The sequence below is a fragment of the Ctenopharyngodon idella genome, chromosome 3 (genome assembly GCF_019924925.1).
Source record: "Ctenopharyngodon idella isolate HZGC_01 chromosome 3, HZGC01, whole genome shotgun sequence".
Taxonomy (NCBI): domain Eukaryota; kingdom Metazoa; phylum Chordata; class Actinopteri; order Cypriniformes; family Xenocyprididae; genus Ctenopharyngodon; species Ctenopharyngodon idella.
The window spans coordinates 23,903,746-24,047,924 of record NC_067222.1 but is presented as its reverse complement, the minus strand read 5'-3'; the positions used below and the strand labels follow the sequence as shown (position 1 = coordinate 24,047,924).

The following is a 144,179-nucleotide window of genomic DNA, read 5'->3' as shown; positions in this document are numbered from 1 at the left end:
TGATGGTTCATGAGCTGTGGAAGTATATCTTCCCATAAACCCCTCCAAACACACAAACATGGTGCCCACATGCGTTTCTCTAAAGGAATTAAAGCATGTTTAAGATTGCGGTCATCTATCATCACGCCCTCGTATCACACAAAGATTCAAAAAATTTCCCAATCAAACCAAATTAACCTCGAATTAGTGCAGTGTTGGGAGCAGTGTTAACGAGCAGGAGCTGCTAATTGGCTGTGATTGCAGCAGGCTGGAGTGATTGCAGTCCCATTAAAAAGTCATAAAGTTCTACGAGCAGAGATGTCCCATTGGTATATCTGACCTTCTTATCACCGCACCGTTCATCAAGACTGAGGAGGAGAAAATGAGAGAAAACAGAAACAGAGAATGAAAAGAACAATTTTGACCAAAAAAAAAAAAAAAAAAAACTATGAAGAAGAGCTGGAGACAGTCCATGACAGAGCGCTAAGCACCATATGACTAGTAAGTCAAACCTCAATTCACAGCCTTTGTTGTTCTTCCCACTTAATTGATATAAGTGCGTGTGTAGTCCATTCTATAGATACTGTGTCTGTTGCGTCAATAGTGAGGTCACATAATAGGATCTGGAAACTATAAGATGTAGAAAAAAAATCGGATTGTGATTAAACCAAAAAATCACAAAATAAGTGAACAAAAACAATTTCTAAAGCTTAGGCTCATAAACATTAGATTGCTGACACCTAAGGTGGTTATAGTGAATGAATGATCACAGATAATAGATTTGATGTACTCTGCCTTACTGAAAACTGGTTTAAGCCAAATGATTATTTCGGTCTTAATGAGTCTGCTCCACCAGGCTACTGTTATAAGCACTAACACTGTCTGATTGGTCATGGCGGCAGTGTTGCAACAATCTATAGAGATATTATGTTATTCAGAAAACAGGACACAGTTTTTAATTCATTTGAAGTGCTTGTGCTAAATGTTACACTTTCAGATATAAGAAAATACCCCTGCTATCTCTTGCTCTAGACCTCCAGGGCCCTATGTTGATTTTCTAAAAGAGTTTGTGGATTTTCTGTCAGACCATGTCAAGCAAAACGTCACCAGACCCACTCATAGTTTTAATCATACACTAAATTTAATTATGGATCCAGTCTTACTGATAGGGTACAACAGGGCTAAAGACACACATTGAGAAAAATGTGCTTTTCACTACTCCCATACTGTATGATTGCAGAAAAATATGTATGTTTTATTGATCATTGATGGAGCAACATATTTTGTTTGAAAATAAATCATAAAAGTGATTTGTTTGTTTAAAAATCTTATAAATGTATGACGTGGTAAGGTGGGCTACACACGGGGTAAAAGGCTCACCAGCATGGGGCAAAAGTATTGATACAAATACCTTAGCTAAAGTAATATAAAATAATGTCTAAGTTGATACTTGTTCAAACAATCACTTTAGCAAAGTTTGTACTATTTTCTGTTTATTTTGATAAATTAAAAAAATATCATTTTTGTTCAATAAATATACTGTCATTAAAATGTTCATTTTAAAAATACAAAAACTAAATTATTTGAAAAAGTAAAGATTCTGAAAGCATTGAATGAGATCCCATAATAATTTAATACAGCTTTACAGTAGTAACAATAAATATGATATTTTATTATATGATATGATTAATATCATATTTTTAAATATGAGGGTTTTATTATAAATATGGTGATTATCTCTGAGGTGGATACCCAACTTAATATCAGTCAGGCAGCTATTTATTATCATGTTAATTATTGTGCCTTTAGCCCCAACAGCAGGCGCACATTTTACACCAAATACCATACTTTTACATATTTTTTATTTATTGAAAAACTGTTGCTTTAATGATCTTGAACAAAACTGAAAATCATAACAAGACCTTTGTCTCAAAATATTTTCAATAATTTTAGCGATTCTCATTTGCTACATAAATCTACATTTTAAAAAAAAAATTAAATATTAGATCAAATTAGCACAGAATTAAAGGGTTAGTTCACCCAAAATGAAACTTCTGTCATTTATTACTCACCCTCATGTCGTTCCACACCCATAAGACCTTTGTTCATCTTTGAAACACAAATTAAGATATTTTTGATAAAATCCGATGGCTCAGTGAGGCCTCCAAGATAATTTACACTTTCAATGCCCAGAAAGCTACTAAAGACGTATTTAAAACAGTTCATGTGACTACAGTGGTTCAACCTTAATGTTATGAAGCAACGAGAATACTTTTTGTGCGCCAGAAAAATCTAAATAGTGACTTTAACAATACCTAGTGATGGCTGATTTCAAAACACTGCTTCGAATCTTTTGTTTTGAATCAGTGATTCGGATTGCGTGTCAAACTGCCAAACTGCTGAAATCACGTGACTTTGGTGCTCCGAACCACTGATTTGAAACAAAAGCTTCATGAAGCAGTGTTTTGAAATCGGCCATCAATAGATATTGTTAAAAAGTCATTATTAAGTTTTTTTTGGTGCACAAAAAGTATTCTTGTCGCTTCATAACATTAAGGTTGAACCACTGTAGTCACATGAACTGTTTTAAATATAACTTTAGTACCTTTCTGGGCATCTGAAAGTGTTAATTATCTTGCTATCTATGGAGGCATCACTGAGCCATCAGATTTTATCAAAAATATCTTAATTTGTGTTCTGAAGAAGAATGAAGGTCTTACAGGTGTGGAACGACATGAGGGTAATTAATTAATAAAATTTAAGTAATTTAAGTAATTAATGATAAAATTTTAATTTTTGGGTGAACTAACCCTTTAACATTAAAGGTGTATGATTTTTATTCCAAAAAACAAAACAAACAAACAAACAAAAAACAGGCAAGTAGCTGGAGGCGAGTACACATTAATATAAAGTCTTTCAAAACAGTATTTTCAAAAACAGTATACGTATACTTCAATCCAGGCTTCAGACTCAAAAACAAACAGACTCCACAAACAAAAAGCAGAGAAGTATTTCAAGGAGAACTCAGAGTCAATATGGAAACTTAACTTTCAAAACCGAGATCTTCCAAAAGTAGGTAAACTTAATATTCAGGTAAATCCTTTTCACAGGAGAGTCACTTTTCTTGAACATTGAGAACAGAATGTTAACAAACAGGTAATTAAACACTCAGGTAAGTTCCTTCCATTAAACAATGGTGCTAAAGGTGAGTCATCGAAACATACAAGTGTGTGACTGAGTGTTGCCTTTACGCCAGTCCAAATGGACCTGTGATTGGCTGAAGGTGCGGTTGATCAGAGAGAGAGCAGGTGACTGTGAGTGAGAGCAAGTTCAACCACCAAACCTATAGTATAACATGACAACCTACTAGTTGTCCATTCCTGTTCTGTTCATACAGCACAGGTTTAACACATAATACAATGGTGAATTTCATTAACCAATTTGTGTGAAACTAACTGCATGTAACACTCTAGCAGCCCTGACAAATGTATTCTGCGTCTGTGTGAACGTATCCCACATCTGTACTGTTCAGGACACATCTGATTGGCTGGATCTAAGAGGATTAGCACTGTAAACAACAGCGTTAAATACATCTGGCCATCGAGTACAAGGCGAGATTATGATGGATGAATCCGAGTGACTGTGACTGGATCTCTGGGGAGAGAGACTGAAGTTTGGTGGATCATTTGTGATATGTACAAAAGGTGCTGAGGGGCTCCGATTGCCTTGGAGAAAAAGGAGTGTATGACGTACATGTGCAAATTAAAAAAAGAAGGTGTATGTGGTCAAAAGGAGGGTGTGTATGTATAGATCTCATGTTCTTGGGCTGTGTGTGTGGCGATTACATCAGCGGATGGTGTAAGGCTGTTTACAGAAGGTCACAGATGAGAGCAAGGCAATTTGAGGCTGGAAATGAGTGATGTCCTCTCTCATTTAGACAGCACATCAACTGAAGCTTCTCACACGCCGGCCCTTCTTACAAATCACACATGCAAGTAGCCGAATCAAGAATATCTAATGCTCAGGGACAAAAAGTTGGAGAGATGGAGAGACACAATGTAACAACTACACTATATGGCCAAAAGTATGAGGACACACTTGTAATAAATGAGTTCAGGCTACATCCATTACTAACAGGTGCATAAAATTAAGCATACAGCAATCTCAGAAATGATCATGGAGCTAATTTAGATGCCCATAAAAAAGCATTGATCGAGTCTAATGAGAAAAAAGTGGACTGGCGTGCAAAAAGCCCAGACCTGAACCCCATTGGACAACTTTGTGAAGAACAGGAATACTGAACGACAAAAAATATGACGACTCGTATTGCAATCACAGGTGTTTCCACACCGAATGCTCTCTAGAATGAAAATGTCTCTCCCTCTGACAAGCAACCGTAGATATTTAGGCATGATTCACTAAATTTAAAAACGATTCATTATTTATTAATTTATTTCTTTTCATCTTTCTTTTTAAACTGTAAATACAACATCATAGGAAAGAAATGGGGTCTATGATCAAACCAATGAAATCAATCCAATTTTCTTTAATCAAAGATTATCATTCCAGGGGTCACCCTTACAGGAAAGACGTGCTGAAATGCTCCTAAATAGTGCCAATTAAAAGATTAAAAGATAATCTTCATCATCATCATCACCACATTGATTGACTCCTGAAGCCAGTACGGAGAATGCAATCACATCTTAAAATAAAGTACCTCTTAATTATTCATTCATATTGGAAGGAGAGTGTAGCACAGAAGATTACAGCTCTAGTATTTGCAGTAAATGTGTTGCTGGGATTGGGTTTTGTATTTTCAGAATGAAGTGTTTTTACTGCAGCAACACAGTAACACTGTGAGAAAGGTGAGAATGTATTTGCCCTGAGGTGGAGGAGAGAAAAGAAAAGGGAAGCATTTACTCTGCATTCATCATGGGAGAAGAAGAACTTATTAAAGAAAAGAAGCCAATTATTCACATTTCCACCTTACATGTAATTTCAAAGATTATACACACACACACACACACATACACACAAACACAGTAGTGGCCAAAAGTGATGTGTGGACTGGAGGGGATATTTGTTTTGTTTTTTGTGACCCCACAAGTTTAATTAGACGATCAAAATATGAGGAAAATATTTACATTTTTTAAATATGAAGGAAAAACAAAACATTAAACTTACTTAAGGTATTCATGTGACAAAGTTTGGCAAAAAGGCAAACTATAGCTACAGGTTTTATTTTACTATGTAAAAAAATGTATACTGTAGAAAAAAAAAATATCACAAGAAAAATAATTAAACGACTACAACGTAATCAGTTATTAATATTTCTTTGGTTATCCCTTGTTTGTGTTCATAACTTCTTTGTATGACAGTCTGTCCAAAAATTATGTCTGTGTTTTATTGCGTTATCATAAATAAAACAATTGACTTCAAGTAATACGATTACAAAATCTTTAATAATATTTAAATAAAAAGTGAAGATGTCAATTTTCCTAGTTCGGATATCACTTTTGGCTTCTATATATTAGAGATGAACTGATACTAAATTTCTCCGCCGATTATTTGGAATGATATCTTCTGATGCCAATGTCGATACCGATAGATTGATTGAAAAAAAAAAAATCTCTCCCAAAATAATGCTGCACACTATAGAGGGAACCCTCTCATTTGTTACACTATAATATTAGAGGTAACAATTAACAACAGAGGTATTATATTCAACTGCTATTTATTTTCAGGTATAATAATTACACTCAAATAAAAACTGAAATGTTTGTATAGGCCTACAACTCAGTTGCACATAAGGTAGGCTAGTTTTCATAATCATCAGGGCTCTAGACTAACTTTTTGCACTGGTTGCACTGGTGCGCCTAAAAAAGTTTAGGTGGACCCAAATTTTCGACCGCATCACATTTAACACCGCAGTTTTACAAGTTCACTTTTTTTTTTTTTTTTTTTTTTTTTTTAAATCGCTGTCCATATAGGCAATATTGACTTGTAAATGATTAACTAACAATCTGGTCAACATAAAGTTCTTTATTTGAAGCACAATTCTACAAGAAAAGTAACTTACTGAAAAAGTGTTGGTGCTTAAGGTGCTTCACTGAGCTGAAATTTAAACTTAAAACATCTCAAGATAAATGAAATAAAAAGAAAATCTAAATTAAGTGTTTTAAGGGCTTCAAACTGAACATCTCATGGCTCAATGTCTTATGGACTATCCTCCATTGCAGTCACATGCCCCTCGGGTAGCCAATTATGATTTTCGGACGGATTAGGCCTTAACTTAACATTCTTAACGAAATAGTTGTCAATCGTTCTTTTCATCTTCTCTCATCATCCGCGGCAACATCCATTCTGTTTATCTGAAGGGCATCTACTCACCTCTCTGTGTCTGACTGCAGCACACGCATTTTCAAACATACACATGTAATGGATAGTATTCATCACACTAAGTATTCATAATATTCATAGTATTCATCACTATTCAGCAGTAATTAACACTGGGACAGTTATTACGGTCATAGTTCTGTTCAATATACAAAGCAACTTTCGTTTTAACATTGTTTGTGGTTAAAAGATATGAAAATGGAATGAGGAAATAGTCAATTAATTAATCATTTCATTGTTTTATTTTGTAATGTATGTAATGTTTATAATAGAGCCGTTAGTCTGAGATCGATTCTTTATTATGGTAATGTTTGTAGTAGATCCTTTAATCTGAAATCGATTGCTCATGTCTCGCTTTCTCAGACGGTATCGCGAGAGTTTCTCCATACAGGCGAACGTTCTCAGGTGAGATCGCGAGAACTGCTCATACCAGTAAATGCCATCACTGAGGAAACGTCTCATCATCTTGTGATTATGGGGGTCTGCCCTTCACTATCTCTGATTGGTTTAGACCACTATATGGGCCTAATGTGTGTCTGTTGTTGAACCACGGGGAGACTTTTTTTTTTTCCCTCGAACGGCTGGTCGCACCGGTGCGACCTCAGATTTTTTTTAGTCGCACCATTGAGAAATTAGGTCGCACTCTAGAGCCCTGAATGAATCATTATTTATTTAAACATACATATATAATTAACAGTAAATAAGCTCCTCTCCAATGTTTTTTAATATCTAACTAATGAACTGTGAACATCGGATAACCTTCCATCCTGAGATAAATGCAGTGTTAAATGACAATGTTCATTGAATCCTGCAGGCTCATTAGAAATCACACATACAGTATACGTTGGAAACAAACACACACAGACAGTGAAGCAAATTTTGTGTGTGAAGACAGAACGACAGAATGATAGACAAAACAATAAGCAGACAGACAGAGAGACAGGCAGACAGACAGATAGAGAGATAGAGAGATAGATAGATAGATAGATAGATAGATAGATAGAGTTTTATGTTTTAGTGTTGAAGAGTGTGTGTGTGCAGTGTGATCTGCTCTCCTGTTGCTAATATCTTCAGGGCAAATTTATTTAAACATACATATATAATTAACAGTAAATAAGCCCCTCTCTAGTGTTTTTTAATATCTAACTAAAGAACTGTGAACATCGGATAACCTTCCATCCTGAGATAAATGCAATGTTAAATGACGTTGTTAATAAGCTGTTTTATTGACGTCTTTCTGCAGTTGAAACACAGACTGGAACTCATTCATGAAATATGAGCAGAATGGATTTTTGTGTAAATCGTTCATAAAGCCATTCTGACATACATTTTTGGATTCATGTAAATTTTCAAAATGTTGGTACGAAAGAAATTTACACCTGCTCCCTACCACGTATAAACGGTGCGTAAAACATTCAAACATTCTGTGTTCTTTTAAGCAAAAGGCACTGCATTTTGATAACACTACCATATTATTTCACCAGTCCAATCACAGTGGAGGAGGGGGGGGAACAAATATCACACCATCCAACCATTCTCCTTGTACAACGACTGAACAGCTATGGAGAAGTTAATATGGCTGGTTACATAATTTTTATATTCAGTAATATTCTATAAAATTAGATACTAGCAAAAGACATTACTGCTATGGATTTTCTAAATCATAGCAACCAAAGTGTCTCAAGGCTGGCCCACACTACAAGACTTTTAAAATGTGAGAGATCACAAATATGACGATAAAAAAAACAAAAACAAAAAAAAAAACAGATTCAACAGTTTTTTTCCTATAGTGTGTGGAGTGCCAGGATGTGACCAGGACAGCACACCACACACAAACAGATTCCATTCAACAACAACCAGAGTCCTGATTGTGAACACGGGAAATCTAACAAAATCTGTTGAGTTATTGTCACGTTAACTTGCCCTAAATTCAACACAAGTCACAAGAGAGATTTTTTTCACACACAGTATGAGTTGCAGTCTGACAAGTTCTGCACCCTTTTGATTGACAGGATATAACCAGCCCTCTTCATCTGCTATTTTTATACAATCGACTGATATGAAAACAATAGCTTTTATCACCAGATCCCGATTACTGGCCGATACATCAGTGCATCTCTAATTGTCAAATATATATATATATTATATATTATATATATAAAGGCTGTCGATTTATTTAATGCGTTAATTAGATTAATTAGTTAAATTGAAAAATAACTCGTTAAAATTATTAACGCAATTAACGCACCCGCCCCTGACCTACGTAGGTCATCTGACATTTCATAGTTGATTGATGACGAATATGAATCAATCAGGTGAATCAATGATTCAATGGTGCACTCATAAAGAGAGCCATTTACTTCATTTCTGAATGAATCCGCCGTTTGAGCGAATCAATCAGGTGAACCAATGATTCAATGGCCATTGATAAAGAACCCCATTTACGTAATTCCTGAATGAATCAGCCGTTTGAACAAATCGAATGAATGAATGACTCACTCATTAAGACATTTACTGCCACCTACTGGCAGTTTTAGATTCTTTTTTTAGAGTATAACTTTGAAAAAAAAAATCATATTTCCATATTAGTAAAAATAATAATAATAATTTAAAAAAAAAAAAAAAAAACATTAAAGGGATAGTTTACCCAAAAATGAAAATTCCGTCATCATTTACTCATCCTCATGTTGAATCAAATAAAATATTTCTTTCTAAAGCTACTTTTTGTAATGTCTCTTTGATGATCTTTTGGGGGTAATTTCTTGCAAATTAATTCCATTCATAGCCCATATTTTATACCCTAAATGGAAGTAATGCTATCTTCTTTATGGAGAACGATTATGTTTTGTTTAATCAGCCCTCACCAAAAATGCAAAAAGTTGTCAATTTATTAAAATGGCCTTGATTCCTCTCAGAGAACAAGACATGAAGGTTAAAAGAGGAAGAGAACAAGAGAGACTCATGTTGATGGATTAGTAACAAGCCCTTGTCCCACCAAGAACAAGAGCAGCCTGCAGAGTCTCACAGTGACGCTCAAATATAGGAAGAGTCAGTGTGTGTGTGTTTGATGGTGTGTGAATGCCATGGCACCCTTTTGTCATCAGAAGCATCCACACACACATTCAGCTCTCTGCATTACGCCTCTTAACCACCTGCACCATTTGTTTGTGTGTGTGACAGTGTGTTTGTGTGGATGAGAGAAGAGCAGCCAGCTGGTCAGATATCTACGGTAAGAGTCCAGATCCAATGATCAATCCAGCCTCATCATTCAGCAACAAAGCCCACCTGTCTCCCTCAGTATCACACATACAATCCACAAACTGCACCTGTCTCTCTCTTTTTCTATTAGACCAGCACACATTGTTTCCCACCTCTGAGTCATTCTAATATTCAAGAACACATATAAAAACCATCTGAAGACATCCACCCCTGATGCTTGGACGCACAAATATACTCACTCACCCCCTCACATTCTCTATATTAGCTGTGTGCTCGGTCTAATCTTATTGTCTCATTGTGTACAGTACAGACAAGCATGAATCCTGCAGGCACATTAGAAATCCTCTTTTTATTAAACACACACCTATGTTAGGAACAAACACACACAGACAACATTACATTAACAACAGCTAGTTTTTAAGCTAGTTTTAAATTTTGAGTGTGAAGATAGAACGATAGATAGAACGATAGATAGATAGATAGTTTTAGAAGTTTTGGTGTTTTTAAGTGCTAAAGAGTGTGTGTAGTGTGATCTGCTCTCCTGCTGCTAATGTCACATGTAGACTGACTCATAAATGTCTTTAAACACTCATTAGACAACAGCACTAATATAATCAGCCAAATAGGGACTAATACACACAGCACACACAGCGCACTAGGGGATTGTCACACCAAGAACTGGTGCTAAACTTTTGAGGACTAGATAACGCTGATTGGTTCAGTGATCCAGCATGCACCAATCACAGAGACAAAACGGTAAAGACGTAAATGAACAGATCTCAACATATCATATTTGCGTTATTTTGGACTTTGGGACATTAAGGGAATGAATCATCACAACATTTAGAGTCTAAGAGGACTGAATCAGGTAATATAGAGAAGAGAATGTGTGAGAAGAACACAAGTAATGATACCATAATCAGACATTTCAAGACAAAGACAATGAAAGAACTATTAAACCTGCAATCGAAACATTCATATATTTTTTTTACATTTTACAGCACCAAGTACAGCATCAAGAAAACATTTGCTAGGCTAAGGACTTGAACTAACTAACATCCTAAAACCAGAGCTTTTCACACTGCGATGAACCCCGGGTTATCGTCGTTCTAAACACCGCTTTTAACCCCGGGTAAAGGGGCTGTGGGGTTAGCACTGCTTACCCGGTGGTATGCTTTTGCTGTGTTGACTCCGCATTGCGGTGCCAAACTTTTACAGTGTGAAACGATGCGGTGTTAGAATGTTGCAACTAGATGCTTAGCAACCGACAATCAATCGCGTGCCTTATATTCACGCGCTTTGGTCAGGCACGGAAACACCGCGCGATGTATAAACAGTCGTTTCTGTGTATGATAGGAAAAATGTCAAACGGCGATGGAAAATGCGACAATTGGAGTGAAGATGAGACCGTCATTCTTACCTTTATAGTTCGAAAAGTTCACTCCGAAAAAAAACTTGATATTAGAGTCAGCAATGTGTAGGCTAATATGAGGACGCGCAATACTAGAGCGTTTATGTCAATAGGTCACGTGCTGTATTTGTCCAGTCAGTGACACTGACACCGCAAATATGCAGATAAGGACTTTATCCCAGGGTTTAGGAATGAGCAGTGTGAAACGGTTGGTTGGATTAACTGTTAACCCAGGGTATAGTATGAGCAGTGTGAAACGTGAATAAAGATAACTAGGGACGTACCGATGTATCGGCCGCCGATTTTTATCGGCCGGTTTTTGCTCAATTTACAACCATCGGCATAAGCAGGAAAAAGGCCGATATAACAAACCGATAGTTTATAAATTAACTGCGTGAAGGCACTGAGCTGTATAATGACTTGATAATCCTAGCGCTGCTGTCTGCGCTTTAAAGTTAATCAAATAACAAAAGATCGCACACTATTCTTGACTAAGTGTAGTGGACCCCATCCGAATAATGACCAAAACTTTACTGATGTTTTATTAAATTTATTGCGTCCGTTTCACTCCAAACAAATCACCACAAAAGCTAAACATTACAGAGCACAAGAAGTGCGCATTAAACTCTCTCTCTCCGTTGCATTATCATCATCATACAGTGAATTACTCAAAACACTTATTACAACTAACAGTTAACAAATACATACAGATCTTATGCCTTTTCGAGGGGTGCTTAATAAATAGACAAACTTTAAATCTGCAAAATATCTCTGAAGAACTACGTGCTCTCCTTGTCACTCCGTAGACTAGAACACCCGTCAAAATAAGAGTCCCGCCTTATTAAAGGAGATAGTGCAGATCTCATACATATTTAAACTTACAAAAAAATATTAAAATGTATACAAAAACAAATTAGAAGATTAATCACAATAAAATCTGTTACAATAAAGGATTAATATGTATTTAATTTATACAGTGAAGAATATGCAGTGCTATTTTACATTTGTTTACTTTATTTCTGTACCTGAAAACTATTAAACCTACCTAAAAAGCACTGTTTATTTCATATGTATCTTTGTTCTGTTGTCTTTATGTAGGCCTGCTGAATGTTAAATGGATCCAATCCATGTTCATTAAAAATTATTTGATAAACCTTTTAGTATATTTTAATGCAGGTGTTTTTGAAATGTTCTTATTTAAAACATGTTCAAAATACTATCTATTTTGATGACAAAATTTCAAATAAGAGAAGAAGTGACAAATATCGGTATCGGCCAATAATTGTTTGTTAATATTGGTATCGGCCCCAAAAAATCATATCGGTGCATCCCTAAATATAACCCAGGATTTCATTTACCAGGGGTTTAGAATGACCCAGGGTTAACTATTTCAAGTGTGAAAAGCCCTCAAGAAGGATATCTAACATGGCTCGATGTACATGTCTCATCCAAGATGTGTATATTGTGAAAATGATAAACTTATATCAGCTTTATATTTTTTATTTGTACCCCATGAAAAGCTTAGAAACACAAGCTCTTTGTCTTCAGAAATAATACATTTATGGGTAATTTAATATGCACTGATACATTTCGATTCAAAATCTTATTGTCTATCACTTAGCCCGAATGAAAGCTGCAAATATTTGCAGTACGCTATGTTATGCAAGTGTGTATCGAGACACACAGATAAACACACAAAGATTTTATTTAGAGTTCATAATGAGAAAATTATTCCCGCCCATGTAAGGACAAATATTCATAATTACACTTTCCAAGAGAGAAAATGAAACGGGGGAGGAGACGCCCAGAGAAATGAGATTTGAGAAAAGAAAACAAGGATGAGGAGGGTAAGAGAGAGACAGAGAGAGGAGTTTCTGAAATAAAAGAATAAAAACAGATTTCTTATAATGGGAACACGGTGTGCGTGGCCAGTCAAATCTCCCATTATCGCTCGCAGCTTTTGGATGGTTGTCTCGGCAGGAGTGCCGAGCATAGGAGGGTAGGCAGGGGGGCGGCTACAGACCCCAGCACAGCTTACATCTCACAGCTGGAGCTCTTGCACACATCTTCACACTTACACACACGTCTTAGGAACTCTAAGTAAAACAAAAAAAACAAAAACGTGTCTATCCCTTTAATATCATTCAGCACTCTAATAGTTCTTATTAGAACCCAGCAAGAGAGAGGAAATGAGGTAAGACATCCCACCAGGACTGTGAATTAAAACTCTCCATCTCTTTCATTCACCCACTCTTCTTCTATTGTTTCCTTCCATCTGTCCGTCTCTCATTCTGCCTTTTCTTTCCCATTTTACTCTCTTTTTTCGCTATTGGGCATGATATTAATATTTTGAAAATTAAAAAAAAAATTGAATTTGCTCCTGTAAGTCTCTGGGGAAGAGAACGAGATAAAAGCCGGAAGAAAATAATGCATACAGGTGCACGGAGAACAAAAGGATCAAAAGATAAGATGTCAGTGTGGGTGGTGTGTGTGTGTGCGAGAAGAGGGACTTTTTGTGTTGCTGTGACAGGCAAAAGAACACTGTATGTGTGCACAAATGTCACATAAGAATGAGGTCGAGACTGCTTACAAGCGCCACATTGTGAACGTCATTACAGAGAGAAAGAGAGGGAGGGTGAGTCAATGAGTGGGGAATAGAAATTAAAATAAAAGAAGTGATAAGAACCACTACTGAGCTGATAAATGCCATTCGGATGTTCATATATGAGGCTGAAAATAAAAAAAATAAATAAATGACCCGTATTTGAATGGTCTGGTCAGAATGTGCTTGATTCATTGGTATTCCACATTTAAAATTATCTTTAATCAAAATCGAATAACTTGCATGCTTTTTTGTTGTTGTTTTTTCCATTCAATGTCACAAATTATTAATTTTCAATCCCTCTGCTCAAAACATCTGCCTTCATTATAGTAATGTAGAGTCACTTTTCTCTACCCAATCAATTCCTGATGGACTAATTAAATTAGTAATGTCTCTGACAAAGCTAATTATACGTTATTAATTAAAAATAAAGCCACATCCTATATATTTCTCAACAATATCGCTTAAAGGAACATGCCACTATTTTTAAAAATAGGCACATTTTCCAGTTAAACAGTTGAGTTTACCGTTTTCGAATCCATTCAGCCGATCTCCAGGTCTGGCGGTACCACTTTTAGCATAGCTTAGCATAGTTCATTGAATCTGATTAGACTGTTAGCATCTCGCTCAAAAACGACCAAAGAGTTTCGATATTTTTCCTATTTAAAACTTGACTTTTCTGTAGTTTCATCGTGTACTAAGACCGACGGAAAATGAAAAGTTGCGATTTTCTAGGCCAATATGGCTAAGAACTATACGCTCATTCCGGCGTAATAATCAAGGAACTTTGCTGCCGTACCATGGGTGCAGCAGGCGCAATGATATTACGCAGCGCCTGAAAATAGGCTAACTTCCGTCAACATAACCAACTTGACCACCTGCTTGCACAGGGATCGTGCCTTGCAACCATGGAGACATTTGTGAGAGACGATTCAGAAGATATTTACTTTGGTGCAGATCCTGAACCGTATCTATTTGAACCGGAATACACTGAAGATGAGTTATTTTCAGGCGCTGCGTAATATTATTGCTCCTGCTGCAGCCATGGTACGACAGCAAAGTTCCTTGATTATTACGCCGGAATGAGAGTATAGTTCCTAGCCATATCAGCCTAGAAAATCGCAACTTTTCATTTTCCGTCGGTCTTAGTACACGATGTAACAACAGAAGAGTCAGGAAAAATATCGAAACTCTTTGGTCATTTTTGAGCGAGATGCTAACGGTCTAATCAGATTCAATGATCTATGCTAAACTATGCTAAAAGTGGTACCGCCAGACCCAGGGATCGGCTGAATGGATTCGAAAACAGTAAAACTCAACTGTTTAACTCTAGGGGAGTTGGAAAATGAGCCTATTTTCAAAAATAGTGGCGTGTTCCTTTAAAGGTGGGGTAGGCAATTTCAGAGAGGCTAGCAATAGCAAGCTAGCTTTGAAAGCATGAGATTCCACCCTCCCTTCAGAGCATCTCCAAAGCCACGCCTTCTCCAAAACACATGAACGCACACAGCAGATTCTGCAAAGCGTCACGAGACGAGAGACGTTAAATTACCTCAGGTCTCAAAGCACATAACATTACAAAAATAATGAACGTAAAGAACTTACAGAGCTCTAGTTGTACCAACTGACTGCTGCAGATTCATTTCAGCCTTGATAGTGTTGACATAGAAACGCATAAATCCGAGTCTGAGGACGTGAACAGCTCCAGATAGAATGTCACAGGTTACCATCTCTTAATTATGGTAATGACATGGCATGAAAGCAGCATAAGCTTATGTTGTTTTGGTTCAGAAGGAACTGTAAAAGGCAGCTGCTGTTTGTTTTTGGTGATTGGTGGCTGTACAGCCTCATGAAATGACGTGTTATGTCTGCACGAGCAGGGTGCGTGGAGGTATGGAAACTTACTTATAGTTACTTATAGTTGCTTTTGCATACTTAGCTGGGATTCGAGTGTGATTCAAAATCCATACTTCAAATATTCTCATAACTTCATGTAACTCACAACTTGCAATATATTTAATGTTGCCAAACAAATTACATCAGCCTCATAGCTGCAGTGTTTAAAATAGAAAAACACACACACAGAGTGTTGTGGTCCAGCTCCACTGGGCCGTGATGGGACGGTCTATGATCTCTGGACTCAATCCCGGGTTAGAGGACGTCTCCTCCTGATCCATTCCACCATCTGCTGCTGGCCAGACAGAGCGCACCATCGGGAGAGAGAGAGGGAGAGGGACAGAGAGAGTGAGGTCGAAAGGCTGGAGACGGTAAAGCAGGAGGGAGGACAGAACGGGCCTGGGCAGGGCATGTGTGATCATGAGGGACATGGGGTCGTCTGTTACCTGTCCACCTCCAACCTCACACCATCTGCTCGTGGGAGCGCAGGAGCGAGGAAAAGAGGAAAGAAAAAAGCAGGCAGAATAGATGAATGAAAGAGTGAAGAGAAGGAGGGATGGTTTGATATGTAGGTGTTCATATATGTAAAGTGTACACAAACCAAAAAGCATCTAAAATGTAAGAAAAAAAAATGTGAGAAAGTTCTTTTGAAAAGAAAAATAAATAAGATGATCATGTAAGATGATTTGCAATCTTTTTATAGCTGAATTTAATTAAATAAAAAAAGTTTTAACTTAATGTTTAACTTAATTATCATCAAACTTTGGATATCAAGTATGAGTAAAATGTTATGGTGTAAATTTGTTTGGAGTTAAACTGAATGAATATAATTAATTAAAAATATAATTAAAACAATCTAATAATTCCATGACTATTTTGTAAACATTTACGTCTTTAAAGCTGTTCATGTGTGAAAAGGTTTGCATTTTAGATGCTGCCAATCTGTTTCAGTGTCTATCCAAACGTACAAAAATGAACGTGTGCTAGAACTACTTTACATACAAATACCTATGAATGCTAATGACATCCTGTTATATATGGATAGGAAGAGCAGGAGGTGGAAGAGAACAGAGATGGAAACAGGGACAAGACACAGTAGTCAGACAGAGACATGCATGCACACAGCTGGGAAGCAATGCGAACAAGCAAAGAGTAAATAAAATTGAGATGGAGAGGGTGTGTGTGTGTTCGTGTGTGTAATTGGAGAGGGTGCGGTACATTCGAGAAAGTCAGAGCGCATATGCTGACGAGTGAGTTTTGGAGGGGAAAATTGAGTTTGAAACAAGGGGGAAATAAAAAATGGAGTGATGTAGAGATAGATAGAGGAATAGAGGGATGGAGATGTATAGGCCAGTTAACTCAGGACGAAAAACAGAGCGGCCACTTCACCGGAATATTACTTCCCAGAATCTGTCTCTGTAAATCCCTTTGCAAATGAAAAGCAGCCTTTGCATACATAAGTCATCTTGCCATGTCTGTCCTCCAGCCCCTCCCCTCAATCACTCACATACTGTAGAAGACACAAAAGAACAACAAATAACAGCAGGCCAGACTTTCACATCAATATAACCCAAAATAAACACAAAACTTCTGATATTGCTTTTGTAAGGAAAAGTTCTCTCATATTGTCTCCGTCAAATAAAAAGGATTACCAAAAAAAATATTTATATTCTGATAATGCCTAATTATAATGTCTAAATAATCTCTTTATATAGTCAAAGTATTAATAGGTAAATTTAGAGTAATTTACATTTTGAAGCTGTCACTGCACACACAGATTGGAACTATTATATTAAATTTATGTTTATAATATTTCTTAAGTAATAAACCCTGACCTCATTCTAAACCTTTGAACTGAACACAAACCCATTATTGAGAACAACTCCAAACTACATAATAGACAAGCATATTCTGGGTTCAAGGGATTTATTGAGACAGGAAGAGGTCAGAAAATAGATCAACAAAAAGAGGCAATTCATTTATCAGACGATAAATGAATGAGCAGTGATGTTGTGCAACAGAGAGAGAGTTGTGCAGACAACAATCGATACATCTCTGAAACAGCCCTGAGAGGAGCAAACAGCTGCTCTCAGCTCAGCCTTCAGCTCCAGCACTTCTATTCTTTCACCTCGTTTTCTGCTTCTTAACTGAACATGATTTGAAGAGAGACAGTGAAACAGAAGAGAGACAGATGGATGGAGAAATGGAAAAAGGAAAAATGGAAAGAGGTGGTTAGGATTTTACTACAGTGTTGGTCTTTTAGTGTAGATTAGATAGATAGATAGATCATTTTTCACAACTCCAACACGCATATTCAAAAAGCAAAATACTAATGCCAAACCTTTTAACTCTTTCCCCATCAGCATTTTTTTTTATAGCATTTTTAGCATTTTCACAAAACTTTCATGGCTCCCAGAATTTTGTTATATGAATATCTGAACATACAATATATCAAAAAAAAAAAAAAAAAGAATAGAGACTTTTAAACAAACAAATAAAATTATTGTAGCTTCATGTAGCATTCTTTTTTTTTTCTTTTTTTTTTTTTTTTTTTAAATCAACACTTGAATCTGGGAAAGTTTCATAAAAAAGCAACATTTTGAACAAAAAGCTGAGAAAATCATGTTTTTGTCAAAGGCCCGGTCCCAAATGGCACCCCTAAACCCTCACGGTCTTCCTCTGAGTCCGCACTTTCGTGGCGTAATGCTGTTTTGACTGCTGGGTAAAGTCCTCTGCTTAGCTTGCAGACTTGCGGGCTCAGCTGAAGTGTGCATCGAGGGTGCATAGCGGCCGCAAAAGGGGCGCTCGCGAGCGCCCTTCTGAAACCTAAAATGATGAATGGGACACCCTACGATCTCGTGGACTTAACGGACACACGCACCCGGCAGCCACTGTAAGTCCACAAGAAGATTCGGGATTCAGCCAAAGACTACTTCTGGATCGGATTCAGAACGATGATCAAAACACAGATGGAGTCCATCAACACCGCCAAAGCTGCACAGTCCTCTTCATGGGTCGATATTTTATTCAGTAACATTAGGCAGTTATATATGCTGTTTTGTGTTTGATGATCGAGTTATTTTCCATGTGCATCTTACATGTGCTTCTGTCGCTTTTTTCTGCTTTTTTACCTGTGTTTTAATCAGGAGATTCTGTACTCTTTCAGAAGATGTGTAATAGCGCCCCCTACCATATAACGGTAAAAACATGGATTGTAGGAAAATTCAATCAATGGTGGTGAAGCGTTGTGCCATAACTGATGGAAAATTCCGACAATGGCGGGGAAAAGAGTTAAACATAGGAGCACTGTTCCATAAATACACTTAAATGAATATAAACTCTAAAGCACACATAAGCTGTCTTTCACCACAGCTCACTAGAAACCCTTGCCTCCCCCCTGCTGTTACTATTATATTAGCAGTTATTAGCTACTTGGAGGGAAAAGTGTGAGGAAAGAGGAGGGGGTGCAGAGAGTCATGGAGTGATGTTAATAAATCATGTTTTCATCTCTTCTTGTTGTTTTTTTATTCATCTAAATCAACCCACCTCCCCCCATAAACATAAATCTGCATTGGCAAGCGAGAAAATAAAACAAACACACAACCGCTAACAGCCAAAAAGCCTAAAGCATACTCAGTGATTCAGCGCCAGTTTTGTTGTTTGCATTACATGTTCATCAAATATGTAAAGTGATTAAAATGTTGGCGTTAGTGTAATATGATAATTGATGATGTTGTGACAGAGCAGGGTCTAAAAGTCTAAAGGCCCATTCACACCAAGAAAGATAACGATAAACATATAGTTCTAAAAATTGTTCTAAGGCCCTGTTTCCACCTGGGATTAAGATGTGTTTTGGTCGATCGGATCACAAGTGGATGAGGGAGATACAAACCCATTTACACCTGGTATTTTAATCCGTCTCTTTTGTCCACTTTCAACCACTTCTGTCCTGATTTCTTCAAGGGGAAGGTCTATAGGCAGGTAAATGTATGGGTTTTTTCAGATGGACAAAATAAGCTCGCGTAATTTACATATGAACGCGACTGGAGATGACGGAAAGACATACAGAGCGCATCAGCTTTCGTTTCTGCTCTGACAGCCGCAAGACCACGCCGAACACTGAGTGCCTGTTAGAAATCAGAAATGGTGAGGGAACATTGTGCTTGGTACGTTTTTTTGTCTTCAAACCAAACTTGGTTCTTCTGCCAACAAAGTTTAAATCCCATCTAGCTACCCATGATGTTTACAGGTTAGGTCAGTAGGTGGAGAGTAGGCGGTCTTTAATGACTGTTCAAACACATTCGATCACGTGAACATTTACACTACGAAAGCAATCTGGTCGAATGTGTTTTCGACTACCTCTGGAAGTGGTCGAAAGTGAACAAGCTCAAAACGTTTTAGACCCCATTTACACCTGTATTTAGAGTCGTCCACTTGTGATACAATCGACCAAAACAAATCTTAATACCAGGTTTCGAATCAGTGGTTCGGAGCGAGCATCAAACTGCCAAAGTCACACCCCCCAGTGGTGAAACATTACAATTTTGAAACACTTATGATGTAATGAAGCCTCGTTTACTGAAATCACCTGACTTTGGCAGTTTGATACGCGCTCCGAACCACTGATTTGAAACAAAAGATTCGTAAAGCTTCAAAGCTTCATGAAGCAGTGTTTTGAAATCGCCTATCACTAAATATTGTTGAATGAAGTCGTTATTATTTTTTCTTTTTTGGTGCACAAAAAGTATTCTCGTCACTTCATAACATTAAGGTTGAACCACTGTAGTCACATGAACTGTTTTAAATATGTCTTTAGTAGCTTTCTGGGCATCTGAAAGTGTAAATTAACTTGCTGTCAATGGAGGCCTCACTGAGCCATCGGATTTGATCAAAAATATCTTAATTTGTGTTCTGAAGATGAATGAAGGTCTTACGGGTGTGGAACGACATGAGGGTGAGTAATTAATGACAGAATTTTCATTTTTAGGTGAACTAACCCTTTAAAGAGCTCGTGCATTTAAAGCGGCAGACGACAAAACTGCAGCACGCAATTAGAATAAACAATGTTATTATCCGCTGATGTGGACACCAATATAATTATCAATATAGTTATCGTTCTTGGTGTAAACAGGCTTTTAAAATACTAGTGAAAATACATTTTTCACACACAGTGCAATATCTTAAACATTTACTTTAGTGGACCCCACTATTGTTTCAAATGAATGTCGTGCTGGCCGGTATATTTGTCCATACTATATACAACACAACATGTGACACTTCTAGCATTTCATAATGAATATCAACCGTCATAGATAACACTTTACAGAGTTGATTAGACATGGATGTCATTACTGTAGTAATTTTAGTAATGTTGTTTGTCATAACTAAATGACATCAGTGTGTAATTTCAACAACATTTCTGTACAAACACAGTACCATGAACCCAGTAATATAAAGTGTGACCTCATATATTACGAGAGTTAAAGTAATAGGCTATTCCAGCCTTGACGGTTTGTTGTTAGCATAATTGACGAGATATTTTATGGTTAGCATGAAGTGATGTGTTATTTGTCTTGGTGTCAGCGGCATAAAGGCCTTTCTCCCTGATAAGCCCAACAGCACAAGGTTAAGCAGTGGAGAGGGCACCGCTCTAATTCCCCGCTCGGCAGGGAAGATTGACAGCCCGTTTCACTCCATGTCCTCGGCAGTGTTTTCGGGCAGAGCGTACAGGCAGACATACGCAGTGATTTGTGTTCCCACTCACGCCGCTAGTCCTGTTTACAACCACTGACTCTCCCCCCAAGCTCGCTAAATAGCATCGCTATGTGTGCGTGTGTGTGTGTGTGTTTAGCAGAGAACGGAGGACATTAATTTGCTTTATCATCTCACCCCGCCTCAGTCTCCACTCTCAGCCTGCCCTCGCTCCTTAATAAACGGCTTGTGTTGAAGAATTGAATTTAAACCAGGGCCATCCAGCATATTTCTGTGCGAAGACGAGGAGAGAGAGAGAGGGAAAGAGGGGGAGAGAGGCACATCAATAAAGTCGACAGCATTTAAGAGGCAGACAACCTTTACAAAAGAGCGTGCCCGCTTAACGGCCTGACATTGGCGCTCGTAAAACAGCGTGGCAAGCGAGCACCGCCACAAGGCAACGGCCCATGAGACGCTGCCGTTTAAAGTCATAACACACAGCAGAAGCGAGAGTGGAATGACAAGACACAATCGGAAAGGTGTCGCATGACTGCCGAATGTGTCTGGACATAAAAACCACCTGCTAGAGCTTCAACACCACATGACCTGAGAATGTGGAACATGCAATTGAATAGAGTTACTTTAAATACCAGTGCTGTACAAGGAGATTTCAGGGAGTGTTGTAACATCACCAGTTTAACCAATTGGAAATGGGCTAAAATATTGTACAATAAATATTGTAAGTGACAGTAGAAGTCGCAAAAAAAAAAATTAAAAAAATAAATAAATAATAATAAAAATAATAGGTATTAAAGACAAACTTCATATGTTTATGAAGATTTGATGTTTATGAAGATTTGATTCACTTGATTTGCGATCCTGTTAATGAATGTTAAATAAGAGAACTGGTAACATTTCAATCAGCGGATTATTCGATACATAGCATATACGTGTTAGACTTGAAGGAAAATCTCACTGTCCAAAAACCAAGTGAACTTCCTACATAGGCAGCATTTTAAGGTATCACAGGCAACTTAAAGGGTTAGTTCACCCAAAAATGAAAATTATTCCATGATTTACTCACCCTCAAGCCATCCTAGGTGTATATGACTATCTTCTTTCAGACAAACACAATCGGAGATATATTTAAAAAATATCCTTAGTCCTCTTTGTAACTTTATAAAGTAAAATAACGAGCTTCCAATGTGTGGTACGTCATGTCATTGTGTACTACGTCGTGGAAGTTAACGCTTTTTGGACGTACGTTGAATGTTGTTAGGCTGTCTCGCCGGAAGCTTGTTATTTTACTATATAAAGTTTTAAATAAGGATACTTGTCTTACACAAACGCATCGATTCACTTCAGAAGGCCTTTATTAACCCCCTGGAGTCATATGGATTCATTTTTTTTTATGGATGGATGCAATTTTTTATCTTCAGGATTTGGGCTGCCACTCACAACCATTATAAACCTTGGAGGACTAAGGATATTTTTAAATATTTCTCGGATTGTGTTCGTCTGAAAGAAGATAGTCATATACACCTAGGATGGCTTGAGGGTGAGTAAATCATGGAATAATTTTCATTTTTGGGTGAACTATCCCTTTAAATACTGTAAGCTGACTCCAAAGATACTACAATTCTTAACAAATTAAGTCAGCATCGTAGCATCCCAGAATGCATTGCAACAAGCTAAGTGAAAAAAATCTGAGATGCAAAGCGAGAAAAATGTATTAAAATATATAGATTATACAATAATTATCATCATTATTAATCAAAGTTAATGTTAATTTTAAAAATATACTAGTTGTTCATTGCTAATTCATGTTTGCTTGTAATATATTGATGTTAATTTATACAACTTGTAATGTTAAATATATTAATATGCACTACCATTCAAAAGTTTGGGGTCAGTAAGGGTTTTTTGTTTATGTTTTTTATTAGAAATGAATACTTAATTTATAACGTTACAAAAGATTTCAATTTCAAATTAATAAATTGAACTTTCTATTTTGTTTCCACAAAGATTTTAAGCAGCACAACTCTTTTCAACTGATATTAGAATGATTTCTGAAGGATCATGTGACACTAGCCACGTTTACATGTACACTTTTTTGTCATTCCACGCTCTCCACACAAACACTTGGATATGCACCTAATAATAGCGGACATTTATCTAGGATTAGGCTAACATTAGCGGACTTGTAAAGTTGCTACTACTTACATGTTTCAAGTGATAAGCCCTATTTGAGGTCGATGAATCATAGGCGAATGTTTGGATTAACGATCTCTCCCTCACGAACTCCGCCACTTCTGTCTTGATGTATCCAATGCCTTGAAGTATCAATCCAATTTTGGGATTTTTTTTCAGTATATCTTGTTCACGTCATTCTTTTAACCTTTGTATTTTCTGTTTTTTGTGCTCCACTATCGTAATTTCTTTCGGACATTTTGCCGCAATGCCGTCTAGCAATAGCAGTGACGTAAAAGAAAATGATTGACATGATTTGATCAGCAGCTGATTGAACAGATTTGACCCAAATGTCACATCTATCCAATCGCCTGCTTATTTATTTTCTTATGGGCCAATGAGGGTCTTTTTTTGTTCGCGCTTAAGAAAATGTAAAATAATAATAATAAAAAAATAGTCTGGCCAATCCGGGGCCCCTGCACACGTGGGGCCCCTAGGCTGCAGCCTAGGCAAGCCTGTGCGTTAATCCGCACCTGGAGCAAGGGTCTGTCCATATAAACTTCCCTCGTCCGCTTCACGAAGTGGAACACACTTCAAAATGGTGGCAGGGATTCCCCCGAGGGGAAGTGCTTAGGGAAGTTTGCGAGTGCATGTCTAAAACTGGAGTGGAAAGCAGCCATGGAGTTCCATTATTTCTTATGCGCACTATTTTTAGGTAAAGTGTTGCTCTCAATCAAGCAACAGCGTGGATTTGTAGCATATTACTGCTGGAAGGACTGAGGAAAAGACGGGCGCAGGAAGCTTACCTGTTTGGTGGCTGTGCATCTCGGAGCATCTCAATACTACCCCTCCTTCCTCCGAAAAGCAGAAGCGTGTGGATGAAGGTCCGTAGTAATGATAAACTGAGCTTCTTCACTGTATTTATTAACTGTGTTGTTTCAGTTTTACTCCAGTTTGATTTTGCCGCCGCCATTGTGCATTCTGCCTCTTGATGTAATGACGTAGATGCAAAGTAATCGGTTTAACGCGTTTACATGGCAGCCTTTTTTTATTTTGTTCGGTTTATCCCACCCCTCTCAAACCAATTACAATTTCAATCGGTTTGGGCATTTTTATTCCTATTGAGGTGTTTATATGGAGCATTTTCATTCGGTTTGGACTTTTAAACTGATTACAATGCTCCATGTAAACGCACCTACTGAAGACTGGATTAATGATGCTGAAAATTCAGCTTTACCATAATATATTTTAAAATTACATTTTAAAATATATTAGAATAGAAAACAATTATTTTACATTATTTCACAATATTACTGTTTGTATTGTATTTTTGCATAAAAGACTAATTTCTGAAACATTAATAACTTATTGACCCCATGGTTGTATATTTTGAAATGAACATTAATCAAGAGTAATAAAATTGTTACTCATTTTTAGTTCATGTTAGCTATTGGCAGTGTTGGGCACGTTACTTTAAAAAAGTAATTAGTTATAGTTACTAGTTACTTCTCACAAATAGTAACAAATGAGTTACATCATTATAAGAGTAACTAATTACCAGGGAAAGTAACTATTGCGTTACTTTTTTTTTCTCAAATATGTCAAATAACTTGGATGCCCCCAATATTAAATATGTTAAATGAGTGAAATGGACCCTAAATATTATTATAAAACAATGTGGGACAATGTGAGAGACATCTATCAAATTCAATATATTATTGTAAATATTATCATTACTATACATGGAACAATAAAACACAATAGATGGTTTAGAACTTTTCATATTCATTGCACAGACCACAACTGGCCAAATAATGGCCAGTTATGGCCAAGTCTAAAAAATAAATGATGCTTGATCCGACTTGTGACATGATCCGCTCTTGCTCACGACATGAAATTTCTCTGTACTGCACTATATGTGGTAGCCATTAAAGAAGTTTTGATTTGTAGAAAGCCTTAACTGAACTTCGTTTTGTAAAAATTGTATCTTAATTTTAATCATTGTTTAATCAACCAATTGCCTGGATTAATAAATAAATAAGCAGCAAATATAGCTGACAATATAATCATGACATGGAGGCGCCGGCGCGATCACTTGCACGTGAACTGGAGCGTGTCTTATAGGCTAAATGAACTGAAACTCAGCGTATAGTCTGCTTGCCTCGCAGACATGATAAATATATCTACAGAAAGCTTGAAATGTCTACTTTTAAACAAAATAATTCAAAACGAAAAGAAAAAGGCTACTCTCTGATTATGTAATGCGAATGAATTGTGCATTCTCTCTCTAAGCGCGTCCACATGCGGAGATGATGAGAGTAAGTTATGTCAACTTCATCTTTGCAGCTGACACTGATTCATTTTAATGTCAGTAACGGTAACGGCATTGTAACGGGGGGGGGGGGGGGGGGGGGATTAATTCGTTTGATTACTAGTTACTACTTAAAAAGTAACGCTGTTTATTTATAACGCCGTTATTCCCATCACTGGCTATTGGATTCACTACTGTTTACATACCAATTTGGTATGTAAGAGCTAATTTGTTACAACTGTCCGGTCTTCCCCTTCTGAATGCGCACGCCTGTAAAAAGAGGCAAAGCATGTGGGGAAAATGAGAGAGGGAATAGAGAGGAGACCAACGGCAGCATTCCCACACAGCCAACAGAAGCTCGATTTTTCTGCAAGCTCCCACAGACAACAGATGGCATATTAGAGAGAGAGTCTGTATTTACCTCTCAGCTTTGCTTTTATTTACACCCATTTGAACGCACAATTACATGTGTATCTGCTCAGGAGGGGTTCCATGCGCTCCCCTCCCAGAGCTCTCTCTCTCTCTCACCCCGCTCTCATTCTTAAAAGGGACTAAATGAAGAAGGGAATCCAATAGGAATCGGCTAGCGTGTCTCCTCTCATTCCACATGCAGATTTATGCAAATCCATGCGCAAGCAGACACTGACCTCAGATCGCCAGACGCAAATGCTGTAAATATCTTTTTTTTTTCCTCTCATTTTTAAAATCAGTCTTCTGCCTCATCTTCTGCCTCAGCACCTGCCGAAGTTAAAGAGAGGACACTGAAAAAAAAAAAAAAAAACATTTGGGAGATTTTCTCATTAATATGCAAATGCAGGCAATCAGATTCGTGGGTTGGATTGAATTAATCTCTGCCACCTCCTTCGCTTGTGCTGTAATCACAAATTACAGACAGGCATCTGACAGACAGCTAAGGCCTCGGATGCCAGCAGACGGGCCTTTTACCTCAAGGGGAATAGTCGAATCAACTCAAACGGTCAGCTGGAAAAAAGCACGGCGGCACTTACACGATCGGTTCCGCCGGGACTGTGTTTTATTTTCGACTTCAATCTTATTCACCGTAGTCTAATCATGAAGTACCTGCAGTCAGACGGCAGCGTTTTAATACACTTACAGCACAACACAGAACTGGAATCACAAACGTCACAGTAAATTGGATTAGAAAGTTAGCAGACAGACAGAGTCCTTCAACAAGGTCTTCATTTTCTTTTGAAATTCGTCATGCTTTAAAGTCTACTAAACTCACTTTCACTTACCTGAAGTGCACCGTGCACATAAAGTAACAACACTTCGGATGAAGTTTAATGACATGACAAGCCTCCAAGTATTGACTTGGACAACATGCCTAAATCCATGTAGTAAACTAAAACATTCCCTACATAACTTATCTACATTCTTACCTTGTTTAGAGGAGAATATGACACATGGGCCCATAAAAAAAGCAGTTCGCACGCTGAGTCTGAAGAAAGATACGGGACCCGCAGCGAGGCGAGAGTCTTCAGTCACTGCCGACGCGAGCAGCAGCCGCACACCTGTCGTGCCAGCGTGAGCGACGCAGCGGCCCAAGCTTCGTTAGGGTGACAGAGAGAGGTGGCGAACAGGCGTAATGGCATCATTTTCAACCGAAAACACAAAGAGACAGACAGCACTCTCATCTAACGAGGAACACTTCAGAGCTCTCCGCCGGGCCGCTGCAAGGTCACCTCGCCGGATACAAAGCTCGCTGGGATGAGACACAGGCAAATGCATAAAGCAGGAAATGAGGAAAATGAGCATCTGAGAAAGCAAACATGTAAGATGTAGGCATTAAAGAGGAAGATTTTATTACCAGACTCTATCAGTCCCTGGCTAGAGAGCTTTATCTCAGTCTCTCAGGGTTCACTGGTGAGTAGAGTCGTACAGAAGTCTAGACAAAGATGTGGAGAAAAGGTCATGCTTTAGATCACAATTTTATACAAAATTGATATTAAAGCCATGGTGTGCACTAAAGAGTTATTCTAAGAAAGTGAACAAAGTGTGTGCAGTGACATTTTATTATGTAATATATCATACAGTTAGCTATGTTGCATAACACCTTTGTGACCGACATCTTCCAGAAAGCAGAAGCTCCTTATAGTAAAAGTGAAATATTCATTTTATGGATTTTTGGTCAGTACAACTAAAACTGCTGTAACCAGTTTTAGTTCTATTAACCAAAAAACATACATAAATTGGTTCTTATGGGGAGCCAAATATAAGCTGACTAATAACATATACTAAATGTTTGTTTATTTTTATTGCCATATCAGCATCTATGGCTATTTTCATGTCAAGAACAACATTATTAAAAAAAAACAACAAAAAAAACAACAACACAGATTTAGCACAGTAATAGTAAAAAACAACAGCTGATAATCACATATACTGAATGAATTTCATGACACGAAATGTACAGACATGTAAAGACAGCACTTCATTCTTCAGATAAAATTAATTATTTTGCACAAAATCATGAAATAGATGTATTTTATTCATGAAACACATTATATTAAAAACTGCATCACTCATTTATTACTAAATTTAAGGGTTTCTGTGAATCAGAAAGCAGATAATGTCATTGTACTAAAAGCATTTTGTGACATGCTGAATCATTCAAAGGAATGTGCGCAAAACATTTTGGTGAAAAAAGCATTTTGTAATCCACAAAACCCATTTTGTGGGCAAAATACATATCTCATTCAAAGGTTGAGGGTTTGATGAAATAGTTTTTCTGAATTGCTGGGTGCATTTTGTTCACAAAAGGTTTTCTGCTACCCACAAAATAAAAAATCCATTAACTCTTATGTGCACAAAATGTCCCAAACTTCCGGATTTTGAATTTCTGCGTATGAAATGCATTAAAGCTTATGCATTTTGTCACAAAGCACTGCATCAAGTCAATGAAATTAGCTAGTAAGGTTACACTTTGCACCCCTATAAATCAATTAAAAGGAAAATGTGATTTATATATGGAAATTGAAAAACATTTACTCACCCTCATGTTGTTCCAACTCCTGACAGTAAAAGTCACTATTCACTTTTGCAGTATGGAAAAGATCTGCTAAGACATTCGGCCTAACAAAGAAAAAAAAAAAAAAATATTGACGACAACTTTCATTTTTGGATGAACTAATCCTTTATTTCCTCCCATGGAGAGAATGAATCGCATTCAACAACCATCAACGTCCACAGCTAATTGTCTCTCTTTCTGCTTTCATGGCATAGGCCCACTATTTGGACTGTTGCAGCCTGTTACGAGATGACTAAGGCCCAAAACCCTCTGATTTGCTGCTGGCTTCTTTCTTCTCTGCTTCTGTCATCTGTTCCTTTTGCTCATCTCTTCCTCTGGACCTACAGTGTAAACTGTTCTCCTGCCTCAAGCATAGATAAACATGAATAGCCGCTTTAAGCGCATGTGTGCCAAGTAGTGAGGCTGCAGGCCTGCGTTTTTAAAACACTGTCATTGTTAGACTGCTGTCACACTGCCATTTTAAACCATCATCACCTGGCAACATGGTTAAGCCAGACTTAAGGAAGATATGTTTAAAAGACATTGAGTATTATCAGCTTAGGGAACACTGGCACATTTCCCCATCCGTTCTGAGGTTTCTTTTAAGTTAATATCCTTCCTTTTCTCCCATTCTCCCTCAAATCGGAAATCTACTGTTCAAAACATCAGCTTCTTTTTTAACACAACATATTCGTCCACAGCTCATCTTTAAACTTTCTTTCCACCCCCTTTTTCATCTTTCCTATTCTTTTCAATCTCTCAATACCTCTTTTTTTAATTGCTCGCAGTTCTGAAGCCCCTAAAAAGTCATCTGCCGCTTGCTCCTGATATTATATCATAATTAGCAGGGGTCCAGGCTGGCACGCTGCTCGCTAGCAGATGGCACGCTAATTCTATTAGCATGTGAGGGACTGGCCGAGCAGCTTTTAGCCCTGGACGCTACAGCATCGACCTTCAACCACAGGGAACCACAGAGACTGTCCAGCACTGTCACCATGGGCAACACAGTCTGAGAAACCCTGCAACAGCACGCGTGTTTTTTTTTTTTTTGCGTCACATTCTCTCAGCACTTTTTACAGTGCCAAGCCTGAGTTTAATAGCCCTGCAGGATATCCAAAACCATTCATACGTAAGGTATTGTTTATCACAGAATGGACACACATTGTAGTTTTGCACTTACGCGAATAGGGTTCTTCCACCTTATAGCGTCAAGCTGAGCGATGCAACTTAAGACAGCTGCGGAGCATTAACACACACTCTTCAGGAGGTTGGTGAGTATCGGCACACCGATAAACACCCTAATGTTTTCGGTCCTTTAGCCACTTTTATCAATAGGAAAAGTATAGGAAGGAGAGGAAATGATTCGTGGCGGAACGGGATGGAGAAATGAAGCGAATCACATCTTAGCTCAATCCTCCAATTGGCTGTTAGTGACTGTAAACTGGACTTCAACCATGTTGAGTGGAATTCCAAATCGGAGACTAGTGTATTCAGTAAGGGTAGCAAAAAGTACATATATATAATCTCACTTCACAGGAAGTAGAGAGGGAAATATACCTATCAGTCATCATCACCTGAGTAAGCCAAGATGTTTGGCTAAAATAAATATATGATGGTGGAAGAAAACAAGACGTTAGAATAAAATATTCAAACTAAAATACAATTGATTAAACATTGGAACAATAACTGTATTTAGAGTTATGACAGATGGTTAATTTCAGTATAATAATAAATAACCATTTACACTACCATTCAAAAGTTTGGGTCAGTAAGATTTTTTACCCTTTTCACAGACTGTGATGACGCGTTTTAACGGTCACCAGCATCGTAAATCTTGCAAAGTTTTTTATATTTTCTTTTTTTTTTTAAAACGTATATACATTTATAAAACTATACTTAGTATTGTATTACCTTTTCATCAAATTACAAAAAAAAAAAACTAGTAAACACTGCCGTGAGGGTGTTTCTAATACAGTGGCTGAGAGTGACAGTAAAGTTGACACCTTTCCCTCTTCTGACTGCCGTTATCGATCTCTCTATTTTTTTTCCTTATTTTGTAAGTTGTAAAAACATTGTTGCTGAGTTTTTCTTTTGCTATTTGAGAAAATGTGGACACAAAAATATATATTTAATGTATTCTCTCATTCACCGCCATAGACTTTTACCCAACTATAACGACTTCCGCTTCGTGAAACACGGACATGTGAAAAGGGTCTATTCCAAATAAATTTAAAATACACACATGTACAATATAAACTCTATAACTGCACTAGTCAAGTGTTGCAGAACTTTGTAAAGTGAACTTGCACACAGATATCCCATGCTGAGCGTGTAGGAAGCAACTAACAGTATGTTGGGTTCCTTTGAATTTAGAAAGCAGATAATGTGTCAGTATTGACAATGTAATGGGGTCATCAGTGCATTCACATGAATTTGTCACTCAATACCAGTATTTCAAATGCATTAAGCAGCTGTATTCTCAACAGGGTTCCAAAAACAGAAGAAAAGCAGTGTAAAGCCATGAGTAAACAAGACAAAGCTAAAGATAACTATCCTTTGGGTGTAATGGAGCACCTCAGTAACTGCGTCAGAGACTGGTTTAGGTCTCAATTCACATTTAAGTTGTCCATGGTCCTGAAAAAAATGTAGTCAAGAATTGAAAATGGGTTCAATGGACAAACTCAAAACATATCTCCAACTGATTAAATCTATGCCTATTTGATATTAGCAGTTTACAGAAATGCTATACAAAGTAGTAAAAGATCTTGTTCTCTTATACAATCAGATTGTTTGATTTGAGGTAGACTTACGTGAATCCTGAAGCAGAAACTGTCGTATTAGAGAAGGAAAATTTCAGTGATGAAAATGAAATAAATATGAGCCTAGAAAAATACAATCATGCTCTCTCTGAGGACTAGCTGACACTAAAGCTTCAACTTGATCTGCCAAGCAGAGGAGGTTATTTAAATGAAAGCTAACAACATACACAGCAAATGGCTCAGCTTAAGCTGAACAGGCCATTTGCAATGACATGGTAAGTATGGGTAATAGTTCCTGAAATTCAGACTTCTAACATCACTTTAATAGAGCTTTCTGTGATGCAAAGCTGAATTGTCAGCATCATTACTCCAGTCTTCAGTGTCACATGATCCTTCAGAAATCATATGCTGATTTATTATCAATGTTGGAAACAGTTGTGCTGCTTATTATTATTTTATAACTTGTGATACTTTTTCAGGATTCTGAATGATCGCTGAAGGATCATGACACTGACACTGAAGACGTGACACTGAAGACTAGAGTAATGATGCTGAAAATTCAGCTTTGCATCACAGAAATAAATTATATTTTAAAGTATATTAAAATAGAAAACCATAATTTTAAATTGTAATAATATTTCACAATATTATGTTTTTTTTCTGTATTTATTATGAAATAAATGCAGCCTTAATGAGCATAAGAGACTTCGTTCAAAAACATTAAAAATAGTAATGTTTCCAAACTTTTGACCAGTAGTGTATCTATTTACATATGTGCCTGAAGCAAAATACCTTATTCAGAAAGGCAAATACTTAATTTAAAACAACTACTGAACTCTACTTAACAGAAAAGAACATATTTATAAAACTACTTGTCCAGCAAACACAAAAATAAAGCAATCTTTTTAATAGACATATCTACCTTCCCCCATCTGTTTGTTTCCAAAGATGTGATTGCAACATACATATACAAACAATGGCTTCACTGTTTACTCATCATAACTATAATGAAACATTTAACATATTACTGTTAAAGTCTGGCAAGGTATTCTTTTCCAGTTGCTAAATCTTGTCCTTGAGTATCTGAAAGGCAGACTCACAGATTTACAGTACAAACAGCTGCTGTCTCAGTATAACCCCACGGCCCTGAAGGACTCCATCACTTTCCATTTTCTTTTTTTACTTTCACCTTCTCCCTCCCTCGCTTTTTTTTTTCTATTTTCCTCCTTCCTTTTTTGTCACACCATATGTAGCTAAAGAATAAACCATTTTCCTATGCAGTACCTCAATAACTAATATGCAACTGAAAATAGCCTACAATACGCACACACTGAACATCTGGGTCTGCAAAACTACATATTTTCCAAATCGAATAATCAGTGGGTTCCCTGAATGACTAGCTGACTAATTGGTCTTAATGACGTTCTATAAAAACACTAGAGATTAACACGAGCCGTTTTCTGCCTCTCACTCGTCTCTCTCCACCATTTTTCTTGATTCTTTGTCTTTCCTGAGCTGTGATGCATCTATCCGTTCTCATAAAGTTCTACATCGGTCCTTGAGGATTCATATCCCTCTTTTTCTCTGCTTATTTTCTCCTCCACCAGATCACAATCCAATTCTCTCTATCCTCTGGACTCCATTCGTGGTTGAGTCTGACTCCCTCGGCCCAGACCTCCGTCTGTCGATCTCCCTCTCTCTCATTTTCTCATCTAATCATCTCTCTCTTCTTCTTCTATATTTACATAGTGGGGTGAACGGGGTGGAGGCTCTTACAAAATGCTTCTCCCTGTAATATCCTTTTTTCAGACTTTTTTTTCTCCTCCCATCCGTGTCCTGCGGTTGGTAGCGCAGAGCAAACACAGCCTGTTATTATGGCACGCTAGGTGGGCAAATATCATCAGCCCACTGCCATGGCTATTTTTACACATCAATATTAACAGAGACCACAGAGAGTAGCAAAGCACTCTGGGAAAATTAGACCCCCGACAGAGGTCTAGCCATAGGGGGAGTTGTAATTGTGGATACATACTTATAAAAACGGATGCTCACATACAGCTAATGCCCATGTGAAAACAGCTTCACCCTCTGAAACAGCATTAAAGTGCATCACCGTGTCAATCAGCGTCATATTACTATATGGTTAGTGAAGCTTTAGTACAAACATGTAACTTAAACAATGCAAAAGAAATGGAGATGTGCATTTTCAGCAGTTTTTGTCCTTGTTAGGTGTCCTAATGTGAAATCCTTATGTCTCGTTACTAAAATTGAGACTCCACCTATACAGGGTGGAATAGGAGCAAACAAGACCACTCATTGCTCACTTTACCAGAAACAAGACCCAGCTGGCTTAATTTGAGGGGTCTATGTAAATTTGTCCCATCTTTTACTTTAAAGAGTGATTTATATACATATTTGCAACCTGTAACACTGTAAATCACAGTAAACACACCCAAGCCGAACCAAACCGGAGGAGACCGGCGAAACGAGAATAAATAACATGTAAAAAGTTCACGGCACACCTGGAACTCTGCTGAGTAAGCGATCTGAGTCCTCTCAGCGGCATTAAACCCTGGACCATTACAAGCTTGTTTCCTTTCACATCGAAAACTCTTTCAGCCAGAACCCATTGGCTGGCTGCTTGGACTGGGAAAGAGCAATCTTATTACAGAGAAGCCAAATCTCAGCACAGAAAAGCTCTACTGTATGTCATCGGCTGTAGATCTATTCAGCCTGGAGCAGACAGTCACAAGGATTAGTGTTGTTATTCTCATCTGTGGAAGTTGAAGAGCACTGCCTGCTTTAAAAAAAAAAAAAAAACACAAGACCTGCTCCATCATTTTGAGTCGTTTTAACCCAGAAAGGAATTTTATGTTTCTGCTCTAAACAATTGTTAGATACATGATTGTTAGATACAAGTCTCTTATGCTCACCAAGGCTGCATTTTTCTTTTTGTTCAAAAATACAGTAAAAAATATTAATATTTTGAAGTATTATTACAATTTAAAATAACCATTTTATATTTTAATATATTTTAAAATATAATTTATTCCTGTGATGGTAAAGCTGAATTTTCAGCATCATTACTCCAGTCTTCAGTGTCACATGATCCTTCAGAAATCATTCTAATATGATGATTTGATGCTCAAGAAACATTTATTATTATTATCAAAGTTGAAAACAGTTGTGTTGTGCTTTTCTGGATTCTTTGATGAATATGAAGTTCAAAAGCACAGCATTTATTTCAAATAGAAAGATTTACAACATTATAAATATCTTCACTGTCACTTTTGATCAATTGAATAGATCTTTGCTTTAAAAAAATCAAAATTTTCAGACATTTTTCACAGAATTAAGACATACAACACATTAAATTAAGACATCAATAACAGGTTAAAGGATTAGTTCACTTTCAAATGAAAATTAGCCCAAGCTTTACTCACCTTCAAGCCATCCTAGGTGTATATGACTTTCTTCTTCTGATGAAATATTAATAAATATCCTGACGCATCCAAGCTTTATAATGGCAGTGAGTGGTATCAATGAGTATAAAGCTGAAGAAAGGGTCTCCATCCACATCCATCCATCATAAACATACTCCACACGGCTCCGGGGGGTTAATAAAGGCCTTCTAAAGCGAAGTGATGCATTTATGTCAACAAAAAAAAAAAAAAAAAAAATCCATATTTAACAAGTTATGATGTAAAATATCTAGCTTCCCCCAGACCGCCTTCCATATTCAGCTTACGAAGAAAGTGTAAAACTCTCACAGTTCAAAACGCTTACGCTACATCCTACGCCTTCCCTATTCAACTTACGGAAAAAACTTGATGTGACGCCAGTTTACACTTTCTTCGTAAGTAGAATACGGAAGGCGGTCTGGAATATGGAAGCTACATATTTTACTTCATAACTTGTTAAATATGGATTTTTTTTTTTTTTACATAAATGCATCGCTTCGCTTCAGAAGGCCTTTATTAACCCCCCCAGAGCCGTGTGGAGTATGTTTATGATGGATGGAAGCACTTTCTTCAGCTCATACTCATTGGTCCCACTTGTTGCCATTATAAAGCTCAGATGCGTCAGGATATTTATTAATATTTCTCCGATTTTGTTCATCAGAAAGAAGAAAGTCATATACACCTAAGATGGCTCGAGGATGAGTAAAGCTTGGGCTAATTTTCATTTGAAAGTGAACTAATCCTTTAAGTAAAAATACAAAGAATTTATAAAATTCTGCACATATCTTGCGATATGCTCCTCTCTAAAGCCCTTTTTCTCTAGCGGTCTAACAAACTATGTATATTGAATGACTTTCCTGAGGTAACATCATATTATTTACAAGCTGTTTTATTGATATCTTTCCATGGTCAAAAAGCTGATTATATGAGAGATGATACATTTCAGTAAGGTATAATGTATCTTTCAACATACCTTCAAATGTTTTTTGTGCCATAACTAGCAGTAAAGATTAAAGAAGCGGAGATGATTGGTTTGCTTGCACTCCATGCTGTCACTTCACATGCACATCACATTAAAGAGCATCAAAATTATATGCATTGATTGGATTTTGTTATAAAACTAACAATTTAAAGGCCAAAACATTTTTATATAATAAAAAAAAAAAATCATGCTTTTTGCTTATATTAATAAACAGCATATCGTGACGTCAGTCTCGTAATGAAAGCATGCATCACATTTGGATTTTGATCCAAATGCTGTAGAAAGGAGCGCAAGGTGAATGAATAAAACAGTAGATACACATACACTAATATACACACAAACACACATACCCATGTCCCACCAATGGTTCAGCTCCTTTGAGAAAACGAAAAGAACAGTAAATGAAGGACATTTTACAGAACTCACAACCTTTCCAGGCATGAGCTGTGTTCAGCATCCTAAACCTAAAATGTCCCTTACACACAACTTTATTCGCTCATCAAAATGCCCCAAGAATAACAAGGAGGGCTGTATAGGATTCAATTCATCAATTTAATGTCACAACAAAATGTGAGTAAAAAGAGTTTATAGATAGTAGAAGCATATTAGAATGCTAGTCACAACTATAAAAAGCCAAACAAAATTTTAGCGACTGGTGTGGAACGTATTTTTCTGGTCCAGGAAAAAAAAAAAAAAAACAACCCTTATAAAGAGGGAAGAAAAGACCTTGAAATTCAAACCCAGAGGGATAAATATTGGCCCTTAATAGCGTTAATTTCTGACACCAGAGTGCACACATCTGCACAAAGTGCTTACGCTACATATAGACCATTAGGCCAAACCCAACATATTTCATTAAACCGTTAAAACTGTGCTTTATTTTTGTGCAGCATCAGGAGAGATTAAAGACGGCTACGTCTCTGCAGTGTGTTAAACAACGCTGGCTCTGCAGAACACAGCTCAAAATCAAACCCAATCAACTCAACTGCACTGCAGGGACGGCTAGCCTTTTCCACTTCCTGCAGTTCCGCAAACCGATGCAGAAACATCAGAACCCCCCGTAGACTCCCCCGGTATCAGACTCGTGCTTGATCCAGAATGTACTAAATCAAAGCTAAACTAAAGCCAACTGTCCTCTGATACTGTAGACTGGGCTTCAAAAAGGAATCTACATATAAAATGAACCACATGATGTTCATGAGCTCCAGTGTTGTGATCTTTTTAGTAGCCCATTGTTCATAAAGTTTAGTTCTAACAAACACACAAACTCATGCGCAAAACTTTAGAGAGAAAGCATTCTTTGTCATTTTTTCTTTCATCTTTAGGTGCACCGTTTTAATTCAAGGCATTCGTATAGTATACTGACTGGCTATCAGTGTTGGGTAAGTTACTCTAAAAAAAAAAAAAAAAAAAAAAAAAAAAAAAAAGTGATTAATTACTAGCTACTAATTACATCTTCAACAGTGTAATTAGATTATTGTACTAATTACACTCTCTAAAAAGTGTTGCATTACTTATTACTTTCTAAATCCCATGTCAGCCTCGACATCCAGCCAGTTGAACAATACAAGGATAGACATGAAATGGCTCTTTTAATTCTTTCAAATAAATAATATAAAATTCCATAAATGATTCTTGAACTGACCAAAGTAGGCTATTTAAAGGGAGATTACATTAAATGCACTATTGTTTTATAAAATAATTATTCTATAGTCTATACAGTATGAATGCACTTGCATCACAAGTAACTGTAATTAAATTACAGAAAAATTAAAAGTAATCCCTTACTTTACTTTTTTCAAGGGAAAAGTAATTAATTTATTAGTAATGCATTACACCCAACACTGCTGACTATTATATTCATAATAAGGAATAAATAATATTTGGCACATGCAAAAGTTTAAAACATAGCCTTGACATTGGATGTGTTGCTTATAACTCAAAATAAAATTATACTGGATTTCCCTTGTAAATAAAAAACAAAAACAAATGCTAAATGCATAGTGATGGGCAGTTTCAAAACACTGCTTCATGAAGCTTCAAAGCTGTATGAATCTTTTGTTTCGAATGAGTGGTTCGGAGCATGTATCAAACTGCTAGTCACATGATTTCAGTAAACGAGGCGTCATAAGTGTTTTGAAATTTCAATAGTTCACGTGACTTTGGCAGTTTGATACACGCTCCGAACCACTGATACGAAACAAAAGATTCGTAAAGCTTCGAAGCTTCATGAAGCAGTGTTTTGAAATCGGCCATCACTAGAAATTGTTGAATAAAGTCGTTATTTTGGCGTACAAAAAGTATTCTCGTCACTTTATAATATTAAGGTTGAACCACTGTAGTCACATTAACTGTTTTAAATACGTCTTTAGTAGCTTTCTGGGCGTTTGAAAGTGTTAATTATCTTGCTGTCAGTGGAGGCCTCACTGAGCCATCGGATTTTATTAAAAATATCTTAATTTGTGTTCTGAAGATGAACGAAGGTCTTACGGGTGTGGAACGACACTTCCACATTATGGAAGTGTACTTTTTTTTCACCTGGGGGTATATACCACATAAAGAGTGTTTGGTGTGTGTGAATCTCACTCCTTGAAGAGGAGTGTTCCACTCTTACAATAACTAATGCTGCTCTGATGAGATCCCTAACTAGAGCTTTATCAGCTGGTTTATTCAGTCAGAGGAAGAGAAACACACATGCATTCGCTTACACACACCGCTATTAACAAGCATGCAAGGTGAGACAGAAGGGGGAGAAAATGGAGAATGGGACAAGAATAACAACAACAACAATAATAATAATAATAGTCTTAATTTCTTCACTTACACTTCACTTACTTTTCTAAATGCTTCACACCTCTAAAGCTTTGTAACTTGTAGCTAAATTAGTGATTTAGCTTTAAAGAATCAAAGACTTGGGCATTATTTCATTTGGACACAAAAAATGTGTATCTTTCACATTTTGTTAAATGTTTGAGCATATTTACTGTAAATTAAACAAATACATAACTATATTTATAAATACATTTGAAGGGAATACTGTACCAGTGCTTGCAAAGCAGAAAACTCATAATACTTAGTTTGACCTCCTGAGGTTGACCATCAACATTCTCAGGGTTAAGTGCCTGCTTTCACTGACCATCTGTTTAAAAAAGGAGGGGAAACCCCCTCTTTTTCAGACCCAATTTTGCACCATTTCATTGAAAATGCCTTTTAACTTAGCGCTTGTTTCAGTGTGTGTGTGGTCAGAGTTTTCATAACTCATAAGAATCTCTGCTCATATCTGTAAGAGCTCTGATAAGCTATGCTGTGTGGTTTCTCCTGTCTCTCATTAGCATTTAGCGGTCCAGCTTTGTTTAAATGATTTAAGCTGTTTGCTGTCATCCTTCACAGAGAAGCTGCTTAATTTCTGATGTATGAGAGTCCTGGCCTCAAAGGGAAGACTATAAAACAAGTTCTTACCATGTCCATTAACAGAAAAAGTAGAAGAGAAAGAAAAAGGAATGAAACAATGAGAAAGGGATTAAAGAGAAAGCAGATGCTGATGAAGATGCTGGATGGGTAAAAAGAGAGCTATAATACAGTGATAATAGCTCAAGTGACACAACAAACACATTAATTTATCGGCCATGACCTTCTAGATAAATGTGTGTGTGTGTGTACATAGCTTACTCTCTCTGAAGGACACTGGACCTAATGCATCTGCCTCATGTTTGAAAAACAATGAATGGGTTTTGCACCTTCTTCTTTCTTCCACCCCTCTGTTTATCTCTCTCCTCATTTATTTCCCTGTTCTTTCCCTTTCATCGCCTTCTCCTTCTTTTGCAGTCCTTTTCCACGCTCCCTCCTTCCCGGACCATCTACAGACATGTCGCCGCGAGCGATTGCAAGTTGCCATGACGCTGTCTGTCTGAAGACTCCTCTGACACGGAGCTTGTGTGGGATTCATCTGTCAATCAGTGACTTAACACACAAGAACACACACACACTTAAAAGACAGTCAAGCAGGGATATATTAAACAGATCATTTTCAAAAATGCAGAAAGCAAACACAGAAAGACATCATTTGGATTTCTGTCTAGTGTGAAGAGATGTGCACATGCACAGACAGCTTAATGAACAACTGCAGACAGATATGTGAGAAATTGATCCTCTACAAATGACCTCTGTGCCAATACTGCAGATTTCAAGAACGATCCTGATGCTCATGTGGGATATCAGTCACACACACACACACACACACACCAATGTTAAGAGAACTAAAAGTAGCAACACCACTCCTAGAACTACATTTATGAGTAGCATGACAATATATCAGTTCTCCAATAAAGAGATTTTTTTTTTTTGCAGCATGAAAAAGTGAAATGCTGTTCACATTTTACTCCTGTAATCTGTATTTCAGAGTAAAACAGGATTTTCAATGAGAGGAAAGAAACAGGACAGCTCTTGATTTTATCTATAAGGAATTGATCCTAAAAATGGCCTTACCAGATTGTTGTAAGCTAGAGGGCAGGAAAACCACTAAAAAATGAGCAAATTAATGACTTAAATAAAGTCAATTTTGAATTCTAATTCAATTTAATAACCAAGTGTGATTTCATAAAGAAATATTATTATTTAAACATAAATATTACCATACATTGCCATTGAAAAGTTAGGGTCAGAAATTCAGAAATTAACATTTTTCAGCAAGGACACATTAAATTGATCAAAAGTGACTGTAAATGTATTTATATTGCTACAAAAAAAATAATATTTCGAACAAATGCTGGTTTTTTTTAAACTTCATATTCAAAGAGTCCTGAAAAAAATGGTTTGTGGTTCCCACAAAAATATTAAGCAGCACAACTGTTTCCAACATTGATAATAAAAAATGTTTCTTGAGCATTAAATTAGCATATTAGAATGATTTCTGAAAGATCATTTGACACTGAAGACTAAAAAAAAAAAAAAAAAAAATCAAGTTTGCCATCACAGGAATGCTTTTTAAAATAAAATTTAATTAGAAAATTGTAATAATAATTAACAATTACTTTTTTACTGTCTTTTTGATCAAATAAATAAGAATAAGAGGAAAAAAATCGTACTAACCTCAAACTTATCCCAAATAATTTAGAATATAATACATTATTAAATAACTTTATAACCGCTAACAACATGTCAACAGAATCTGCAACTAACAGTATTTGGTTAATACTTTTAAATTACACGCACTAACATATAAAAAAAACAAACAAACAGTCATTTAATTGACAAATTTGACATTTCAACACTTACCGCTGAATCTGTCGGACGAGACCACGGAGAAGACGAGAGCTCAGATAACACAGCGCGCGCAAAAATCGGAATTTACAGTAGTTTCCTGTAATTGCCCCGCCTTGCTGGGCTGCCAGGTTTTCCCAACAAAACCCGCCCAATTGCTACTCAAAACTAGCCCAATCGCGTTTCAGGGGGGCTCCCACGGTAAAAATCGCATTCTGGGGGGTAAAATCCGCATTTTTGGCGGGGCTCCCCAGGTAAAAGCTCCATTCCAGGGGCTAAATATCATGTTATTTGGGTCGCTTCAACCCGCAGACATGAAAAACAACCCGTGGGAACAGTGTAAAAGTATCCTAATTCCGCGGGAAAGCCGCAGACTTGGCAACACTGCCGCCTTGCATTATTTTCACAGTAAAATTCTGAATACGGTATTATATTGTGAAATATCACAGTTAAATCCTGTGAAGGGATAATAATGTAATTTACAGTGAAATATTACAGTGAATAATTTAAAGTGTACACCGATCAGGCATAACATGAGCACTGACAGGTGAGTAAGTGAATAACACTGATTCTCTCTTCATCACGCCACCTGTTAGTGGGTGGGATATATCAGGCAGCAAGTGAACATTTTGTTCTCAAAGTTGATCTGTTAGAAGCAGGAAAAATGGGCAAGCATAAGGATTTGAGCGAGTTTGACAAGGGGCAAATTGTGATGGCTAGACGACTGGGTCAGAGCATCTCCAAAACTGCAGCTCTTGTGGGGTGTTCCCGGTCTGCAGTGTCTATCAAAAATGGTCCAAGGAAGGAACAGTGGTGAACCAGCAACAGGGTCATGGGCGGCCAAGACTCATTGATGCACGTGGGGAGCGAAGGCTGGCTCGTGTGGTCCGATCCAACAGATGAGCTAATGTAGCTTAAATTGCTCAAGAAGTTAATGCTGGTTCTGATAGAAAGGTGTCAGAATACACAGTGCATCACAGTTTGTTGTGTATGGGGCTGTATAGCTGCAGACCAGTCAGGGTGACCATGCTGACCCCTGTCCACCGGTGAAAGCACCAACAGTGGACACGTGAGCATCAGAACTGGACCACGGAGCAATGGAAGAAGGTGGCCTGGTCTGATGAATCACGTTTTCTTTTACATCACGTGGATGGCCGGGTGGCACCAGGATGCACTATGGGAAGAAGGCAAGCTGGCGGAGGCAATGTGATGCTTTGGACAATGTTCTGCTCGGAAACCTTGGGTCCTGCCATCCATGTGGATGTTACTTTGACACGTACCACCTACCTAAGCATTGTTGCAGACCATGTACACCCTTTCCTGTAAACGGTATTTTCTGGTGGCTGTGGTCTCTTTCAGCAGGATAATGTATCCTACCACAAAGCAAAAATGGTTCAGGAATGGTTTGAGGAGCACAACAACGAGTCTGAGGTGTTGACTTGGCCTCCAAATTCCCCAGATCTCAATCCAATCGAGCATCTGTGGGATGTGCTGAACAAACAAGTCCGATCCATGGAGGTCCCACCTCGCAACTTACAGGATCTGCTGCTAACATCTTGGTGCCAGATACCACAGCACACCTTCATGGGTCTAGTGGAGTCCATGCCTTGACGGGTCAGGGCTGTTTTAGCAGCAAAAGGGGGACAAACACAATATTAGGAAGGTGGTCATTATGTTATGCCTGATTGGTGTACATACAAGGCATCACTTGAACTCTATGGAGTAAAAATCGTTATTTATTTAAAGTTATTAACTATTTTTTACTCCATAGAGTTCAAGTGATGCCGTGTATGTATAGAGTTACCTACTTGAATAGTGGTGTGTTTTATTATATGTATATAAAGTGTGTGTGTGTGTGTGTGTGTGTGTGTGTGTGTGTGTGTGTGTGTGTGTGTGTGTGTACAACCTGATTTTTATTTCAAATATAGTTTTTTTCCCTCTCTTTTCTCACTGTAAAGCACATTGGTTCAATGACAGTTGTGTAAAACAGTACTATAAATAGTTTGACTTGACCGACTAATGTCAGTGTAGTTAGCTACTTACATTAGTAGCATACTGCTTTTTAAAAAGTGTAGCTTGACTGTAGTTACATCACTTTAAATGACGAGCAGCTTAGGCTTCAGGATAGCTTCCCTAAAACTGACACACACACACCCAATAAAGAGTGAGTGCGCCACACAAACACCTTGTAGAGTTTGTTAGGAGCATGCATTAAAATACACTCAGACCTTGTGCAGTTTGTTAGAGCAGAATGTGAGACAGGCGCACACACATACACACACGCAAACAGGCAGGCGAGTGAAATCCCTGACTGCCTCCAGCCTTCACTTTGCATTTTGAGTGAAACTAAAGATTAAAGCCCTTCTCAATACAAAACCCCAACAGCAGCACAGCCAATTACACCTCCTAGACCTACCAGAGAGAGAGGGGGAGAGAAAAAGAGAGAGAGCGCAAGGAAAAGCAAAGAAGTGGACTGAGAGAGGTACAGAAAGAAAAGAAATGGACAGACATGCAGAAAACAGAAGAAAGAAGAAGAAAGGCGACAGAGGGCTGGTGAGGTAAAGGCCAAGACACTGTCTCCTCCAAGGAAACAGTCAAAGAGGAAAGATGAACTATGCTGAAATTATAAACTTACAGATTGCTTGGACAGAAAGAAAAAGGCAGAGGCAGAGAAGCAGAGAAACAGAGAGAGAGAGAGAGATTTAGCATCAGTGGTTTGTGTTGTTATACTGTGCCTATTACAAAAACACTTTTATTCAGAACAAAGTCAAAAGACTCTGAAGTATGGAAAGCCCTGCAAAGGAACCACTATTTTTAATGCTGTCAGTGATTACACAGTGGGTTTTTAGAGCAATCAACAAGTCTGATACTCCAGACGCTTCCAATGCATTGAAAATGGAGGGAGATGAGGAATGGAAAAGATTAAACAAGTGCACTTCCACCATTTTTCAAGCTGTGGTTCAGATACAGGCTCATTATGGAGGGAAAGTGTGTGTGATGATGGATAAAGCCAGCATTAGTGAAGGGTTTTAGTTAGGAAGAGAGAGTAAGTGCTTCCGTAATGGTCGCAAGGTGTATATTAGTCTGACCTAGTATCGTAATGGTTGAACATTCTAAATTCTTGGTCGTGTCTCTAAAATGCAGTAAGCTGCCAAAGTTTTTTATTGTTTTTTTATTTTTTTTGTGGCATCACAGATGCATTCAGAATTTATGGCTGTCTTAAAATCTATTGAGCTGCCCACTTTAATAACATGTTTGGGCTAGTACTAATACTCAATACCACATCTTAAAAATCTAATGAGCTTCCTGCCTAGCATTATTGGGCATCATTCAATCAGTACTTAAAGGATTAGTTCACTTTCAAATGAAAATTAGCCCAAGCTTTACTTACCCTCAAGCCATCTTAGGTGTATATGACTTTCTTCTTTCCGATGAACACAATCAGAGTTATATTAATAAATATCCTGACGCATCTGAGCTTTATAATGGGAGTGTTACCAAACGAGTATGAGCTGAAGAAAGTGTCTCCATCCACATCCATCCATCATAAACGTGTACTCCACAAGGCTCGAGTGTTAATAAAGGCCTTCTGAAGCGAAATATTCATATTTAACAAGTTATGAAGTAAAATATCTAGCTTCTGCCAGACTGCCTTCCGTATTCAACTTAGGAAGAAAGTGTAAACTGTCGTTGTGTCAAGTCGAATAGGGAAGGCGTAGGACGTTGAACGCTAGGACGCTAGGTATTTTACTTCAAAACTTTTTTAATATGGATTTTTTTTACACAAGCACATCGCTTCACTTCAGAAGGCCTTTATTAACCTCCCGGAGCCGTGTGGAGTATGTTTATGATGGATGAATGTAGATGGAGACACTTTCTTCAGCTTATACTCATTTTGTAACACTTACTGCCATTATAAAGCTCAGCTGCGTCAGGATATTTATTAATATTTTTCTGATTGTGTTCATCAGAAAGAAGAAAGTCATATACACCTAGGAAGGCTTGAGGGTGAGTAAAGCTTGGGCTAATTTTCATTTGAAAGTGAACTAATCCTTTAATTTGAGCTGGATCCTTGTTTGTAAACGGTCCAGCATTAACAAATGACAGTCCTCGCACATGTGTGCAAGAGAGCGAGCGCGGGTTTATACAAATGTATTTGGAGGTTATGTTTTGTTATTGGCCCTCAACACATATATTTTTGACCAATCAGTTTTTTAAACTTCAGAATCTTTGGAACCTCACAGTCCATTTGCTGTGGGATTATGGGACACTGGAGGTCTGGAGAGAGGATTTTAATCACCCTGTATCATCTCTAACCAGTTTCAGATATATGCACAACTGCAATCAAAGTGGCAAGACAGTGGCGAGACATCTGACGATATTCTAATGAGCCCCCTCTGTACACATACTACCATGAAGACTAAACCAAACAAATATGCTTATTATTCTCTCTACCCTTCATCTTTTATTTCTCTCTGTCCCTCATTCTCTTCTCCATGTCTACCACCCTCCATCTACGTCACTCTTTCTCCTATCATTTTGCCTTATTTGTCTTATTCGACTTATTAGTAGAGGCCACAGTGTTTACACTTTCAATATTTGGGAACATCCTACGAATAGATTACTTTTAGTTTGTATACTAGAAAAAAAAAGTTCAGTGATCAATTTTCACTCAATTTTAAAGAACGTTTTATGCCAAAAAGGTTTTATATGGAAGTCAGCATTCTTCAAAACATCTTCTTTTGTGTTCAATGGAGACTGATATATATATATATATATATTTTTTTTTAAGATAAAATATTTTTTTCTGTCTATATAATACATTTTTTTTTTTTTTTTTTAGTGTAGAGAGAGAGAGACCTCAAATTACAACCTTGACAACAATAACCAAAACAAACAAATATGAACCTTCAATTACTTAAGCAAGTAAAAATCTCATTTGCTGGAGACAAAAAAAAAAAAAAAAAAAGACAGAGGCGATAACAATACCTCCCCCTCCCTCATTCCATATCCCATCTATCCATCTTTCCTCGGCAGCATTATGCGTTTTGCTTCATTAGACTTGAATCTCATCTCCTGACTGCATTCGATGCCAGCCAGTGTGGCATCCGCTGGGGAGATGCACATCGGGTTCAATGGCACACTTAATACGCACTTAATACGCATGTCTGCATCAGCTCCACTACACACACACACACATATATTTGGCACAGCCATTAAACCCCAAAACACAAGCTAGAGTCAGTGAAGAAGAGAAATCAGACTGGAGCATTCATCCAGGGTGAACGGTATATTTGTTTATATGTGTGTGGGATGAAGTAAGGAGGTAAATGTTGAAGAGATCAAATGAAATGTTTGGGTAATAAAAGGTATGAAAATAAATAGCAATGTGTAAAATGTGTGTGAGAGGGAGCGAGTACGAAACAGACATGAGGCCCCTGAGAGCGTAAAAGCGTCTGCTTTCATTACTTTTCAGAGGCTTTTAGTTTAATTGTATTCTTATGGTACGTCTCTGGTGAACGGAGAGGTTTGCTGAAGGATAAAAGTCTGTTTGCTCTCCATCTCCCACTGAGAATTGTGTGGGAAGAAAATTTGAAACATTTTTTTTAACCGAAACTCAGATAAACTACTCAAACAAATACATAAATTACCTCTCAAATATCAACACTTTAAATATTCATTGAAATATTAAACAGTGCACTAAAATCTAGCCAAAATGGAGCGCAAATGGCTACCCACTGTGTCAGTGGCTTTGGTTTCGGAAGTTCTTCCCATTCATTTTCTCTAGAGGAATTTAAAAAGTTTTTAATAAAAACATGAACTAACAAACCAAATTCAAAATGAGTCACATCGCAAACTTTGATATGAAGCAAAAAAATAAAAATTGAGTCCGTTAAATGCATAAACGTAAAAGCAAAATATATTTTGTACCCATTATCAATGATACTGTACAGTCTGATTCAAATATACAGTTGATTCAATAATGTTATTTGAACTGCATACTGTATTCATTCCCTTTTATCTAATATTTTTAAGATGCTTACTGCCTTAACTGAAATCGCACACATATCAAAATTGCTTATCACTTTCTTTTTTAACGAAGTTGAAATTGTGAATATTGAAATTGCATATCATCAATGACTATAATCAAATTGCACATGAAAAAAAATCAATTTATCTATGATAAAAAAATGAATAGATTGTTTTACATTTGTGGAACCTGCTTGGCTCTAAGAAACAAACAGCAAACTGCTAATTTGTTTGTTTAGCAAACAGCATTAAATTAACTAGCATTCAATATCAGAGTTAGGGCTCGTTCACACTAGATGTGTTCTTGAGTTCAAAAATGGTTCTAGATGGAGTGGCTGTTTTTTTTAAAACATAACACAGGACTTCAAAATAGATCAACTAATGGTAAAAAAAATATGTTGCAACAACAACAAAATGGACAGACACAAGAACACTCCCTACACTTGGAGGGTGGTAACAGGATAATACAGCTACCTTTTGGTTATTTTCAGTGGTGCAAACTATTTGAGTAAATGTAATTATTTACTGTACTTAATCTTTTTGGCTACTTTGTAGTTTTACTGAGTGTCAAAGATATTAGCAACCTTTACTCTCTGCTTGACTATATTTTTTAAGTATACGTACTCTTTACTCCAATAGGCCTACATTTGTAATTAATAGAGCATGTACTTGTTACATTTTGCATAGCACCAAACCTTTCCTGCTGCAGTTTTGCGTTTTGACCTCACTCACCCAAACTTGTTAACAAGGCTACGTTATGCGAATGCGAGGTCATTAGCAGGTAGTTGCTGAATTGCAGGTGTTTTATATATGAGAGCCTGGTTTCACAGACAAGTCTTAGATTAAAGGGTTAGTTCACCCAAAAATGAAAATTCTGTCATTCATGTTGTTCCACACCCATAAGACCTTCGTTCATCTTTGGAACACAAATTATGACATTTTTGATAAAATCCAATGGCTCAGTGAGGCCTTGATTAACAGCAAGATAATTAACACTTTTAAATGCCCAGAAAGCTACTAAAGACATATTTAAAACAGTTCATGTGACTACAGTGGTTCAACCTTAATGTTATGAAGTGACGAGAATACTTTTTGTGCACCAAAAAAACAAAATAACAGCCTTATTCAACAATATCTAGTGATGGACGCTTTCAAAACACTGCTTCATGAAGCTTTGAAGCTTTACGAATAATTTCTTTTGAATCAGAGGTTCGAAACGTTTCGAAAAGTCATTCCCGTGACTTTGGTAGTTTATACACGCTCTGAACCACTGAATCGAAACAAAAGATTCGTAAAGCTTCGAAGCTTCATTAAGCAGCGTTTTGAAATCGCCATCACTAGATATTGTTGAATAAAGTCTTTTTTTTTTTTTTTTTTGGCACACAAAAAGTATTCTCGTCACTTCATAACATTAAGGTTGAACCACTGTAGTCACATGAACTGTTTTAAATAAATCTTTAGTACCTTTCTGGGCATCTGAAAGTGTAAATTGTCTTGCTGTCAATGGAGGCCTCACTGAGCCATCGAATTTTATCAAAAATATCTTAATTTGTGTTCTGAATATGAAATAAGGTCTAACGGGTGTGGAACGACATGAGGGTGAGTAATTAATGACAGAATTTTTGGGTGAACTAACCCTTTAAGCCAGGATTAGGGCTTAGTTCAGTTAGGACATTTATGTAGCTTTTACTGTATAAACATGCCTTAGATAAAAAATAAATAAATAAATAAATCTTGAGACAAAATAATGGCACTGACCTAATTTAAGAAATCTCAGTGCAAGTTGCTTTCAGCTCAATAATCCATTTTAGTCTGAGACTAGACTTAAGCCTTGTCTGTGATTCCAGGGGTAAGACTTTTACTCAAGTCGTATTGGAATTGCTGATATGTAAATGGAATGATTTTCAATGTAAGGTATCTGTACTTTTACTCAGATGACAAGATCTTAGCGGATCCATTGTCCACATTCTATCAGCTCTCTCAAAGAACACAAAAGCTGTGAAGAGGTCAAAATCTTCTCTCACATCTAGACATTGACAATAGTCTTTCATGGCTGCGCCGCTGGCCAGAAGCCACGAGACTAGTGGCATCAAAAGATAATGATCTACGGTCACATTTATTCTGAGCCATTGACTGCACTGCTGTAGTCTATACGTCTACTTAACTAACACGCGTCCCCCGAAAGAGATAAACAACCGCTGCTCTCTCCACATCCCTCTCCATACATCTCTGTCCCTTCCCCTTTCCCGAGCTGTCTCATCCGCCACCTTCTCTCTCTTGCTTTGCGTCACATTCTATCAGTTTATCTCTTCCCCTTTCCCTTAAATATCCATCCATCTCTTGTTCTATCACAAGGCCACAGTATCCTCCATTCATCATAGAAACAGGTCTGTCTGAGGGCATCTATCTGCAGTGTGTGTTGAGACAAGTGACAAATCAAATGTTCATATGTTGAGCCAAAGCAGAGACATAATAAGGGGGAGAAGACAGTTGTGAGAAATCATAAAACTCCATATGGCGGCTGTAGGAACGCAAGTCCCGCCTATCCATTAAAAGAGCCAATTGCCTTTTTGATAAACCCGTCACAACATTCACAAGGTAGATGTACAACCAGTCCTGGCTTCCAATCCTGAGCTGTGATGGAAAGACAGTAAACAGAGAAAAGTAAGTAATGTCCGTTTTTTTATTTAAAAAAAAAAGAAGACATTTAAGAGCCCTCAAAAAAGATATAATAGTTATATAAGAGAGAAAATATGAAAATTAAATATTTTATAAACTTATAAACATTTTAGCAACATATACATGTGTAGGAAATAATATATAATAAATTATATATGTTCAGAAAGTCTTCCAGTGCATAAAATTACAGCTACTAGTCAGTTGGATATTATTTGCATGGAAAAGTGAGAGGCCACAAAGCATTTGACTGCTGGATTTACAAAAATCATTTAATTTTTAAGGAGGATTTTCTCAACATTGCATCATTGCACATCTAATCAACTTCTGGTGAGCACATTAATTATGTGAATTACCACCAAGTAAGTCATTTAAGCATGTATGGCAATGTCTTTAGAAGGCTTTTGTTTTTCAAACACTTTTTTTTATTATTATTTTCATTTTTATGATTTATTTAATTATTAACTTTTCATTAAACTCACAAAGCCCCTGTAGTTCCTTCACGAACCCCAGTTTAGGAAACCCTGACATAATGTAATATTTAATGAATTTCATGTTGTTGATAATAGAATGGAATATATTTTCTTCCACTTTTTATTTTTATATCAATATGGTACAAAATTATCCCATTCAATGTGATAAACGAGTTGGGTCAAAAGTAATATAAAAGTAATCAATAAATCCTCAGATTATTTTACCTAAAACGTGCAATGCAATGGATTACGTTACCAACTACAATTTTTGTCATGTAATTTGTAAGTAATCTACCCAGCACTGTGTGTGCATGTGTGAGTATATACAGTACAACCAGAAAGTATTCACAGCGCTTCACTTTTTCCACATTTTGTTAAGTTACAGCCTTATTCCAAAAGGGATTAAATTATTTTTTTCCCCTCAAAATTCTACAAACAATACCCCATAATGACGACGTGAAAGAAGTTTGTTTGAAATCTTTGCAAATTTATTTAAAAAAAATAAAAAAAATGAAAAAAAATAAAATAAAAATAAAAATCACGTACATAAGTATTCACAGCCTTTGCCATGAAACTCAAAACTGAGCTCAGGTGCATCCTGTTTCCACTGATCATCCTTGAGATGTTTCTACAACTTGATTGGAGTCCACCTGTGGTAAATTCAGTTGGTTGGACATGATTTGGACACCTCTCTATATAAGGTCCCACAGTTAACAGTGCATGTCACGAGCACAAACCAAGCCATGAAGTCCAAGGAATTGTCTGTAGACCTCCGAGAGGCACAGATCTGGGGAAGGGTACAGAAACATTTCTGCAGCATTGAAGGTCTCAATGAGCACAGTGGCCTCCATCATCCGGAAATGGAAGAAGTTTGGAACCACCAGGACTCTTCCTAGAGCAGGAGAGAGTGGAGAGAGGAGAACCTTCCAGAAGAACAACCATCTCTGCAGCACTCCACCAATCAGGCCTGTATGGTAGAGTGGCCAGACGGAAGCCATTCCTCAGTAAAAGGCACATGACAGTCTGCCTGGAGTTTGCCAAAAGGCACCTGAAGGACTCTCAGACCACAAGATCATCAAAGATTGAACTCTTTGGCCTGAATAGCAAGCGTCATATCTGGAGGAAACCAGGCTCCGCTCATCACCTGGCCAATCCCATCCCTACAATGAAGCATGGTGGTGGCAGCATCATGCTGTGGGGATGTTTTTCAGCGGCAGGAGCTGCAAGAATAGTCAGGATCGAGGGAAAGATGAATGCAGCAATGTACAGAGACATCTTTGATGAAAACCTGCTCCAGAGCGCTCTGGGCCTCAGACTGGGGCGAACAGGACAACGACCCTAAGCACACAGCCAAGATAACAAAGGAGTGGCTACGGGACAACCCTGTGAATGTCCTTGAGTGGCCCAGCCAGAGCCCAGGGTTGAACCTGATTGAACATCTTTGGAGAGATCTGAAAACGACTGTGCACCGAAGCTCCCCATCCAACCTGATGGAGTTTGAGAGGTTCTGCAAAGAAGAATGGAAGAAACTGCCCAAAAATAGGTGTGCCAAGCTTGTAGCATCATACTCAAAAAGACTTGAGGCTGTAATAGGTGCCAAAGGTGCTTCAAAGTATTGAGCAAAGGATGTAAATACTTATGTACATGTGATGATTTTTTTTATTTGTTAAATATATATTTAATAAATTTGCAAAGGTTTCAAACAAACTTCTTTCACACTGTCATTATGGGGTGTGTGTGTATATATATATATATACACACACACACACACACACACACACACACACACAGTTGAGGCCAAAATTATTAGCCCCCCAGGAATTTTGGAACATTTTCCTAAAGATCTTTCCAATGTTTGCAGCATTGATAAAACTTGATATAATCAAACATTCACCAGTGCTATTTAGTAGCTTTTGGAATATAAAATACATTTTTAGGCTTGCTTTATATCAAATATAGTGAAAATGGGGTGGTCAAAAATATTAGCCCCCATGTGAATTTTTGCTTTCAAAACACACCTAATTAATCAAACAGCTTTCAAACCACACCTGTGCAGTCAATTGGCTTCCTAACAACACCTGAGCATTCAATCAGCATAAAAGGACTCCAAGGAACAGGGCACTTCAACACATTATTGGGAGAGACTACTTTTACTCACCATGCCAAAGACAAAGGAAATCAGTCTTCAGCTCAGAAAGAAGATAGTGGAGGCTCATGATAAGGGGGAAGGCTATACTGCCATTTCCAAGCGTTTCACAGTGTCTAGAACCGCTGTACGTTGCATCATTGCCAAGTACAAGGAGACATATTCTGTAAGAAACAAACCTGGGCGTGGTCATAAGCGCAAGATTTCAAGAACTCTGGAGAGGAAAATAGTCAGAGATGTCAGCAAGATGCCCCGGACATCTGCCAAGATGATTGTTGCTGACCTGGCTTCTTCTGGAGTTGATGTTTCAAGGAACACAGTTGTGAGGGCTCTTCATCGTGGTGGGCTTCAGGGCCATCGTCCCAGAAGAACCCCTTTACTCAAACAGCGGCACATCACAGCCAGACTGAGGTTTGCCCGTGAACATTTGAAAGGTAAAGATGAGATTTAGGAGTCTGTGCTTTGGTCTGATGAGACTAAACTGGAACTGTTTGGGCACATGGATGTTGCTTATGTTTGGCGAAGAAAGGGTGAGGCCTTCAACCCTAAGAACACAGTTCCCACAGTTAAACATGGTGGTGGGAGCATCATGCTGTGGGGCTGTTTTGCAGCCTCAGGCACAGGGAGCCTTGTTCGGGTGCATGGCATCACGAAAAAAGAAAATTATGTTGACATTTTGAGGGATAATATGCAGAAATCTGCTCGTAGTCTAGACTTAGGTCGTCGCTGGGTCTTCCAACAAGACAATGACCCAAAGCATACATCGAAATTGGTCCAACAGTTCCTGAAGGATACCAAAACCAAGGTCCTGGAGTGGCCCGCACAGAGCCCAGACCTCAATCCTATTGAGAATCTGTGGCGAGTGCTCAAAGTGAATGTCCATGCTCGGAAACCACGTCATTTGGACCAGCTGGAGCAATTTGCAATGGAAGAATGGGCTAAAATCCCTCAGGAGACTTGTGCCAACCTAGTAAAGAACTACTCTAAAAGATTGTTGTCAGTTGTGGCTCAGAAAGGGTACACTATTGACTACTAATGACCAGGGGGCTAATAATTTTGGACGTTTCATTTTTGCCCTTTCTTGTTTCAGCTCACTATTTCAATTAAATATCCTAATCAAACTTAGTGGACATTTTGTCTTTGTTATTTTGGAAACAAATACACTATAAAACACTTGTTTAATGGTCATTTCCATGGAGAAATCAAGAGTTTTGTCTAATTTCATAAGGGGGGGCTAATAATTTTGGCCTCAACTGTATATAATTTGACTTAAAAGATGGCCAAAGATGTCGTATTTCTGTGACAAGAAATGCAGCAAGACAACATGTGTACCTGTTTATAGCCCTTTTAGTAGTATCAGACGTAATTGTGTTCTTGTTTTCACACCATAATAACCCACTCGTCCTTTCTTTCTCTCCACCATTTTAGACAGCTAGTGCACAACACCATCCATCCATCTCCCCCTCTCGCTGCAGCTTTCTCTGGGAGAGCGACAGCGACGCAGAGCTGTTCATCCTGTTTGCAGAGTTGACCTGCTGCAACCCTCTATTCAATAAAAGAGACAGAGTGATGGAGAGTCAGACGGAGCACTGGTGATTGGCCATTTGTGCTCTCGAATCTATCGATCAACAGATGTTGTATTGATCTCACGGTATAGCCACATAAATTGCACACTTGATTGCAAATTGGACATGTACAATAAGTACAGATTCACAAACAAAAAAAGGAACTGTGACATGAAGTAACTGTGCTGGATGTCTTAGTAAAGTGGTTCATAACTGAATGGGTTCAGAAACCTTGAGCAAGATCCTCATAATGCCAGAACTAAACCATCAATACACAAACAAATGTTTCATTCCACACGCTCAAGGACAACACACACACTCACACACAGTTTTATGAGCTTAACTGCACACATGGCAGCACACATCTTTATAAGCTCACCCCTTCATAACACACAAACATGAAGATATAAGAAAACAAACAAACACAAAACTCACACATTCCACCCACAGGGGATTACATGGGCCACGCGTATCTAATATTCGTAAGTGCTTTTTTTCCTGAGTCTTGTTAAACAGAGCAGAAAGAGTATTAGAATTTCAAGAGGTTTTGAGAAGAAAAAAAGAAACTCAATTAGAAGCAGCTCAGGATGTACTTGGGATAGAAAAAATATCCACACAAAACACCAGCCTGTACCACCTTCTTTTCACATCTAATCCACTGGTTAGCTCATCAGACCTGTTATATGAAACAGCCTGCAGGTAAGTTCTAGAAAACACTTCAGCCAAGCTTATTGCGATCAGTTTCCAGCTGGTAAATCATAGAGGAGCCAGTGACCCGAGTCTCATTAGAAGGAAGAAAAATGGGACTCTTAAAATGGTTAAGCATGAGATTTGTTCGTGTTTTTGGTTAATATAGAGTGGGGTCCAAAAGTCCACATTGAAAATCTTAAACTTTTAAGATGTTGAAACATTTAAAAGAAATATCATGAAAGCGAAGAAATATTCCCTACTGGACCCCTCTGTTCATATTGGTATATTACAAAATGGGTGGTTCCAATTCTGGCATCTGATTGGTCAATTCAATGTTCAAGCGGTTTTGTTGCACAGCAATGTATTATGTCAAAGTTTATAAGCCCATTTACACCAAGGATGATAACTACAACTATAAAGTATTAATAATTGTTCTAATTCTATGAAAATAGGGAAATCCACACCACAGCGGAAATATATCACTGGGAATCACTTTCAATGAACAATTTTTCCCATGACCAATAAAAAACATTGACAGATGAATTGCGATTTACCGGACTTTAGCAGAGCTTGAGCATTTAAATCAGCTGATGACAAATGCAGTAGACTTATAAGAAACAATTTTATCATATGTTGGTGAGGATGTTGATTATTGTTATAGTTATCTTTATAGTTATTGCTCTTGGTGCAATCTGGCCTTATATCTTTAAGCAGAAGAACGCTACTTAATAAAGTGCTGCAGGGATGATGTTTTTGTAGGCCAAAACCCGCAAACGAGTCAGCATTTCAGCACGGTTTCATCGGCCCAAAGTCAATGGGTTTTTTTAAATGGGTTTTTGGTTAAATGTCTGAAATAAGGTCTGCAGTGAACACAAGCTCAAAATATTTTCAAGTTTTATTCAACGACATAAAATACATCAGTAATACTCTTGTGATTTTAATTGTCTTGAAAAAAGCAGTTGCTAAAATGGGACTACAGAGGTTGTCTGGGACATTAAATGTCATCAGCCGAACAGGTAAACTCATCTACTCACTAGTCTGCTTTCACAGCATCGTTTATAATCATGCGCTTGCAAACTTAACTCGAACTTTCAGGAAAAATGTTTTTAAAGAGTTGTCGGAAGCTTAGTGATGGCGACGTCGAAGCCATGCGGCCGAGTTTGTTTATAGCCTACATTATTGTATTTATGCTTCAAAATTCATTAAAGTTGTGTTCATTTGTGAAGATTATTACGATTAACAAAATGTTTAATAATCTTTTGTTAGTCACAGACCTTATTTTCTGCAATAATCTAAAAGCCAATGGACAAAATCCTATTGGGTTTTTGTCAAGGGAAGCAGTGTGATGCTAACTTCTGTGTTGGCCTACAAAAATGTCATCACTGCACTAACTTAATAATTCGGATTTGGTAATTTAGGTATGATTTCCCAAAACTGGGTTCAGAACAGTATAGTGTGAGAATCAGAACAGATCATGCTATGGTAAACAGTAAAACAGTCATTCATATATTAGAGAGAGAGATGGTTTACAAAACTATTTTAGTAGTATTTATGCTTTTTTGTCACTGTTGGTGATAAGTAATTCATGAAGTCCTTTTATGACTAAGATCCATCCATATATCTCTCTATATATTAGAGAGAGAGAGATGGCCTAATTAATTTCAGCAAGTGGCATCTCTGAATTAAATGTTACTTAACTATTTTTAAAACCCATTTTTTGGTAAAAATATCTAATCTTTTGGCAGTCTGATCCTAATGAGTCAACAAGGAAATGTAAATCACAAGTGATATTACTTGCAGCCCACTAGACACACAGAAGTGGAAGGTTAAACGGAGTGCATTGCAGGATACAGTTTTCCACCCAGTGTGCCCTGCTGTATATTGCACATTTGGAAATGTAGTAAAGCATTTGAGAAATCCATAAATAAAGAACACTTGAATGTGACAGACATCTACTGCACAAATAATACAAGTAGTGTAGAAGAATGACATTCTGCAAAGAGACTAAGCCCTGAAATATAGTGTCTGGAGGACTAATCTGCAAAAAGTTTTGCTTAATAAAAATAATAAATAAATTAAAAAGTTTACAAAACTATTTTAGTAGTATTTATGCTTTTTTGTCACTGTTGGTGATTATAAGTAATTCATGAAGTCCTTTTATGACTAAGAACCATCCAGTATATCACATTTTTCGTGAAGAATATTTATGACCTTTTAAGGCCCCGATATATTCACAGCAAAGTTCTTCTTCTTTCTATGCTTAGGGGTAAAAAGTTTGAAATACGAGGCCAGCAGTATACATCCTGATGCCGCCCACGCTGCTGAGAGCGACCTTTATACGAATATGTAAATATATGCTCCGTGCTTTCCTCTCAAAAAAGTAAACAACTAAAATCACAGTTGTGAGAAAATGGTAGTTAAGAAAGCATCTGATCATAGAAATGTGGATGTTTGCATGACCTCTGCAAGTCGGCACTTCAGTAAAGTCACGTCACATTTATTTGTATAGCACGTTATACAAATAGATCGCTTTAAATCAAGCAGCTCTACAGTATTAAACATAAAAAAACAGTGTCAGTGTCTCTTTTAATTAGAATTACAAACCCAGTTTCTACAATAAAGTGATTCTCCAATGTATTTATGTTTTTACTTGTGGACGTATGACCTCGATGGACTAAACAGAAGAAATGAACCAGAGAGGATTTTACATCCAAGTCTCACAGACTTATGGTAGTTCAATAGCATTTTTTCCAGAAAGTTCGCTTTGGCAAGCTGTTACAAACTCCTGAAACGAACACAAAACAAACTTCATTTTGACACGATTTTGTTTGAAATGACATCACACCATTTGTTCTTCATTTTTACTTTACGTACTGTATATCGGGGCCTTTAGTCTCTATATCTGTTGAACGCCTTTTTTCCCTCTTAGAGGGATAGTTCACCCAAAAATTAAAATTCTGTCATCATTTACTCACCCTCAAGTTGTTCCAAACCTGTATGAATTTCTTTGTTCTGCTGAACACAAAAGAAGATATTTTGTAACCAGACAGTTTTGGGGCACCATTGACTTTAGTATTTTTTCCCCCATACTATTGAAGGTTACATTTTCTCATATACTAAGAGGTTTCGTTTTATTTTTTTTTTGGATACGTTTCACCCAATTTTTGTGAGCATGCTCAGCAATTATTATGTGATAGGGTACACTGTTTTTTTTTTTTTTTACCAAACAAGATAAAGCCCTGTACAAAATTCCTTTTATGGAACCAAAAACCCTGTATGCTGTCTGTCGGACAGGCTTTTTATTTATTTAAAAAAGCCAATTCTCTGTTTCAGCAAGAGCTCCAAATTTGTCTAATCCATGACTGAGACCAAATATAAAGAGAGAATGAAATCAGCAGAAAGCAAAATAACTGCCAAGATATGCCCATAACACAAGCATTGTTGTGGCTGTTACAAAACAAAAAGAAATACACAAATGTAGACAGGTTTGAGTTTTTTGGGCTTTTTTTTTTTTTTCATACAGAAAGCCTGGATTCAAATACACAAGTGCTACAAAGAGGAAAAATCCCAAATAAACATCACAAGGAAGGGGAAAAAAAAAAAAAAAAAAAGTTTGATGAGCATTTCCCCATTTTTACACTCCTCGCCGGATTCGTCAATTTATTCACCCTGTAAAAGGAGACCAAAGCACTGTAAGTCCATCTGAACTCCATCTCCATTGGGAAGCCAGGCTAGCTTGTGGGTCGTAAGTTCATAAAGGTGGCAAGTTCTATGTTTCGATTTTCCCAAGAAACAAAGGACAGTTCTGGAAAAAGCTGTTTGTCGTCATACAGGATTCATAAAGTCACACAGGAATCTACTAAACGCTGATGTCGTCATTACGAAGACACATGCTACCTATTAAAAAGGTTCTTTTGCAATAACGGAGTTTGTCCTCTATTCCTTTCGAAAGAAAAAAACCCTCAGTTCATGACAGTAAAGGGGAATGTCTACCGGCCAATCATTTTTTTTAAAGGAGGGATGAAGCGAAGATGGAGAACCGGTTCACACAGTGAAGGAGAGCACAAGGTAGTGCCAGTGGAAGGAGTTACGTAAAAAGTCAAGTCTTAATCCATCTCATGTTTAACTGCCCAACCAAAAAAGCTCAACCTTGATCCATCCACCCACGCTCACGAATCCAGTCCAACAGGATCATTTCTCTCTGGAACAGACGGCCAGACTGGTGCAGAGGATGGCCACATTTTTGGACAGTAATCGACCTGCGGCAGCCTCCACACTCAGGAACCCGACAGTAGGGCAGCAACAAACAGGGTCCTCTGCGCCGGAGGGGTCTGTCTGGATAACGTGAAGGGAGGGGCAGGTCAAGAGCTGGTTTAGGCATCTAAAGGGACAGAGCTTGGGGGGGGATGTAAATCTAAAATAGCGCCCTCCCCCCCTCTTGTAGGCAGTTGTCTGTTGAGTGTGTGTGTAGGTGTGCGGCTTAGGTAACAGTAAGGGGCGGCACTAAGACTGTTTGAGGCGTTTGCGGGGAGGGCCCAGGAAAGGGCACTGGGCGGAGGCCAGGGAGCGGTATGCTTCGGCAACCAGGTGAGGATGGGACGCCACCATTGACTTCCACCCTGAGGTCTCCATCACATCGGACGCATGACTGAGAGAAAGAGAGAGAGAGAGAGAGAGAAAGAAACAAACAAACATTTAGAATAAACCCTCTTCGCTGAGCTCAGCATCCCGAGGGCACTCGCACTGCACTATCACGCACACCAAAAAATGGCCTTTAACGACATTTACCCGGAGTGTGTTTGTGTGTGAGATGCTGACCTCCCCCTAACCCCACTATGTTGTTGCCCCCAAACACTTGGCATTAATTGCAGCTCTTGCTCGCAGTGTCAGGCCTTGCGGGCAGATACCCATACCACTTTCCCCAATGCAAAAGGTCACTGCGCGGTCAACCATCCACAAAGAACAGGTTACAAACACAAGCTTTCCAAAATAAATGGGAAGTAAACAAGACAGGGGGGAAAGCAAAAACAGCTTTTATATGAAAAAGCCTTGTGTTTGTAAATGCATAAGTGGAAGATAGATTTTATGTATATATATATATTTTTTTTTTTTTTTTTTTTTTTTTTTTTTTTGGACAGAAGTGAGTACACCCCTCACATTTTTGTAAATATTTTATTATATCTTTTCATGTGACAACACTGAAGAAATGACACTTTGCTACAATGTAAAGTAGTGAGTGTACAGCTTGTATAACAGTGTAAATTTGCTGTCTTCTCAAAATAACTCAACACACAGCCATTAATGTCTAAACCGCTGGCCACAAAAGTGAGTACACCCCTAAGTGAAAATGTCCAAATTGGGCCCAAAGTGTCAATATTTTGTGTGGCCACCATTATTTTTGGAGTTCATTGAGAACTCCAATATATCATATATCATGGAGTTCACCAGAGCGTCACAGGTTGCCACTGGAGTCCTCTTCCACTCCTCCATGACGACATCACAGAGCTGGTGGATGTTAGAGACCTTGCGCTCCTCCACCTTCCGTTTGAGGATGCCCCACAGATTCTCAATAGGGTTTAGGTACCCTCGGCTACTTTAGCAAGGCAGTGGTCGTCTTGAAGGTGTGTTTGGGGTCGTTATCATGGAATACTGCCCTGCGGCCCAGTCTCCGAAGGGAGGGGATCATGCTTTGCTTCAGTATGTCACAGTACATGTTGGCATTCATGGTTCCCTCAATGAACTGTAGCTCCCCAGTGCCGGCAGCACTCATGCAGCCCCAGACCATGACACTCCCACCACCATGCTTGACTGTAGGCAAGACACACTTGTCTTTGTACTCCTCACCTGGTTGCCGCCACACACGCTTGACACCATCTGAACCAAATAAGTTTATCTTGGTCTCATCAGACCACAGGACATGGTTCCAGTAATCCATGTCCTTAGTCTGCTTGTCTTCAGCAAACTGTTTACAGGCTTTCTTGTGCATCATCTTTAGAAGAGGCTTCCATCTGGGATGACAGCCATGCAGACCAATTTGATGCAGTGTGCGGCGTATTGTCTGAGCCCTGACAGGCTGACCCCCCCACCCCTTCAACCTCTGCAGCAATGCTGACAGCACTCATATGTCTATTTCCCAAACACAACCTCTGGATATGACGCTGAGCACGTGCACTCAACTTCTTTGGTCGACCATGGCGAGGCCTGTTCTGAGTGGAACCTGTCCTGTTAAACCGCTGTATGGTCTTGGCCACCGTGCTGCAGCTCAGTTTCAGGGTCTTGGCAATCTTCTTATAACCTACGCCATCTTTATGTAGAGCAACAATTCTTTTTTTTCAGATCCTCAGAGAGTTCTTTGCCATGAGGTGCCATGTTGAACTTCCAGTGACCAGTATGAGAGAGTGAGAGCGATAACACCAAATTTAACACACCTGCTCCCCATTCACACCTGAGACCCTGTAACACTAACGAGTCACATGACACCGAGAAAATGGCTAATTGGGCCCAATTTGGACATTTTTACTTAGGGGTGTACTCACTTTTGTGGCCAGCGGTTTAGACATTAATGGCTGTGTGTTGAGTTATTTTGAGGGGGCCAGCAAATTTACACTGTTATACAAGCTGTACACTCACTACTTTACATTGTAGCAAAGTGTCATTTCTTCAGTGCTGTCACATGAAAAGATATAATAAAATATTTACAAAAATGTGAGAGGTGTACTCACTTCTGTGAGATACTGTATATACATACATACACATATATATATATATATACACACACACACACACACACACATACACACACAGATAGACAGATTCCTTTTTATATATTGATACATCCCCAATTATTTTAGTACAATTCAGTAAATCAGATGTTAATCCATTATCCGCTCCAAATAATTTTGTCAATGAGTCATGTGGATGAGTTTGAGACCTTTCAGATTGCCAAATAATTTTTCTTGAAGAATATTCATAACCTTTTACTCTATGTATACATCAAACAGCTTTTTTCTCTTCAGTTTCGAAAAGATTTCACGCATTTCTTTTTTGGTTTTGCGTCTCTGCATTTTTGCAAAGATGCTCAGCAATTATTATATAATAAATAAAGAAATTAATTTTATAGAACCCAAACTGTATGCTGTCTGTCGGAAAGGCTTTTATTTTAAAAAATGTTTTTTAAAGTCATTTGTTCTCAAATCGGACTACAGTAGCTTTGCTGTATAGTTGTTGTATTTGTTCAAAAAGCGAGGACAATGAAATAGAATACATCTTTCATTGTATTGCTTTAAATTTATTCATTCGCAAAATTTCACTTTGTTTTCCTGAGCAGTGGGGATGCTCCTGCTGGCAGTCCTGTCCTGTGATGACTGGACAAAGTCTGGCACTGTGGGAAAACTGCTGCACTCTGACACTAAACTCCTACATGTAGCAATAAAACCGTTTGAGAAGAGAAAGACGAGCACATAAACCAATAACATAAGCAGCAAACATGAATGCAGGAAAAGAAGGGCAGAGAGGACGAATCATTTTGGGAGGGGGTGCTGGTGTGCATGTTTATTTTCTGTGTTGCCCTTGTTATTGATCTCCCTCTGTCTCTGCTGTTGTTGTGGCGGTGGGTGTTTTGTATAGAGATGGAGAGAGAGAGAGCTGAAATGAGATGGCCACAGTCCAGTTTTATGCCAGCCAAGTTACTGCCATCCACGAAATGAACTCAAAATTACACCGTCCAATAAAGCTGCTGCAAAGACAGACTGAACAAGCTAGTTAAAAAAAATAAATCTACAATATAGAGCATGAAAGATTAGTGCGGAGTGAACAGAGAAGGGGAGAACAAGTGAAGATAACCGTAAATTGAAAGAACTCAAACAGAATTTGCTATTCTAAGAAGACTGAAAGGAACTGGTAAATGTATTTATTGCATAATTTTTTTTATATACCTATAATAATTGATTTGATTTAATTTTCTTTTTTTCTTTTGTTCATGATGAGTGCCAGGTTTAGTTATTCAAAAACAAAACTAAAGTTGTTTAATATTAAGAATATTTAAGATTTTTTCTAAAAGATTGAATTTAATTCAAATATTTATATATACATTTATATGATATAGTATACAATTTAAAAAAAATACATATTCCCATGATAAACATTTAATAATGGCAATAGTTAATTTTTTTTTCAGTGGCTCCACCACAAAATTGATTAACATTTAACAATGGCAATATTTAAATGTATTTTATATTTATATTGTATATATGTACTTTTCACACACGCACTTGTTAATCCATTTTTCGGTGGGGCCACTGAAAATGTAGGCAGGTCAAGTACAATCTGAACTACTGACTGGAGTACCACTCACTAGTTGATGAAGTCGACGGCCTGCGTCTTCAGCTGGTCAGCACTGTGCAGGTCAGCCAAGATCAGAATCTCTGCTGCGTTTTCCACGGACAGACTGGTGCACAGAGCGTCCTCACACATCACCTTCAGCCGCTCTAAAGCATACTAAAGACAGAGGCATGCACTTCAATAATGAAAATCTGTGTGCTAGTGTTGGCAAAACAAAGCAAGTACTGCTGGCAGCCATCGGCTCTGTTATAACACTTGATTATCATTTTTTCTTGCTGCTTACGACACATGCACATTCTGGTAATTTTATTGGTGTGTATGGCAAGAAAAAAATAAATAAAAGAGGTGAATGCATGAAGTGTGAAGAAAAAAAAAGTTGTCATCGTGCCATTTAAAGGGTTAGTTCATGCACAAAAAAAAAAAAATGGAACGACATGAGGGTGAGTAATTAATGACAGAATTTTCATTTGGGGTGAACTAACCTTTCAATAAACGTATTTTTATACTTCCTCGGATGAGAGGATGCGCACAATACTCACTTTGTCAGCAGCAGCGAGCAGGTCATCAGCCATCTTGTCCAGGTTGGGTGCTTTGCCAGTGTAGATGAAGAACATCATCTCTTTAAAGACTTCAGCCTCCACGTCATTTATCTCCACTCGGTTCTAGACAGGAAAGAGCAGAATCTGGTCAAACTTTCAGTCTTTGAGAACATCAGATCAGAAGTCCCTCAAGATTCCTGCCAATCTACTGACTGTGCTTTTGAAGTTTTAAGAGCTGATGTAATTGGACCTCATACAGTTCAGGGTGTTAAAACTGTTGTAGAAGCATAATGCATAATCGTACCAGAGTTTGGCCTTTCCACTCATGAGCTCCTATGGTGTCCCTTGAGCAGCCTACACCGAACTCACACAACCACTGACCTCCACCGTACAGTGCATACACGCACACAAAAGGACAGAGTGTCTCAAAGCAAATTAATATATATAGTTCAGAAAGACTCATTTCGTTTTCTGTTCCTGCCCTGACCAATGTTCCGGAAAGAGTGTCGCGAGTTTCTCTCTTCTGCCCAAGGCTGCTGGAGCACAAGCTCTTTGTCGTTTGTCGTGTTGGTAACAAAGGCTTTTCCTTCCCAGCCCGTCCATCACAGCTGGACTAATTAAGGCAGCTACAGTTAGGAACTCCACCCCACCCACAGACACAGGGCAAGGTCAAATGAAAAAGTTCACTTAAAAGAAAAACAATTTATTAAAAGCTACTAGAGAAAATAAAAATCTGTGTAGCCTGAAGGTGCAACAACAGTCACATCTCAGGCTTTTTTCCACACTTTTCACACAAAGTTTTACCTGACTCCCTCTGCAGATTGTATTTTGAACTCTGGTACTTTTGTGTCATCAATGTGAGTACCATAATAAAAACTAGTTACAAATGTAACTAGGTAAAATTTAAGAGGCGAAGTCACAAAAACAATTGGAAGGTTGTGATGTTTTCGATTCTATGACTAAAACTACAAAGGCTTTGCCATCATCGGAATAAATTACATTTCAAAAGATACTAAATTAGAAAAGTTACTTTACAATTTAGTAATATTTCACAATATTACTGTTTTACTGTATTTTTGCTCAAATAAATGTAGCCTTGAAGAGACTTCTTTATTAAAAAAAAAAAAAAAAAAAAACATTTTTATTTTAGACCTCACTGACTTTCAATTTATGAACAAAAACAGAAATATCTTTTGTGTTCCACAGATGAAAGTCCAACAGGATTATAACAACATGAGGGTGAGTAAATGAAAACAGCATTTTCGCCTTTTTTAAGTCAATATACTTTTAACGTACAGTAATGCTTGCATATATCTACTGTGGATGCATCTCAAGAGATAAAGAATGCAGGCTTTCCACAGTTCCTAAAACAGCTCCACACCAACCAAAAAAAACTGAACTTGGACATCAAAAGTACTCTGGTCTACACCTGGAGCTCTGGTGAAGTATCCAGACAACCTCATATGCAGATTTTCAGTAGTCTTACCTTTAGATGTAAAGGGCAACTCATCTGTTTAGTCTCTCTCTGATGAGGCATTCCCTCTCTATTCTTTTTAGACTCCCTCTATTGGAGCATCAAAGCCATCAATATTCTACAGATGCCACAGCCAAAGCACTGAGCCTCAACCATCATCTAAACCTGACGCATACATGCGGCCACAATCGCTTTCACACGTGCCTATACACAAACTGAGCCCCAGATCCCATCATTCATCTATTAACCACACACACACACACACACACACACACACACTCAACACTAAACTCAGTCTCACATATTTGCATGGATCCTCACAAAGCTAATAAGCCGCACAAGCAAAAGGAACAACAGGAAATCTCACTGCTCCACAAACCCCAAAAGCAAGCACATCCTGTCCCAAAAAATGGTGCATGATGAAACACTGGGAAAGGGGGGATATGGAGAGAACAACAGGAGGAGGGAGGCAGAGGAATACTGGATCAGCAGATGGTGAAACATGGGAATATCATAGATGATGATAAGAGGAAGAGCAGGAAGCGTGTCAGGGGAAGTATAGGGGTGTCATTTCAGTATTATTTATATACTATTGCAGTACTTATTAATTTGCTTTTATAGTTATATTTATATCAGTGTCCTTTTATAATTTTTTCTTTATTGTAGTTTGAGTAATTTATGTACTTCAACAAACTTATTTTATTACAGTTATCTAATTTTTAAGGTTTTATTTTTATTTAATTTTACTTCAATGAACAAAAATATTTTTTAATAGTTTTAGTTGCAGCTAACAATAACAACACTGCTGCGAATATGTAAAATATATTTCAATAATTCCACTTTTTAACATATTCCCTTTTAAGGTGCAAGAATTGGGTTCATTACACAGATTACATTCTAAACAACGAATGTCAAATTGAATAAACAAATAAATGGCATTAAACACTTCACTAATTGCAAGTGTTAATTTTGACAGCCCTAAAAATAACATACTGTCTTCAGTCCTCATTTAAATAGGCATGTGCAGCACTCTCAATTTACACAGGCAATCCTCACTGCTGTAATCTATATCAGGCCTAATAAGACTGCCGTATTAAAAAGCCATGTAAGAAAAATGGCAAATAGTGATTTATGATCAGCTATTGAAAACGAGCAAGAAGATGATACAGTTGAGCAATTGTGTAAATGCGGAGGTATTAGATCAAACACACACACCTGGACAGAAAATAAGTCCTACCGAGAGATCACTAATACACTTACTGTATAAACTACAGAAATTAGATATCAGGAAAACACTAGCATGAAAAACAACATGAATGTAAAAGGTGTGAGGAGCTCTTTGATTGTGACAGTCTAAAAGGACGGGAGTTGTCTCACTGCTTTTGAAGTTTAATGAGAGAAAATTGGAGAAAGAAGGGAGGGAGCCAAAAAAAAAAAAAAAAAAACCCGACTCACCTTTTTACTCTCCTCCATCTCGTGTTCAAACATAGCACTGAAAACAGGGGAACGTGCTGAGAAAATAAAAAAGAGAAACGGATTATTTAATACACAAACATATGACAAAAATTGAATAATAGAGCAAAACAGTGACAGGTCACTTTTTCAGCAGCCTTGGTTTCAATTATTTTTCTCCAAAGGCAATTTCAAAATGTTCTTCGATAAAGAGTTCAAGCCATGAACCAAATCAACAAGCTCTGAGATGGATCACAACATTACAAATTTTAAAAATTTGAAAAATATTTTTTTTTTTTTTTTGGAAAAGACAGCTACAATATTGTCTACTCTTTTATGAGGAAAAGTTCTGCTTTTATGTAGCTTGGCAATTGACAATCAATTCAATTTATTTGCATAGCGCTTTTTGTTAAATCAAAAGAGGGATGGTGAACAGGGATCCTGAAGAAATGTTTCAGTCATCAACATCAAAAACTATACATCTAACAGTGGTTCCTCCAATAGTTTGTGCCTTGGTGCAATTGCCAAACCTTTTGGCTGATTAACCCAGGGAATGGTGGCGTCTCAGACCTTCCTCTCTGTTAAGTCTGGATATGGAATCTGATCTGTCTAGGGCAACTTTAACTTGTTTAAAAGGATCGTGTGAAGTCTGGCACATTCTCTCCCTCACGCACACAGTCTAATCACAGCTCAGACACCAGCCGATCAGCTCCGTCTCCAAGGCGATTAATGAGCACTACCAGGTACGGCCAGATAACGAGGAATCCCGCCTCACCATGAGCGACAGCGGGAGAGTGAGGCTGCATCTGAAACCTGAAAAACACTGCCCTCTCAGGCAGTATACATCGGTAGGAAGGTATTCCAATATTCACCTAACATGTCTAAAATTCTTCTGTCTGGTTGATTTTTGAAGGCAGCACAGATGCGCCTTTCGCTGCCTATGATATCCTACAATCCTGTGCATGTGGGTTGGCAGTTAGATGAAATGGCAGTTGAAAACAGCGAAGTAGTTTATACATGTACATTTTCAGCTTATGATTCATTTTTAACAAGATATAAGCATTGTAGTCATTAAATATTCACTTGGTTATCTCTAAAGCTCTCATGAATTTGTTCTTGAAATGTAAAACCAGTTTTCATAAAAAGCGCCTTCATACTAAAAAGCTGTCTGCTGAGTCACTGACTGACTGGGCAATGAGACAGCTGTCTTATTTTTTGAACACAGCAAGAGAGAATCAGGACAGAGAGAGATCTGAATTTTATTTAGTGACAAGATTTTAACGATGCCAAAAATCTACAACTTGTAAATATTTTTATGTATTTAATAAATATTAACATAGTATATAAATAACACTAAAATAACACTGATCAGCCAACCAATATCAGACATCTACAATAATTTTCTTTAAACTCGTGCATGATCAAATCTCTAAGGAAGCTTGTTTCTGCCACTAAATAAAAAAAATAAAAAAGGTAATTGTGACTTTATTTCTCGCAACGGCAAGTTATCATGCAATTCTGACTTTATAACATGCAATTGTGAGTTCTAAAGTCAGAATTGTGAGATATAAACTCGCAATTCTGATTAAAAACATCAGTCTTTTTTTCCCTCATGAATTGGACATTATAACATTGCAAGTTTGTCTCAATTCTGAGAAAAAGTCACAATTCTGCCTTTTTTTCCTCACAATTGCTAATTTTTATCACGCAATTCTGACTTTATAACTCGTTGCATCCTCAGTTTATATCAATTCTGAGAAAAAAAGTCAGAATTGTGAAAAAAATAAGTCAGAATTTTAAGATAAAAAGTCGCAATTACCTTTTTTATTTTTTATTCTGTGGCGGAAGCAAGCTTCCATAAACTTCAGCATATGTGAATCTCTTAATAAAGTGCATGCGAGTGTATTTGTGTGTGTGTGTTTACCACATACCTGCCAGAATGGCTTTGTGTGCCTGGAACTCTTGCCCAGCGACACAAAGCGAGCAGTCCGTGAATCTGGAATGTTCCCACAGTCCGCCCAGTTCATCTGCCAGCCGGCAGTCAGGAACCTTCACCATGTTCATGGTGTTCTGACCCGAGATATTCACGGAATCCTGCACCACACTCACCTAAAAAAAAATAAAAAAAAATCAGTGCTGCACGTAAAAAAAAAAATGTGTATTTTAGATCTAGCACTTAAAATTCTATCATACTAGAAAGAGATGCCTGCATATCAGCCCATGTATTGAAAGTGTACATTGTAAAGTTAGTTAAAGACTGGTATATTGGCAGGCCAATTAATCAGCTGATATTTGACTATTTTGAGATGATTGGTATCGTCTGATTGGTCGATTAACAGAACTGGTCTTTCCTCTTTGTGTCACTTTCAAAATCTTACAAAATTGTTAATGGATAGTTTACAATTGTAAATATTTTTAAGTGACTGTTGACTAAGTATTGAGTGAAAAAAAAGTATTTATTTAAAAAAAAAAATACTTAGTGTTCTTTTACACTGTTATATTTATTATTAATTTATATATATTTATATATATATATTTTTATATATTTATTTATTTATGATATAACAGTCATTAGCAACCCTGCTCTCGATAGTGGACAAAAATAAAAAACTTAGAAGTCAACTACTACTTTAAGGCACCAAATTCACGTGTGCATCATGTGTCATATTTAAGAACAACCATATGAAAAAGTAAAGAATAAAACTGGTTTCACCTTGACACTGTTATATTAGTATTAAATTTTATGATTAGCCATACTGGTCTCAGTACTGGCCATTAAAAAAAATAAATAAATAAATAAATAAAAATAAAGACACACACATAAATCAACCACTACAGATTCATGTGTACTGGGTTAACTTTTGTATTTATTTTAAAGACACATTTAAGGACATCCATATGTCAGCCAAAATGGTAGATTCTGATTACAGTGGCTCAGGAGGGACACTACAACGACTGTTCAACAAGGGCAGCCGTCTAGTTATCTCTTAATTTACACAAATTGTCTCAATTTGTTACTGGTCTCTGTGTGTGAGTGCGTGTATGTATGTATATGTGTGTGTGTGTGTGTGTGTGTGTGTGTGTGTGTGTGTGTGTGGCTGGCCACCATGCTGACTTAGCCACCTGTTCCCGCAGACATAAGCAGGTTCATTTATCTCACTCCAGGAGTCACACACACACACTGAAATGCCACAGGTTCTCACACCAAGTTAATTGCCGTATAAAGGCACATTTCTTTAATGAGCAAAAGTCCTCACAGACAAGCCTCAAGACCGACAAAACCTTGTGAGCTGCCTTCCTTTACAACATTTTGAGCATCATAATAAAAGTACTGTATATTAAAATTTATTTGAACTGTCAGTAATGGTAATGTTAGAAAAATGGAAATGTCTTATTTGCTACATAATGACATTCAAGCTCAGTTTAGCCAATTAAACAATTAGCACTATCCCACAATGCTTAGAAGTGCAGATCTTGCGGTAAAAATCAAGGAAAATGAGCCGACAGGGGTGCAAAATGACACAAAAGAAGAGTGAAAGGGAGTGAGAATGAGATGGAGCTGGATAGAGACGGAGGAGAGCGAGTATGACACACAGAAAGAGGGTAAAAGAGCACCACAAACAGGAAATTAAATGTCAAGGACCCTTGTATGTTCTTAATGGAGGAGCAGACTTTCCCCTGAAGGAAAACAGGGAAGACAGCAGACGAGAAGGAGAGGGACAAACAAGGAAAGAGGGCGGGAAAACGAGCAAGATGAGGACCGGTTGGGGACCACAAAAGATGCTTTTTGTTTGTTCGTTTTTATGCTCCTACAGTTGTAAATGTTCCCATTTTATACGCAGGTGATTAAAAGCATTAGTCTCTTTAATTTCAACTATTTTTGGTTCACTTCAAAATAACATGAATCATGACAGAAAAAGTCTCAAGATAATGTTGTAATATCAAGTCGTATGGCTCAAGTCTCTTTTTTTTTTTTTTTTTTTTTTTTTTTTTAAAGCCTATGGAGAAAATGAATAGTTAACATACTTCCCAAGGCTGCTGAAAAAGTCACTGGAGTTCTGAGTCAATCTGTACGTTTACAAACAAGACTTTATCTTCAGCCTCAGAAATAGGACGGATCACTACTTTAAAGTCAAGCACATCACTTTAATGAGCAGTGTGAGATGGGCACTAGAGCAGCTCTGTGCTGTCTGGACTCAAGTATGAGTGAACTGTTTACTGTGTGTGTAAATCTAAACACAGGAACTAATGAGGGAGGAGGGTGCAAACTAGTGTGTGTACGCTATTCTCCTCCTGAATTTGATTAATGAACCTGCAACACACACTCAGACTCACTGAGTTAAACTCATGTGTGGAAATTCATCACTCACTCATTAGTGGCACGCAAAACAGAAAGAGGAAGAGAAGACGAGAGGGAAAAAAAAAAAGAAACAATACTGCCAGGTGACTTCCTGCATCTATAAATACACACTTAAGGACAGCAGCAGTCCTGACTACTAGCACTGCATCAGCCTCATGCTAATGAGCTTGTCCAGGTCATAATGAATTCATTGATTAATCAAACCAAGCAGTGAGCAAATTACACACACTTTAATTAGAGAATTACCACACAGTATCTTCTCACTTCATCTCTTAATAACAAACACACCTCCGCTGTGCACCAATGCAAAAGACATAGCACAGAATTTCAAATTTGTCCATATTTAACCCAAACATGTGTTGAAACAACCCAGCATCAGAAAAACAGTTATTTTAAATTGTAAAAATATTTCACAACATTACTGTTTTGCTTTATTTTGGAACAAATAAGAGCAGCCTTGGTGAGTAGAAGAGACGTCATATACGTATATATACACACACACACACGGGTCAATGATGTGACGGGTAATTTTTTTGTCCAAAGGCCTTAATAATAATAAAAAATAAAGATATGACATCCAAAGTATGTAAGGTAGTACAACTACAACTAGATCTCTTTTATTGAATCCAAAAGGTTTTAATTATATTTTGCTACATATAAAGGTATTTTAAAGATTTTGAAGTGTCAAAAAGTCATTCGGTTTAACCATCCAAAGGCCAATACAACCATTTCATTTGTGATTAAATATCTTAAAATGTAATAAATGTATATATTTTTTATTCTGGCATGATTTTATAACATCATATATCAACATAGTGCAAAAACGCTATAAAACATGGAAAATGTTGGAATATTTAAAAAACTTGTACTAAATATAAAATGTTTGATTGTCGTTTTACTGGCTAGCTAGCTAGATATCAGCCTGTTAGCATTGTTTGAAAATATCAACAAATATATCAAATGTGTCATTTGGTAAAACCGAAATTTTGGTTAAACCGAATGACTTTTTTGGTGACAAATTTTGTCCATCTTGTATAAAAAAAGAAAAATTAAAAAAAAAATTACAAAAGCAGTGTTAACTGATTATAAAAACCACATAATCTCATTGTTAACATTTAATAAAACTTCAAAATTAATTATATCTCCATTATGTTTTTTTACATTTTTAAAAACCTTATTCGTCAATGACCCATATATACATATACACACATATATTTGGATGAATCATTTCTCAGCCACTAAACTGACTTCTTGACTGTCAAACAAAATTGCATACAATTTTTGCCATTTTTATTAACTTAAAGTTTCATGACACATATAAAAATATTTCTTTCACAAAAAATATAAAGATAAAATGCATCCTTATTGTTGAGCCCTGCATCCAGCTTTCATTCATTAATTCATGCATCAATCTATCAAAACTATAATGACAGAATGCGTATGTTTGTTTTTGACATTTAGTGTAAAAAAAAAAAAAGTAAAAATTGAGCCGACAATTAAAAAAAAAAAAAAAAAAATTAAGCTAATTAACTCAATTCAGCATTACCTCTATACCATCTCATCTAATAAAATCAGTCCACATTGATGCAGGTGTACAATTAATACTGGTGAGCAGATTTCTTCAGCACCTTCTTCATAAACAACAGCCTGCACTCTCACCTTTAGACAGTTCCATCGATTACATTGGAAAACATTATGTTTTGACACGTGAGGCCAGTCTGTGTTGTTTACGGTTGTGGAGCAATGGTGCAGCTAAGCTCGTTAATTTATAATTCAACTGAAATGCATTCAAAAAATTACAGACTGTTATTTAATATATAAAACATGAGGATAATTTTAAAGCAAAAACAACTATATCATGGCATAGCCACCTTAATTTGCAACACCCACCGCTATCAGAAACTAATGTGTATATCTGATGTCAAAACTACGCAATCAATTTTACTTACTGCAGACCGACAGAGATGCGAGCTTTATTTGTGAACAGCTGTGTGTTTGTGTCAGAGAGTTTGTGTTTATACAGTCATTCTGTTTCAGACTACACATATGCTTTTACACGCATCATTTCCACTCAAGCTGTTCAAGTCTGGCCCTGACCGCAAACCTCCCTTTTTCTCCTTCACCTGATCTTATTCCTCCTTTTCCCTCCTTCTGACACCAGCATCTGCCTCTCGTCTTGCTGAACTCTTTGTGATAACGTATGCATGTGAGCTGACTCGTGTGCAGAGAGACTACCGACCTCATACGCCCGTGAAAAGGGATTCCTGACTTTTGTAGAGATACAAACACCACACAGAAGAAAAGATTAATGCATTTTGAGGTGTTTCTCAGAGGGTCGTAACACATCAGTCTGTCACATGTAGTGTGAATGTATACAAAGAAACTTTCAGTGTTAAATACTAACGAAATCAAATCCTCTTTTACTTTTATTAGGGTAACATGGTTTAGCACTTCTACCAGTCTCCTTCCCCTCCATCACACTCTCATCTCCGCTGAGCCCTCAGTGTTTTGAGACTGAAGAGGAACAAAGCAGATGCTGCGGGTACAGAACTTTCCTTCCTCTTAAAGTGACAGTTCACACAAAGAGCATCATTTCCACACCATCATGTTGTCCAAAAACTGTATGACTTTCTTTTGTGGAACATACACTACTGTTCAAAAGTCTGTGGTCACTCATTTTTTTAATACTACTAAGGACACAGTAAATAAAAAGTGACAGTACAGACATTTATAATGTTGCAAAAGATTTCTATTTTAAATAAATGCTGTTCACAAAATGTTTTCAACATTGATAATAAGAAATGTTTCTTGAACACCAAATCTTCATATCAGAATGATTTCTGAAGGATCATGTGACACTGAAGACTGGAGTAATGATGCTGAAAATTCAGCTTTGCCATCACAGGAATACGTTACATTTTTAAATATATTCAAATAGAAATGCTATTTTAAATTGTAATAATATTCTCACATTTTGTCTTGTTGAATAAAAGTAGAGAAAGTATTCTTTTGAACAGTAAAAACAGTATTTGTCACTCTTTCTAATGCAATTGCAATAAATGGGTGGACTGAGGCTTCAAGCTTCAAAAAAGGAAGCAAAAGCACCATAAAAGTACGAGAGTGAATAAATAATAATTTTCACTTTTCAGTAAACCGTTCCTTCAACTTGCTACCATTTCTAAACTTTTGTGTGTGTATATGTGTGTACGTATATATCAGCAGCAGATGTTGCAGCCGTAGTGGATCTCGGAGATATCAGTGTGGCATATGGCTGCACTGAGTGAAAGATGGCTGCTGTCAGATGGAGAGAGAGAAGTGTAGAGCTCATTTATTTACTATGAGCAATCTACCTGCTGGAGGATGGAGGTGGAGTGAGGGAGCAATGGAGAGGTGAGAAAGAAAAAAAAAGAAAGAGAAAGCAAGAACAGGTGAAGCAGAGAGACCTGAAAGAGAGAGTATAGAGAGTGCACAAAATTATATATAAAAAAAAAAAAAAAAAAAAGAAAGAAAATGGAGCTTGGAAAGAGTCAACGAATCATTAGCTAAAACTGACGCGTTATCAATCTGATTTGTCGCCAATCTTTAAAGTGGGGGAAAAGGAAACCAGAATTAGAGCCTCATTTTCTTCCTAAATCCCTCCATCTCACTGGCCACAATGACACCAAGTACTCCACCTCTAATGGGACCCCTCTCCTCATTAAAAACACAGAGGGAGAAAAGGAGAGAGAGGAAGGTATGCTCAGGCCCTTATTTAAGGAGCTAACGCCTAAAAAAGAAACTGCATTAGAGGACAGAGAAAGAGAGAGAAACACCTCAAATGTAGGCAAAAAAAAAAAAAAAAAAAAAAAAAAAAAAAAAAAAGCTATAAGAATGGAATTGTGGGAGGAAAAATGTGAGTTAAGAATGGTGCAAGAAGCAACACAGGAGGAGGCAATGCTAAAGTTCTAGGAAATAGCAATAAGATACAGGAAGAGAGTGGAGAGGAGGAGGAGGAGGGGGGGAAAGGAAAGAGTTCATCCATCTTGATTAGGGATGTGTAAAACTACATATTTTCAAGACTAGCCGACTAATTAGTTTTAAGGAAACCCTGTATAATTAAGTTGATTTCAGGATCACCTGACCCCTATCAGACACGTTTCTTTGGGAGTGTTTACATAAGGCACTTGTGCTCAAAAAGCTAGACGGAGTGCAGCGGAATAAAACTGGGATCTCAAAATGGTTTTTTTTACGAGTTTGAATATTTCTAAACAACACTCGTAGCACTATGCTCAAACATTGCAAGGCATGGTGCATCAACTAAAAGCACCCGTCTGAATGTCTATGACTAAAGTGGCAATGCTTTAAAGGGGATTTTAAAGACGCTATTTATTTTTATTTTTTTTATTAATACTTTTGTTTAGCAAAGACACAAAATTGATTAAAAAAAAAGATAGTAAAGACATTTATAAGATTTCAAATATTGATGTTTTTGATGAACAAAAGGTAAGTGCCTCAGTTTTCAAATAAGAAATGATTCTTGAGCACCATATCAGCACAATAGAATGAAGGATCATGTGACACTGAAGAGTGGAGTAATGATGCTTAAAAATTCAGCCATTACTTTACATTTTAAAATATATTAAAATAGAAAACTGCTGTTTGCAATTGTAATGATACTTCACAATATTACTGTCTTGACTATTTTTGATCAAATAAGCAGCCTTTGTGATCAAGAGAGACTAGAGCCCAAACTATTGAAAAGTAGTGTATCTAAAACCTACGAAAGGAAGTTCAGCATATGATCGGTCGTGTATCACTTACCTCACAGAAGAGTGTCAATTTGTCATCAGGCAGCAGCCCATTGGCCTCATCAAGGAGGAAGTCTCTCCTTATGAACTTCTTGAAACCCCAGTCTTTTCCTTGTACAAAGCGATACGCCCGCTGGCTCTCTGCACAAAATAAAGCATTGGCACAAAATTGATTAGGTGGACTCAGAACACGGGTTTTGCGCCAGGTCTCTGTAATGACATGTAATGACCTGTCGACAAAGAACCTTCACACAATACAGAACATCCACTTATTCAGTCAAGTATTAGAATGAGGCAAAAACAATCTATGCAAGACATCTCGCACACATCTCACAGACTAATCTGCATCCAAATATTTTAAGAGGCTTTTCTGCCTATCTGGCAAGGTCTATAATCTTGCTCTCCATTAATTTCTGCATTATAACCAGTCTGATTATTCTGTGATTCTTTGTTCTCCTGCTGCTTCTCTGAAAGCACATTAAACCTACATGAATGCATGAACCTCCATGCACACACACAGAGACTGTGGTTTATTTTTTTTGTAGCTGCTATGTTCAAACCTTCACTCCATCTTGACTGCAGATGTTTTAGTTGACCCGCAGAATCTGGTTGAGAAGTGAAAGAGAAAGGAGGAGAAATAGAGGGGAGGAAAAGGAGAAGGAGGATAAGGAGAAGGGGAAGAAGTAGTAGAAGAAAAGGGGAAGAAGTAGTAGAAGAAAAGGGGAAGAACAAGAACAGCAAGGAGAACAAGAGAAGGATGAAAAACAAGAACAAGAAAGTGATGCTGAATCAAGACATATCAGCAATACCTACTGGAGGATTTCTCCTTTGTCACTACTTTCATACACAGAAAGGGAGAGAAGAGAAATTCATGACATGAAGTGGGGAAGAGTGAAAAAAGGAGAGATGAATAGATTCCTTTGTGCTTTTGTTGCATTGTGGGTATGTGTGACAAGCGCACTCTATCAAGTGTGACATCCTCTCTTCCTAAACGTTACACTTGTTCTAGTGAAGCATCTTTCCTCTTTTCTCTGTCGGCCAAGCGCAGCTGGGGCTCAGATCATTGCCGGTTAATCTGCTGCTGTTTGTTTGTGTGTGAGCAGGTGTTTTAACATGGTGTGAAATGGCTGTGTGTTCACAGCTCGACTGTGACAGTCATACAAATCCACACAACGGAGGTGCACTGGAAGTGCAACCAAATACATGCCTCAGGAAGACCCTTGTCTCCCTTCAAAACAGAACTTAAGTCACAGTAACTAAAGGCTAATGCTGTAATCCAGATAGCAGAAATGCTAATATAATACGGATTATAATATATTTTGCATATAGTAAAAGTACATTTTAAAAACTTTATATTTCTACATGGCAAATATTTTACTAATAGGTGTAGCAGAGTATTAGAAAACAGACCCAACAGTCATGACATACATGCTGCTGATTATGTGTAATTGAATCATTAATTGAAATGGGCGTGTTCAAAATAATAGCAGTGTGGAGTTCAATTAGAGATTAATCAATTTCAATTAATTCTGTGAAAAAACTGATGTCAAACAAATGGCCCTTATTTAAAGACGAAGACAACAAATGTTGTACTGTGCATTTCTCTCTGAAAATCTGAGTAAAATGGGTCATTCCAGACATTGTTCAGAAGAACAGCGTACTTTGATTAAAAAGTTGATTAGAGAGGGGAAAACATATAAAGAAGTGCAGAAAATGATAGGCTGCTCAGCTAAAATGATATCAAATGCTTTGAAATGGCAACCAAAATCAGAAAGACGTGGAAGAAAACGGAAAACTACCATTCGAATGGATCAAAGAATAGCCAAAATGGCAAAGACTCAGCCAGTGATCAGCTCCAGGGAGATCAAAGAAACACTAAAGTTACCTGTGAGTACTGTAACAATTAGAAGACGCCTATATGAAGCCAAGCTTTCGGCAAGAAGCCCCCGCAAAGTCCCATTATTGAAAAAAAGACACATGCTGAAGAGGTTACAGTTTGCCAAAGAACACACTGACTGGCCTAAAGAGAAATGCCACAATATTTTGTAGACTGATGAAAGCAAGATTGTTCTTTTTGGGTCTAGGGGCCGCAGACAGTTTGTCAGATGACCCCCAAACACTGAATTCAAGCCACAGTACAATGTGAAGACAGTGAAGCATAGTGGCGCAAGCATCATGATAATGGGATGTTTCTCGTACTATGGTATTGGGCCAATTTATCGTATTCCAGGGATCATGGATCAGTTTGAGTACATCAAAATACATAAAGAGGTCATGTTGCCTTATGCCGAAGAGGAAATGCCCTTAAAATGGGTGTCTCAACAAGACAACGACCCCAAACACACCAGTAAGCGAGCAGCATCTTGGTTCCAGACCAACAAGATTAACGTTATGGAGTGGCCAGCCCAATCATCGGACCTTAATCCAATAGAAAACTCGTGGGGTCACATCAAAAATGCTGTTTCTGAGGCAAAACCAAGAAATGCAGAGGAACTGTGGTATGTAGTGCAATCATCCTGGGCCGGAATACCTGTTCACAGGTGCCAGAAGTTGGTCGACTCCATGCAACACAGATGTGAAGCGGTTCTCAGAAACTGTGGTTCTACAACTAAATATTAGTTCAATGATTCACAAGAAAGCTAAATCTTCAAGCATTTTTCAGTTTATACAGTAAATGTTTGACACTATTTTTTTGAACAGCCTAATATTCCTTTTTCTTCACTTTCTGTAAAGTAATATCAAATTTGATCATTTTTTCCTCATGTTTTGATTTAGAATAGAACGTGCAGTGTTCCCAATGCATTTGCATGTATTGAAATAAAGGTTATTATAAGGATTTTGAGCTTTACTCACTTTTTTTAAACACACTGCTATTATTTTGAACATAACTGTATTTTAGATGTATTAACTCTTTACAAATGATACTTTTAGACAAATGTATTACGTTAAATGTTTTTTTTTTTTCCAATACAATAAAGAGAATTGGGTGGAGGGCGGTTGGCAAATGTGCTTAATTGTCATGAAAAAAAAAAGGGGAAAATAAACAAAAACAAAAAGGCAAAGTGTCCCTTTATTTTTGCTAAATTAAAACAAAATAAAAATTATAATGGTTGCCTTCTGATTTTGTGGTGAACGGACACGTCGGCTAGACTCACCTTGGTTCACAGTGTTAATATTTTACACACTTAAGATGATGTGTAAACAGGTTCTCAACTCTTCATTAGATTATACATTATTTAAAGGGTTAGTTCACCCAAAAATGAAAATTCTGTCATCATTTACTCAGCCTCATGTTGTTCCAAATCCACAAGACTTTTGGTAACATTCATAAACATTCATCAACTCACACATAAATTGTGGTAAACGAAAGGTCATGCATGTTTGCTTGACGTGCGAGAACCAATGAGGTTCATTCTCATGTGTTACGCAGCACGTTTGAGCTTCCGCAAGAGATTTATTCTCACGCATTAAGCAGGTTCGGTTGAGCTTCTGTTTATGTTCGCTGATCAATGTTTATATGTAAATAAAACCTAAATTAAGCGATTGAGTCTCTTCAGAAAATTTGGAATAAACTGCTCAATTTATATGGATTAGATCTACCATCTTTTTATAAACCATCAAAGTTTCAGTTGCAAAGGCTGTCTATGGAGGGACAAGCTCTCAGATTTCATCAAAAAAGATCTTCATTTGTGTTCTGAAGATGAATGATAGTCTTAAGGGTTTGGAACGACATGAGGGTGAATAAATGATGACAGAATTTTCATTTTTGGGTGAACTAACCCTTTAAGGCTGTTCCATTCGATAGACTATTGATACAGGAACTGTTTGTTCGTATATAGTTTCTCTTTTACCCAATATAAAATTTTGCACCAGTAGATTATCCCTTGTTTTTAAGTACTAGTCTTCACCCTCTCATAGCATTAGACAAAACTACATTGCACACTGGCAATATAGAAAGATTTATTCATTGTAAACATGAGCACAAGTCTTGTATTGCAGCATGCAACACTGTAGTGGAATGATACCATTTGCGTGTCACATGCCGTCACATTGGGGGGGGGACAAGGTAGCATTTCACACTGTTTGTGAAATTACAGAATTTCCCGCATTATAAGTGCAGAACTTGCGAAAAAGAGTGAAAATTATGTGCAATGCCCGCACCAAAATTCACACCTTATTCATAGAGAAAGTATAATGCAATTTAATGAAACATACATAAATTATACATCTCAAGTATCAGACAATTCATCAGCCTGGCTTATGGGTTATGCCTCTGTTGAAGTACCGCTTTCAGGACTGCCCGTATTGCTCATGAGTTGTGATGTCTCGAATTGGACAGACAGCAGTGTTCACAGATGGCATGTTTTGATTCAGCTGCTTTGGAGATGATGCTGATGGACCGGTGGGTAATTAACCCTCCCAGAATCAAGATCTTCTCAGTAAATCAAGTTACTCACCTATTAAATGGGAGAAGCAGAATTTCAAAACATAATTTTTCAAACCCCACACCATACTGGCATGAACACACTACAGTTGAAAGCAACTTTGCTGCTCATTCCATGACAAAAACGGCCAAATACACATTCCACATGCTTAAGCACCATCCTTGACCACAGATGCACAAAACTTTTCAAGAAATGGAGAGAGAGGGGGGGAGGGGAGTGAAAAGAAAGAGTGACAGAGACATGGTGATTGGTCTCTCGAGGAAGTCTGAGGTCAGATCAGGGCAGTGGCTAAATTTGTGCTCTCATTGGGGACGTCTAGCAACCAACCAATTGCAGTATAGGCCAGGGAAAGTTCCTGTTGGCATCCAACCAGGGTCAAGCCTCCATGGACCCGAATACACAAGCAGCTAGGAGGAGTGTTTTAGGACATCTGACAGAATACAGCTCCAATAAGAAAAGACTGACAGATAGATTATGTAGATTTTGAGGGAGAAGAGAGGGTTAAAGCATTGAAAAAAAAAAAAAAAAAAAAAAAAAAAGAGCAGTCAGTAGTAATACATATTCAGGCCCCGGCATTGGGCATTGGGGCACAGTGCCTAATGTCCTGGCACACAAAGAGAGAAAGAGAAGGTTGCTCAGATCACAAATGCACAAAGCATACACACACAGAAAGTCAGAGAGGTTGAAAGGCCAAGTTCTGTTTGCACATACTTTAAAACACGTCTGTAAGTCAGCAAAAATAGGTGAATTCCTGTGGGCATGCATCATTTGACCAGAGTTCAACAGCGAACCATTTTAATCAGCAACACCGCAATTTCGAACTCCTTGAGAAAGACATTGAGGGCGTCAAGTAGTCTCAGCCTCGGACGAAATTCCCATTGACCACCCACAGATGACCGGATACATACTGCACACACACAAACTGCAAAAGTTGGCTGAAATAGCCAGTTCTAATCCAACTGGCTTGCACATACGCAATGTTCAGGTATCAGGATACATAGGTTATTCTCTAAAGAAGAATTCCTTATTGAATTTGCCAACATTTGCAAGGACCATGGCATCTAGTCTTTGAAAGATATCCAAAAAAGCCACTTAGTGCAAGCAAATTATATCTTTTAACAGATGGTCTTTTAGTTAGATAGTGGATTCCCATCTACATGGGTGGTTCTTGGACAGAATAAGCTGCAAAGTGGACATATTTTACGAGAATAGTCAAAAGTCTGGCTACATGACACTAAGGAGAGAAACATAGAGAGATGTGTCACATTTGCTTCGACAACAACAAAAACATCCTCTACTTACACTCTGCCAATAATAGAGAGATCAGTAGCATGGTGTCAGAACAATAATGAGAGTAAACTGACATTCTCACAACAGCATCAACACAATCCACTAGTGTAAACACTATCCAATAATTCCTCTAACCTTGACACTTCTATACAAACATACAGAGAGCAAAACACCTTTAACTGTCTGATATGATAAACCATCAGCTTAGAGTGGCTTGTCTCGATTGGGTCTGTAAAAATGTCAGATCTCTGGGCGGTTCTCGGCTAGAATAAGCTGCAATTTGGACCACAATTTATGTTGTTGGTCAAAAGTCCAGCTACATGAGAAAACTGTGAAGTATTGTTAAACTACAAAATATATATAAGAGCAACAGAAACACATGCAGTTTAATAGCAGGGTATGAAATTAGGACCTGCCACCAGGCGAATGCGGGTACTTTTTGCACAGATGTGGTGGGTAACCTGTATGACATCTTGAAATGACTTTTGACAAAAAATGCTGTTGCTTAGTAGCAATGACACGCACTTGAAGAAATTTCACTTTCAAAGCCATGGACATTTGAAAACAAAGAAAAGTTTTCTTTTTTGGTCCATATGAAGAGGTCTTTGCACATTTATTTCACTTGTATTTGAATAAAAATGACTGATAAACTAGATACTCACCAGCAACTGTGGTTGGCAGGCCAAAAATAAAATTCCGACTGATTAATACATACATAGACTGCAAATGTCTTAAAAATGGATATCGCATAGCAGAGTTAAGTTGCAAAAGCTCATCCTTCTGTGGCTTTACAGTGAAACTGTCAGCATTATAAATGGTGATCTACAGGAGTATTAACAGCTATGGGCCACGCGGGGCTGAGAGCAATAGCAGTAAAGCTCTGTTGTGTAAATATTCATCAAACGGTCAATAGCCAATAAAACAGGTTCAGAATCAATATCTGCCAGCATGCAGTCTCATCTGAATAACTACACACGGCAAGCAGAGCAGAGATCGTCAGTTGGGTAGTTTATACACTACCCAACATCCATCCAACCAACATGGGTGTGAATCTTAGTTCTTTATTAGCCGAATGCCTCTGTCGTACAGAATCGCCATTCCTAAAGGCCTATTTACAAAAAAAAAAAGAAAAGAAAAAAAAAGATAAAAAGAACACTTAAGACCGGAGTAATGGCTTCTGAAAATTCAGCTTTACCATCACAGGAATAAATTACATTTTAAAATACATTAAAATAGAAAATTATTATTTTGAATTGTAATATTTCACTATATTACTGTTGAGCTGTATTTTTGATCAAATAAATGCAGCCGTGGTGAGCAGTGCTGGGGGTAACGCATTACAAGTAACTTGAGTTACGTAATCAGAAAATTACATTTTCAAGTAACTAGTAAAGTAACGCATTACTTTTAAATTTACAACAAAATATCTGAGTTACTTTTTCATATAAGTTACTTTGTTTTCCCATGTATTAAAGGGAGTTCACCCAAAAATTATTCTCTGATTTACTCACCCTCAAGCCATCCTAGGTGTATATGACCATCTTCTTTCAGGCGAACACAGTTGGAAATGTATTTAAAAATAACCTTAGTCCTCCAAGGTTTATAATGGTTGTGAATGGCTGCCCAAATTCTGAAGACAAAAAATGCATCCATCCGTAAAAAAATAAATCCATACGACTCCAGGGGGTTAATAAAGGCCTTCTGAAGTGAATCCTTGCTTTTGTGTAAGACAAGTATCCTTATTTAAAACTTTATAAAGTAAAATAACGAGCTTCCGGCACAACATACAACACGTAGTACGTCATGTCATTGTGTAGAACGTCATGCCATTCACAACCATTATAAACCTTGGAGGACTAAGGATATTCTTAAATATATCTCCGATTGTGTTCGTCTGAAAGAAGACAGTCATGTATACCTAGGACAGCTTGAAGGTGAGAAAATCATGGAATAATTTTTGGGTGAACTATCATTTTAACTGACAGCCCTCCTGTCCCCATGTTGAGAGAAATCGTAAGTGCAGAGGCACTGTGTGTAAACATAACGGCTACTGTAATTCTGTACTAAATGTTAACATTTACTCATCTCACGTGCAGTCAGTATTCCTCAAAATGAATAAAAACAGTGAAATGCAATCTCAGAATATTGCACAAACCTGCAATAATTAAATATATTAAATTAAACAAATATACTTTGTATTTAATCTCACTTTATTAACCAATGTCTTTGTTGCTGAACTTCGATGATCCAATTCAACCATACTAATAAGCAACAATGACTTTAGATAAACATCACATTTGTGATCAGCCTAAAGCTTATTCATTTCACTTTTGGTGTGAAAGGGCCTTTACATTTGCCAAATATAGAACTTTTTCGTTGTTATTAAAAAAAAAAAAACAAGCAAGCCCAGCCGAGAAAAAGTAACTCCAACGTAATGTACCATAAAAAGTAACGCAATTATTTACTTTATTAGGGAGTAACGCAATATTGTAATAAATTGCTTTTAAAAGTGAGTCTATTGACCTATACATATAAATAGCCTATCCAATAATCTAGCCATTAATTTAAAATATACTTCTTTGTTCATATACAGTAGATCATATCGTCTGTTTGTTACATAAATTTGTACTTTAGATTTACATCATGTAAATTGTTGCTTTAATTTAGTAATAAGCATAATGCTCTTCAAAGGGTGATGTTTCATTACCTGGGAGAGTTTTTCAACTATGTCTATTATCTTCAAAATAGCTGCTAAGGAGTTGCTTCTGTGGACTTTATTTCATCTACGCTATAAAGTGGATCATTTTGTGATTGGGGGTTTTGGAACATTTCTGACTTCACTTCAGGTGGTTCTTAGATTTCTTCATTGGGAACTCTCATTATTAAGGTTCACAATCCATTTGGAAATTTGACTTAAATAAACCGTAATCTTTTTCCAAAACAAACAAGACCTCAAATTCCTACTTCAAAAAGGAAATAGAGCAGCACCTGAAAGAAAACTGCAAGCCATTGCAACACACGACATGCACACTGTTCTCCTGAAACTGGTTTCATGTGTCTGTCAAGCCTGATCATCGATCCTCCGAGAGGAACAGGCTCCTCTGCACCTCTATTTGCTCGTCGTCGTGCCCATGACTGACTCCATAAACACAAGTCATGGTGCAGAGTCCCAGTGCCTTCTCACAGCCCTCTTAATTAAAGCACTTTACTTTGTTTTTATTTCTCTCTCTCCACTTCTGCTTCAGCCCTCCTCCCCTCTTCTCTCTCATTCATCTCGCTCTCCCCCAGGAGGAGGGCAGGATTAAATTGGATTCTAAATGATCCAGAACCGATAGAGCAATTTCTGCTGCCATATTTTCATCCTCCGTCCCGCTTTAAAAACTCTCCCCATCACTGTACGGGGGCTGTCGGTGCTTCTTTGTCCCCGGGGACGCCCCAAACACGTCACCATCCCCACATTCCGGAGGGGCGCTAAATGGAGAGAATGTTGAGTGGAGGAAAGAGATGGAGGAGCAGGGGGAGTGCGGGGCAAAACACAAGGTGCGCCTTCTTGCCCATTAAGGTGCAGAAAATGAGAAAATTGGAAAATGAGAGAAGGGGTTGTTCAACCTCTCATATCGCTGCCACAATCTGGCACCCTTTTCTCTTTCTTTCACTCCTGTTCCTCTGCCTATATGTGAGATTCTTCAAAAAGATAAGCATGTGACTGCTTCTCACACCTCAGTTTCATCTCTCCAGGCCACACGGAGCTTTCCACCTTTTGTGTAACATCTAATACAGGCTCATATAAAACTGCCAGAATCTGCGCAAGGATTATTCAGGGGTGGTTTACCAGCTTAAGCTCACCTTGCCTAAAATTACACAAGTACAGGTTGAGGACCATTTGTGGTCAAAATCTAGATGTTAATGTGTATTTACTAGAGATGCACAAATATATATTGCCCAATAATCAGTATCAGCCGATAAAAGCAAATTTTCACACCATCGGCCGATAGTTTAAAAACAGCCGATAGTCAGGGCCAATATATCCCGTCAATCAAAAGAGCCCAAATGCACTGCATTTGGGCTTTGTCTAAAGAAAATGCTAAGAAACCAGTTTGATGTTCAAGATATTATATGAATTAATAAAATTCAGAAAGTTAAGAAATATTCATTTAATCTCCAGAATTTAGTTAATGTGTGTTAATATTAGTTTGAGTAATGTGTTTGTTTATAACTGATACCAGTTACTCTGAAACAAGTTGATGAAATGGAAAGAATAAAGTTTTTATTTGCATTTCTTTCAAAATATAATTAGAAATATAATGATTAATTATTAATTATAATAAAATTATCATTAATTTAAAAGGCTGAACCCCCAAACTATCGGTATCGTTATCAGCAGATATCACTCTGAATAACTGGCTATCGTATCGGTGGAGAAATTTAGTATTTACAATATTGTTCACAGGCCATTAAAGAGACATCATATTTTAAATATAGTGATTTACAGTTCATAGTAAACAAAGATAAAAGAAAGCATTTACTGTTTTAAAGGACCAAATAAAAAAAAGTTCAGTCATCATTTACTTTCTTTCCGAACCTTTCTTTTGTCCAACATAAAAGGTGAATACGCCTAATATTCTTTGAATTTAATAGAAGTGGATGAAGAGCCATCAAGCTCTAAAATGACAAATTTTAGTATCATAATATGGTCCAAATCCTGAGAGATACTGTATATTTATATACAATTTAAAATTTAAAAACCTCGGCAGTTGATTCAGTTCACAAAACTGGTCAAAAAAAAAAAAAAAAAAAAAAAAAGATTTGTTCATGATTCGGTTCTCGAATTTCATTCACCAACTCACTTAATGATCAGTCACAGTGGTTAAACAGTTAAACGGTGGGGAATATTATCAGTGAACCACTTAAATTTCAGTCTGTTTGTTACACAAATCGATCATATGGCTTTGAAACAACCGGAATATAGTGCACAAGTCATAGACACTTGGCAGAACACTTGGACAGAGCAAAGCAGAGCAGAAGTGTTTAGGGAAAGCAGAAAGTTTAGTTGCATATTAAGGTTTCTCACCAAACAAACTTCTAGGGCACTATTTCTTCTCTATACACTATAAACTCCATGACCCTGTGAGCTACAGAGTTCAGTGACCTAACGCACACATACCCACACTCTTATCATACATATTGATCTTTTCAATGTAACTTCGTATATATTTATTAATGTGCATTTGTCTAGTTTTAACATCCACGCCAGGATATTAGAAATATTTTCCTTAAGTGAATAACAAAACCACCTTAAAGGAAAATACACACCCCCAGCTATGAATAATACTTGGTTTAAAAACAGGCAGAAACCGAAATCAGCCATGAAGTTGCTCAATCTGAGCGAGTGCAATGCAGTTCCGCTCAAGGCCAAACCCCCTGTAACTCACATACACCAACCAAACAGGACAGCCCTGAGGCCATCACCCCAAAAAATCTCAATTAAAATACTGCCGTCTGCCTCAAATTTAATATTACAAGGTGAAGGATTCACATTTAATGTTATTACTTTCACAGAAAATACAAGACCATTCATACTTTCAAAGGCATGCCAGTCTGATTAACTCTGTTTCACAGGTATCCGCATGTGTAGTATCTACAGCTGGCTGGAAAATGTATGTAAACATGGTTTATAGATTAAATAATAACAGGGCTTAGATCCTTAGTTCAATTAGGACATTTAAGTAGCCTTTATAAATGTGCCTTAGAAAAAAGAAACCTTACTGGTGTGCATTTTGAGACAAAACAATGGCACTGACATATTTTAAGTTATGTCAATGCAAGTTGCTTTCAGTTAAAACAGCTCAATAATGCAAACGTATGGGACTAGGATTAAAGGGTTAGTTCACCCAAAAATGAAAATTATCCCATGCTTTACTCACCCTCAAGCCATCCTAGCTGTATATGAATATCTTCTTTCAGACGAACACAATCAGAGATATATTTAAAAATACACTGTCTCTTCCAAGCTTTATAATGGTAGTGAATGGAGGGGCGTGATTTTGAAGCCCAAAAAATGCATCCATCCATCATAAAAAATAATCCATATGGCTCCAGGGAGTTAATAAAAGCCTTCTGAAGCAAAGCAATGGGTTTTTGTAAGAAAAATATCCATATTTAAAACTTTACAAAATAAAATATAGAGCTTCCACTAGATGACTGTATACATACTGCGCAAATCAACTTGCGCCACAAGAGGATGTAGGATGTAGATTGTCATATACACCTAGGTTGGCTTGAGAGTGAGTAAATAACGGGATAATTTTCATTTTTGTGTGAACCAACCTTTTAAACCTTGTCTGTGAAACCAGGCACTTAGGAAAAATGAAATTAAGTACCTTTAAAACGGTAATTCTCGATGGACACAAACCAGAACTAATAAAGCAGTAAATCTCTACCATACCATGGTCTAACAGTATTATACTGCTCAGCCCTTTACCGGGTAATATAATTTTTTAAAAAGTCTTTAGAGTTTAATCAACATCTTACCCATAGCTTTGGTTTCCTCGCCCTTGGCATTAAGGATGGAGAACTTAAACTTGGCCCGAACTTCGCTCTTAGGACAGCTGACCAGGAGAAGATAGAGCGACAGATAATCTTTACTCTCTTCATCCAGACCTTTTGGATTCACTCGCAAACACCTGCTCAAAAACAAAGAATCTTACATCAGCAGATAGACTTTGTTTTATTCTAAACAAATAAAGTCTATCTGTCAAAAAAACAAAACAACAACAACTTAAAATGTAATGCAAATCCATGTGTGCTCCTCCCCTTCTTACCATTTGAGCTTGTCATTGGCCCCTGAAGAGAAGGTAGAGCTTTTGATGACCTCGCCCATCTCCTCCCGGCAGAAGCTGAAGTTGTTGATGGTCCACATATAGGAGAACTTAACCACTTTGATCTGGACAAACACGAACCCATGAGAAGATAACAGACAAGACACTTCATTCTTCCATTTATCCATCTACTTCCCTCCCCCCTTTCCTACATTAGATCCACAAGTGTTGGCCAAGACATCAAAAAGCGACACATCAAAACCACCTTTTATCTTAATGCGCTCTGACAACAAACAGGATGGGGAGAACAAGGAATAAAAAGACCTCAAACAAAAACACTGGGGGAGAATGATGGCGAGATAAATGAAAGCATTAATGGAACATGTTTCACTAGTCATGGGGATTCTGAGCACACTGGAGGACCTTGTGAAGTCACACACAATCAAAACACAGAGAAGATAATGGTCATTACATATTTTTAGACAGACTGACAGATCAATCAGGTTCATACAGAGATGGTTTCTCAAATACATTAGGTTTAGTACTTAATATACTTATATTATTTATAAGTCAGTTTTTTTAAATAAATTAATATTTTTATTCAGCAAGGATGCATTGAATTGCAATTTAATGCAGCCTTGCTGAATAAAAATATTAATTTCTTATATATATATATAAAAAAAACCCTACTTTTAATTTCGCAAAGAAAAAAGTATGCCTCTTGATTGGCCATTTTCATCAGGCTTATTGTGTCTGGGACACCAGGGGTGCTCAGATCTGCACCTGGAGATCTAGGGTGCATCTCAATCAGCTCTCTAGTTTCCTAGTTCATGAAATAGTATATGGTGTACACACATTTGAGCACTGGTGAGGACAGTAAGGTCCCTTGCTGACTACACATTGGGACACTTGGACACTATTTCCGGGGACATGACAAGTTCTCATTGTACAACATCACTACTGGGATCAATGAACAACAGCAAAGCTGATATCTTTCTGACAACATTTGTTTATGTTATTTTAAATACATTATGATAAATAATTTCCTTGTTACATATATTTGCAACATTTCAGCTGTAAATAAATTATAAATTTTAGCTAGATTATGTTCTAGCAATGTATGTTTATGCTGAAATAAATAATAGTTTGTATTTTTAAAAAAAAACATCTATAGAGTGTCATTATATGTAGTGAGTTGGCTCACGTGATTTATGTTTCTTGCTTCATAACCTCCGTTAAGGGAACATAGTTAGCATCGATGCTCCTTGGTTTTCTCAGTGCATTGTGGGACTTTTTAGGGAGCGAACGTTTCAGTGCACTGGTAGGATTTTGCGATAGAGACAGCCCTAAAATGGCCGACTACCTGATCAGTGCCCTGATTACAGAACTAGGGAGCCGACTGAGACGCACCCCTTGGCTGCATCTGAAAACTTAGGCAGCTGACTTGTTGCCTTGCTGCCCTATAGGCAATGACTTTTCAGGCAGCGTTTGCACACAAAGGTACCTCTCGAAACTGATTTCGGACAGATTTCTGGAGAGCATAAAGGTTTAATGATCTACAGCAAAATAGAATGAGCTTTGGTGAGAACTAAACATATATATATATATATATATATATATATATATATATACATATATATATACATATATATATATATATATATATATATATATATATATATATATACACATATATATATATATATATATATACACATATATATATATATATATATATACATATATAATACTGATATAATTTCTCGCTAGAAATTATATCAGAAGTGAAAAACGTTGGTCAAACATTTACATTCACATACAAGCTGACCAGAAACCGCAACTTTCAGATGTCATCTTTCTCTTTCTAGCTCACCAAGAATAGAACACATAGGATTGTGGGATATCAAAGGCAGCAAAGGATACATCTATGTTGCCTTCAAATATCGATCAGATGAAGGTATCTCAGGAGAAAGTAAGTAAGGCTAACATTAGATTCAGACGTGTCTTGATGCCTTCTTACCTTGTAATGCGTCCTCTGAAGGCAGCATTTTTAAGTTTTCAGATTTAGCCCTAGTTTTCTGCACACTTTAGTTCCAGTCTTGCTCTAACACACCTGCCTGTAATTTTCATCTGAACCCATAGAGTATGATTGGTGGGTTTGTGTGTTTTTAATTAGACGTGGAACTAACTCTGAAGGTGGACAACCAGAATTGAGCACCCCTGTCGTAGAGACTCACAGATTGACCCAGAACCCCACACACACACACACACACACACACACACACACACACACACACACACACACACACACACACACTCACCTGTGTGTAACACCAGCTTTCGGCCACAGGGCCGCTGGTCATTTCTGCAGGAGGGGGCGGACTCGGCACCCTGGACATCGCCAGTTTTGAGCGTGGGGGTGGGGCAGGGGGAGAGTCACTACGCCAGCCACCGCAGGACGTCCCCGACAAAGCGCGCACACGTGATTACTCACTCAGAAGCAAATACATGCACACACACGCATGTGTACTTCACAGCCGCCGCCAGGATCCGGGCACACACTCGTGTTCAGCGTAACCCAGAGAACATGGAGGGAATGCAGGCACAACTTTGAAGTGTTTTTCTGTGAGCCGTTCAGTTCAACCTGTGGTAGAGAAGACAGTAAAAACAGATTGATAATTTATTTCAAACTCTTGTAGTGAAAGAATTTAAACTTGATACTGGGCCGCTACTGAGCTACATTGCTTGATTGAATTGTTTATTAATTAAACTAATATTATTTTTATTAGCCTATAAATGAATAAATTGATTTGATTTGTTATATAAATTTGAACAGAATTATTATTAATAAACACTACAATTTCTATTACTATAATAAATGTCTGTTGTTCATGTATGACGAAAAATTGTCCATATGGTTTAACTAAATTTAAAAAGGGTTAAAATTTCAAAATAAATTAGCAAATTACTTGCATACATTCTCTTTTTTGAGGACCAAGTCTGTTTTAATTCATTTTGAGAAAATATTTGGAGGATGATTGCAAAAATGTCAAAGTGGTATAACCGTAAAAACTTTGTACCAAATAATTGATCTTGTTTAAAAAAAGTTTATGTCCATTTAAGCCATAACCGACTGTATTTACATGAGATACTCCACACGATGGACATTTTGACAACTATTTGCGCCATTCAGGAGCAAGGAGAACTGATCGCGCACTGTCTGAGAGAACTGGGAGAGAACAGTTCGCAATGTGTGGGTTGTCATCATTAATTTTGAAGTATTTCCACACCTCTGAGGCTGACATTGTTTCTGCTGCAGCCGCCGGTGTCTCTGTGCATGTAAAATTCTGTCAGTTACGTCACGTGAGGTATCATCTTTAGTATCGGGGGTATTTTTATGAGTACGAGTACATGAGCTTGGTATCGGGCCTGATACCGAAACTGTTATCGGTGCATCCCTACACCACATTGACGTTTTTGCAATAAAATATTCTCTCAAAATGAATTAAAACCAGAAATTTTAGACTTTGTCCTCAAAAAAGAGAATGTATGCAAGTATTTTGCAAATTTATTTTGAAATTTTAACCCTTTTATATTTAACTAAACCATATGGACAAAAAAAAAAAAAAATAGCGTCTCATCATTGACCCTTTTAAAAATGTATAAAATATTTATTGTATAAATAAATAAATGTGTTAAAAGTCATGGTAAGTGGAGATTGGACAACTGATTCACCATAAACAACCACCTTCAGCAAATCAAAAAGACAATTCCAGACTGTTCCTTACAAAAATTGACAAACAGGTCTACCATCTTGTACATATGCACAAACCACAAAAATATGCAGAATCAAACAAGCCACCACATAAAGTGTGCTGTTTGATCTTTGTTTTGTTGATATCTAGTTCAGTACGTCTACATTTGCCACTGGTGTCAGAGTAAAAGCCAGACCTCTGAAGCACCATCAGCAACTACAGTGAGTTTAAATCCATCAAAGCTACATGTTTATAATGCTGGAGGAAAAAACTATTTCTTTTTTCCCCTTGTGTGAAACAGCCCTCCCTCTCTTTTCTAGAAGAAAAGAACATTCATCATTCTATTGGCTCTCTTGTTCATTTCCCCTCAACCCTCTGAACCTTAAACCTTTTCAATCTTTTTTTCTTCAGATCAAAAAATAAATAAATAAATAAAACAGAACCTCAGGACTAATCCTCATTTTGCTATCCCAGCTGCTAATTAAGGCACTTTAATCGTTAGCTGGATACACCCCAGCCATTAATGAACTGACCAGAAACACCACACTAGCCACTTGTCTAACAGTACAGTAAGTCATTAATAAGGCTAATTAATGGATGTAAAAACAGTCCGACAGAACTCGTGACTGATAACCAATTAAAGCAAAAAAGTAAATTTCTCGTTTTGTGCATGACATTTATAAATGTTTAAAGAACACATGGCCACGGTAAAAGATCCTCATGGTCATGAGCAGGGTAGAATCGTCTTTATTAAAAGACGTCTCTTGTAGGGAACTTTTTAATTTACTTCACAGAACAGCAAGATTTTCTGAAGTCAGATCACAAAGTTATGAAGAGTTGAACATTTACAAGACACCGCCTGGGAGACCTTTGATTTTAGCCAAACTTAAAAAAAAAAAAACAAGTATTATCCTCTCTTTTCTCAATCTGAAGTGACCTAATCACCCTTTCATCTCTCATTCCTTTCTCCATTTTTACCGTCTTGCACTCCTCTCTCCCCTTTCTCACTCAACCTGCACGTCCCTTCGTCTGCGAGCGAGGGAGACGGAGACGTTTCTTTCCCTTAATTAGCATCTGATTGAAAGGATAGACCACGGCCTGGAGGAACCTTCCGGAAACTGTGCGACGATTTGAAAAAAGACAGTGAGAGAGAGTACATGACGGAGAGGAAAAAAAAAAAAATGAACAAAGTGCAAAACAAAGTGTATTGTGGGAAGGAGAGATGAAAAGAAAATATTAGGAGAATGAAAAGGTCAATTCAAAACTTTTCAGAAGTACAGAGCAACTCATCCATTTCCCACCTACACACTAGGGATGGATGATACACTCAAATTACAACTTTTTTTTTTTTTTTTTTTTTAGCTTTTTAACAATACTGAATGCATAAATATTTATATATTTGCTTAAAGTTGCAGGCTGTAAGTATTGCCTCTTTGTCGCCATCTCTGTTTGAAACCTGCAATTGCAGTTATTTGCAGAATTATCATCTTTACAGGGTTGTGCATCGGCACGACTTCTCAGCGCAGATGAATCTAATGTTTGCTGTCAGTCACCACACCAGTGTGGATACTGTACTTCAGAATGACAGATTGTAGTCTCGAAGTATGACTAAAATAAGAATTTTCACCTGAAAATATCATCTGAACAAGTAAGTAACATGTCTGCCACTTTTGTTCTGACCAACTGAGGGGGGAAAAAAAAGCATCATAATAAATTGCTCTACCAATGGTCATAAAATCTAACAATCGCTTAGTTCGGATCACTTCAAAACGTGCAAATTTTTATTGTTATACTTCTCAAATTAATGAGAGTATAGTTAATGCTAACAACATCAGCATTGTGTGACTACGTGTATTTAGTGTGTATTAGCGTTATCTGTAGATTTCAATTTCTATACAGTCTAATCTCTAACATTAATTTGTCATACTATATAATCCGCCATCAAAATGATAAGTTTAATTATTGCAGCTGCTGTGAGAAAAAGCTATAAATGATCCGCCTCACATGCGATATAGCTACTAGCTGGGACTCGTTCTTTATGTAAGCAGACGTGACGCAATAACACAAAGACAAACGGCGACATGCTCGAATTTCCCACGGAAACCCACCAGTACCACACAAATTACAAAACATTATTACAAGCTTACCGTTGTGAATCGGGCTAAGGTAAGGATATAGTTTTGAACACTGGCTGGTTACGTACTGGATCATTTTTAACCCAAAAAAATTATGGACAGCAGCTTTAAATAACAGCTAAAATTGTTAGTTCACCCAAAAATGAAAAATGTCATAATTTAATCACCTTCATGTTGTCCGAAACCCACAAGTCTTTCATTCATCTTCAAAACAGAAATTAAGATATTTTAATGTAATCTGAGAGATTTCTGTCCAGGCAACTACCACTTTGTCAATTCAAAAAGTTCATAAAGAGACCGAAAAAACTAATCCACATGAATCAAGTGGTTTAGTCAAAATTTTCTGAAGACTGGATCACTTTATGTGATGAACAGATTGAATTTAGGCTTTTATTCACAAATAAACACTGATCACTGAACAAACAGATGCTCAGTCGAACCTGTTTGATGCATGAAAATAAACCTCACTGGTTCTTGCGGAAGCTCAAATGTGCTGCGTAACATGAGAATGAACCTCTCTGGTTCTCGCACGTCAAGCAAGCATACTTGAGCTTCTGTTTACTGATGTGTGTGTTGATGAATGGACTAAAAAAATCTGGACTAATCTGCTCAATTCATATTCATATATAAAAGATGACATAATTTTCATTTTTGGGTGAACTAACCCTTCCCCAATCGGAAGAAAAATCATTTCAACTGAATAGTCATTTCGGACGAATAGATTCAAAATGTTAGTATTTAAAAATATCCAAGACTTGAACACAAGAAAGAACATTTAATAATGTACATGCTGCAAAATAGTTACAAAAAGCAGTATTTATAATACATTATAAAAAGTTTGTCTTATTACTCTCAAGTTGTGAGTCTTTTAGGAAATTTAAAAAATACAATTAAATAGTGCTTTAAAAAAATATGAGATATTCACAATTTGTTGCAATTAGCCGCAAAATTGATATAGAAAAATCAACATGAAAATAAAGAATATTCAATACATTACCCAGCCCTACTTCACACACTGGAATTAAGGTCCAGAGACAAAATTCAATACCTTACAACTCATTATTATCAGTTAAGCCAATCTCTTTTTTTCCCCTCCTCCTTCCTTTGTGCTATTTGTTTCTGATGAAAAACACTTGTGGCATTTTCACTCAGTAAAACAATAAAATATTAATCATTCAAGTCGGGGAACAAGTTGGTGTCCATTTGCAATTCAAATTACCACTGACTTCCTGGCAATTAATTTCCACGCGCGTGTCTCCCATCATGTGTCTCCAGTTATCTGTTTTCTGAACTTAATTTCCAGTGGTCTTTGTATCCCCATCTATCGGCACTGTCAACACAAACTCACCTTATGGCAACATATCATCACTCACAAATCAGCTAACTACCTTTCTGCACTGAAAACACAAACAGACTAACAAACATCAGGTTGCACACCGTGCCAGCCACAAGACTGAGTAACAGGCAGGCCCACACAGAATCGGCCTGCAGAGAACTCCACAGAAATGTTCTGTATTTCCACAAAATTAGAATCATTCACAAAGTTGTATTTTTTGTTCTCATATTCACAAAGTTTTCCATTTAATTGTTTTTAGTTACCAATAGAAACACAGCACTTTCAGCTGCATTTAACACATGTAAACAGCATTTCCACAGATTTTCCCCTAAATCAGCACAGAAAATTCTCTTATTTCAGTCAGAGCCTAGTAACAGGCGATAATCCACAGGACACAAAAAGGATACACACACACACACTACAGATGTCAGAGAGGTATGAGAGGGGGAATCTGAGCTTGCAGGCACAGACCAGATCAAAGAAACAGCATGTTTCACATGTGATCCTGTTTATTAGTTTGCAAACTACTCAGTATATTTTATTTTTTAACTGGAACCATGCATACATTATCTAGGGATTTAAGAGACAGCTGATGTTTAGGTCGTAATTTCATGGCAAAGAATACACTTTTAGTCAACAGACTGTCTGGGCTTGATGCATACTTTTTTTTTTTTTTTTTGAAAATAGGATAGGAGCGTATAAATAACTTGAGGCGCAATAAAAATTCATTCACACAATAAGTAGTTTTGCCTTAACAAAGGGATGAGACATTTACGAGGTAAATAAATAAATAAATAAATAAATATATAAAGTAGGTTTTAACATAGTACTGCTTCAAACTCAGATGTATTTATTTAATTATGGAATTATTTATATTTTAAACATTGAATAAAATGCCATATACAGTTTATTGTGTAACCGAAATACCAATAAAAAAATAAAAAAAATCTGTTTTGCATAATGCAGGACTTAATTGTAAACCAGCCCAAAATACACCATGACTCTTATTTTGAAATGCTTTGACAACTTCTAGCAGCTTGTTCAAATAGATAAGTGCATAACATATGCACTCTTACAACCATCTAAAACATATTTCAATATAAACACCATGATGTAAACGCAGCAAGCCTGTGCAACCTAAATGTGCAACAGCATCACATTTTTACTTTGAAATGTGCATTGCTCAAATTTATTTCATGAAACACTAGTTTTTTTGATGTTCAATAATCACATTAAGCCGTAACACAAATCCACTTTTCTGGACCCAAATTTAAGATTTCTTAAAATGATAATTAACTTTTATTATACTTCTGTATATAGTATTTAAGATACTTTATGACCTTAAATTCAAAACAAAACACAATTTAAGACTTAAGGACCCAGAGGGACCTACTTTTTATTTGCACACATACTCCTAAAAGCATTCTACAGTTCGCAGACATCTATTTTTAGTTGCAAATGCGAGTGAAATGCTCACACTGCCGAGCCCTGACTTATGTATAGCACAACACTCCACGATAAACAAAGTCCATTTGATGTCAAGAGTATAGTTTGTTTGATTGGTGTGAATGCAGTTTTTCAAATGAATTCACACTCAAGTCTGCATAAAAAGATGTATAGTTCCCCTATCGACAGTTTGCATCTTTGCATGCTCCTAGACACACAAATTACAAAATAATGCATTTTTCATTGCTGCTTTCTCTGAATAAATAGCCTTCAGAGTGCAACTTACATGTTTCTTTTGAGGCCTTCGTAGCAACACCGATAACGGGATATGCTAAATCTAAAGGAACTAAAACTTCAATAACAGTGAATCTGTGGTTCAGCATTCGAGCCAAGCAATGGAACCAAGAGTGACAAGAGTCTTAGATACAACAAACTTGGTTAAATCACGATTAGTTTACAGCAGTGTCAGACAGCAACTGAGATCTGATCGGCTAGCACATACGAGGCGGGTGGGACGAGACGGGTGCCAGGCAAGGAGATTCAGCCCTCGAGGAATTCATTACTGCACCCGTTACCCAGCCAAAATAATTAATGAATTAATGAGGGGAGGGGAGGGGAGAGAGAGAGCAAGGGAGAGAAAACACACAGCGTTTCTGCGCTGAAATTCTCTTTTAGTTGCAACTTGAAAGAGAAACATGAAGTACAGCCCCACCCAGCAGACTCTCCCCACAGACCTGCGCTTCTTGGGAGGAAACGAGAACCATGACATGACCCTTGACTTATTTAAACTCCTCCCATGGAGCATGTGTCAAATACACACTATCAGAAGAGGAGTGGCTTAATATAGAAAAGGGAGGAGTTTAGCATGGGTTTGGGGAGGGTTTTACAGAGAGGATAAAACTTCAGGAAGATGGGTCAAATTTATCTAAGACTTTTTTTCTTTCTGGTTTAATTTTATCCAGTCTCTTTTTTCTCTCTCCACAGACACAGAATGAAAGAGATGTGTTGGAAAAGAGTAACAGACTTTTACTTGACCTTATTCAAACCCCCCATGCAATGCTAAAATACATTCAGGGTCAATTAGGCTGACATCTAAAAACCACATGTAAAATCAACATGAAACGTTAAATCGCAACCCACTTTACTTCCATAAGACATTTCCAAATCAAACAGGACATTCAAAACAAAGTTTACATATGGAGAAAGTAATTTTATTTGATGATAAATAAAATTATCTTTCTCATTTCTCAAAGCAAGAAAGTAGATGCCAAATCTGATTTGACACGAATGAAAAGGTTTTTCATTGGATGCAAAAAAAAAAAAAAAAAAAAAAAAGGTAAATTAGATAAATGATTAGATAAATGCCTAAATTAAATCTGCCTATAAAGTGTTCATCACTCGCCAGAAGACTTAATTTAAACTGCTCTATTCATTGCATTGACAATCCCTTACACCAAAATTCTGATGCTTCAAAATGTTGCAATGGAGAGACAGAAATTTCTCGTTTCAATAAAAAAGTGCATTATTTCCTTTTAAAATAATTTGAAAAATTCATGACACTATTATTCTATAAAACCTATTTAGTTTGAATTCATTTTAGTACATTTAAATAATACATATTTTATGTTTTGTTATCTTAAACCCCAAAAATGTCAGGTGGTGCAACTGTCCAAACAAATGAACAGACTGAGAACCATTTAAAATGGTGTCTTAATAAAAAAAATAAAAATAAAATAAATACTCTGGCATCATTTTAGGATTAAAACCTTTCATATAAACAGCTTTAAAACTACTGATATTTATAATTTGTTGAAATAACTGAAAATCTTTTGTCCAGCAATTTGTATATTTTTAAATGTTAGGGTGGCACAACTGAAAATTTGGCTCTTTTATTACGAATTGACAAGGTAAATAACAGTAAACATGATAATGCATCATCCAGAGGACCCCAACTGATCCTTGTGATAGAGTAAAAAGCTTTGTAGATCTCTCAAATACTGGTAAAGACTGCTAATTTCAAGTACTGGTAGATTGGTACACTTTCCATGTCAGGTGGTACAACTACAGTATATACACTATTTGGTTGTACTGCCTGACATAAAAAGTCAAAAAATTAATTTAAACATTTTGAAATGTTATTTAACAACTGAAACTTGTTTAAATATGGTTCATGACTCAAAAATACGCATTACATCAGTTTTGAAGAGATTTTTTTGAAGCTTTATTTGTCAATGACCCATTTGTTTCGAATATGAACGAAAGTTATGGGTTTGGAGCAACATGAGGGTGAGTAACTGACAACAACATTCAGTTTTAGGTTAACTAACCCTTTGAGACAGCACAAAATAACTACTTCAGCCTTGATGGTCAAATTAAACAAGCGTCTGAGTATTACAGGTAAATAAGATGGCACAATATAACTTAACAGCATAAACATAGGAACAACAGTTAAAATTTATCAGCGTGACACCATCATTTCATGCATCCAAACATTCATTTCCTGCAATCTTCTGAGGATAAATTAAGTTAGTTAATTATCAGCTTGATTAAAATAGATGAGTTGATGCCAGAAAATAGAGACAATGAAGCATAAAACGTTGAGGGTGAGATTAGACCTTTCTCACTCACATACACACAAGCAAACCTTATCAGCCAGCTAGACCCGGGAGTACCATATTAGTATGCGTGGAACTAGAAATGTGATGCACATCAAATCGTTACCCAGCTCACCTAAATATAGTGCATATAATAGCAGCTTAATTTTCCAGGTAACTAAAAGAAGTCCAGTAAATGGCTGTAGTGAAAGAAAACCCCTTATTTTTTTCCCTTCACTTTTTTCCTCTACTGAAAGAGAAAGCGAGCGAGAGAGAGACATTCTCTCTCATTAAGACACAATGAGGAAGTCGTTTTGTGTGTGTGTGTGTGTGTGTGTGCGTGCGTGCGTGTGCGCGTGCTAACAGTTTGCCATTGCACACTGCTGCAGTGTGATCAATTAGATGGCTGACTCTCAAGTTTACACCACAGTAAAAAAAAAAAACAACCTCCTTGGTTGTAAACACACACACATACATTAAATAATACGTTAAATAAAATGAAAGGGAGTTACATTACATAATATTATATTATTATGTAATGTAACTTTTATTATATATATCCAAAAGCTTGTTTTTTTTTTTTTTTAAAGAAATTAATTTTTCATTGACCAAGGACACATTTAAAACAAAAGTGACAGTAAAGACTTTTACACTGTTACAAAAAAACTAATTCAAATAAATGCTGTTGAATCTGTTGAAAAAACAAAAACAAAAAAGAAAACCTAATCTAAACTTTTAAATGATATATATATATATATATATATATATATATATATATATATATATATATATATATATATATATATATATATATATATATATATATATATATATATTTATTACACACACACACTGTATGGGTATATGTGTGTGTGTATATATATATGTGTTTATATATATATATTTATATATACACACACACACACACATATATATACATACACATACATACATATATATAAAAAACACTCACTTGCATTACAGTAAAACAAAGTAATAAATTAAAAATGGACGTGTGAGACACTATCAAATATTTTTTAAAAATTGAATAGTGTACTACATCAATCTAAATGTGACTTTCGGTTGTCATCCTTCCACTCTAGCAGTGAAACCAATGAAAGAATAGTTATATTCTTATTCTCCTCTACTGCAGCAAAGTGTGTGTGTGTGTGTGTGTGTGTGTGTGTGTGTGTGTGTGTGTGTGTGTGTGTGTGTGTGTGTGTGTGTGTGACTCTTGAAAGGGCACTGGCCCCACAGGGGGGCCCCCTGCCTGGGACCTACCGCCTGCCATCCATCAGAACAACACAGTTAGCAAAAACACTCGGCCGCAACCTGCTAAAACCCACAGCCGTAATCGGTACATCTCCAAACTCTAAGGCAAGAGAGGTGGGGAGCTGTGTGGGTAGGAACAATTAACTCACTGACTGTTAATATATAGGGTATATTTAAATAAACTATTCTTGTTCTAATACCACCCTCTTCCGTGTGACTCTCACTGTCCTTTTTCATTCTAGGGTAGTGTTGTCAAAAGTACCGGTACTTCGGTACCAAGTCGGTACTGAAATTTTGAAAATGTGACAATACCAGCATTTCTGTAGTACCGGTAGTACCGAGAATCCGGGTATATTCGGTACCCACTATTAGGGCTGTGGCAGTATTTACTTGAATATGACACGAATGAAGCACAAAGCTTTGTTTACAAAAGAAATAATAGGTTAGCAATTAAATGTGACATCGCAGCCATGGAAACATTTTGGTTCACGCCGAATGAACATGGAATCTGTTTCTTTTCCCAAATCTTCACTCACGCAGGGGCTTATAAACGTTTCTTTCTTTCGTTCGCATTTAGGCCTATTATGGGCTATTCACATTCTTTACTGTGGTAAAGCAGAAAAAACACCGTAGGACAGAAACCTTTTTGCTTGCACGTCAATTTCTATTTAACACAGTTTGTGCTTGTTATTAGACCTTATAAGGCGCGTCAAGTTTATTTGTATATAGCGCTTTTCACACACGCCGGTGATTTTTACTTTCGCTTTCCCTTGCAGCGCTAAATCAAATATAGCCTGAATGTGTGAAGATAAAACTCGCTCTTCAGACCTTTTACAACATGTGTCAGTTACTTGTAACATCAGGAGATAACATGAAGATATTATTAAAGCGAAATGGTCTCTTTCCTGCTCGTGTCCCACATCCCTCTCAAAGCGCAGCGCGGTAGGCTATGTGACACATCTTTGTGTGGAAATAAAACAACGAATGTTTTTAAATAATATTTAACTTTCTTATTATTTAGGTTACCATTATTTACCGATATTTATTTCATCGTTTTACAGGCTGTAGTGTGTTGTTTCACTGACGGAATAGCTAAAATAAACACGCACGTCTGTTACCCCTGTTGAAAAAAAACAGCATATGCTGGTAAGGTAGGTTTTGAAGCTGGTATGCTGTTTTGAGCTGGTCCATGCTGGTCCAGGACCAGCTTAGGACCAGCTTAGGACCAGCACCAGCATAGGACCAGCACTTGACCAGCATATGCTGGTTTTTTCAACAGTACAAAATGGATGTTTGATCATTTTTTTTATTTTTTTTTTTATTTCAAAATTTATTTCATTGAGGTAGCCTATATATACACACACAAACATACATACATGCTCCAAATCATATTTAATATATGTTTTTAAAATATGCTATATAAAACAGTTCCAACAGATTTTGCTGTAGTACCGAAATTGGTACCAAGAACCGTAAAAATTTTCATGGTATTGGTACTGACTACTGGAATTTTGGTACCGTGACAACACTACTGTAGGGTTTTTAAGGTTTAATAAAAATTTAAGAAGAACAATATGATCTTGTATGCGATTCAAACACCCACACAATCTTATTCCTTAATGACAGTGATTCGGCTGTGTCTATTAAACCATTATTAAACAAGTAAAATCACAGCGGAACATTGAAATCTGCGATGGCACTGACCCAGACTCAGAGAGAGCAGTTCATGTATAGGTATAAAACAGCTTCACAAACAGTCTTTTCAACCACACAGTATCATTATTTCTGTCTTACAATAATTCTAATGATTACAGAGCTACTGGGATAAGAGTTTATAGTTCAGATATAAACACTGATGTCTACGATAGAATTAAAAAAAGGAGTAAGTCATCTTTTGAAAGGAACTTGACATCAAATTTGTTTAAAATTGTATAAATTGCATCATTACGCCAATAAGTGCCTTTTTATTGTTCTGCACAGTACATCACCTAAAACAAGTCCACATCAAATTCTCTCTTGGAATAAAACTACTGTGGACTACTGCCTCAAAGCACAAGAAAAAAAATAGCACCAAGAAACAAGGCAGATTCAATAGATGAGTTTAAATGCAATTTAGAAAGCAAAAAACATTTGATGGATTTTCCAATCAGCTTTGTGGAAGCAGTGCCCACTAAAACCCCTTCAAATTGTCAGAAGTTCCCCAAGGCTCACCCTCAGGTCCTTTTCTAATTTGTTGTTCATGCTGAATTTGGTGTTTGAAGCACTTCAGCAGAGTTAAAACAACATCTTTACATTAGGAACAAAGGATGTGCTCTCAAATGGATCATCAGGTCCTTTTATATTTTCAGTAATGACCTTCAACCTGACTTTGCCAGGTAACACATTTCCAGGCTCAATTATCCCCCTTCAATAGATTTCAAAGGTGTTCTTTAGAAGCATAAAAGCGTTATAATTAGCAGGAGCCCTCGCTCACATAATGTGCCGAACACAAAGCAGCTCAGTAGCTGCTAATTTCTTTGGCTGTCCTTACAGTTGTGTCTCATCTCTGTTGATCCTTCCTTCTTTCCTTCCACACACACAGAAAAAACAGACACACGCTCACACATTCTAACACTCCTCACCAACCGAGCTTGAGCCATGTGTGAAAGCCCTTTGTCTCTCTGTCTTACTCTTCTTCTGGTGAGACTCAAGAGCCGAAAGGAAAAAACAACTTTTTCCCCCCTCATAAGCGTACTCTGAAACATAACTAGAAGTTGGCAAAAAACGAAGTGAGAAGGGGGACACATTTCCACACATGATGAAAAGCTAAACAAACCTGGCACAGAGCCCTGAATATCTTTGAACCTGCACAAACCTGAAAATTTAAATGGATTTCTGTAGCACTAAGACCAAAGTTTCACATTAAGATTAAAGTAGTAAATTTAAATGGGATATTTATATCACCCAGCTCCCTCATTTGTGAACTGGACCACATCAATGGGATGTAAAAGCAAAAAGACATGCATTTGCTTGATTTTAGATAACATACTGCAATCCAAATAAGCCAATATAAAAATCACAGTGAATGCAAAGAACTCTAGTTTAACTTAATTTTCACTCAACTTAACTGAATTTCACTAAACTGGAATTACTATTATTACATATATAACAAAGGTTAACAAATACAGTAACAAATGTATTGCTCATGGTTAATTCATGTTAGTTAATACATTAACTAATGTTAACAAATGAACCTTATTGTAAAGTGCTACCGCTAACTGTCAAGAGCTTGTTATAGGAGAGACACATCTTTCTTATACGGTTATTGTTTAAACCAAGGCGAAAACGGTATCGTTGTTCATCAGCAATTTGTTTGGTTTCCATTGCACATTAACAAAAACTTTTAATAACAAATCACTATTATTATTAATATTACTAAAAATATAGGCCTAATAGCAGTCTTTAGGTCCGAACACAGCACAATAATCAGTCATCGAAAATCAAAAGCAGCTTCAAATACCGAATTTTAAGTCAGATGTCAAAAGCTCGGTCAGTTTTTACTGTCACATTTGGTGAATAACTGACTGTGGTTTGAGACTCATTGACCAGCGTAACTCTCAGGCAAAGTTTGCAAATTGCATGTGATATCCATGGGATTGTCTTTTGGGTGAAATATTTCTATACGACATTATATTTTTCTTCATCACTAACTCCATCTTTGCTCACAAAATGATAGAAAAAGATTCTCATTTCCCACGATAATAAAACAAAGTAAATAATTAAATAAATGACTAAAACTAATCATGAAGACGGCTAAGCAACAGAGATAGTGAAAGCACAAAGAGATGTTTGATTATTGCACTGAGCTAAATCTCCCAGCACTCCCCTCCCCTGTGACCTCATCACAAAGTTAACACAAAACATACTGGGCGACAGTGTCCTTCCTGTAGTCCAGCAAAGATCAAAGTCACAGAAATAAACTATTCCCAAAAATACCAGCATCCACCATAACCAAGCCAATGAAAACTCCCAGTTAAACATAACGCCCACCCTTTAAAAGTTAACATCAATGAACTGGCCCCTAAACGGGTGTGCACACGCTCGCTCGCACACACACAAACGCACAAAAGTTCCTTCAGCAGAGCCAATTAAGATCAAGTCTTCTGTTAACTTGTCATGCTGTCTAAGCAACAGCAGAAATGCAGCTGTTAAGGCCAATGGGCTACCATGGTAATATGAGAGGGTTAACTGCCCTCTTCCTCCAGTTTCCTCTCTTTCTCCACAAGACATGTCAGTGCTAATACTGACGGCTTTAGCCAATGCCCTCAGAATGGTGACCAGGATCCAACACAAGAAGGGCGTGAATAAAAGTTTGAGTAATAGGAGTGTAATGATTGAACTTCATCAGTTACATTTATACCATGGTTCTGTTTTCAGTAAATATTTGTCAAGTCTAGTGGTCGACCGATATATCAGCTGATATTTGGCATTTTTTAAATATCGGCAGATAAGTTTTTCTGTTTGGCCGATGTGTTGAAATGTCTTATTTTGACGGCGCTGAGAACACTGGCTCAGAGAACGGCAGCATCTGAGCACACAGAGCTCCCATTCTCCATCTTCATATGATCTCTGTTTAACAGTTTAATACGTTACTTGATAGAAAGGTTAAACAAAGAAAGTAAACTAAAAAAGTATTATAGCATGTGTTTTATATTATTAGTAACAGAAAGGCAAACACTATAATCCTTTCTCATTTACCATCAGCATTCAGCAAATACGCAATTATATCTTTTAAACAAATCTTTGAATATCTAATAAACATTTAATTTCACAAACATTGCAGACAGTCCAGCTGTCAGATATTCTGAAGTGCGCATCTGTTACTCTGTGTGTGACGGTGAGTTCATGTGAATTGAATGCTGACAGAAGAGTTCAGCTTCACTGGAGACGTGTGATCGACAAACTTTAAACCCTTTAAACCCAAACTTCAAATAGTGGGCTTTCCAGTAGCCCACTATGTCATATTTATGTCATTTTCACTGTGCACTGTATGTAAAATTAGTGTTACCTTGTCCTTATTTGAAAAAAAATATAATTCCCAGTGCACACAAACTTACCAGATTACCGAGTGCTCTGTTGGTTACAGTGTTTATTTCCTTTTTAATCCATATTTTTTCAAACATATTTGTGAAAAATACTGTAATATGATTACAGAATCAAAAAGTTGCCATCTAAAGTAAGTCTGTTTAATTTAGAGATTTATTTTCTTAATTCATTTTCAAATTATTTATTTCTAATTTATTACATTTTAATTCAAATAAATATAAAGTATATCGGCCTCATATCAGCCATCGGCCATCAAAAAAACAATATCGGTCAACCACTGTAAGTCATTATAAGGGGGTGCACTAATTTGAGGCCAATACAATCTGACCCATTGATCTGACTGGTAAAAATTTACTGTTAACAAGCATTAACCCATATATGCTGCAGCATACGCATTAGACTTTATATTAAAAAAAAAAAAAAATTTATAAATTAAAAAAAAACTATTCGAAATTTAAATAAATAAAAACAAACCAACTGAATCTGTGACAAGAAAAATACAGAATGACTATCTGATTTCCTAAACAAATTAATCTTGAGCAGTTTTATTTTAGTGGATCAAAAAACAAAATACTCTTATGAGCCATCTGAGAAAAAAAGTTCCTCAAAAGTTTTTAAAGAATAGTTGAAACCATTAAGGAAATGGTATCATTAGGAGGAATAGTAACCAGAACATTTACATTCCTAGCAATTTCTGTCCATAAAGTAGTGACAGATCTTTTCTACCATACATCCAAATAAAACTGATTATCAAAAATTAGGGTGGGGACTATCCATCGGTTATGTTTAGATGGAGGAAGATCTGAATGTGCGCTGGGAGTCGATTATAAGAAAGAGGCAGGGTTTAAGCAGACTAAATATTTGGAGAAGTCTGGCAGAGAGAAGTCTGTCATTTCGCTGAAGGATTGTGTCATTGTATTTTAATTAAAAATCAGGAGGTCAAAATTATTTATTTCTTTAATAAAACATGCATGCATGGGTGAGTCATTCACAATAAGATCAGTAAGATGTATGTACAAAATAGATTTTCATTTTTCATAGAATCTGTAGATTTTCATAGAATTTTAATTTTATGCTGACTTATGCAGACACAGCATAAAAGCGTCGCACACCAGAGAGATGTTTAAAAGCAAGAGATGTATCCAATACAAGCTCAGAAACTATTCTGCTTGAAAATCATTAGCATCTAAGACTTGTTTACTATCTTTAAGGTTTTGTTCAGTAATGCAAATCAATAGCAATCTGCAACAATAAATAAACTTGGTAAACATCTCAAAGCTGTAATTGCAGGACGAATTGTTAATGTAAACACGCATATCCGTGAGCTCTCCAAAGAGGTTTGTCACAGACTAGTGCTATTATGTGAGTATGAGTGCACAGACATGTTATATAAAAAGTACACTTGTATGTATTCACATCTTTATGTTAAGTAAATTTTACATGGTTTTGTGCTTTCTTTTCCTCGCTAAGTTTATGCCAATTACCATAACTACCTTTAAAAACTGACGAACAACTCATACAAATGTATTTACGTTTTCAGAAGCATCATTAAACACGCAATGAACCGTGGTTCAAACACACGTGCCGAACTGTGGGCGGCAAACCATATGCTTCTTTTGTATGGGAATCATTTCACCCCTACTGAGTAAATGTATGAGTTTGCATGTCAGAGTGTGTAGGATTGTAAGCGCTGTGGAATCTGCATGCGGCTTTAAACTGAGCCCCAGTGACACTACGCCACCCAATTACCTGATGCAGACACACATGCCACTGAATATTCTACATCTAGTGCCCATGTACGCACACCAGAACGTGAAAGAGAATAAAATTCAAAGAATTAAACAAGCTGGCGAATGGTAATTTATTAAAAAAGCAGGATGTGAGGCACTGTAAGAGATGAAGCGTGAGACTTTCTCCTCTCAACAGCCTTTGTATCAGGCAACATCTGAAACGGGGAGGATTTTACACTGCATGTGTTTACACCTTTTAAATAACAGGGAGGAAGTCACTGTTTAAATTTGGTTGAGTGCTGTAACGTGCAAGCGGATCCTCAACAGAGGCTTTCTGTCACTGCAAACAAACTCACCCTCAGAGATTCCACTGTATGCCCAGAACGACGTCTGAAACATGAATCCTAAAAACAAATCCCATACTGCCATGTCCGTGACAAAATGACAGGAAATGTTGTCAGCTGTATGGGTTCCATCTCTGCCGTGTCACACTGGTTAGTCCCACCCACTGCAAAATGTCATTGTTCAACTTATGCACAGATCAGCCAATTATAAAAGAGATTATTTACACTACCGGTGAAAAATGTGTTATATCTGTTAAATATATATATATAAATAAATAAATAAAATACTTTTTAGCAAGGACGCATTAAAATGATCAAATATGACAGTAAAGGCATTTATTATGTGACAAAAAAAATATTTTAAATAAATATTCTTTTAAACTAATCAATTTTTTTAAACATTGATAAGTAATGTTTCTTGAGCGCTAAATATTAATATTAGAATGATTTCTGAAGGATCATGTGACACTGAAGACTGGAGTAATTGCCACCACAGGAATAAAATTGCATTTTAAAATACATTAAATTAGAATAAAATTCACAATATTACCATTTCTACTGTATTTGAGATCAAATAAATATAGCCTTGGTGAGCAGAAGAGACTTCTTTCAAAAACATTAAAAAATCTTACCAACCCTACACCAAACTTTTTAACATTAGTGTACATACTGAAGCTTTCAAAAGGTACAATAACAAAAACTGTACAATTAAATTACGGGCACTCTGTTGCAAAAAACACCCAGCATAAGGAATGTAAAATAAAACCTTTCTAACATCCACTTTCATTTTGTACATGCATTCGCCTCAATGCCAGTATTCACCACGCTTTCACTACCTCACTACAGTTTCACTATAGCACAGACAAAGAAGTTTACAAAAATGATAAAGCACATAATATAGAAGCTTAATGTCATCTAAAAAGAATAACACAAACTTTCTCAACTGGTTTTATTTCTAAAACACTATAATAAGAGTGTAAAACTCCATCTGAGATGGTTTACGTGTCTTTGATTTGAATCATTCGACACTTACATCACTGTGGGTCAGACTAACATTCTTACGTGTGTGTGTGTGTGCGTGCGTGCGTGCGTGCGCGTGCGTGCGTGCGTGTGTTAAGATGAAGATTAGCAAAAGAAACAGATTAGCAAAGAAAGGTTCATATAATCTGGATTAGTTTGAAACGACCAATTCACACATGTACAAAAAACCTGATCAGTCATCAATTACAGAGAGGGAGAGAAAGACAGAGACAGTGTGCCGCTCTTAGGAGATAAAAGAGTAATGCTGAAAAAGATGTCGAGAACAGAGATGGGGATAAAAACAGACATGAGGTCATGAGCAGCTAATTATCCTGTCAGTAGTAATGCACTCAAGCCTATGATCACCACAGGGTCATCTGTACTACACGCACCTGAGAGAGAGATGTGTGTCGGTGCGTTTTAAGTTAGCAGATGAGTCTGTTTGTGAGCTCAATGTGAGTCCTTCACCTCTTGGATGTGGGTACGTGGCCTGACAGAAAACGGATTTAAAACACATTATTTCCTTCACAGAACTTCTCATGTGTTATTCCTTTCAGTAACGTTCAAGATTTTTCCCTCCATTTCCACACAGCGGTCTTTTAGCACTCCACGGTCCATTATTAGCTGTAAAAATGCCACTTTCATTACCCCATTGTCATCAAGATGCTCAAATCTGCATCCTTCAGCACCAAGCCTTCACCTTTTCACTTCTGCTCATCTCCTTTTCTTATAGCCTCCACTTCACATCTCTGCAAAATCTCCCAGCGTCCTTCTCTCCCGATTAAAGAGGCCTATTTTATTTGTCTCTTCTTGTTCATCCCTAAACCACTCTATTTCCCCTATTCGAATCACTCACCTCATGCATCGTCTAGTTTATACTATAAAGCGACCCTGAGCTGAACCAAAGCTTCAGACAAAACAAAATTCATATAAAAAGCAGCCATATAAAAGTTGATCTTATTTTTCAAATTCATCAAGTTTAATAGGTCTACCATGCCTTTCACCCACCACACAGATGTTACTTACCTATTGGTGATGGGGCAGAGATGTGGCATCACGTGGCAGCCGTTTTTCTCTCTTCGTCAGAAGTTCTCAGCGTTGTGGATTCTGCGGCGTCTCTATGCGTTTGCTTTACTGTACAATGATGTGTCCAGAAAGAGATCTGAGAAAAGAGGCAGACGAGAATGTTGTGAAGTCTCGAGTACTATAACAAAACTGAAACAACCCAATTTTAACATTTCTTAAAGCAAACATAAAAAATATGCTATTATATGCTGTTTCAAATAATTTCATTAAAATATACAATTATATATATATATATATATATATATATATATATATATATATATATATATATATATATATATATGATATTAATTATATAAAATGTAAGTTTTCAAAAGAAGCCTCTTCTGCTCACCAGTTGATTTGACAAAAAAAAAAAAGAAAAAAAGAAAAAGAAATCTTGTGAAATGTTATTACAATTTAAAATAAAAGTTTACTATTTGAATATATTTTAAAATACAATTTATTCCTGTGATGCAAAGCTGAATTGTCAGCATCATTACTCCAGTCTTCAGTGTCACATGATCCTTCAGAAATCACTCTAATATGCTGATTTGATGCTCAAGAAACATTTATTATTATTATTATCAATGTTGAAAACAGTTGTGTGCAATTTTTTTCAGGATTCTTTGATGAATGGAAAGTTCAAAAGAACAGTATTTATTTGGAATATAAATCTTTTGTAACATTATAAATGTCTTTACTGTCAATTTAAAGCATCCTTGCTGAATAAATTTCTTTAATTTCTTTCTAAAAACAAAAACAAACATTTTCTTACTGACTTACTACTTACTTGAGCATCAAATCATCATATTAGAATGATTTCTGAAGGATCATGTGACACTGAAGACTGGAGTAATGATGCTGAAAATTCAGCTTTGCATCACAGGAATAAATTATATTTTACTTACTATATTACATAGAAAATAACCTGGATGCAAACCAAGACAAGATTATTTATAAATTAAGTCTGCAAAAACAGCTGCAGTTCACATTATGCAACACTTAAAAACATAGTATTATATAACAGAATCAAAATACAATCTATAATAATAACCTTCTTGACTTGAGTACAAACTATTCACATGTTTTCTCCATCATGAACTCCACAGCAATGCTAAAAAAATGTCTCCAATGTGCTGGACAAGCAGGTATTTAAGAAGGAGGAACCGTTCAAGTAGAGTTGATCAGTCTGAAGCCCTGAAGAACTCAGACCAGTTCAGAAATCAATCCCATCATCCCCTAGACATGACTTCAAACACAAGCTGGGCTCTAACTGCTCTATACTCCCAGGGAAGCCCAAATCTCCTCAGCTTAACACCATTATCATCTGAAAACCTGCTCACGGCAGTACAGAGGGCTGGATTCACTATCCCGTCAACTAGTGTTGTGTGTCGTGTGTGTCCAGTCTAGTATAGCAGGTGTAAAGTGAGATATTACTGGGTCACATAATGCACTCACTGATGACTGAATTAAGCCTCTTTCAGATGAGTCATATCATTGAACTCCAACGCATTGGAGCAAAGCATCAACTACAGCACTTCCGGTCAAGCGTTTTAGTGTGCCACTCAAAGTTCAAACAATTTCACCAACCCCACTTGCTGCTGACCTTTCAAAGCGTAACCAATGATTACCAGACAATTTATAAGTATGCGGCCCCTGTGTTTGGCATGAAAGGTCTGCACCCATAGTTATGATTTTCATCATGTTATGATTTTGTCTGTCTTTGTTTGTTACTGTCTTTCCAAAGCAACATGAATATGTTTCAAACTGTCACTTGTCACTTTTCACTTTTTTTTTTTTTTTTTTTTTTTTTTTACTGTTTTCAGTGGTAACAGTGGTCTACCCACACTTACATAAATAATATAGACTAATATAATAACAAGATGATTATGATGAAATTTAATAATAACATTTGATAACAGAAACTGCATTATCCATATATGACTGGATATATCAGTCTATCACTAGTCACATGACAACTTTTTTTGTTGTTGTGTCCAATTTGTCCAGGGGACATTTATGTTTTTTTCCTTTCTGTGATTCATCAAAACAATTGTTCTGATTTCAAATCGTTTTTGCCTTTTACTGTGTGCACTTCCTGCTTGCTTGCTACCTAGCAACCTTATAAAAATAAATAAAATCACTCTTCCGTGACGTAGTCTATATGGATGTGCCCAAGGCCTAAATCCAAATTCAGAAAGGCACGGAAAATGAATAATGCATTCTACGGAGCCCCTAAAAGGACATGGTTATGCTTGCTGTGGTAGTCGGTTACATTAAAGTACATCAGATTTCACTTATCACGTGCAAAGAGTAAGAAGAAATGACTGAAAGGGCTATGTCGGAGGATGTGTAGTCAGTACCGCTGCTCCCTATAAACAGAGTACGTGTAATCACGAATTAGAAAGTGAAAGTGAAATGCAAGCGTGCATTCAGAAGCGATTTCAATACCCTGCATATTGATGGCAGCTCCCTGATGCCCGCAAACTATATACAATACAATTACCCAACTATATTGCAATGCAAAAGCACTGAAATTAGATATGCACCGATCAATCAGCCAGGGATCGGATTCGGCCGATTGCCCACATGATCGGCTCTGATCAAGTGACCGGCCAGTCAGTCTCGCGTCTTTCCAATTCTGAGCCGATCCAATCCGTTTAGTTACCAGCAGCACAGACAATAACATCAAATGCATGTTCTCGATCTCTTCTCTCCGACGGCGAAGTGACACACACCCGCCTGCTCTCTCTCTCTCACTCATCTCATTCGCTCCGGTTAAATATTGCTTGTATTGCACATAATTTTAGTCATTCCCGCAGGTATTGCCCTCACAACAAAAGTGCGCGTACCAATGATCTATATTAGTGCAAAAAATTGCAATGTCTAATTGAAATATATATTTTTTTTCCTCCCATCACCATGTCCCTTTAAGGGCTCCGTAGAATGCGTCATTTACTGTCTGAACATAGCATTCAGCTTCGGGCACATCCCTAGTTGGCTGCAACAGTTCACATGTGAAGGTCAAAGCAGCACAAGACGCTTGGGTTGACACCCTGACCCTGTTTCAGAACCTGTATGTTCTTCAATAAAAACAACAGCATTGTGTTTTTTTTTAGCATTTTAATTTAGATTAGAGTTAGAATATTTTAATAATAATAATAATAATAATAATAATAATAATAATATTATAATATTCTTAAGTGAACTATGACTTTCAAATATGATCCCATAAAACTGTATATTTCCGCTGTCCTTCCCATAACACACAGTGAAGACATTTAACGGGAAGAAGCAGAGAAGGCATTTCAAACCTGTGCAGCTGTAATACGCTTCACAGAATTCTCACCTCTGCTCTCTAATTGAAGAAGAAAGTTATTTATGCTGTCTAATGAGCTTTAGAAAGTCAATTCCTTGACATGCACAATAATAATTAAAATTGATACTTAGCCTGAGCGCATCTATTCAGGACAGCAAAAGAATCACAATACTATTGATTTTCACACCTCTACCGCAAAGAGACGAAAACAGAAACAGAAAACAGAAGTCCCTTCATCTGACGATGGATAGATGGAAGTAACACAAGGACTGTGTCTCAAAATATAGTGAGCTGCCAACATGCCGATCAGGATTTTTGGATGTCACAGAAATATTTATGATGTCTAACTCACAGTAGGCAGTTCACTAGTTTTCGAAAGACAGCAATAAACAAATTAGAGACAAAGAATAGTTTTCTGATGTACTTCTCACAAACTGCACATAAACAGATCTTCCTTGTCAAGAAGGCAAAGAAAAAAAACATTCCAAACATGGAGGCACATTAAAAACTGAAAGTAGATCAATGTTAAAAGCCAATTCAGGTTTACACATCACATGCAGCTCAATCAATATTAGACCCAACAATTGAAATAAATAATAATCGCCAAAAGGTGCTTCCGTAGTTAAAGAATGAATGTGAGCACAAGAGATGAGAGTGAGAGAGATGAAGTGAGAGAGTGGAAGAGACAGATAGAGATAGATGATCAACTCAGCACCGGACGGCAATCTACTGCTAGGAGAGATGGAAAGACAGAGGACCGGCGATAAACAGAAGCAGAAAAGATAGAAGATGAGAAACAAAGTGAAAGAGTGAGTTGAATAAAAATGGAAGCATAAAAAAAAGAAAGTGACGAAATACCTGTAAGAACTGTTTTAAACATCCTGCATCTGCATTACATTTCCTTTGATGACGGACATAAATTATAAAATGGTTATCAGGGTGGGCCATTAAAGGAATAGGCCGAGTTCATAATTTTGGAGTGAAATATTCCTTAAAGAGCCATTATAAGAAATCACATTTATATGAGAACGGTGACCTCATTCAAATGCTAATTTAAATGGATCCACAAACCCCAAAGTACTCATTTGTATTCAGTCTGGCAATTATTTTTAAGTTACAGCTGATAACTGACATATGTTGATATTGTAAATCTATACTTACTCATTTTAAATATTCCTTTTGACATCCATTATAGAAAATAGACACCACCGTTCAAATGTTTAAGGTCATTAAGATTTTATTTTAAAAGAAATTAATATTTTTATTCAGTAAAGATGCACTAAATTGATCAAAAGTAATGGTAAAGACATTCATAATGTTACAAAAGATATTAGAATGATTTCTAAACTGGATCATGTGACACTGAAGACTTGCGTAATGATGCTGAAAATTGCTTATTTTAAAATACAAAACAGTTCCTTGAAATTACAATAATATTTCTGTTTTTACTGCATTTTAAAAACTCAAGTTAGTAAATAGAAGTAAATAGATTAGAGATGCACTGATGTATCAGCCAACAATTGGTATCGGCCATTAAAAGCTATTATCATCACTATCGGTCATCGGCTGATTGTTTAAAAACAGCCGATAATCGGGGCAGATTATATCCTGTCAAACAAAAAGGTGTGGAAAAACATGTTCAGACAAACTCATACTGTGTGAAGAAAATCTCTCATGTTGAATTTAGTTAACGCGACAATAACGCATTAACAGTTTAAAAACAAAAATAGCGACATTAAAGGAACACTCCACTTTTTTTGAAAATAGGCTCATTTTCCCACTTCCCTAGAGTTAAACAGTTGAGTTTTACCGTTTTCGAATCCATTCAGCCGATCCCTGGGTCTGGCGGTGCCACTTTTAGTATAGCTTAGCATAGTTCATTGAATCTGATTAGACTGTTAGCATCTCGCTCAAAAATGACCAAAGAGTTTCAATATTTTTCCTATTTAAAACTCGATTCTTCTGTAGTTACATCATGTACTAAGACCAACGGAAAATGAAAAGTTGCGATTTTCTAGGCTGATATGGCTAGGAACTATACTCTCATTCTGGCGTAATAATCAAGGAACTTTGCTGCCGTACCATGGCTGCAGCAGGCGCAATGATATTACGCAGCGTCTCTCACAAATGTCTCCATGGTTGCAAGGCACGCTCCCTGTGCAAGCAGGGGGTCACAGGCGCCGCGTAATATCATTGCGCCTGCTGCACCCATGGTACGGCAGCAAAGTTCCTTGATTATTACGCCAGAATGAGAGTATAGTTCCTAGCCATATCAGCCTAGAAAATTGCAACTTTTCATTTTCTGTCGGTCTTGGTACACGATGTAACTACAGAAGAGTCAAGTTTTAAATAGGAAAAATATCGAAACTCTTTGGTCATTTTTGTGCGAGATGCTAACGGTCTAATCAGATTCAATGAACTATGCTAAGCTATGCTAAAAGTGGTACCACCAGACCCGGAGATCGGCTGAATGGATTTGAAAAAGGTAAAACTCAACTGTTTAACTCTAGGGGAGTTGGAAAATGAGCCTATTTTCAAAAAAGTGGAGTGTTCCTTTAAAGCAGGTTCTATTTGACCCTATGAATCACCCATAGTTCAAGCTAGGGTTGCTAGGTCGGTTTTTGTGTGTGTGTGTGTGTGTGTTTGTTTTTGCTACGCTATTTGTAGCGCCTTTCATCCAGTAATCACAAAGAGCCTTGTGCTTTGTTACTTCTGATAAGAAACAAAGTCTCAGTTTTCAAATTCTGTCAATTTTATCATGAAATTCAAACAATAAATCGCGTTTTGACGCTCTGAAATGTGACATGACACAGACACAAAAATTGTACTGAGAGCGGACATCCGCAGACCCTCCTGATGACGAAAATTACGTCACATTACAGGGAGCGGACGGTCACGGAACGTGGGCAGCCGAAGTATACTTTGGGCTTAATTAAAGAGCTTCCTAGAACGACCTGAAGGTAGCATTAGGCAGCGAGAGGTACAGGTGTGTTCTTCAGAGTGAAGCTATGGTGTGTTAAAACAGATGATAAGAGAGAATAAGTGTCAACATGAAGAGCGCTGCTGTCAGCTGGAGGACAGATAGACGCGCTCACACAGGTATACAGAAGATAAATGCTTCCCCTTCACACATTTAACTGAAGACATTCAAGGGCAACAAGTCATGATCAGACGCTCTCTGCCAAGAGTGCTTCATTTTTCTTTTCTTCCCACTTCTACCAGTCCTCTTACTAGCCAACCACAGTCTTCCTTTCTAATGCTTTTATCTGCACCCTTGAAAGTGCCTTTCATAACTCCGTCTGTGTGGACTGGTGTGAAGGAATACATTCTGAATTTACACATCAGCATTTCTTTCCAACAAAGGCAATATTTTAATTTTACTTAATGCATTTTAATGTGGGAGGGACTATGAATCATTCAGCTGAACTTTAGCTTCTTAACTTTAGCTTTGACTGCAGTTAACTTAATATTGTATTTTTAACATTTTAATTTTCTCACTAATGATTGTGAGAATAAAATAATTGGCAGACCACCTGCTGAAGATCCTCACTTTATGTGCAGCGCTACCTCTCATAAAAATATTCATACATTTGTTTTGGTGGCCTAATGAGAGTAATAGATCACATGTGTGTCGCCACATGGAGTTCTAGAGATGAGAAAACTTCTATGGGGCATTAAGGGGGGTATTTGCACATCATGTGCATTGGCAAATTTGGATTGTTTTCCAATTGGGTATGCCTAATTCATTTCCACTTGGCCACATAAAAATGTCTCTCTTCAAAACCAAAATGAATGTGATATACTGTACCCATTCTACATGCAAATATAACAGTTGATTTCCATGATGATCCTAATGCAGTAGGCAGCAAAATTTTCTGCTTAACACACCCTTGGACAGTCACTTCACAGGCTCTTTACAGGCAGACAGAACCTCAGCATCCAAAAAGACCTGAAAAAACAACTGTGCATGTATGTATGCACATGTCAGCCTTGGCACTAGGGCTGCATGATATAACCAAAATTATTGAAATATTGCAAATGTACATATCGCAACAGCTTGCGATAATCTTTTTGAGTTCATGCAGTTACAAAAACTCAAAGTTTTAGGTTTCTGCAGACAGCAGAGAGTAAAGAAAGCGAGCGCATAGCAATATATTGGATCCGTGCTAGGCCTGGGCGATAAAACAGAATCGATATTTATCGATAGTACATCTTAATCGATAACTATAGAAAAAAAAAAATGTTCGATATAACTCAATATAGTTTCACTTAAATGCATTACAATGTAAACAGACATGAAGTTTGGTTGCATGAGCAACTCTCAAGCTTGCTCCGTCCCTGGATCACAAACAGACACGCTACGAGTGACACGTTCAGTTGCACAATCGCCACGTGAGATCAGAACAGAGAAACACATGAAAATGAGTGCTGTACCTGCCGGTGACGAGGAGATTGTGTATAAAAAGGACATATCAGCTCGTCAGTGTGGCAGTTTAATGGTTTCCTTACATCTTACAGTTGATCTACTTCAAAGTTCGTCTTGAGAGAGCAGTTGTCATGTCGGTATTAACAGCTGCACAAACACTGTTTTCAATCACACAGTATCTTTTATTTCTGTGCTACATATATTCAAATTATCACAGAAGTACTGAGATAAAAGTTTATAGTTCAGATAAAACACTAATGTCTATGTTATCGATCAAAATAGAGCAAATCAGCTTTTGAAAGAAACTTGAATGCGCTGAAAATGACGCATTTATCGATTACATTGTTTCACCACCAGGTGGCGACAAGTGATTGCTAAAAAAATGTATTTGACATTGAATCTTCATTCAACAGATTCTTTCAAATACACTGATTCATCCAGTAATGAATATGAAACATTATATCGTGATAATTTTTTTTAGCTGTATTGCTCAGCCCTAATCCATGCGTTCGCTCTTAAAGTGATAGCAGCCTAATAAACCTGCTTGTGTGCTTAAAGGAACACTCCACTTTTTTTGAAAATGGAAAAATTAGCCTTAGAGTTAAACAGTTGAGTTTTACCGTTTTCAAATCCATTCAGCCGATCTCTGGGTCTGGAGGTACCACTTTTAGCATAGCTTAGCATAGTTCATTGAATCTGATTAGACGGTTAGCATCTCGCTCAAAAATGACCAAAGAGTTTCGATATTTTTCCTATTTAAAACTTCACTCTTCTGTAGTTACATCGTGTACTAAGACCGACGGAAAATGAAAAGTTGCGATTCATGGCTGCAGCAGGCGCAATGATATTACGCAGCGCCTGTTACCCCCTGCTTGCACAGGGAGCGTGCCTTGCAACCATGGAGACATTTGTGAGAGACGCTGCGTAATATCATTGCGCCTGCTGCAGCCATGGTACGACAGCAAAGTTCCTTGATTATTACACCGGAATGAGAGTATAGTTCCTAGCTATATCGGCTTAGAAAATCGCAACTTTTCATTTTCCGTCGGTCTTAGTACACGCTGTAACTACAGAAGAGTCAAGTTTTAAATAGGAAAAATATCAAAACTCTTTAGTCATTTTTGAGCGAGATGCTAACGGTCTAATCAGATTCAATGAACTATGCTAAGCTATGCTAAAAGTGGTACCGCCAGACCCGAAGATCGGCTGAACGGATTCGAAAACGGTAAAACTCAACTGTTTAACTCTAGGGGAGTTGGAAAATAAGCCTTTTTTCAAAAAAAGTGGAGTGTTCCTTTAATGCTAATGCAAACAGCAAAGAACAAAGAGAAAAAATAAGTTGTCATTGACTAGAGCTGCACGATTCTGGATAAAATGAGAATCACGATTTTTTGGTTTCAAATAGAGATTGTGATTCTCCCACAATTCTGAATAGACAACTAAAGTAAGTAACATGTAATTTACAAGAATTTTAAAAATTTAATAAAAATAAAAATAAAAATAAAAATAAAAAAAAAAGGGTTTTGAAATAATTCAATGACTCAAATACTTTACTGGATGAATCAGTGTTTTTGAACAAATCTTTTGAATGAATGATTCAATGATAAATACATTTTTGTAACAGTAATGATTTATACAGCCATTACATTGTGTCCTAACCAGATGCGGTGCGATAAGATTCCAGCGACGAGCAATTTGACAGTCCACACTAGACGCGACGCGACAACGAGATGCGATAAAAATCAAAACCACAGCCAATCAGAAGAAAGTGTGGGCGGGCTCTCTCGGCAAGAGCACAGCAGACACGATGAAATGGGCAAGTACATAGTAAAATGAATAAATATTACACAATTTAAACATTGTTTAAAGTACATATGGAGTGACTGAACCAATCTTTGTCATAGAATACACTTGTTTGTTCGCACTGAGTTGACAGTTTGAACGTTCTTGTGCACATTTATTTATTTTCAAGATCTGAGGTGAATTAGCCCGTGTTGTTTTCATTACAGCTAAAAAGCTGGGAACACAGAACGATATTCAAACTCACGTTAGATGCTTTTAACATTAAATAAAGCACATAAACAGTATCTGATATTATCATTGCCATACTTTGTGTTGCTGTTCCAGCCGCGATGTCACAGAGAAATAGAAACCGTTTCTAAAATAGAATATTCACATGTCGCCGTCGTGGCTGGTTAGGACAAAAACTCTGATCAACATGGAAAAGATACCTTTTATCGCTTGTCACGGCGTTGTGTCGCGTCTGGTTAGGACGTGGTGTTATTTGAAGCATCAAGTTAGTTTCAAAAGGTGGTTTGCTCTATTTTGATCACTATCGTACACAACAGTGTTTATATCCTAACTGTGAACTTTTATCCCAGTACGTACTTCTGTGAGAATCTGAATATTTGTAACACAGAAATAAACTGTGTGGTTCAAAACAGCTCTCTCTGGCTCAATAGCAGCACAAACACAGATTTGAATGTTCCGGTATGATTTTGTCAGAGGTTTAATAGACATGGACGAATCGTTGTCATTAATAAATAAGATTGCGTAGGTGTTTGAATCAAGATTGCGATCTTTTTACGATTAATCGTGCAGCTCTATCATTGGAAAAAAGTGCACAAAGCGAGAAGGGTAGACTCAGTAGAATGAGATCATTTAGTCAAAATTACACCATTCTACCCACAACAATAAAAAAAATTCTTCATTTGATTTGTTTTATTAACATGCTCAAACAACAATAAAACAGTAAAAGAATGAATAAAAGAACACATTTTCTGCAGATGACAAGAGAGATGAAAAGAGAGAGAAGCACTGAAATGACAGAAAGATCAAAGATGTCACCAGAAGAAGAAGAAGAGAGGCCTTTCTTAGACATCTGAAGAGGGTCAGAAGCAGATGAATGAAGATAAAACTGTCCGGTTGAATGAGTGATAAAGACTTTGACACTAACTTAATTACTGATAATTGATTCTTCTCCTAAGAAGATGGTGACACAAAGCGCTATAAAAGGCATCAGTGTGTATGTGTGCGTGGCTGTCAGGAGGTATTCTGAGCAGATCTATAAAGCATTTTGACATCATACCTGATGAGAATGGCATCAGAGCCCTCAGAGACACACATGCTTTGATCAGAAGCGCAGCTCTCTAAACTAGCAGACACATTGCTGAGACGAGACCCAGACCACCCGTTTGGATGGACAGCACAGAGAGAGTGAGATGAAGGAGAGCAAACATGTCCGCTCTGAGTGGTCCCTCTCATTGACGAACAGATGAGACTGAAAGAATGTCCTTTCAACCACTGGCACGCACACAAACATACACAAATCAAAATTGACCATTCTTATTTTTTTTTTTAAATGTTTCAGTAGTACTCATTATAAATTATTTATCTGTGCACATTATTTTTTTTTATTCATAAATTCCCTCGTAATTTTTAGATCAAAAAAGTTTACCTTTCACTCCCCCTCAAAACTACATGACGTATGTCTTGGAGAGCGGGGCTAAATATTCTCCACAAATGACTGCAAACTGCCAGGTTTGCATCAATATAGTTAGCAAAGCCCAACTTCCTACGATCCAATTAATTCCTGAAGGCATATGGCACACAAAAATGTGGCTTAAGCAGAGCTAGTTTTAAGCCTCCAAGATTAGCAAAAAAAAAACAAAACAAAAAAAACACAGGATACAAAGTATAGAGCTGCTAATAACAATTTTCTACCTATTTTTATTGATTTATTTATTAATTATTTACTGATTAGTTAGGATTAATCCTTTGGTTAACTTACCAATAAATGATGACTAAATTCTGCAATTAATTTTATTTAAAAATTCTCATGAAAACACTTTACAAAAAAAAAAAATATATATATATATATATATATATATATATATATTGTATTATTTATTTAATTTTTCATGTACATGTCAGTTTTCTAAAAATAATCTCCCCCAAATAATGCTATATCTAAAAAATATGCTTTAACTAAAATCTATACAGGGAACCCTCTTATGCACACTTCAAGTACATTAAAGTTATTAAAATCAATCCGATGTATACAGGGACGTACAGAGAGTTTCTCAGGTGCTCAAATGTAAAAAAGGGCATCTATCCATCTATCCAACTGTAGTAATTCCAAACAATTACTACAGTAATTATATTTATAGGTCTATATTAAGGCCCGATCATTATGGGTTTTTGGGGGTCGATATCCATATTAGGGAGTTTAAAAAACATAAATAAATAAAAAGCCTGATATCGATATATCGGCCGATATTCTAAATGTATATTACAGGGGTGCAACGGTTCAAATTACTCACGGTTCAGTTATCATCACGGTTTTAGGGTCATGGTTTCGGTCAAACAAAAAAGAAAGAAAATAAGAATAAATAATCAAACTACAAGCAACAGCAGACATTTAAGGTATCTAACAGAAGTTTTCAGGTACAGAAAATGAATAAAAATATAATAATAAAATAACACTGTCTGTATATTATCTTTACTGTATAAATTAAGTAAAGATTAATTATTATTGAAGTTACAAAAGCTATTCAGCCAAGAGCAGTGAGTGATTTCTTTGTCATTTGTTGTTTGATTAACATTAAAAACACAGACAGCAGGAATATTAGGCTTCTTTCCCTTTAAGACAATGCACGATCCAGTACATATACTGTTACACATGCGTTGTATTTCCCAACTGTTATACGTTCATTTAAGACATAACCGACTATGTTTGCTAGGATACTTGCCAAAAACCTTCTCACAGCACGCGAGTTCTCTTTCGCGTCTTGCTCTTGAATATTTAAATTAGCAAGGTTTAAATGAGTTTAGTTTAAACACAGATAGCAACGTGTGCTGTTCATGTCTCACCTGCGCTCGCACGCTATCAACACCTGGGTGATGAAGGCGTAAATGACTGCTCATGTTCGAGAATGTTCATATCGGTGGCATATCTGCGGCACACACGGCAATGCAGATATATCTGCCACAGGCTCATATCACCCGATAAAACTGGCAGACCGACAAAAGGGTAAAGCTCTAGTCTATATAAATATATTTATACTTATAAAGACCTTGGTAGAAATAAACATCTGTTACAATGGTAGACATTGTAAACAAACTGTGTGGTCACAATTATGAATATGGGACTACTAATATAAACTTCTTGTATTTTACATACAATAATTGCAGAATATGTATAAGGTTAGAAAGCTTGAAGCTTGTGGTGTCAGAATGCCAGGCTGTTAAACAAGTCTGAAGCAAGATGGAACCCATAGCAACGCATTATGGCAACAATGTCTAATGCCAAGTTTACATTACAGGATTTTAAGCCCGATTTGCAAGTTAACAAACTCGCCGACAGGTCGGGCTGTGATCGGGGGAAAATCAGCAGGTGATTGGTGATTGATGTGTGAACTACTCAACGATGCATCAAAGAGGCTCACTGACGTGTTGCTGACACCTCACTGACGCCAGACAAATATCTAGCATGCTAAATATCTGGAGCTGTCGGCCAACTCGATCTCCTGCGGTGTCACGTGTCACGACGCAACAGCCAATGAAATATACACTAATGTCTATGGAAGCAGCAATAACAATCCATTCAAATATAATTTGTTGACGTTTAATCATATCAGAGACACATTGTGTAAGTAACTATAAAGCTCACTCTATTCTTTTCCCAGCTCACCGGTCACATGTATTTCGGTACAAATGGCCGTTTCGCGTTATAGATTAAGATCAAGATCATGATATAGGTTTTTAAATGACAAAACACTCACTTGCACATATTTGAGAATCAGAATATCAGATAGTTGATAACATGGTGAGAAAAGCGATACATCTGTCATACAGTGTGGCCGTGGTGTGTCAGGTGACAAACATGACGCGTCGTCATGGAAACAATAAAGAAAACATTCTAATGGTGGCCTTAACTCTGGGAGGTCAGCCAGAATATTTTAAAATTATGTGTGAAAGGGTTCATTTAATTTTAATTAAATTTAATTCAAAATTGAATCTAATTTCCTCCCAACAACCATTTTCAAATTAAGTTGTTGGGTGACGGAGTTGTCGTCAGCTCATGTAGTGTGTAACCCCCTGTTGCAGATCATTTACGTAGTGTCACGTAGTGTGAACACCACAATGACTTCAAGACTCCACAGCAAGTCATGTAGTCTGAACAGCACAGCGATCTGCCAACGTTTAAAGTCCTGTAGTGTAAACTTGCCATTAGATAGTCTGCAAAAAGCTAAAATAAATGGTAAATAAATTATTTGAGTGATTCGTTACAAAAAAGTGTGCATCAAACGTTAACACGGAAGCTCGGACGTATGTGTGATGCGCTAACAGACCTCATTCTCACACGCGCGCACATTTGAGATTCTTTCCCTTTTAAGGGCGGTTGGTAAACCCACTTAAAGGTGCATACCGCCACCTACTGCACAACATCTGCATGACAGCTGACGTAAAATAAAGGACGGGGCTTTAGATAGCCGATACGATCAACAAACTGTGCGACAGCTGATGTAAAATAAAAGATCGGGCTTAGAATAGCCAATACAATCAGTTAAAAAAAAAAAAAAAAAAAAATGCTTAATCGGCCCTGAAACCAATCCTTGAGATTGGCTCAGGACATCCTACTTTTTCATGAGTACTGGTATAAACATATTACTTCAAATCAAACGATTTAGACTGCAAGGTCCACAAATTATTATAATAAATCCCAAACAAACTATTAAGTGCTTCAAAATATGGATTTCACTGCACTTTTCTTCCAGAACTCTATGAGATGCTGTGCTAAATACACACATGTTCAGAGTTTGTTCATCTCTCTCACACATGTGAAACAAACCTAAGTCAGACAGACACACATAGACTCCTCTGTTTGGCTGCTGAGTGGCAAAGCTTTGAGATCAAAGGTTTTACAGATGGCTTAACGAGAAGTTAGACCCATAACAGCAGGAGACAGAGAGAAAGAGAAAAAAGTGAGGAGGAGAGACAGGTATTTAGACAAGTAAAGTCACGGAGAGAAAGAGTGAGAGAAGCTGACATGCAGAGAGAGAGAAAGGAGAACGAGATAGACTGGGAGAGACAGGTGGAGCAGAACAAAGCAGACGAAACGAAAAATGTAGAAAATGAGAGTTATAACTTGCACAATAACACAGTCTTGCTTTCTACTGAACTGTTTTCAATGTGAAACAGCCTCAACCTAACAGAATTTTCATTTCATATAATGCCAACCTTACAACAGATAAACAACAGGAATAAAATAAGTGGAAAAGGACAAAAAAAAAAATTATTGTTCATTTCTATGAACAATACAGGTTTTATGTTGTGTCTGAGAACCAATATGCAAAACTCATTTTTTAGATTTTATTATTGCTTTTTGACAACCACATGACCATTATGCTAAAACAATATAAACATGAATGAATAACTTATTCATAATTTAATATTTATATTTTTATTTAAAATATTTTAATTTAGTAAGATATAATAATTATAATAGCATATTAATATTATTAATCATCATCATCATCATCTTATTAAAGACCCCCCGTGGTGAAAATCAAGTTTTTAATGTTGTTTATATGTCTATAGCCCTATTCGCACGGGATTAGTATTATCTGGGGACCTCTAGTCATTTGTAATAATTGCGGAGGTTGTCGGTGATCTTAATCCCATGCGAATCGGCCATGTCTGTAATTTGTAAAGTAAAAATTCTCCCGCAAATGACCTACCATATTTCGCAGAACACAGAGGTTCTGTGATAACATTAGTCCTGTGCGAATCGGCATCTCTGTGATTTGGCGGGGTCGTATATCATTTTTTTTAAGGTTTATGTTTCATGTGCGTCTTTTATCCATCTTTCGCGAAGAATGGAGTTCGCATTGGAGTGTTTTGATAGTAAATGTGGGGGTAATTTCTAAGGCCCCGTTTACACTAGTGCGTTTTTTTTTTGTTTTTTTGTTTTTTAAACGGTGTTTTAAAATGAAAACGATCCTCGTCTACACTGGCATTTCCACAGCGTTAGAAACGATCTCCGTCTACACTACAAGGCCGAAAACGCGTGTCACATGACTGTACAAGTGTAAACAGTTGCCTCTTGCGCATGTAGGCAGCTGTAGCATTAAAATAATGCAGATTTTATCCGCACAATGGCTGCTAAAAATGACAACAAAGTCAGCAAAGATTGCAGTTCAGCCTCCATGTTCTTGTTTACACGGTCGTAAAGGTCACGCAGAGCGAACGTGGGCAGCCATGCCATCGTTTCAAAAGTCTCCGTTTTAGTCTGTTTATAATAAAACGCAACCCAGGTGTTTTCAAACTAAAACGGGGTCTGCAGCGTTTTCAAAAGTCTTCGTTTTTGAGGTTCAAAACACCGGCGTAGTGTAAACGACAGCCGTAACCATAGCAAAATGTATGCATTTTAAAACGAAAATGCACTAGTGTAAACGGGGCCTTAATCACACAAGGTCCCCAGATAATACTAATCCTGTGTGAATCGGGCTTATGTGGTGTTTTTATTAAGCTTTAAGACAAACCATGTGCACATTCATCAGTCAACAGCTCAACACCCTTGCGAAGTATTTTCTCCTTAAAACTGCAGTGAAAAAAAGACAGTCTCAAAAACAAGGTTTGAAACCACCCTTTTCTGGGCGGTTTCAGGCCGGGTCTTCTCTCAATGTTCAAACTGACTCTGACTGAGATGGCGACCAGGAACATGGTTTGTGTAACATTAGCAACACACTGGCTAATCATATCAATTACCGTTATGTTTCCGACATTGTAGAGAGCGATACAAAATGCATTACCATTCTGATTTATTGACTTGTGGATGATCCTGTATAATTCGCTCTTCATCTTCTTCTGAAACAGTTTCTGGTTCAAACATATTTTGCTGAATTAAATTATTATTTCCACTTGCCATTGTGTAGCATTTCCTAGAATTCACCTAGTGAGCCAGGTAGTCCGAGCTGGTGTGATAGAGTAGAGAGGCGGGCACTAATTTGCATATTTATTAACATTGGTTATATATACACACATACATATATTGCTCTACGAAGGACACAAAGGCTCATATAAAATTTAAGCAAAAACATACTAACCATTCTTATGACCAAGCAGGTCACTGATGGATGCATTAGAGCTTTTATATCAAATCCATGCAGAATTATTCTGCACCTTCATACACTCCAGCACATCAGTTATACAGGAATCCTGATCTACATGCTGCAAACAGCCCTGCCTCATGAATATTCATCAAACTCATTACCACACAAGTGAGGAAACAAACCAGATTGTAGAGAGAGAGAGGGAGAGAGGTAGAGAGAGAGGTAGAGAGAGAGGTAGAGAGAGAGGTAGAGAGGTAGAGAGAGAGGTAGAGAGAGAGGTAGAGAGGGAGAGAGAGAGAGAGAGAGACTTGGACCTTTTTTCTGCTCCCAAAACATTCTATTAATGCAAACATGCTTTCCTTCTTTTCTTACCTCTCCTTGCTCTGCAGACAGAAATATACTACTACTAGTCTGTGTAAAAAAAAAAAAAAACTGAAGAATTTACTGAGCTTTGTATGATAAGGCATGTCTGAACCCATCCTGTCTACTAAGATGCCTCCATCTTCCATCTGGGCAATCTGTGAAGGCAGCACAGAGGTATGGTATCCTATGATATCCTATATGTGTGGGTCAACTGTTGGTTAAAAAAAGATTATAAAATTAAAATGGCGTCTGATGGAGCGTTTCAAAGGAGTAAATTAATTTATGAACATCAATTTTCTTTTTTTGTTTTCAACGCATGATTAAATTTCTACCGACAAATAAGCATTGTAGTAGTCATTACATATTCCCTTGGATATTTCCAAAACTCACTTCAATGTGTTTTATATCATTATACGTGACACTATGGTGCCTTGGAAAGCAGTCTGGTGCCTTCATTCAAAAATACTGCCCGGCAAGTCAATGACTGTCTGGACACTGAGGCAACTGCCTTTTTGGACACAGCTTTAAACGTCTTGTATAACTCTCTCTGTGTGTGTGTTTGTGTGTGTGTTCTTGTATACATGGTTTATGAGGACACTTCCTGTGTCCTCGTAAACCAAATGGCTTTTGAAAATCAAAAAATGCAGACAGTTTTCTGTGATGGGTAGGTTTAGGGGTAGGGGGACAGAATGTACAGTTTGTACAGCATAAAAACCATTACGCCTATGGAGAGTCCCCGTAAACCACATACACAAGTGTGTGTGTGTGTGTGTGTGTGTGTGTGTGTGTGTGTGTGTGTGAGTGAGAGAGACAGACTATTAGTGAGCTAGAATCTCAATCAATAGTTGCTTTGCTTGACTATCAAACAGTCCAACAGCCGATTCATACTCCCACCTGCTTCCCCTCTGGCACCCTCCTTTTCTGTCCATCACAAATGGCTTGCAAAAAATAAAAAGGCAAAAAGTCTGAACTATCGATTTCTCTGAGCAAAGGTGAGCTCCACCCTGCCCTCACCCTTCAGTTACACTAACACTTATCATGTGATGCTGTTCTAAACTGTTCAGCTAAAATAAAAATAAAAAAAGATCCAATTCTAATTTATACCATCATCTCATTCTCACACACAGAAAACAGAAGGTACAATGCTACATAAATGTACTTCAAAGGATATGATAAACAAGATATTCCTTCATCTGCGGAAATAAAAGTGAAATCAGATAATCAGATTAACTGAGCCACTTTTTGAAAGTCATCTCATCATCATTCGTCATACATCAGGATCGGGCAACTTTGGTCCTGGAGGGCCACTGTCCTGCAGAGTTTAGTTCCGCCACTAATCAAACACACCTGCCTTTAATTTTCAAGCAATCCTGAAGAGTGGTGTGTTCAGGCCTAGAGAGGCAATTGGGAAAATCTGGAGAAATCCCCGGCGGGCTGCTCATAAATTGGGCCGGTAGTACCACTTTCAAGCGGGAAGCGAAAAGCGCAAGCCTGTAGCTTATTTTCAATGAGAGACACACTGAATGTGGCAAATCGCAGACAGTTCTACCGACAAAGACGGTGGGCAAGCGGTGCACCCAAAATCTTGTCATTTACGCATGCACAGCTCTTTGCAAATTATAAATATTATTATATGGCATATATAAATATTACATAAGGCGAGCCATATGATCTCTCCCCCGCTTCTTTCTATACTTCACACACAGAAAATGCATGCGTTACATTATTGCATGACTGATAATTGAAGTAACTAATCACACATCTCTTTGTATTTAAAGCAGTGCATCAGTTTATATGCTATGCATTAAAAAGTGTTGTATTCTCATGTCATTTGGCAGAGAGAGTGCATGCTCACTCTTTCTCTCTCCATCTCTCTCACTCTCTTTGTTAATGTTAGTTAATAAAAATCCAGCAGTTCATTGTTAGTTCATAGTGCATTAACTAATGTTAACAAATACAATATATGATTTTAATAAAGGCTGAAGTTAACGTTAACTAAAGATTACTAAATGCTACAAGTCTTGTTCATTCTTAGTTCATGTTAGGGTCAATGACGTGACGGGTCATTTTTTTGTCCAAAGGCCTTAATCATAATAAAAAACAAAGATGTGACATCAAAGTATGTAAGGTAGTACAACTAGATCACTTGTATTGAATCCAAAAAGGTTTTAATTATATTTTGCTACATATAAAGGTATTTTAAAGATTTTAAAGTGTCAAAAGGTCATTCGGTTTAACCATCCAAAGGCCAATACAGCCATTTCATTTGTGATTAAATATCTTAAAATGTAGCTAGCTAGCTAGCTATCAGTCTGTTAGCATTGTTTGAAAATATCATCATTCGTTAAAGTGTCATTCGGTAAAACCTCAATTTTGTCCATCTTGTGAAAAAAAAAAAGAAAAAAAAAAAAAAAGACAAAAGCAGTGTTAATTATAAAAACCACATAATCATTTTTAACACTTAATAAAACTTCAAAATTAATTATCTCTCCATTATGTTTTTTTACACTTTTAAAAACCTTATTCGTCAATGACCCGTTAATGAAAGTATTTAACTAATGAAACTTTATTGTAAAGTGTTACCAAAAGTTTAGTATGTTGTTTAGCAGTATATTCCTGTTGAACCATGAGTAAAAAACAAAAGGAGCGGCGGTTTTGGGCATTAAAATCCTGGGCTGAAAATGCCCCTCTCCGACCCTGGGTGTGTTTGATAATGTGGAGGCCCCATATTAATTACTAAATAAATCCCTAGTCCATTCAGTATTAAGCAACCTGAACAAAAGTCTGAACTACACCAGTAAAAGGAGCTTAAACAATCATAGCAGAGGTCATTTGCATATAAATGATCTAAAGATACAATAGTAAAAACCTTCCGTTTAATTTTAATTCTAAGGGTCACAGATAGGGTGAAAAACAGCTACAAATATCTCACACTTTCAGTGCAAATAACCTTGACTAAGGTTGTATGTGAACTTCAGAGATTTAAAAAAAAAGAAAAAGAAAAAAAAAAAAGAGAGATGGTAAACTACAGTACAATCTGTTTATGTTTTCAGTGTATTAGGTCTACATGAATACTAATGAGAGCAACAAGAACTCAGAAGACAAGGAAAAAAAGCGTGGGAGAGAGGGAGAAACTGTATTCTAGAGTGTCTCTATGAGAAATATTCATTACTGAGATTAAAAATCAAATACTGGCACAATAAGTCCAACCAGACAGATACATACTCAGATCCAGTTCATACCTTTCTGTCACTCCTTACATCTAAATATAACCGGACACACACAGCACATGCTGATGTGTGCACAGACACAGACGCTCGCACACTTAGATGAGGAGCAGGAAAATATTTTAGCCCTTATATGGAAGCTCACACAAGCATTTGCGACCCCAATCCATATTTCAATTTCCATCCTCTCATGTAAACGAATTCAATCGCCACTACGTGTCCTCAGTGCAACCGTCTGTGTGAAAAATGAGCCTATTCTCACCCACACATCCTGACATCCCATATCTTTAACATGTGCACACACCCTCAAACCGGCCCTTCTCTTCATAAACCATTCATTCATTGTCAAATCTCATCTTACAATAGTCAACCTCGAAAATAACAGAATAAAACCAAGCTTAATTAAACTTCAGACCCACTTACTAGAAAGAGGGAGAGACTATGATCGGTAAAATCTGTAAAAAAAAAAAATAAATGAAAAAAAAAAAAAAAAAATACGAAACTCACTCACAAAAGGCTGCTTTTAATTTCAAATGGTCACGTGTGCTTTGTGAAGAGTGCTTGTGCATGCAACTGTTTGCAACTCCGTGAAAGTGGTTAAATGTACTCACATCTCAAAATGCTTTTATGACATGAAATTAATGTAAACACAGTCAGTTATGTCTTAAGGGATTAAACAACAGGACAAAAACATATACTTACATTTCAAAAGAGATCTGTGCATTAGTGTGAATGAAGCTTATTAGAGCTGAGAAAGAGAAAAATCACTCAAAGCTCTTGAATGGAAAACATTCAGATACTCTTAAATACTGAAAGCACTAGTGGTTAAACGGATCGTTGTTGATCCGTGATCTGTATGGACCAAGCCCCACGGACAAGCCCCAAGCCCACGGATCAATTGCAAGTTTAACCGCAATAGAGTGAAAGGTTATCCTTTGCACGTGTTTTGTCTTGCTAGTTTACACATTAAATAGATATAAAACCATTCCAGCGCTAAAAGAGGCAAAAGAGGATTTAATTCGGTATCGCACGCCACGCTGTTATCGGTGCACATACATACATACATACAAGGCTCGCATGCACACAGAGAAAGAGGCGCGTTTCAGATAGATCGCAAACACCAAATTGATTTCTCTTTCGCGTCCTCAATGCACTTGGATGGACACATCCAAGTCAAACACATACAGTCAAAATACCCCTCTCGGCAAGTATTCTTGTAAACACATTTGGTTATGTCTTAATTGATTGAGGTGAGAATTCGGATGTGTATCTATCGGATGTGTGAGTGCATGGGGTCTTACTCTTAAAGTGACAGCAACCTATAAATACCTGCTGTTGACGGTCATGTAAATCAAACAACAAAACACAGCTTTAACAAAGATTAATCTATATTAAATTTATACAGTGAACAGAGTCATTTTACATTTAATTATTACATTTCTGTACACGAAAATTAATACTACAGTTAGACCTTATACTTTATTTGTAACTTTATGTTGTATTTATCTATGCTTGTAATTAATGTACAGTATTTGTTCTTTTTACAGTCTGTTCACTTGCCTTTAATAATGTATTAGTTAGGCTAGTAGTTTCTGCTGTGGTATCGGAGTAGTTAAAGTGGGCTAAGTAATAAATGCAAAGTTACCCCCCCAAATTCTTGACATATGATTGTTTTAATTTTTTTTTAATTTGTAATCATTTAAAAAAAAAAAAAAATACTTATTACATAATTTTTTTAAAATAAAGATTTAAGTTGTTAAAGGAATTCATTAATAAGAAAAAAAGTAGATCAAGAATCATTTTGGAATTGGATTGTGACTCCCAGAATCGGATTGTGAGGTGTCTAAAGATTCCCACCCCTAGTTTATACTACTCAAGAAATGAGTAGAAACATACTTATGTCATTATTTTGTTATATTATAATGTTATTAATTTAAAAACTTCCTTATATGTAATTTAAATGTAAGTATACATAGTATACTATGTAGTAACTATACATAGTTAATTTTAAACTTTAATATTACAGTAATGTATCAAATGGTGTTCCCTATATATTTTACAGCATTACTTGAGAGATTTTTTCCCCATTGAGAAAATTTGCCATGTACACCTGATACATACCCTGTAAAATTTCTAAAATACCCAGCCTTACAACCAACTACAATACGATAATGTAATATTCAGAATTTATCAAGAAAGTCAAAATCCGATGCTTTGCCATTAATGCAGCTCCACCTGCCAGTTCACATATTGTTCTGCCAAGTTAACATTGTCAGTTTGTTGTTTTATACTACTTCCTCTTTCAAAGGCACCAGCTGTCGTTTAGCATACGGTTCAGACATTGTAAATATGTGGTTGTTCATTGAGTAAATATTAAACAAACACTTTATCAGGAACTTATTAAACAAATAATGATCCATGTTTATTACACCCAAGCAAGCCATTTACTACTGTTAACATTACTGATTATTTAAAAACAACAGTTTTAAAAAATTATAATAACAATCTGAATATTTCAGCACAGCAATCTCTCTCTTTCACAGTCTGCCGCCTGGTCTCAGGGTTTGTTCATAAATTACAACTGTTCATCATTCGAGGCAATTTGGTGCGTAATATCTTGGCTTTGATGGAGCTGCTGACTAATTGATGGATTACTTTATTTTCGAATAGCGGAAACTGCCAAGCCGGAGTTGCGGTAGTAAATCTCTCAGCAATGAAAGAAAGCATCACATTTACACTGGACTTTAATCAGCGCTTAATGCAAGAGTTTATTCAGAGACACACCATCAGCCCCATTTTACACAGCTGATAGTTACAGCAAAGAATCTGTCATTTCTGACACACCTGCTGAGCGAACCTTTCAGATACATCATAATCCATAACAGCCACAGATTTAAGACTGTTATTAGCGTAAACAAAATTTATATGTAAGGGTTTAGAGCGATTTGAGATGATCAAGAAAAAAAAAAATCTAATAGCATAAATGCTACCTAAATGCCAGAGAATGCTAAAATGAATCCAAGTGAGATGATTTTTTTAAGGACAAAATCTGCAGAATTATTCAAAATATATTTAAAGATGCAAAGTTTCATTGAGCTACCATATGGAAGAAATACAATGCAGAACTCACATGAATATCATAGACTAGAAGAGACAGACTACAGCTCTTTAAAATTCTTAAAACAGTGGGAAGTGGGTCAGACTGATTTCAGGACGTATGCTAAAATACCAGAATAAATATGGAAATACAGAAAGTGTGTGCAACAACAGATGGGAGAAGTTTGACATGTTTAAAAAGAGCAGTATACTCAGAGGAGTTTCACTATTTCACTTTCATTATTATTTCATCGCTGGGTTAAGAACTGGGCATCAGACAGATTAGAAAAACATGCATCTCCAGAACTGCATTAGCTGAGCATTTTCACACAATCTGTGTCTCCATCTCTCTCCAACACACTCAAAAGTTGCTCTCTGTAACTCTATATGAGGCCACTAGCACAAAGTGAGTGGGCATTCATTCTCTTTGGGAGATGAATGGCAGGTTTGCACTGGATTGTGGGATTGACGGCAGAGCAGGAATCAAAACGAATGCTGAACTTTATGCAAATGAAGAGAAAACGTCATGACATCCATCATATCAACATCTGTTGCCAATTACGCTGGAATTTCTAGTAGATCAGTGCTTAAATCACATTGTTACATATTAGTTCAAATGTGTTTGAAAGAATAAATATTAAAATAACTGTTTTCTATTGTAATATATTGTAAAGTTATTGATTCCTGTGATGGTAAAGCTGAATTTTCAGCATCATTACTCCAGTCTTCAGTGTCACATGATCCTTCAGAAATCATTCTGATATGTTGATTTGCTGTTCAAGAAACATTATTATCATCACCATCATTATTATCAATGTTGCCAGATGTGCTCTTTTACATTTTTGTGAAAACCATGATACATTTTTCTAGAATTCTATGATGAACAGAAAACTTTTAAAAAATGATTTTTAATCTTACTGACCCCAAACTTTTTAACAGATGTGTATGTTTTGTTTACATTAAATATAAATATAGATTTAAATTATTACACGTGTCAAAGCAACACAATTTCTGTATCCACTAAAAGCAATCAGATTCCATAATGACAACAACCACCTGTGCTGCACATTTACACCCCCAAAGTGGCAGAGCAGGTGTTTTGGGTGGTATTAAGCAGATTTCTTCCATGCCAGTGTAGACACATTATGTGACACAGGTGTGTGTAAAACACTGGGGGTTTCTCCAGCTCTGATGTGTTAAAGTGAAGTGTGTTCCTACAAACTCAACATAACATCACATTTTTCCCAAATAAATGACCAGCTGGGGACCCAGAACTGATTTGAAACCACCCCCATAAACCATCCATGAGTGGCACAGCCACCGTTCCGCTTCACATCCGCCCCAGGCAGACCAACTTGTCAGCTGTGCCTAATTCCTGCAATGCAGCAACCCATTCAACACGTCTGCGTGAACGCGATCATGAACGCGACTCAGTTTCTGGCAAAGAGCGCCCCTGCATCGCCGCAATGCGCGTGCGCACAACAGTTCCCACTATCTGGCAGGATGCGGGAGATGTAGAGGGCGCATGCGCGGCAACATCCTTCCATTCATAGTCAATGCGGGATCAGTATTTAGCAAGTCTTGTGTTACTGATACCCAGGCCTCTTCCCAAAAGCAACTTACAAGCACTTACAACAATACTCAAGTACTGCACTGAATCTGACAGGGCACCATAACCTAAAACACATCTTTCAAAGCCATGCTGGGCGTATGACATCACAAATGTCCGTGCAAAACATATTTAGTAAACATAAATAAACCAACCACAACAACCTGAAGCAGGTGGAAGAGCCAGTCTGTTCATTAATAACATGACAGTTGTCAAAAGAATCACTAATTTGACTACAAACCCTCAGTCGTTCGTAAGTTAAAATATTTAACTATCAAGACTGAAAAATGTGCTGCTTACATCAGGTTAAACAGCTGTTTTTTGTATTATATAAGAGTCATAAAGTAATAAGGCTGGCAAGCGCAACAAGAGGCTAAGCTAGTTAGCACTACAACAGCAGCCTGAAACAAGCTCAAATATTGCCGACACAGATCCTCTAAACGCGCTGTTTTCACTCTTACGAAGCTAATCGAGGGCTAAAACCGAAATATATGACATTCCCTGGTGTGTTGAGGTGTGTTTGGGTTTATACACTTACCTTTTTATGAAGGTAAGCTGTTTTACCGTATCGGATATTTTTCTATGGAGCGGCTTCACGTCCGGGTTAAATGAATGACGGAGCACGGGAGTGCGTACGTACTCGGGTGCGCGCGCTGTGCGATAGCCGTAAACCAGTGTAAATTTCAGTTTACATGTGAGTATAATTTTTATTTTAAAGCAAAGAATCTGATCTCATGTTATTGTCCCTGTCATTTGTGGATTTCGGTAAAATGTATGAGAGCTATGTCTATGAAATGTCATTTAATATTTTTTAAAAGTCTGTTTTATTTGTGTTGATTTTAGTTTTTATTTATTTTATAAGTCTAATAGCACGGTGTTTTTATTCTTACTGTTTATTTGTCACTGTTTTTTCTCTTGTTTGTTTGTGTAGCCAATGCTTTGGCATTATTGCATGTAAAACAATGATGATGACAATAAAGTAGCCTATATTTTTAAAGTTTAATTTAAGTGAAATTTGGTTGTCTTTATCATGGAAATAACTGCTGAAAAAAAAAAAAAAAAAAAAAAAAAACACTCTTTTCACTCTTATTATTATTATTATTATTAATGTATTTATTGTTAAAGGGTTAGTTCACCCAAAAATGAAAATTCTGTCATGAATTATTCACCCTCATGTCGTTCCACACCCGTAAGACCTTCGTTCATCTTCAGAACACAAATTAAGATATTTTTGATGAAATCCGATGGCTCAGTGTGGCCTGCATTGAAAGCAAGTTAATTTACACTTTCAGATGCCCAGAAAGCTACTAAAGACATATTTAAAACAGTTCATGTGACTACAGAGGTTCAATCTTAATGTAATGAAGTGATGAGAATACTTTTTTTTGTGCAAAAAAAACAACAAAAATAAGGACTTTATTCAACAATATCTAGTGATGGGCGATTTCAAAGCACTGCTTCATGAAGCTTCAAAGCTGTACAAATCTTTTGTTTTGTATCAGTGGTACGGAGCGTGAATCAAACTGTCAAAGTCACGTGATTTCAGTAAATGAGGCTTCGTTACATCATAAGTGTTTCAAAATTTCAGTGGTTCACCACTGGGGGGGTGATTAAATATAGATTAAAATAGAAATAGATATATAGATTAAAAAGTATTCACGTCGCTTCATAATATTAAGGTTGAACCACTGTAGTCACATGAACTGCTTTAAATATGTCTTTAGTAGCTTTCTGGGCATTGAAAGTGATAATTATCTTGCTGTCAATGTAGGCCTCACTGAGCCATCGGATTTTATCAAAAATATCTTAATTTGTGTTCCGAAGATGAACGCAGGTCTTATGGGTGTGGAACGACATGAGGGTGAGTAATTAATGACAGAAATTTCATTTTTGGGTGAACTAACCCTTTAACTGTGATTTTTTTGATGAAAGTCTGAATTTCTCTCAATTAACAGATTTTCTCTAGTTACAGTTGGCAGTGTTTATGAGGGGAAAGATTTATTGCTATGCTTGATTGCATGCGATAATTATCACAAAAGAATAAACAAGCGATCTCTCTCTCTCTCACACATCAGTTTATCATTCTTCCTATCACACCCATTGTGTCATTATCCGAAGGTCATCAGTGTGTTGGCTACAGGTTGTGTGTTTTCCCCTAATCCTGTGAAGTTTATAGGAGTGTGGTGTTTGGGTGTTTTTGGATGCATGTGTTCCTCTTCCAATCTAGGCTCTGAAGGGAGGCATGAATCAGCGCCAGCAGATGTTCATGAAAAAATGACTCTGTAAAAGAAAAAAAAGAAAAAAAGGGAGGAAGAAAAAAGGGAATAATATTTAAAATCACAAGGGAAATTGAGTAAAAATATGTACAGCTTCACAAACCATGAACGTCACTGTTTGTTAAACCTAAACGGCCTGCTTAAACTCACTGTTTTTGTAGAAGTCTTGTAAATGTGCCTGCATCTAACATAAAATAAATAAATTAAACTATTCTTAAAAAACTTATTTTAAATGTTATCCTTTATTTTTAAATATCCTGCTTAAGTAAAGCACTTTGAATTACCAAATGTGCTATATAAATAAGCTTGCCTTGCCTGTTTTCGATTTGCAATATTGTACTCAAACTATCTATTTTTGATGGTGGAGCACTTATAAAAAATCTAGACATACTGTATGTGAAATATCAGTTATTCATATATGTTAAATTATATAATTGTATAAAAGAAATATCACAAGAGCAAAAACACTACCGAGTTGAATATGAATGGGATTTGGCCATGGCCTACATGAACAGATCACACCTGTGCTGATATTCATAATTACATTTTTCTGAATGGTAACTCATCTGTTTGTCTGTCTTACCTGATGGCAACAAGTTGGCCTACCCTTATGATCCCATTAACTACGGTAATTGTGTTGCACTAGAGTTCTTGATCTCTGAATCCTGTTTAGAGTTCTCAGTTGTTAATATGTGACACCAATTAAAGCATGCAAGGCCAGTGTATCCCATACAAAAATGACAGTGTTGACAGTACTTGACACTCTCGCAGCATTAGCTGAGGGTGTTTTAAGAGAGTGAAAATCACATGTGAATGCAGAGATCAAACATGAAGTACACAGCTGAAATGTTCATGGTATCAAGATGAATGTAATAATGTTTTGAAATTCATAATATTTAGTCATTTTCATCATTAAGCATCTCTTTGAATCAACATGAATCAAACTGGTCTCCATTTACTTTCTTAATATAAATTCCTGCCCCCTGGTCTTATTGTGAGCAAATCATCAGTGCATATTATTCCAAAGAAAACAATATCTGTCTTCTTAACATTTCATCAAAATATAATAACTTGCTTTGTTTTTCAAATGACTTTCCTTTTCGGCTGACATCACCAAGGAGGTCTATAATACTTAGAGAAAGCTATCCGTTGGCATTCCCATTCATCTCAATGGCAGTTCCTTGGCTGTCTGCCATCTTTGCTCACTTAATTCTGGAGACTTTTTTTTAGCCAATCACCTGACTTGTAAATGTCACATGACTAATCACAATTTTACTTCACTTGTTTAATTTTAAATTACTTCCTGACTCGGATTGGTTGGCACCACAAGAATGAACACAGTCCCAAAATCATCATTATGGCGACTTTCTTGAGCAGTGACATTAAGGGCAGCAAGGACACTAAAATATAAATCCATTTAAAGGGTTAGTTCACCCAAAAATGAAAATTCTGTCATTAATTACTCACCCTCATGTCGTTCCAAACCCGTAAGACTTTCGTTCATCTTCGGGACACAAATCAAGATCTTTGATTTAACCTGAAATCTGAGAGATTTCTGTCAATCCACTGAGTCTATGCAACTACTTTCAAGCACAAGAAAGGTAGTAAAAACATCATTAAAGGGGTGGTTGATTATGATTTCACTTTTTTAACTTTAGTTAGTGTGTAATGTTGCTGTTAGAGCATAAACAACATCTGCAAAGTGGACGCTCAAAGTTCAAAGCAAAGGGAGATCTTTTCTTTTAAAGGATTCTCTGTTTAAGGACTACAACAAATGGCTAGTAGGGACTATAACGAGCTTCTTTCTGGGTTGGTGACATCACTAACCCTAAAATTTACATAAATCCTGCCCCCGAGAACACGCAACAAAGGGGTGAAGCCATGTTATTGCATTACAGAACTTAACACAAATGCAATAGCATGTCATAAAAGCAAGATGACAACATGACAAGTTATAACCATAATTAAACTAAACTATACCTGTTCTGTCTTCATGCAGCATATATTCTCTGGCTCTGTAGGATCTTACAACAGTTCCCACAGGAGCGATTTATAGATTATCATGACAGATTATGCTAATCAATGACTTTAAGATAGTTAACTCCACATCAGCTTCATAAATTCATCAACTAACCATTCAGAAAAGTCCTGTTGCATTCTACATGTTGTCACGTCTTCTTGAGTCTCTCCATCATTGTCCGACTCCTTTTTGAACATAAAAGGCTGAACAGTTTCTGACATTTTAAGTGAGTCTGTGTGAGGTAATCGGCGCTGCTAACACAAGCTCTTGAAACTCCGCCCTCTTCTTGAGAGCAGCAGCTCATTTGCATTTAAAGGGACACACACAAAAACGGAGCGTTTTTGCTCACCCTCAAAAAGTGACAAATTTAACATGCTATAAAAATTTATCTGTGGGGTATTTTGAGCTAAAATTTCACATACACACTCAGAGACTTATTTTACATCTTGTAAAAGTGGCATTATATGAACCCTTTAAAGTAATTCATGTGACTTCAGTGGTTTAACCTCAATTTTAAGAAGCAATACAAGTGCTTTGTTTGCAAAAAAAAAAACATAATTTACCACTTTATTTACAAAATATTAATGCACACACATGCGTGTTGTGTTGACGCGAGAGCAGATGTTGTTGTTGGAGATGCGCGTTGGAGATGAATATTTTGTAAATAAAGTGGTAAATTGTTTTGGGGGTTTTTTTGCGCAAACAAAGCATGTGTCGCTTCATAAAATTGAGGTTAAACCACTAGAGTCAAATGGATTACTTTAATGATGTCTTTACCTTTCTGGGGCTTGAAAGTGGTAGTTGTGTAGGCTGTCAATTGAGCTCTCGGGTTTCCTTAAAAATATCTTCATTTGTGCCCCGAAGATGAACGAAAGTCTTACAGTGTGGAATGACGTGAGGGTGAGTAATTAATGACAGAATTTTATTTTTGGGTGAACTAACCCTTTAAAGTTTTTTCAGAGCCCTTTTTGTTTTGCTGACAAAAATAAAATAAAATAAAATAAAATAAAATTTGACAGAATACAAAGTCACTTTAAAATGACCTTCAATGCATAAAGATGTTATTTGCCTCAATAGTGCAGTCCTGGCATTATGCAAAAACAGACAAACCTTCACATTACCAAACCTACTTATTTTTCCCAGACCACTTGATTCCATTCTGGCATGTACTATTCATGATCCAATAACAAAAAGGAAAAACTGGGATTCGATCAATTCCCAATGGATAAAATCAAGTCCCACCCTACATTTTTTCTCATTGAATATTCTGTTTCACTCAGAAATATAATCACATTATGGAATGATTGGTTGCAAATCCAGTTTTATGATGACTGCAAACAACAAGGTTCTTTCTTATTCTCTGTTGGTCACCAGTCCCTGCTACACCATTAAAAGCGACCTTTTGGCACAATGTTATCCATTACTGTGTGTGTGTTTGTGTGTGTGCATTGTTATCAGTGTGTCTACAGTTCAGTGTTGTAATGTAATCAGACATAAATAAGCATGAGGAAGTCACAGCTCAACGGGGGAGTGGAGGAGAGAAAATAAAGGCAGTGTAATTAAAGCAGCACTACCCTCACACATATTAACCAGGGAATTTGTGACTGAGTGTATGATTTACACACACCCACCATTTCCAACCCACGTGTCTGTGTATCACTTACCATTCCATTGCCCCATGCAAAAATAATTAAGCATCTTCAGAGAGGAATTGGGTTACCTGCACATTACAGTGAGAGATGTAAGGCTAGCTCACACGGGGGACTTGGAGGAATGAACATTGGGCGAGAGATGAAGAAATTATGGGAAGAGAGGGAGGTAGAAATGAGAAAGATGGCTCATCTCTGATGCACGTTCCACCTGTGCATATTAGCACCATCCTGTTACCATGGTAAAATGTTTTCTAGTTTGTCTGTTAATGGACCTTGGTCAGGGACACCTATTTATTTTGATGTGAATGACCACAAGGCTGGCTGTTACATCGCATTCACATGGTTGTTTTTCCATATACAATTAAAATGTGAGTTTTGTGGCTTCTAGTCCATTGCTGCGTCTAAAATCGCATACTGTATTTGGTTTGAAACTTACTTCGCAACCGTTAAAACCGTTTTTTTTTTTTTTTTTTTTTTTTTTTTTTATATAGCCTATAGTATGAATGAAATTCGGACATACTACAAACCCGATTCCAAAAAAGTTGGGACACTGTACAAATTGTGAATAAAAAAGGAATGCAATGATGTGGAAGTTTAAAATTTCAATATTTTATTCAGAATGCAACATAGATGATATATCAAATGTTTAAACTGAGAAAATGTATCATTTTAAGGGAAAAATAAGTTGATTTTAAATTTCATGGCATCAACACATCTCAAAAAAGTTGGGACAAGGCCATGTTTACCACTGTGTGGCATCCCCTCTTCTTTTTATAACAGTCTGCAAACGTCTGGGGACTGAGGAGACAAGTTGCTCAAGTTTAGGAATAGGAATGTTGTCCCATTCTTGTCTAATACAGGCTTCTAGTTGCTCAACTGTCTTAGGTCTTCTTTGTCGCATCTTCCTCTTTATGATGCGCCAAATGTTTTCTACGGGTGAAAGATCTGGACTGCAGGCTGGCCATTTCAGTACCCGGATCCTTCTTCTACGCAGCCATGATGTTGTAATTGATGCAGTATGTGGTCTGGTATTGTCATGTTGGAAAATGCTGTCTTCCCTGAAAGAGACGACGTCTGGATGGGAGCATATGTTGTTCTAGAACTTGGATATACATTTCAGCATTGATGGTGCCTTTCCAGATGTGTAAGCTGCCCATGCCACACACACTTATGCAACCCCATACCATCAGAGATGCAGGCTTCTGAACTGAGCGCTGATAACAACTTGGGTTGTTCTTGTCCTCTTTAGTCCGGATGACATGGCGTCCCAGTTTTCCAAAAAGAACTTCAAATTTTGATTCGTCTGACCACAGAACAGTTTTCCACTTTGCCACAGTCCATTTTAAATGAGCCTTGGCCCAGAGAAAACGCCTGCGCTTCTGGATCATGTTTAGATATGGCTTCTTTTTTGACCTATAGAGTTTTAGCCGGCAACGACGAATTGCACGGTGGATTGTGTTCACCGACAATGTTTTCTGGAAGTATTCCTGAGTCCATGTTGTGATTTCCATTACAGTAGCATTCCTGTATGTGATGCAGTGCTGTCTAAGGGCTCGAAGATCACGGGCATCCAGTATGGTTTTCCGGCCTTGACCCTTACGCACAGAGATTGTTCCAGATTCTCTGAATCTTTGGATGATATTATGCACTGTAGATGATGATAACTTCAAACTCTTTGCAATTTTTCTCTGAGAAACTCCTTTCTGATATTGCTCCACTATTTTTCGCCGCAGCATTGGGGGAATTGGTGATCCTCTGCCCATCTTGACTTCTGAGAGACACTGCCACTCTGAGAGGCTCTTTTTATACCCAATCATGTTGCCAATTGACCTAATAAGTTGCAAATTGGTCCTCCAGCTGTTCCTTATATGTACATTTAACTTTTCCGGCCTCTTATTGCTACCTGTCCCAACTTTTTTGGAATGTGTAGCTCTCATGAAATCCAAAATGAGCCAATATTTGGCATGACATTTCAAAATGTCTCACTTTCAACCTTTGATATGTTATCTATATTCTATTGTGAATAAAATATAAGTTTATGAGATTTGTAAATTATTGCATTCCTTTTTTATTTACAATTTGTACAGTGTCCCAACTTTTTTGGAATCGGGTTTGTACATTCGCCATGTTGTCACTGTCATGTGACTTACATGTAACTTGTGTCACTTCACTGCCATTCACAAATCCTCTCCTGTTAAATAATATAATAAATAGACATGAAATATTGATTGAAGTTAATATTATTTTGTAAATTTACCTGTATATGACCGCTAAGAAAACAATATAGTCCATGACAATCTACAAATCGGCCTAGCAACAAGATAGGCTAAACAATGCAACAATGTTACAGTGATATTAAAGTCACCATGCAATTAAAATTGACAGATCTTATTTTTTATGCAAGATTGCAGTGTCTATTTTAAATTATTTATCCATGCATATCATTATTTTTTTTTAGAATTCATGTATCATGTATGAAAAAAATAGGGACCATTTGTACATTTGTACTAGTACTCCTTGCGGTCAAAAATGACCACATTGGAAATGAATGGGAGACTTTTGGTGCTGCACCCAAACAAAATCTTACTGAAAGCAAATTTTTGGAGATATCAAGCTCAAATTTGGAATACAACTTGTTTAGATTCATGGCTATGATTTTCTTGCAGTTTTAGAGTAAAATGTGTTTTTGAAAATATATATTTCATATAAAAATATAAAATAGTATTTTGTATTCTGTACCTTCTTTCACTTCAGCAATAATTTGCCAAGTGTCATCTCTGAAAAGAGATCAAAATGAACTCTGTGCTCTAAAGCATTCAACATTTATGACAGTTTAGTTGGAAATTTCATTTTCAGGACTACGTTCAAAAAGTGAATAAATGGATTATAACTACAGCATAAATATAATTTAGTACCATAAAATCCCCTAAAAATACAAAATATTAAAGGGGACCTATTATGCCCATTTTTACAAGATTTAATTTAAGTCCCAGGTGTCCCCAGACTGTGTCTGTGAAGTTTCAG

The 144,179-nt window shown here is 37.0% G+C and overlaps 1 protein-coding gene across 2 annotated transcripts; it reads right to left on the bottom strand.

The window, feature by feature from the left end:
• Positions 1-57,237: 57,237 nt before the first annotated feature.
• On the bottom strand, positions 57,238-135,890 carry spop (speckle type BTB/POZ protein). Of its 2 annotated transcripts, none has more exons than XM_051886725.1 (11): positions 135,746-135,890; positions 110,010-110,145; positions 90,588-90,910; positions 88,270-88,391; positions 87,980-88,131; positions 75,727-75,854; positions 68,498-68,675; positions 66,570-66,625; positions 63,641-63,763; positions 63,115-63,257; positions 57,238-59,409 (listed from the first exon to the last, which is right to left on the bottom strand). In XM_051886725.1, the coding sequence occupies exons 3-11, from the start codon at positions 90,663-90,665 to the stop codon at positions 59,265-59,267; spliced, it is 1,125 nt and encodes a 374-aa protein (XP_051742685.1). In that variant the 5' UTR covers positions 90,666-90,910; positions 110,010-110,145; positions 135,746-135,890; the 3' UTR covers positions 57,238-59,264. The 2 variants fall into 2 exon arrangements, with proteins under 2 accessions (XP_051742685.1, XP_051742686.1); XM_051886726.1 differs by lacking the exon at positions 135,746-135,890 and adding an exon at positions 127,285-127,465.
• Positions 135,891-144,179: the final 8,289 nt, after the last annotated feature.

Bases quoted from the DNA above. Each gene is read 5' to 3' on its own strand.
- spop (XM_051886725.1), bottom strand. From the start codon at position 90,665: ATGTCCAGGGTGCCGAGTCCGCCCCCTCCTGCAGAAATGACCAGCGGC. The intron at 88,392-90,587 runs GTGAGTGTGTGT...GTGTTTGTCCAG, and splicing joins AAAGCTGGTGTTACACACAG to ATCAAAGTGGTTAAGTTCTC. The intron at 63,764-66,569 runs GTGAGTCGGGTT...TTTCCTGTCTAG, and splicing joins AGATGGAGGAGAGTAAAAAG to AACCGAGTGGAGATAAATGA.